Here is a 144179-nt window from a genome sequence, read left to right on the forward strand (position 1 = left end):
GGTATCTGCAATCCAAGAGAGGAACACCAGTGCAAATAAGGTAGGTCTCAACCTGCTGGTTTCCAAGCACAGTACCTGTAGTATCCAATTAAAGCAGCTGTAGTAACAATATGAAGTTTACTACTTGCCACATTAATACTTGCAAAAAGCAGCTTAAAACCCTTTGGAAATGGTACTAAACCAATCTCACCTTTTCCTAGTACATTCAGCACATGATTCTGGAGCTCAGGCACAGAGTGACTGGGAGTAGGGTAGAGTCCCTGCCAGGGCCTGGGTGCACACAGCCTTCTCTGTGCTAGCACAGCTGAGTCAGAGAGCATTGAGGCAGTCAGCACAAAGGAAACATCTCCTAGTTATCACCCACCAGCATGCTGGAGGAGAGTATAACAAAAAAAGGACCTGCATCCAGATGAGCTCTTAATAAGCAAGTGCAAATCCAGAGTAAATAGACTGATGGAGCTGTGTAGAGGTGGCACTACCTTAACTCATTGGCTGTTTACTCAAAAGTTATTTTGCTGTGCAAACGAGCATCAGGAAGACCACCTATTGATTCGCTTTCTTCCCTCTAGACACTTACAGTCTATCAAGCATGGAGAGCAAAAAAGAGAGCAAAAGAGAGAGAATGAATCTGCACTGTGGCACAGCAGAAGTTGCTTAGTCTGCACGCCGGGGAGAAACTCTTCCTTCTGCCTTGCTCAGCAAGGGATGTTTCCCTGTGTTTGGGCAGCACATCTGAATGAATCCTCTTCTCCCTATTAAGTCATCGGAAGGAGCAAGAACCTGCTCCAGCCTCCCCGTTTGGATTTAACCTCAAGGGGTTAACTTCATAAAACTGCAGCTCTTTATTCCAGCCTGCGATTTCCCATCATACTTTAGGACCAGCGAACCGTCCCTTCATTGATGGCACCTTTTGGCTTCACAATAGAAGCCAATTTGTTAGAATTCTTCACAGGTCAGGGGCTGCGTGAAGATGTGGAGGGCGCAGCAGTGGCCGCTGGAAAATGAAGTTGTATTCGCTTGGCAAATTATACGTCTGCTGCACTTTATGGGCCTTGATTTCCTTTCCCCTCTCTCTCTCCCTCTCCCTTTTCACCCCCCTCCTTTCAGCCCCTCCCTTACCCTCTCTTTTTTTTAAATCGGAGAAGCGTGTATGTGAGCTATCGTCACATATCCAGTTAATGTAGGTTAATAGATTGATTCCAGTGACACGGATCATAATGAACAGTAAATTGTTTTATCTCTTAAGTCTTATTTGGTCAGCCAGGAAAACATATGAGGTAATATGGCTTGGACTAAATGGACCGTATAATAGATCTCCCTCTAAAGAATAAGGACAGGGGTGACAGCGCCTCTTATGATTAATGAAAATAATAATGGTCCTGAAATTGAAATTTTTCTAATTTTTTTTCCTTCTTCTCTCTTGGCTGCCACCAAAAACTTCAGCCAGCAGATGATTTGTGCACAATAACCACCTCTGACTTCTTCCTCAACTCCTAATACAAGTTTAGGGAGTGCTGGGAAAGGAGAGTTGAAGAGGGATGGACGGTTGCCTATGTTTCTGATAGCTCGGCTCAGCAGTAGAGTAGCATATAAACACAAACTGCTTTTAACCCTGGGTTTGAAGCAGATACTCCCAGGTGCTTGTGACTTGACAAAATACAGGATTTCCAAATGGATCCAAAGGAGTTGAGGCTGGAACATCCACATCATTGAGGTGCTTTGGAAATACAAGAATAATGCCTTAAACCTTCAGACATGTCTGCCTGTTTATTTATGCAGGAGCTCCTTCCTTTATTGCTTGTGTGCAGCATTCAGAATGATTTGTCATTATTAATGAATATTTACACTTGTTCAGTGTCAGTGCTGCTTGCCGTAATAAATGTCTAAGAAGGTTAGTTCCCCGGCTGAAAGTTTGGGCAGAATCAGGTCTTTTACACACCAATTAAGTCAGTTTTTTTTCTTAGGGGTTTCACCAAAGTGCTTCCATTTGGCTCAAAAGAGCTTTCAAATAAGACTTATGAGCATTTATCTTGAACAGCATCAGATGACCTGGCAGACAACATGAGATCTTTGTCACTTATAGATAGATAATCTTTTTTTAACGACTATTAATAAGAATGGGGAGAACAAATCCAAATGGGATTGGTAAGGTGTGGGCACAAGTATCAAACACTATAACCCAGCATGACCAGAAGAGTCATTCAATGGCACTGGAGAACTTTTGTGCATGTGTGTGTGCCTGTGTCTCTTCCAGTGAAGCCATAAGTGAACAGAAATACAGCACTGAATATAAATTTAATATTCAGTCCTTTCTCCAGGAAATTCCTATAAAGTAAAAGAAAAAAAAAAAGCAAGGATCTAGAGAACCGTCCCATGGAGCATCTTCTTATATAAACATGGCAATATGATTCAGTGTACATATGGCCAGTTACAGCCAGATCTGGATTTTGCACCCCCTCACTACTTTTTATGGTGCTTATATTTTTTTCTTTCTTTCCTTTTTTTTTTTTTTAACTTGATTCCTTTTAAGACTATAACAAACAACAGTAAGTGCCTTGTCCTTTTTATTCCTCTTTTATCTTCATGCTTTATGGCTTCTTTGTTGTATCTGCTTTCGTTCTTATAGGATCAATAAAAGGTTTGTAACATTACAAAGTTTTGGAAACCAGAAATTGCACTTAAGGAGTGGGATAATAGGGATTGTTTCCTGATGCTTCTGCAGAAAAGAAACAGTTGCATCCTTTTTTTTTCCCTTTTTTTTCGTCTTCCAATATCTAATCTCAATATCTGCAGTCATGCTTTTGCGTTTTACACAGGCTGTCAGCAGGCAATCAGTTCAGACGTTCAACTCCTTTGGATTAACATCAAGCTCTGCAGTTTGGGTGTATTAGCAGCAGGGTCAATCACGGCAGCAGGAAGCAGTCTGTGCAATAAAAAAAGAAAAAGAAGAATAAAAAGGAACCCTCTGAACTTCAAGAGTCTGGAAAACCCAAACTGAGACTAAACTTCATAAATATCCCTAATCTCTAGTTTAGAAGCCAGGATTGTTTATGATTCATGGCATTTGATGACATTTAACAGCATGCAACCCATTACAGCCCTTAAGTCATTACACAACACGGCAGAAAATGTCATCAGGTGCCACAACAAGAAGGCAGGTTATTGGAGAAGCAGGGTTCAGTTCAGATTAGTTCAGACTTCTGACGGATGCTAGCCTAGTTCCAGACTGAACCCAAATTCTGCTTGTCAGGCTTATCTCTCTAACAGATCATCCTTGCTTCCCTTTATGTCGTACAACTTACTCCCTCACAGCTCAAAATTCAAATTACCAGCTTCTGGTGGAGCACTGGCACAAAATGATTATTCTTATCCATGGATTGCATTATTTATTTTTCTAAGAAGAGAGAAGGCCAATCTGGAACCTCTCTGAACATGCAGAGATTTACTTATATCTGACATTATGATTTAGTGATTTGGCACCTCAAGATATTTCTGCTGGTCCCCCTGGCAAAGCAGGTCTGAGAAGATTACAACTTCCAGCGATGAAGTCAAAGTGTTAGGCATTGGTAAGGGAACCCACAGGGTTAGTGAGCTGCAGCAATTTGTGTGAATAATGTGCTTCATAGCCATGTTTCAGGGCAGTACAATTAACCTTAATAAAGTTACCAGCATCTGGAAACAAATGGGGCATTAAACATCTGTATGAAATATTTAGCTGGAGATCTTCTCATAGTGAGTGGAGTGTGACACACCAAGTCCTAATCCTCTGCACCAGGGGAGCATTTCTTCCAAGATAAGGAAAGTTTACACAGATTCCTAGGAATAAACTACAATAGGTAGAAAAGGAAAGTGGTTTTGTGGTGCTGTATTGATTTGAAGAGCCAGGTTCAGAAAAGTTCACCTGTATTTCTTGAAGTTGAACTTGAATGACGTGATGACTACCAAGAGCAAAGTCCACACAATCCAGAAAGCTGAGAAGTTCCCGTACCTTTACATGTACCTTTATGTGTACCTTTAGTGCCCAAACCCTACGAACCTTTCAAATCAGAATAGAAATTTCAGAAGAGTGCTGTGAGGCAGTCTGAGGACCACGCTTTCCAAATGTTGCTGATGTCTTCATTTCTGATGCTAAAAACATGTGAAGCATCCACAGAAGGGCAGGAGAGTGAGTATTAAGGGTAAGTAGAGGGTGACCAAAGGAGACAATGAATCTTTGCAGCCTGAGAAAACTTTGGCTGTTAGATGTCGTTTTGTGTTTCCATTTGATTTATCTGAACTAATTTAGACTCCTTGTAACTAATTACAGCCTAGCTATCTTTTAGAAGCTTTTAAGTGGCCTAAAGTTACATACAGTAAGACACAAAGGCAACTTTTTAATCTGTTGACATTGTGTCTTGTCTGGTCAAAAACATAGCAGTCATACACAATTAGCTTATTTATCTTGGGGAAGTTTTCGGGCATAGATATTTGATTCAATGTATACATCATGCATAATAATAATATACATGTATCATGTGCATGTGAATATCCCTTCCATTTAATAGTGAGAAGAGGCGTGTATATATACACATTTATACATAACACAGCACTGCATTATTTTGTCTCTTATTGAAGAAAAAAGATATTAAAAAATCCAATGACTGATTTTGCTTCTTGAACCAAGTCAAATATTTTCTTGTCAGTATGCTCATAACTTCAGACTGCAGAGGTCATGGCCTTGACTTTCTCTTTCAGATGGTTTGTGAGTGGAATGTCCTTGAGATTAAGGTTCCCTTTGTTTTCCTTGGGAGGGGCTTTGCTTACACTGGCAAGCAGCTGAGACTTGCCAAGGTCCTCTAGACTCTGTTTATTAGATTTTTATCTTCTTATCAGAGTCTTCCTCCTTAAATCATGTCAGCATTTTACCACTCTTCAGGGATTCCTGGTGTTTTATTGTCTCTGAACTGCTTGGGGGGTGGGGGTGAAGGAAGATATCCTAGCAAAAATAATATTTATATAATGGCAGAGATGGGAAAGATTCAACTGTCTCCTTCAGATTCTCATCCTGACCAAAGTTCCCGATAAATGACCAGATTCTGTGCATTTAATTAAATCTATATTTAAACAAACTCCCATTGATTTTGTTGAGAGTTTTGTGCCTAGTGAAGGACTTTATAATTTGGTCTGGCATTCCTGCCCAACTCTGACATGAGAAAAAAACAACACCACTGTTGGTTACTGTCGTTATATTGTTTTTCTTGGCAAAGCGGAATTTCTTTTTGTTATTTTCACTTTAAAAGGTACATTGTGACTTAATATAATAATACTAATAAATATTCAATCTACTGGATTAAATTTTTACTAAAATCAGCTACATCTATCATTTAAAGGTGATACACATAAGTCTACGTATAATTAGATTTTAATGTGTGCATACAGATATATACTCTAAAAGATCAGCATCTCTATTTTATCTTAAATTAAAAATCTTAAAGACCCCTATTAATCTTAATGTGTAGCTCCTCCCAGATCTGCTTTGAAGTAAACCAATTATGGAAAAATTCCTTTTCCCAAGGTCTCAGCCAGGGAGTGAATAAATCCTTATCATACACAAAGCAAGCGTGGGTCATCTCTAGCCTGAGTGCTTTATATGGTGCAGGGGAATGTAACTGATTCGTGATAAAGACATAAGCAAATCACAGTTTGTGCCACATGTGCCTACTGATTAGCAGTAGTTGAATCTCAAAAGGCTTGAAAGCACATAAGTCTATGGTGTGAAGTTGAAGGCTCACTTTGAGTTCTAAGGTGTTGGTGAAGAAGTTAACCCTTTTGCAAAGATGACCTGAAATAGAAAATCAAAGAGAAAATTCAGCCACTGGTTCAAAATATATGAACAGGTCCCCACACAGTGTAAACCAGTATATCATCATTAAAGGTATCAGTCTGTTGGCATCAGTTAAAGATGTGCTCAGTCTGGTAATATAGCAATAGGCATATTATATGCATAGACAGACAGACCAAATTTGTACTAGTCTTTGAAATATATTCATCTTGGGATTGCTGTCACACTTTGTCAGGAGAATGAATCAGTGGGACTGTTCATACTTTTCTACGTTAGGTAACTATTCTTTTGATAATGAATCTTTAATGATAATTGCTCTTCTAAGGAGAGCATTTTCCACCCTTGTTAAAGCAATACTTTCTTGTGGAAATGTGCTTAACATTAAAGCTTCAAGACTGGTGTACTTTTCCAATTGATAAAGATCTCAGTGAAGGACAGAGACCTGAAAATTTGGGATGTCTAAAACACAGAAGATAAAAATTAATTGTGAAGAAAGATGTATGAGTGTTATTTCTGATGCTTTCTACAATATGTGAGAGTAACTTCTTTAGTCCTAATGCTAAACCTTACCTCAGCTAACCTACTATACTTCATAAAATGAGTGAGAAAATATCCTTTTAACCGTCTTTTATATGGACAGTGTAAAGCTTCAAAATAGTTCCAGTTCAGGGACAACCATATAACAGACCAGTCTATGATTTGGTAACAGATCTCATTAACCATTTAAAAACAATGTATTTACAAACTCAACCCAATTATGGCAAAGTTACATACAATTGCACAAACAAAATTCAGCATTTCTTCAGCGTTAGGTCTAGGAGAAGTCTTTGTGCCAGCAAAGCCCAGTGAAGCTATTCTTAAAACAAACCCCATTTTGCAAAGCTACTCAGTCACTCTGAGAAGTCCTAGACAGGCAAGCCCACATGTTCAGCCAACCTTGCAGGAACACACTTGTGCTTACTGTGCTGTCTGGAGGAGTCACAAATGCCTGCCAGTGCTACATGAAGGAGAAATCCACATTTTTAAGGAAGTAAATATCAACTGAAAACCAATGAACACTAGTGGGATGAGGTTTTGTCATTCCTGGAACAGAAGTAACAGGTGGAAAGTTCTGAGTCATGCAAGGCCATGGAACTGGTGTTGCTTCTAACTACCTGATTGCTATGGCTCCAGCCCATTGGTTCAGCTAAAAATAGCTGTGCTGCAAAAGTAAACTGTAGGTCTGCCAGGTCCAGTCCTCAGCTATAGATTTGATCCAGAATCAGCAGGACTGGGGAGTGCAACCATGCATGTGGGCAGATCTCTGTGCAAGTGTGAGTGTGAAAGACTGCATCACAAATTCAGAAACGTGATGCTACTAAACCAATCTGGCAACTGAAAAAAATGTTAGGATTGTTTTGGCTTTCATTTACGATAAAAAGCTTAAATGACAGAGAAGAATTAGCATCCACTGAGTTCCCTCCCTTGCCATTGCTTCGCAAGAAGGTGCCCTCTGTATACAACTTGAGGAACTGTAAATATTTTACCAGCAAGTAGTTTCATAATGGCTAGAACCATGTGTAGGAACTGTTGCAGCATGTGCCTGAGATGTGACTCTTTCAGTGAAAGTCTATTTACAGGATGTAGCATGTGATTTTAATTGCAAGTATGTTCTTTCTTTCTTTTAAATTCCTCATGCTTTCACATATACCATTAAAAGATTGTCATATGAGCTTTCTGTGCACTCTTTGGCATGTCTTCCAGAATAAGAGGAGAAAAAAATCCCTGTTAGTGCCAACAAAATCACATACCAAAAATGAGAAACAGATAAGAGAGCAGATTCAGCATGAAGCAGAGTGGGAGAAGGAGTCAGATAAGTAGAGATCCGAACTCCTGAGCTTTCCACACTCCACTCATTCCTTTACAGGCTTGGTTTTGTTCCCCCTCTTTTCTCTGGGATCATCTTCACAATCTGACCTCACCTCCAAATGCTGGGTGTTTGGCTCCATTACTTGGGAAAGCTCAGGAAAGGACTGAGTAAAGGATGAGGGAGTCAAGAAGGGTCTTGGTGGCTTTAATACACACATTTGAGAGAGAAAGTATCATTCTGGGGACTGTGGGCAGCTGAGCATTGCCTTTGAAAGTGCAGAGGTTTCAAGGCATTAGGCTTAATAACACTCAGTAATTCAGAGTTTCGGATTTATGTGCACCATATAAGCAAACTTAAAATGATTTTACTATTAAAAAAATTGACTGTATTTTTAATGAGCTCACTGTATATTTCAGTGGGAAACATTCACAGTCTCCTTGTTCCTGCTTCAGGCTGGCAGTATTTCACCAGCTCTCTCTTTAAAAAGAGACACTCATGCTGGAACAAATGATAAAAAAAGGCAAACAAAGAATTGCATAACTACAGTTTGGGTTTTGCCAGTAATTTATGGCAGTGCCTGCTAGTTTTGCACTTCTTTTGCCTTTGAATGTAGTTTAGTTCTTGGCCAGAATTGTTTCTGGCCTTGACGAACCTTTTAACAGAGTTCTAGTTCATTTTAGCAGGGCAAATTTATAGTCAGAAATCTCAAGGAAAAAATATATAAGGAATGTGATATTTGCCTCATAATAGATAAAAACCTCTCAAACAACCCTGACATCATAATTTCTCCATGTCAGTGTCTATCCACATTGTACATAATCTCTGTCATCACAATGTCTTATTGGCTATAAGGAACATCAAAAAGGAATCTCAGCCACAATGTCCTGCTATGGAATCAGATCCAAACTCCCCTAAAATTTGAGAGGACTTTGGTGTTGGCAACCACAAAGCTGAGGTGTTGAGCTCAGCCACAAGGTTATAATTTATACTCAGAACGACACAAATTTTCTGTTCAGGAGTGAGAAAAAATAATCTCACAGGTTGTTCTACTGAAATAAAAAAAAAAAAAATCACATTAAAAGAAGTCATCATGATTTGACCCTGTGTGATGTGCAAAAGTAATATTTGAGGGTCAGAGTCCATTCCGTAATGAGTATGATCCTGCATTTTTGCCCAGTTTGAATAGTACTTTCCTGCTTGATTTGCGTTGTACCTTTCCCACATGATAAGGCCATTTAAATTGTCAGAACTAACTGGAAAGTAAGGAACAGATCAACTTAGCTAGCATCGGCCCAGTCTGGCCTTGAAAAAACAATGAACAAATTTTTCCAATTGACAGGCTACGTTTGAAGAATTGTCACATTTCATTTTTCTCAGTCTTCCTCTGTGCTCCAAGGTGATATAGGAAGAGTCTAGAGGTTTCCAGCCTAAAACAACTCCTCCATAAGCAGTTGTATAAGAAGAAAATCTTCATAAATGTCAATAACTCCATGCACACATATTTTATGTAATTGCTTTTATTTGTGCTATTGAGAATGGCAAACGGCTTGATGGGAGACCTGACATCTTTCAGGTAAATAACAAGAGTGGGAAAACCTGCTGCAGAATAACTATATTGTACTCTGGAAGTCATACATCATGTATGTTCCACCATGCATCCCAGTAAAGTCACAGATGTCTTCTTCAATGCTGGTTAAGAGTGAGGAGTTTTCACTGCATTTGAAGCGAAGCTTCATATTCTTCCTGCAATGCCTCTCTGCTTTAAATGGCTCTTGTTTCCAAAATCATGTGTGAGCAGAAAGTTCAGAAAGTGACATTCTCTGAGTGGTAGTAAATTGTTAGTCTGTTTGCTTAAACCTACTTGCTGGGATTAGCTCTGTCCTACTTTATACGTTCTGGATTGAAGGTTAGACAAGGGTCAAGTAGGCGATTTCAACACTATCTGATACAAGCTTACCTCCTCCAGTAAGGGTAAAGCTTTTCAGTCAATCCAGTCTAATGCTTCCATCTCAAACTCCGCTTTGTTTTGTTTGTATGTGTAAGGAGGTTTGAGGGCAGGAGGGCACAATTTTAAACCCCAATTCACAATTCCATAACATCCATCATTATCTGTCTATGTGAGGCTATTGCCTTGCTTACAAAGCCCACTGTTCAAATACACCCAATTCCCCAGAAAAGGCCACGTTCAACTGGGCTATTCCATTGTTGAAACCTCTCTGACTTTTTCACCCATGTGCACACTTATGGTTACAGGAAAGACCAATACTCTTACCTTAGGCAGGGATTATCTAAAGTGCCTCCAAAATCGAGAACATAAAACCCACTGAAATGTGGTAGGAAATAGACATGCAATGTCTTAATAACCTTCTCCAATTTTTTAAAGACCAAACCTCATCCTCATATTTGTATCAGACTGATTTGATGCCAATAAGAGAAAATTGACCATGAGCACCATGATCCACCCTCTAGCTGGAAGCCTTAATGGATAGATAGGCAGACAGGTAGGCACAAACAAACACTAACCTTTCCCCCTTGCTCACTTAAGACTCAGATATAAGTCACACTACAAAGAAACTATGCAAAATGAGGAGGTCATAAAGATTCAATTATTATGGCCTTAAATTTTATTAGATCATTTCATTGGCCTGAAAATAGCAATGGGTCAAAATGTGCCTTTTAAAATATAAAAATTAACTTTTATTCAAGAGACAGAGATAAAACTTGCAGTGCTGAACTATATTTTCTTACTGAGGTTCTTCTTTAGGTATGATCAGAAAAACACAGTGAATGCAAAACTCCCTATTCCCATAGTCTACACAAAGCAAATTCTCCATGGATTTGTTCAGGTTCTCACTAGGCAACATGGAAACTAAGGCTGTGATTTGAACCCCCAATGCCAGCTGCCCACCCCAACTCCGCAGCCTCATTTGTCTTATGGCTTCATTTATATGCCATTTCCTTTTGAACAAGTTAAAACTTCCAGTTGGTGGGGGAAACACCAATTCATTGTCCTTAGATTTAGTTTCCTTTGTATTCTGGAAAGGAAAGGAAAGGAAAGGAAAGGAAAGGAAAGGAAAGGAAAGGAAAGGAAAGGAAAGGAAAGGAAAGGAAAGGAAAGGAAAGGAAAGGAAAGGAAAGGAAAGGAAAGGAAAGGAAAGGAAAGGAAAGGAAAGGAAAGGAAAGGGAAGGAAAGGAAAGGAAAGGAAAGGAAAGGAAAGGAAAGGAAAGGAAAGGAAAGGAAAGGAAAGGAAAGGAAAGGGAAGGGAAGGGAAGGGAAGGGAAGGGAAGGAAAGGGAAGGGAAGGGAAGGGAAGGGAAGGGAAGGGAAGGGAAGGGAAGGGAAGGGAAGGGAAGGGAAGGGAAGGGAAGGGAAGGGAAGGGAAGGGAAGGGAAGGGAAGGGAAGGGAAGGGAAGGGAAGGGAAGGGAAGGGAAGGGAAGGGAAGGGAAGGGAAGGGAAGGGAAGGGAAGGGAAGGCAAGGCAAGGCAAGGCAAGGCAAGGCAAGGCAAGGCAAGGCAAGGCAAGGCAAGGCAAGGCAAGGGAAGGGAAGGGAAGGGAAGGGAAGGGAAGGGAAGGGAAGGGAAGGGAAGGCAAGGCAAGGCAAGGCAAGGCAAGGCAAGGCAAGGCAAGGCAAGGCAAGGCAAGGCAAGGCAAGGCAAGGCAAGGGAAGGCAAGGCAAGGCAAGGCAAGGCAAGGCAAGGCAAGGCAAGGCAAGGCAAGGCAAGGAAAGGCAAGGCAAGGCAAGGAAAGGCAAGGGAAAAAGGGAAAAAGGGAAAAAGGGAAAAAGGGAAAAAGGGAAAGGAACACTACCTTCCCAGGCCAGGGAGATCAAAAGCACACAAGCCACCTCTTTGGAGGTCAACCTGAAAATATTGACTGGTCTTCAGTGTAGTGGGGTGGCCCCTTGACATTTATAGCAGGTAGTTGCTGAGGGATAGAATTGAATTCTGACCTTCCTAATTCAGCAACAGATGTAAGAAGTCTCCAGCACAGTGAAATTACACAGCCCATAAAAGAACTCCCCCTTCAACATTATTTATTTGGGTGAACTCTCTCTGTATCACAGAAAAAGCTACGGCATGCTTATTTTGCAAAAGGATAATTTTGTCCAGTTCCAAAGCAAGCACATTAGAAGAATTCCACATAGCCTTCATAATAAATCCACCCAAGGCCCAGCACCCGCTTGCTGTTGTGTATGGGTTTTTTTTATTTATTTAACCACCAAAAAAAATTGCACACATAATGAGACAATGTCCTTCTCCTACGAGAAGAGAGTTCAATAGTTTAATTTTTGTTAACCAAAATCCCTTGTACTAAGGTAAATTACATTGCATTTTCTATTACTAGCTCTGTTAATTGTCAAGCAATAAGAGTTTATGCACTCATCCAAAGCAGCAGAGAATTTCCCATAATGTTACAAAATAAAACCTGACAAAGCACAATAATCTTTAGTTTATTGATGTGCTACTAGGCTGTAGAAAGCATCAGATCTGTAATGTGCTTTTGGTTAGGAAATTGGGGCCTAGAAAGATATATTGGGAATGGCAGAGGAATGTCAGGTTCTAAGAATATATATATATATATCCATGTGTGTGCATAAACTAGGGTGTTTTTTCTAAGGAAAATGATGATGAAAGACTTTAGCATCTACAGTAAAGGTTCTGAGACTGAAAGAATAGTAAACAAAGAAGGTAAAAAGTGTGTGAATGCAAATAGAACTTGTTAACTAACAGTGTTTCAGGTAAATACTATTTAAAGACAATGTGAAAATGAAGTAAGGGCAAGACTTAGTACCTTGGATGGAATATTAGGTGTTTCACTGTGTTCAGGTTGACACTAGCATCTGCAGTTAGTAGATATATGTCTAATAGTCCTAAAAGAACATCTATCCACATGTACATGTGTGCACCCAAAACCTGCTTGGCTTTAACTAGACACCCTCACTTCACTGAAGGCTAGAAAAACTCTTGGGAAGGTTGCAAATATGATTTGAAAGCTATATTAAAAATAGGTGGTGATTTGGGAAGTTCAGGTTTGAGAGAAATGCCAAAAGAAAACCAAACCAACAAACCCATGGACTTTGAATTCCTTCTTTTTGTACTGTGCTGTGTACTTATGGGCATTAGGAAGAATATATAAGGCAAGAGCTAAATCAGAACCATACAGAGTCTTTTTCATGCAGACAGGGATTTACTTAGCCCATAGTTTGAACATTGACAAGCTAGAAGCCAAGTATCTGTGACTGGCAGCATACTCAGGCTTGGTTTTGTGGTATTGCAGTCCAATGGCTCCCAGTCATCTGGAGTCATCAGGGTCAGCTCACATCTGCATGCAAAAGACCATGTAGACATACCATTAGGGGAGGTTCTGCCCTTCTTTCATGCCCTCTTTCAGGATCTTTCATGGGTATGAGATTGCAAAGTGCAGGCTGCTTCTGACACTCAAAGCCTGGGTCCATCATACTGACATTTGTTTTTTCTAGTCCTGATAGAGCATATTTATGCCAAGGACAACAAAACAGGCTTTTTCCATTTTTGTAGGAAAGAATTAAAGGGTACTTGTTTTCTATAGCTGCCATGGTTTGGTGAATAACTGATTATGTATTAAGAGGAGGTTCTTAGTAATGCAAAAGTGGCTAAAATTTTCCTGTATATTTTCCAGTGAGAACCAACATGGCTCTTGCCCTTTAACAGGCAATGATGGAGGATGATCATGTACATTTCTGTTTCTCAGAGCATTTATTTTAATTACAAGGGCTTATAAACAAATAGGGAGAGGGAAGAGATGGAAGAATATGGGGGGTATCTCTTTATTGTCCTGATTTTGCATTTAGAAAGTAGAAGAGAGAGAGTAGGGGAGAGAGAGAGATTCTCTACCTTGCAATAAGAGATGGCAAGGTGATAAATTAGTGCTCTCAACTGAAATTGATTACTTTGTGTTCCTATCCAGTTCATATGGCAGCAACACAGATGCTCTGAAACATAGTAATGACACATTGGAGGAAACCTATCAGGTTGGCCTGGTGGAACATTTTTCCCTTTCCCTCCTCCCACTGGCTCAAAGGATAAACCACTGTGTGCTCTGCCGACACTAGGGAAAGTTACACACACTCAACACCCCCAAGACTCCCACTTGGAAACTTTTCAGCCAAAGAAGCCTAAATGCTAAAATGACGAATGTCAGGGATTTTTTCTCTTGTGTGCCGGGATATAGTTCTAATATTCAGAGGAAGCAGCTTATGTAGCAAAAGGTTGAAGTAACATCTAGTCACCTTAAGGCAATTATACCTGAGATGGTGCAAAGAAAACAAGCAATGGGGCATGTTTTATCAGCTTTTTCATTTGAATTTATCCCTACAGGATTCCAGCTGATAAATTCAGGGAAATGATGCAATGGGTATTGGGTTTTAAAATAATCATTTGGATTTCTGGAATGGCTAAGCTGCTATTTAATCTTTGCTAAACTGGGGAACTGACTGCTTACATGGTATGAGGTATAAGACCATTACATCCTTCAGCAGAAGAAGGAATCTTGCTCACATGCAACAGGATTGTACTTTAGGTAGAAAAAAAAATCTTGAGAAAAAATTCTGAGCAATTTACTTTTCTCATCTGTCAGGTCCCCATGTACTGAATGCAAAATTAAGGAGAGATCCCAAGATGATGAACCTATGAAGAGCTGGAGGACATCAGAATAGCACCCTAAATTTCTACTGTAGATAACCAGGCTCTGGGACTAGTGAGAGCAGCTGGAATGAAGGAAGACCCATGCAAGAAGATGAGATTTAGTGTAATTATTCCAACTTATAAATGTCATGAATTTCCAAAGTGATCCCTTTGGTAGAAATATTCTCTCTAGTGGGAACCTACACTCTCTTTTCTTCACTTGGCTTCAATAGAAATGATCAAATAAAGTCAAGAGAAAATCGGCCAAAGGACTGAGTGCTCTTTACCCACATATATTCCTGTATATGTCTTGATGTCCCAGCATTTCTACTGATTTAAATCAGCTCAGGCCTTGTCTCCAAACCCTTTATCCTGGCTAAAGAAGGAGAGAAAGCCTTAGACACCTTTGATCACATATGAAAAATGCCTAGTAGTCACTGCAACTTGTCCGATCAAGTGGCCTCAAACCAAAGCCATTCATAAACTTCAAGCAAAGGAGAATCAGAGTTGTCCTTTAGAACAAAGTCTTTCATTTAGCAGTGACTGTATAATTTAGATGAATGGGGGGAGCCACATAAAATTATACTTACAAAAATTTAAGCAGACTCTTGTTGAGGTAGTTTTCTTACATTTCCCTATATTGTATAAAATAATAAATTATTTGAATAGTTCTATTATCTGTCCTTAACTGAAACGTACAGTGCCTGTCCTAGTTCCTCAAAAAGCTTGTTAATATGCAATCACCTAGTACAACTGCTAAGTTTTTAAAGGTCACCTATGTTTTATTCATAAAGGGTGGTTTTCTGGAGGGAAAAAGGTTACAGTGTCATGTAATATCATATTCTGATAGAGGCTCAGTTTCAAAAATGTATTTCCTAACAGTTTGTAGTGAAGAAAGGTAGATTTGTTTGGGGGCTCTTAGTTTGACTGAGACCTGCCATGTTCCACAAAATGTTTGCTGGGTGGGAGCAGCATATCATTTTTCAGACATATTTAAAATATTTAGACATTACTGGTGTCTTTCTTGTTTCCTCACTACCCCAGTTTCAGGACAAGAGTTATAACAGCCCAATTGCATTTGTTTATTTCCATTTGAAATACTATTTTAAATGATAGTAGCGGGAGATTGTGAATAAATTTTGGGACTGGACTTCAGCATAATAAGTGTAGTCTAGTAGAAAAAGCACAAGCCCCAAAATGATGGTGACTGTCCAAGCTTTGACATCAAAGTCTAACCTCTGTGGCATCTGCCTCTGTGGTAGGGTTTCTTATACCTGCTTTATGAGAATGGAATATAGGGTGTGAATAGGTACCTTTATGTTTCACTGGGCCCTGCACATTTCATAGTATATTGAGTGTAATATATATAACTTTCATCTGAGAATAAATTCCCAAATCAATGCTACCTCAAACTTATACCTTAGATGGGAACTGTTGTCTTTATTCTAGAAAGCTCAGTTCCATCTCTAAGGGACAGAGCAAAAAACTACTCTGTAATTCAGCCTGGACCCAGGCTATAAATTAGTTTCCACACTTCCCATGCTGTAGAGGAGTTTCTGTCTGGATAAAATTCAAGCCTCTGCACCAAGGCTACCTGACTCAGAAGACCAAAACCAGATTTTGCAGAAATACTGATCCATAAGATGTAGGAATACATGTTACTGTTTCCACAAAGTGGACACAATAACTTTTGGGGAAGTGTGTGATGGAGGGACATTTTATTTATTTGTCCAAGTGTCCCATATTTGGTTAGCTAGATGATATATGCTTTCCCCTGGGAAGCACTCACTGAAAGGAATTAATTAGTTTTTCTTTATGGATTTTTGTTTGCCACAAAATGGGTGGTACAGCTCACCATTAAAAGCAGTTCATATAGGGAATGTGACCCGAGTGAGTTAATTGGCCTGTTTCAATGAAAAGCTCCCGATTTGAAAGTTCCAGCACTACTGGCAAGGGTGCCAAATTCAGTGAGGTTACGAAAATAAATGTGAACCCTTCAAAACACTTGAAACACAGGCAATTGATGGAATAAAACCATTTTGCTTAGGACAGAGTAAGCTGACTGTTGTTATTCACTCTGTCTCCAGCTGAACTCAGAGCTAAAAGCCACTTTACTTGCTGATCTGTGGATCTGCTGTATTATTAGCATTTTATTCAATTTTGGGAAACGTGACTTTGCATTCGTAAGTGGATGGTGAAGCTCTGCCTTTTCCAAATGGACGAGGTCTTTGGAGTTATTAAATTATTGAGGAAACAGTTTATCCCAATTTTCAGACCTAACTTGGCTTACTAAACAAATTTCAATGTAAATAAGGTTCTAAATCTATGCATTCATTAGTACTGTTTAACGGCAATGACATTTCTTTGGCAAGAAAGCTTTCTTTGAGAGCCTATTTAGCCTCAGGTCACTTTAGCTGAGGCCCCAATGGCAAAGAGAGAGAGAGGGGAAAAAAAGTGTTCATGTCAATAAAAGTTTTGTTTTCACATTTTCTTTAATGGCCCAGTACAAAACTCTAGTTTGGCAACTGATGGAAAGAAGAGGGCCAGAGTAAAGAACGTGTAAGGCAAAATTGTATGGAATCTGGAGAGCAAATAAAGCCTTTTTATTCTATGCTTTTATTTCCCATACCAGAACATCATCTTAGCCGTGACAAAATTGCATCAGCATGAAGATACAGGCCAAGAAGGGATAGCTTTGATCAGAATCACCCTCTGAGTGTACACACAGGCAGACATATGTACACACTCAGACATGCTAACCTCAGAGGAGGGGATTGTTTTACAAAATAATAGCCCAGTCAGAATTCACTGCTCCTTCCCACTTTGTGCCACCTGAGTCTCATCTCTAGCAAAGAGTCTAATTTGTTAGAAATCAAGGGCTGCAGGACTGCAAGTGAAACTGTCTCTGTCACAGAGCTATGATAATGGGGAATAGAGGGGCTTCATGAAGATCAGTGAAGGAAACTTTTCAAGTGGAAGAAAGGATTTGGCTGATAAGCATAGATATCTACTACGTAGAAACTCTCCTCATGCTCTGCTTGAAGTCTGCATACTCAAGGATCTATGTTTGGAGGTTTGCTGTGAGCTCTAACAACAATTTCGTATCTCAGAAAGATCCCCCACAGAAAACTCAATTTTTCTAGATTTCCAGTGAATGGGAGAATTTTATCACATTTTTTCCTTCCCAAATGTTGCAGTGTGTGTGGTATTGCTATGGTCATTGCCACTGCCATTCTGTCACATAGCATGCATTACACACTTTGCAAAACTTCTCTGCTTCTCCAGGTGACCATAAAAGTTGAAATACTATACAAATGGTCACTTTTCAGGTCCTTGACTATGGACTAGAGTAGCCTAGAAAAATAATCTGCTACGTATTTCATAAATATACATAGGTATGAGGTTTTGGGTCATGGGAGAATAAGTTCTTCTAACGTGACCTGGCACTCAGAAATGCTGAATGTCTGTCTCTTTTACTGTAATACTTGTGTAATCTTTGATTTATTTTTTTCTTTAAAGCACAGCTTTGGTATGGAAAAGGGCTATTTGCACTCAGACAAGTAACAAGAGACTAGAGGCCAGGTCCACACTGAAAATCAGGCACACATGTTCCATCCCTAAAAAATGTCCTATTTGTAATTTCAATGTAAATCTGGGTTCATAAGTATCTTTGTGCATCTGGTCTCAAACAGCTAACTTTATGGTGCAATATACAAACACGACAAGAACAAGAATGAGGATTTGAATTCTCATTTATCAAGTTCAGACTAGCACGTTAGTTGCTGGACTAGCCTTCATTTTTGTTATTAGCTAACCTGTTTGAGGGATAGTATTGCTGATTCTTAGGGCACTGAGACCCACAGAGTACATGTAGTGTTTTCATTCAGTCCAGTCCTAGGTTGATGTCTTCTACCTCTCACCAATGAAAGCAAAAATATTTCAAGCATGAGATGCAGAAAGTTTTTTTGTCCCTTTATCTTTTCTTTTCTCTTCCTGCTTGAGAAGCCAAGTGCAGAACGGTGTGGTTGGCAAGTGATGAAGGAAAAAAAAAAAGAATGGAAAGATCTCTCCAGGAATGTTTGCTTCCACTATATTTTCTTTCCCATAACTAATTGTTCTGGCTGGACAAAAAATAAAATAAAACACAATGAAGCACAATAAAAACCTGGATGTGTATTGGATTCCCAAGTTTGCTAGCAGCCAAAATTTTAGGTACATGAAGGGGAAGAAGAAACGGTCCTCTTCATCCCTCAGCCAAAATATCACCTAACACTTGCCAGTTATTCTCCACCGTGATTATCTGATTGGCGTATAAACTGATAATTCCCATCCTGCTCAGAATGGAACACGAACACACTCCAAACAAACTATTCCCTAGTGCTTGGCTTTATCAGTGACTCAAAACAACAACCGTAAAACACGTCAGCTAAATTTCCCCCGTAGGCATAGCTGTGTCTCAGGTTTTATGTGCCAGCCTCCAGCAGGTCTGAAGGGGAGGAAGCAGGGAGCACTATTTGCAAGCATTACCATAAGGCTACTACAGCTCCTCTAGCTCCCTATCACCATTCCTCCCTCTTATCTTCCAGAACTTCTTAGCTACGGCAATGGATAAAACCCTGGAAATTATTTGGAGTTTCATGGTTTTCCATAAATCCAACGTTTTTGCCTCTGTCACCCCACCAGGAAGCTCTTCCCTCTCTGTCTGACAACAGATTTCTTCCCCTATTGAAGGACACCAGATTTCTCCAGGTGAGGGAACTGGTACAACTAGAATTTACTGAAGGTACATATACCTTTTGGTTTTAGGAGAAAGTCTAAAAATTATAAAAGTGGTTAAAATATTTATTTTTTTTATTATAGCTATCTGGGACACGTAAAAAACTTCAACAGGGAAAAGGGGAGGAAATCCAATAAAAAAACTCTGTTATTATAACCTTCAAATATTCCTCTGCTCTGTGAAATGTGTCCAAATATCACAAGAAACATACTTGGATGATATTCTTGACGTAGCTTAAGACATCATGCCTGTAGGAGAGTTAATGACGACATATCTCAGGAGAACTCTGACTTTGGCTTACCTCGTGACTTTGAGCAGGTAACCTCCATCTGGGCCCAACCTTTAGATTTACCACAACTTTTAGCAGAAAAAAAACCCACAACCCAAGATTCAAGTGTGGGTATGTATTAGAAAATTTGAGATAGAAATCCAAATGCAAAACTGGATCAGGTCTTATCTGCATACTGCCACATTTCTGACTGTACTGGAAATCCTGTACTAACATTATTGCAGCTTCTCTTCATTTATCTGCCTGTAGAAAACTTAAATCTTTGACAAATGCTTTCCTTCAGATGTGCTCCAGGTTTTCATAGATGCTTAGATCAATAAGATCTGCTGTACCTTAAATAAGCTGTCTGACTGTATCCTGTAACATAGGGGCCACATGTGAGGCGCAGCCACACAAAACACACCAAGTGTATCTTGCCTAAATATCACGTGATGCTCTGTGGTTCTGGGCTATTTTCTGGGATAAAAACATTCAGGTAAAAATGGATAAATATGTAGATGCTTATCTCATTCTTACAAATAAAATCTCAAACCATTCATGACGGCTTTCTGCTCATTTCCACTTAGCTTTAGGTATTTCAATGTTAGGGCATACATGATTTTCTGTTCTCTGTATACTATTAAAAAAACCCCAAAAATCTAAAACAGCCCATACTTTTAAAAAATGGGCTTCTGTAATATGGCAGAAAACCATTCCAATGAAGATGCTGTTTTAAAATCTTTATTAATTATTATCGTGATAGACATTTCCAAGGAATTTCAATTTCAGAAGCCTCTACGGTCAACTAATAACTTATTAAATATTACTCAGTCATTAAATATCTTCAGTTTAAAAATGAATATTTAGGGGATAGACATCTGGTAATATGTCTTAATCCTATTTTTAGATTAGATCCTCTTAAGAAATTCCCATATGCTTTTAGATAAAGCTTGAACCTTGCTAAGCTTTCTGAATATTCCCTGCCTGCTGCTACGTACACAACGGCCCCTAAAAGCTATACTTAGGGGTCATGTTTAGGTTCAGATTTCGCAAGGTAATTGCACTCCCTCATTTTCATGTGTTTTAGCACTAGAACTACAATAAGGGACGAGGCAGAAGGAAAAAGCAGGGGGAGTCTAACAATAATGCTTGCCTATTAATGAAATTACTACAAACGGACTAAAAGTCAGAATCAAAAATAACCCCGACATTAATGGAATGCTTATTTGAATCAATTGGATAGAAAACTGCTCAGTGTGTTGGGACTAACTAACAAATATATGATTAAATTAGTTCCCAGCCTTTAAAAAATGCTTGAAGTGATCCCTAGTATAAACCAGTGGTGGGTGGTGAGTGTTTTTAGCAATGTTCCTGGATTTTAACAGCATTGCTTTATCTAAATATATTTCTTAGAGTCACAAACCCTAAAAGGTATAAAATAAAGTAGATTGAGATGGATTAGGTTAATTAATGGGTATGAACTGGCCTTTCACCTCAACAATTGTAGACAAGTTCAACCTAAGAGCTTAAATCAGAGTTTGCTGTTCTAAGCTCCAGTAGACATTAATTCACATCATATAATTTGGCAGAGTTGGCCCAGAAATGAACTTGCCATGGATTTGACCCTCGAAGTCAGAGATGGGGCAGCAAACAAAGAAAAAAAAGGAGGAAAAAAAAAAGAGGAAAACCACAATGTCTCCCAGCTGCTCCCCTGACTTGTGGATAAAGTAAGAGCCTGTTTTGAGGGTTTACCCACATGGATAGTACACACTTTTGTGCAGAGATGAACACTGCGAACCCAAAAGGCAAAGTAAAGCATTGCGGGGAGCCATGGGGTGCATTGTGGAGTTTCAGTTGGAGACAATTTAGAACTCCTGGACTCTTTTCGAGAAACTGCACCTTGGCAAACGTGTGCTTTGAGCTCCTACTGATGGGCTTTGCGTGTTCACACAATTCCTCAGCATTTACAGGAATAGAACAACCACAGCTTTACAAACATCAGCACGTTGCATACGCAGCCACACAGGAGTTACAGTATCAGACCAATTTCTCTGCTCTTATTTGCATGCTTGCAGCTCTGCAGGGGGTTGCACACATAGAAAAGGAAGAGAAATAGATAAAATGCATTAATCCTCTTGTTTTGTTTTTATTATCTACCTGGAATTCAGGCATGAAACCGCCAGATCATTATTCACTGGTAACTGCACAGGCAATAGCAAACTGTTCCACGAATAAATCTTTTGCCTGAATAAAGCAACGGCAGTCGTAATACACGTTTAATAGATATATCAGTTTTACATTAAATGCCTTTTCTTTGAAAGCACCAATTAATTTCATAGATGTTCCCTTTAGGTCTAGGCAGCACAGTTTATTGAGGTCTTCTGCTGCAGCCAGGTTCACCTGGGGAATACCAGCCATTTGCGTGTATACGTGAGTATCCATCGCCTTTATTTGACTATAATAAGCAAATATAGCGAGCACCACCTCAATAAAAACAAACGTGGGAGCCCGTCTCACTTTCCTTCCTGATGCCCCACTTGACCTCCTGCGATGGAGATCAGCAGCAGCACCAAGCACAGAGCACCCCGTGGTGCAGCATCACCTCGGCCACGGGACCCAGTGCAATGCTGCGCCAGCATAAGCTGCTCGCTCCGGCAGAGCGGGCTGGTATGAATCAGAGAGCTGTGAACAGCTGAGTGGTGGACGGATTTAAGGGAAGCCTTCTGTCAAAAAACAGTCTAGAAGAATAAGATGAAGCACTCCTCCGGGCCTGCAGGACCACAGCAGTTATTAGCGAATATTTGTACATTTGGCAGCAGGATTATTGTTTCACTGTTAATGCGATATTTTTTTTTTCAGCCCTGTGTGGCTGTAATATACATCACAGCCTTTTCATGAAGGTTATGGTTTAAAATGAAAAAAAAAAAAGAAAAGGAATGTAGTGTTCTAAAAATAGTTTCATGCATTTGGAATTGCGTACAGAGACCAGCTACCACCGATACCGTCACAGCCTGACTGCTCTTAACTTTTCACATGCTGTAGGCTCTGTGTTCAAGCCAGCTGAAAAAAATATCCTCTATTTATATGGATTTGGGATACACAATAACAACAAAAGGAAAATATGCAGGGGACTGACAATGTCTGGATCATTACTGCAGTTAAATCTGTCAAAAAATACGTTGCTTAAATAAATTTTGTCAGAAAATGGGACTGGGCAAGGAACAAAAACATGGACAAATTAGTTATTTCCTAGGCTTACTTTTCCATCCAGCTCCACTAAATAATTTATGCATTAATAAGGTACTTCAGTTCTTTCAGTACTTTCAATGGGACCTGCACCTTAGAGGGAATTTCAGTATGAAATTCTGTTAACTTGCCATTCCTGAACCAATTTGAATTGAATTCAGCCAACAACTGTTTCACAGTTCAGTTAATACTTCTTTAGCTCTCTTGTATTTATTTACTATAATTCTGTACATAACTAAGTCTATTTTTTTTTCTGTCTCACTGCATCGTCTCTGCATCTTTTCCACTCAAGATAGGGTTCACAGATGGCTGTGAACCTCATGCTGTCCTAAAAAGGAAGGTTTCCACAAAGTCAGTCTATGCATAGGGGAAGATGAAGTCTGCAAAAGCAGAAGAGGTTGTGGGATCGGGAGGCCAAATATGCAGAGGTTTCATGCTGTCACCAACTCTGAATAAATGCAATCCCAGAGAGAAGACATTCCCCTGCCTCATTAACACAGTGCTCCTGTTGGTCAAAAGAAAGGTAGGAAGATATTACCAAAGTATGAAGCCACTCTATCCTTTCCTCTCCCCTTTTTTTATTTAGTATGGCTCCTTTCCAGTTCGTCAAAATTCTATAATTGACCTGGGCTACTATTTACTAGTTTTGCAAAACACAAGCTAAATTTGTACTGGTAAGATTTTGTATTCCTTGACTTAGGAGCAAAAAAAAAGTGAAAAGAAACCAAAGACGACCAACACTGATGAACCATCATTACCCAAGTTCAGCTCAGGTGAATGCAGAAATCTAGGTCAAATTCTTGTCCCACTAGGCTCTACAGTATAATCAGAGTAGAAAGGTCCTAAAATACTCAGATTACTCCATTTTATATTCCAAGTGAGTGAGCAATTAGAGAAAGCTCCATAATTGCATTAACCAAGCACAAATTTCTCACTAAATCTTTTCACTGGGGACTCTGAGCATTCAATTGCAGTTGCACTAAGGCTTAGTGGAAGTATTTCCCTTTACAAAGTCAGATTCCTGTCTGGATGAGGTTTTATACTTACCTGACATACACTCTGGGATCTATTTGCCACACTGTGCTGTAGACAAAGCTTCTTAGAGCTGCAACCAGGCTGTATTTGGGTGGGTGGGTGGGTGGGTGGGGGTGGCGGGGTGTGTGTGTGTGTATGTATATATACACACTGTATTTGGTATCTATAACAAATTTCACAAAGAATGAATAATCTACATGAGTGGGAATGAGGAATGGGAAAAAATGCTGGCTACTGATAGGGGGCTGCATGGCGTGCAAAATTGGGTCATTGACTTCTGGCCTTTGACAGTCTTGAGGTTAGATCTGGCTTACATCACAAGTGAAATGATCATAGGGGTTTTGCTTCAAAAATTAACACTCAGTTTGATTGAGTTTGACAGAAATAGCACACAGATGCCAAGAACCAAGTCAGACAGAACTGGGTTGTTTGGTGGTGCATCTGTTAATGGCAATGCTGCATTCTTTCATTTGCTCTGAGCCAACAACAAAAAAATACCTGTGACATAAGAAACCACTGCAAAAAAAAAAGCATTTTTTACAACATCTGCAGCACATAAAACACAAATTGTAAATAGGTTGGTGGGACATAGAAGTGAATATAACATTTTTACAAATTAAAGCAAGATTTACTCTCAGATTAGACCAGCCTAAAATCTGCCTGGTAGAAAAGCCACTTAATCTCACCCTGACATTCTAGTTGTTAGATATTATCTACTGAAACTCCAAACCTCAAAGTCCAGTTAAGAGCCAAACTTTTAATATTTGTGTGGTCTAAAAATCAGAAAATATCTGGTCCACCAGTCAGAATACATCTTTTGTCTGTAAATCACGGGAGAACTTGGATAAAAAACAGGAGTTCTGTGAGGATTTTAAGTGCATCCTCCTTTTAGCCAGATCTAAATTGCCATCAGGATAAGAAGTTTTTCTCATGGTATTTCAGCCTCCGCGTCTGCTCCCAAACAGGAAGTGCCGAAATGTGTACAAATAATAACTTCATAAAAAATAATTTGAGACACCACTAATAAAGAGAAAAACATTACACTAACTTTCTCATCCCTTAAAATGACTTGAGCTCCATGAGAATGAAATACAAGGGGCTCCCACAGAACAGCTCCCTGTTCCTTCTCATAGAAGTCCTCAAATGTGACCTTATGGAGGGTTGAAGACATTGTTAATGCTGAAAGGAGGAGTTCAAATCTACTCTCCAGATTTAGTCAAAAAGGGTGAGGGTTTTTTAGATAAAATGGTTTTTACTCTCTGGGTCTGGTCCTAAACTCCTGAGTCAAAGGAATGCCCATTAGATGGGGAAAGCTGGCAACTTAAACTGCATAGAGAAAAACTGACCCTGGCCTCAGCTGTACTTTGAGAAGATCTGAGAGAGTTTACAAGATTGGCACTGACTTCTTGAGGAGCCGGCAAAAGCGATCTGCTTATTCCCAGCAAGACTGAAATGTTTCATCCAAACAACAAAAATACAGCCTATTGCTGTAACTACCATACTTTTGTTTTATTTAAATGCAGAATACTTTTCATTATGCCAGAACTAATAAAACTCTAGCAAATGTATCACCCTAAGTCTTCAGAGATGGACCCAATGCTGTTTGGTTTTGGTTTGTTTTATTGCCAGATCACTATTATAATGGAAGATTTCATATACCATAATTCCAAGGAAGATTCTGGCTTGTTTTTCAGGATTTCTCACCAGACAGTAGGTAGGGGCACAATGTCAAAAGGAGCCCTATGAATCCTCCTGTATAAAAGCCTGGCTATGAATTTAGTGATACTTTTCAGATGCAGAGCTAGTGATCAACTTGCTGCTTCTAAACAGGTACGTTGTAGGAATAATTTGGGGGGAACACTCCCTCGTGTGTTTTTGCTGATTTGCTTCTGGAATCAGTTCCAAAAGATGTCCCTGAAATAGAGAAGTGAAGACTGAACTATCATATATTCATTTTGCCATGCAGACACTGAAGGAAAACACAAAATCACTTGGCTGAAACATGTTATGAGACCCTCAAAGCTTTCCAGAATATCCTGTGAGTCTAAATGGGGGGCTCCACTAAACAAAAAACAAATCCGAAAGAGTTTATCTTGTGTAAGACAAGGGAAATTACTTTGATGCCTAGAGACACAAAAACAGAAAGCATGGACTAAACACACAGACCCTGGTTCCTCTTCCCTCTGCTGGAGGTGGAGCCAGAAATCTGCAGGTCCTGGATGGTTTGGGGGATGTCCTGTTTTCTCCAGTCCCTGTGGATGCTCCCCTTTCACCCTGTGCTTTGTGGCCCATGGTTTCAGAGGTGGCCAGAAAAGCTGGAGGATTTGGGCTGTTTGGGAATCATTCTGGTCTGTGGTACTGTCAATGTTCAACCTTGTCCACCCTCCCTACCTAAATCAGCAATAAATAATAAGCACGATTGCAAATGTTTAAGTCAAATGCTCTTCTGACCAGATAATTCCCTTTTTTTTAAGAGGTATTTTCCCAAAGAAAGTGTCCACTTTGCCAAAAACCAAAGAAACCACAGTCCACCGAGGAAATCTAGCCTGATGGAAGAGGCTTGTTAATGGGTCTTGTTCATGAGAATGGTGTTTTGTGGACAGACCCAAGAGCTGAGATCAGGTCTGCCTGTAAAATACTGGGCAAACACACCCAATTTCACTTGCAGGGACTGTGAGGTTGACAAAGCTTTCCAAGAGGAAAGTAGTCCCAAGCCAGTGTGTTTTCTTTTGATTCTTTCAAAAACCAATGTTTTCTGGAAATCCCTTCTGGAAAGAAATCGCAGCTTTGTCTTTTCACACTCTTTTTGGATGGGAAGAAGTCAGAAACATGAAAAAGTCTGCGCATCACCCAACTCTAGCCATATGATTTAGGATTACATTATTATAATTAGGAATAAACAAATTTCAAAGTGTTTTACAAAGTATTTTGCTCATTGTGGGTTTTCTTTTCTGTAGGGAAACTGAGGCATAGCCAGGAGAACAGATTTGAGCGAGAGAGTTGCAGGGTTGTGAACAGAGTGCAGGGCTCCCAGTTTCTGTCCAGCTCTCAAAATACAGGGCCGGTTACTACAGTGACCATGATCTCACTGGAAACATCTACACTGCCTTTGATAACCATACTTGAAAAGGGAATCAGGTCCACCAGGAACTTGTGCTCAAGCTGATCGCATCTTTTTGGTCCATCCCATACAGCACCCCCGCTTCAGCCATAGGCAAATCTGAGTTTGCCAGCCATCTCACATGCCGTTGTCCCTGCCCTTTACAAGGGCTGCCTGATATTTTTAGACTATTAAATAGTCTGAAATAGACCATATCTATTTTTAGATATTTTCAACTTTTTTGAGCTACCTAGGCAGAATCCATTTCTGGTGGTGGGATGCAGTGTGGGCAGGACTTCAAATGTTACCACAATTTGGCCTTCATACTCCAAAAAAGATTTAGTTTCGACAGATACCTGCTAACATCAATAGGTCCCAAAAGGTAGTGATGACTTGGGGATGTTTTGAAATCATTGTACATTTAATACATCTACACAGCGGATGTCTACCTGAAATTTCTGCTTGCCCAACAGCATAAGTTCCTAAATCTTAAGAAATTTGGGAAGTAGCTACTCAACAGAGTTGTCCACCACCCAAAGTAGTAGGAACAGCAGGTGTGATGGAGTTATATTTCATCAACGTGACATAAAACATGGCTCAGTGACTTTATTTTAAATACTGTTCTTTCTAAAGCTTTCCTTTATAAAACTACAGGCATGGAGCTGTCAACTGGGGGAAAAGGATACCTTTAAATCTAGCCTGGCATGCATGTGTATATTTATTTTTATAAGTGAAATATAAACGGACATGCTGAGTTCCAAGTGCTTGATGGATAAAGGAATTAAATGATTTCATATATCTCTCTATATAAATATACAAAAAACTTTCCCCGATGGGTCACAGAGGATTTCATGTGGATGTGAACTCTGTTTACTGTTAGTATTAGGGAAATAGTGGCTTTTTAACAAGTTACTCATGCCTGGAAAAAATCCCAGTATTGCAAGTTGTCCTAGATTCTCTGCCAATTGTCCGTGGGAATCGTCAGGATGGGAAAAGTTCAGATGTGTTTTAAAGAACCAGCTTAATGGAAAATGGGAAGGAGAAAAAAAAGCTACTGTGTCAATCTCTTGGGTAAGAAGAAGTAAAATGTGATTTGACTGTTTTATTTCTTCCTTTTTTTTTTCCCCCCTTTCCTCAATGCTTTTGGATTTTATTCTCACCCATGCAAAGAGTTTTGTTCAGGCCATTTGCCCTAAAGAAGAATGGCTTTGCTTCAGTTCTTTAAGCAAAATCAACACCAGAGTCTCTCTCTATGTCTTTGGCGTGTAATTATAAACTCTCGGGATTCATTCTTTCAAGCCCATCAGTGTTTAGTGGTGTGCAGATGCCCGGGGAGCCCTGGGTTCTGCCTTCAGGGATTTTACAATTCAGAAGTCGATCTCACATGCCTTTCCTTACCCTACCAGCCTGAAAGGAGAGGGGCCACAGCAAGCCATGTGCTGGGGTGAAGGTTAGCAAAAGGGCTGAGAACCAGCATTCCCCATGGGGCTCTTTGAGGAGAAAGAGTCAGCCCCTGGAGGGTTCCCCCCAAAAAACCCACCCCCCTCTAGATTTCTCCAATAATCACTTTTTTCCTGTTGCAGCCAAGACTTTTAAAACTGAGGGCATTGATCCTGTCACTCCGGAGACCACCAAGTGACTAACAGTACTGGAGCGAGAATCCCTCATGGATGTCACATTTCGAGAAGCATTAACCCACTGATTTAGCTTTAAATAGCAATGGTGTTACAGAACATGTCACTAATTATTTGCTTTCCAGCAACAGTGTGGTGCCTTCTGGTACGTGCACACACAAAAAGATGAAGGTTAAGTAGGGGGCTTTCTTCGGCTTCGAATAGACACATTGTGTCATCGTGACACCCAATAAATCCACCCGCCATAGGGGGGAAGGACTGCGCTCTTCCACTTAAAATCCCAGGTCCAGATTTTGCAAAACCTCTTTTTTCCTTTTTTTTTTTTTCCCCCAGCAGCTTGCGCAGGTACCCCAGCCTGAACCTTGCAAAGTGGAGGGGGTAAAAACCTAGAACCTGTATCCGATCTGTGTGTCACACAACCAGATTCAAAAACCTTATTTTGGAAACTAAAAGGAGCATCCAATATCATCTGGAAACAAGCTGTTAGTCTGGATGCATTTTTAAGATACAGTGTGGGGGGAAAATATGGATTTTGTTGCGGATCCAATATTTTTTTCTTCTCAAGACCTAGCCAAAAATTAGCTTCATTTAAAATAAGATTAGTCTTTTATGGGAACTGGTTGTACAGTTTGGAATTTTTAAGGGAGTAGAGAAAGCAGCTTTTCAGTAACTTAAATATTTATATTTGAATAAAGCATTATTGAATACATCTAGCAGCTACAGACTTTGACATCATTATTTTTCTTACATAAAGTTTTGCTAAACAATAGCACTGCAAGTGCAAATCTCCCCCCCCTTACTCCCTTGCACCCCAGCACTGGTATTCCCTGATTTGGGGAGTTTAATTTTCTTGGTTTTGTTCAAATCACATTTTGGGCTTGCAATGGGAGATGCTGCCAGTCCTATTCAGCATATTTTCACATATATGAAACTGGGCTGAATTATTTGGGGCTACTTCTGATTTATAGAGTTAAGGGGGTAGGGAGAATGCTGGAACCCCAAAAATATTCATTTGATCTGGGGGGATTTTTATTATGATTATTGTTATGATTAGTATTACTATTATTAGAAGAGGAAACTAATTCTTCATGTGAGATAAAGGCTGTTACCATTTTCACACACACACACAAAAAAAAAAGCCTCGTGTCAAGCAGTCCCAGAGTCTGTGTCATTCGCATTGCGCAGTTTTTATTTCCTTTTCTGGCCCTGGCTACGCAGGATTACCGTGTGATGTTCCTCCTCTGCAGCATGCCGCTGAAATGAATAAGATGCTGTTTACGACACCACTCACAAAGGGACATGACAGAGTAAGAACATGATGCAGCTGGGTTGTGCAACATTCTCTGGAAAAAGGCTGAGCAGAGGGCTGGGATTGCTACTGCTTCTCTGGAAAGGGATGGACTCACCAAAAACTGTTTGGTGGCGATGCACAGAGCATCCTCCTGCATGAAGCTCAGTGCGGCGCTGAGGCAGGGCTGGGGGGACTCTGAGCTTTCGGAGGAAGGTGAAATCTCCACTTTAACTAAGTCTAGTATGAAAGGTTGGGAGTTTATTCTCTGACTATACGCAGCAGCAGGCTCAGTAGTTCCCAGTGGCTGTCACACAGCAAAACCTTCCTTAGAAAAGGGGCTGTTGATGCTGTGCTATCACCTTGCCTATTTATGCCATATCAGGGATGGCATAATTCGTTACCTGTATGCAATTTTGGGGGCACTTTTAGCAAAGATCATTTCTGCTCCTTAAAAACCAACATTAAAAAATAGAGCCAAGCAGATAAGATGGTTGGTGATAAATCTCACAGGTGTCAAAACCCTGAGAAGCAGTTAACTGAGTCCCCATTTTTCCACTGAAATTTTTTTTATTATCATTTCAGTGCTGCCAGATATCCTTATTATTTGTTGTTTTTAATGCATTAGTGAAGAGGAGCAGAGCCACAGACAAATAGTTCTCCAATTCCAGGGGATTTCTCTGTCTTCCTTTTTATTTGGTTTTGGTATGAAATGAAAAAGTTGTTAGTCTGCAAAAAACACACTTTCAACCAGAAAATATGTGCAGCTGGAAGAAAAAAAAAGTTGTACTGTGAAGCATCAAAATATTTTCTTTTGATTTTGCTTTGTCATTTTCGAAATTACACTAAGCTGACATCTTGTAATTTTCAAACCCTCTTGTCTGTAAAATGTGGAACTTTTCTACCTGAAAACATCAAAATGGATTATTATTTTTTTCACCTAAGATGTTTAGACAAAAACACTTTCCCTTTACGACTAATCCTTTTCCACTAATAATTTGACAGCTTGGAACAATGAAAAAATTGTTCAGTGAAAATTATTGCTGGACATTTTGAAGTCTTTTATCTGGATCAGGGACCTGCTGTGTAGGGTGCAACTCTAAGAGTCTTGTCTTGGAAACAAAGTGACCTGTTCATCAGCTGGTGTTTATACAGAAAATTTTCAACCCAGGGGTCAAAATCAGAAGTATATTAGAGTCAGCATTTGTTTACTGGCAGAAGATTAGTCTGTAAAAAAGCGGTTGTGTACATGTTTAGCAGGTTCAACTGTTCTTTTGACTTCTATCCAGATTAATAATGGGTGTTCAGGTTTCCAGCTGAGTGTTCAATGCTGGAAATACTTTTGCTCTCCAGCATCGCTGCCTTGCCTGCCCTGGCCGAGACACACACAGAGCACAGCCGCTCGAAAGCATCTCCTCCAGGAGGAGTTCCCAGCTCGGGACAACCTCTGTCAACAAACAGCAATTTTCCATTGGCACAAAATTCATAATCTTCCACTAAAATACCTTGCAATGTGAGCATTCAAATGCTTTAAGCAGGAGACCCAAACACACTTTTCACTTTGAGGATGTCAGGGGTGTTCCCATCACAACCTACCTAATAAAACCCCCTACCAAGGCTTTTGCAAGGCTCTAAGATTAATATTGATATAATGTCTCTATATTTCTACTTGGCACCTGTTGAATTGTTGTACTTGCCCATTAGCACTCCATTTAACATCAGAAGTCAGTTAATAAATTCTTCCTTCCTGCATAGGAAATTGACTAAAAGACACAAAATTAGCTTTTAAATTTTAAAGAATTAAGATCTCTACAACTCACTTTTTTCCTTTATTACATTACCTTGAAAATGAGTGTCAGACTGCATTCTCAGCACTGCTATAACCTGGTAAGATCCTTTTGCCTTTCAGCCCTCGAATTTAATGGATGGTGCAGGGGGAACAATGTGCATCTTTTCTCAGCCTTTGCCCTCGGGCAGTTCTCAGGAAAAAGCCCAGCTTGGCCAATTGTCCAGGCCTGAGGCCTGAGAGGTCAAAGAGTTCAGGCTTTTGTGCTGGGATGCTCTTCTTGGATTTCTTTACAGTCTTTGTCTGGTAACAGATAAATAACTGTTGGTTTGGGTTCCCCCCCCCCCCCTTCTGCAAACAAAAAAGGAGTATCAGCCCCCAAAAGGGTAACAGAGTAGAGAGGGAGATACTTTCCTTCTTGGACACTTTTTATCATCTTTATTTTCAGATTAAAAAAGGCAAAAGCTCATTAGAAACACCAGTTAGCTATTTTGACATCTTAGCAACTAATCCTGGCTTTGTCTGTAAAGTTTTCTGAGAGATGGACTGTATACTGGGACCCGAAACCACACGTTCATTGCTATATATGAATGTTCAGATCTGGACCTCGGTCCTAATGAGAGAAGCTCCATACCTGCAGCATCAACATCAGCCTGAAACACCAAACTGAAATGAAGTAAACTTTGGGCTTCATGCCCAAGCCGCCTCCGAACTTCCCAACTTCTGCCCATTCCTGTTTCCACTATGGTATAGTTATTTCAGAAATATTATTCCAGTCAGTCAGCCTGTCTCTGATAAGATGTTACATATTTAAACTTCAAAGCAAGTTGTTTTAAAATGTAGCTATTTATACGAAAAGGAAAGTTTAAAAAGTCAGATATTCAGTGTTTGGGTGGGACATGGAGGCTGAGAGAGGATGCAGATACATTTCAATACAGTGCCAGGGTAATACAAATGGATCCACGTAATTATTGCTGTTAGACATCATTTCAATTTTACTTTTATCTTCTTTTTTTTTAATGTCCGCCTGTCTTGACGATGATGTCTCTTTTATCAAGCAGTCTTTGAGGATATAGGTGAATCCCACTTGTCTCGCTCTTGGGAATAACCCCATTTACCATTTGCTAGGCATTCTCAGCTCACGCTTCTCTTTAGTCCAACCAAAGATTTGGGTTAAAAGGGGAAGGTTTGGCAAACCTCCCTTACTCCACAGCCTTGTTGTTGAAATCATAGAAGTCCAGAACCAGGGTGTGGAAAGCCGTATTGTATAAACACCCTAATGCATGACACATGACTAAGTGATAAATCCTGACACGTTTACAAAACAAAATGAAAATCTTCATTTGTCTTTAGGAAAGGGAAGTGCTCCCACGTGTTTAGACATCTGCACACTCAACATGTGGCAATTATTGTGCTGAGGAATTGGAGCACTTAACTGCTGTGGAAAATTAAAGCTCTAGTGATCAGTACCTTCGCAACACCACAAACAAAGCAATTGGTGGGTTTAGGGCTATTCAAGTCGAGGGATGCTTCTGAATGGCTTAATCCCATCAATATAGATTTACCTCAAGCCCAAGCAGTATCAGTTGTTTCCGTTTCGTTTCCATTTCACTTGACTGTACATAACCATCGTATCCTAAAGCAGTTTGTAAGCCCTGCTATTGTATGTTTGCTTAAGTACTGAAATTAAATACACATAATGAAGCCATCTGCAATGAGCAGAATTAATAACTGGCATACCATATTGCTCTGAGATTGTTGACTATACAAACACATAGTACACACACCCCGATCTCCAAGGAACTTGGCATTTCTCAAAACTTTACAGTGTTTGTTTGAATGTATCCCAAATTCTTAGTTCCCATGGGATTCTTATTTACTTAAACTGGAAAACTCCCCACTAAGTCTATCATCTCATAAAATAATCTTTTAGGCATCCTGTAAAAGGTCTTCTATTTAAAACAAAATTTTGAAAATGTAATGTAATATACACTTTAAATAATTTGTTTGGGAAAATGGTCAAATGGGGATTGTAAAATGCCAGAAGTGATTTATTGCAACGATGATTCCTCTTATATATCTGGATATATCAGTCCCACACATACTAACCATCGTTAGCTACGCCTTTCAGAGTTGCCAATGTTTGTTTGTGGGTGCACAATGCTCCAGTGCGCGGTTGTGATGACCTGGTATTATCTCTCAGGATTTTCTGTGAAAGCAAAGAGAAGCTAAGAAGCAATCAACACTGGATTGTACCTGTCTTCTATACAAACATGTTAGGATCGGATTATTAATGCCTTCTCAGGCGAACCTATGTTTGTCTTTATTTCACAAGCAATTTTCATATCAGACTGAAAAATCAGAAGAAAAAGCTCTGCTGAGCCAAGGTTAAACTGAACTTAGCCTTTGAACTTTTACCAAGAATGTAAAATTAAGTTTAAATTCACTTTTATGGAGTGACCGCTTTTGACAAATTATGGCATATATGCACGCGCACACATGCACACGCAAACACAAATATACTTACATAATCCAATCAAAACATCCATTTAAATTATCATGAATGGATTGCACATTCCTACATTTCCTTATAAACTGATTGTCACAGAGTGATAGTGCTGTGGTAGCAATTGTATTATATCAAGTTTCTTTTCAGGTTACCAAACACCAGAGGAAATCTAGGGTCTTTCAGTACATTTTAAGAGGAAGAACCGAAAGGAAAATTAGTCTAAAATTAGTCTAAAATTGACATTTGTTTATTTTTTCATGCTTACTATTACATTGGTGAAGGGGCAAGTGAAAATGGGCCATATTGTATTAGGAACTCTACAGAGAATTTGAGTCTGTACCCTGAAAAGCTCAGCATCTAACAAAGGGATAAATAACTCCAATTAAATAAGTATCCATTCAGGTCCTTTGTTTTGTAGGTTTGCTTGATTATTTAAATCCTTCTGGGTTAAGGGGGAGTTGTGTGACAATTTGTTTTTCTCAAGTTAAAAAATATGTTGTGAGAAAGATTACCTGGCTTCCCGGGGAGGGGGCGGGGGGAAGAAAGAAGAAGAAAAAAAAAAGATTGTAGCCTCGGAGCAAGTAAATAGAAAAGTCGAATAGGGAAAGAAAGGAAAAGCAAATTTGGTCTTGAAGGTGTTGAAGCTCTAGTGACAAGTGAGAGGTAACAAACAATGTAGGAAATTGCAGCTGTGGTTTTGAGTTTTCTTTTCTTCATTCCATCATTTCAGACTCTCCGTTTCCTTTTGTTGATGTGAATTATCAAACTCCCTGGGCATATATCGGACACCTCTTGCCTAATCAGATTGGCAGCAACATCTGACTCCCTAAGAGGATGTCACTGACACCACTTCTTTGCACGACCAGGAGGAGGTGTGCTGAGATCAGCATCACCCATGCCAGTCACAGCAAGGTGTCCTGAACTCACCCAAGAGAAGCTTCAGCCTCTTCCTCAGAGGATTCAACATAATATGTGGGAGAAGCACAGCTCTTGACCACAGCAAGCCTGTTAAAAGCCAGACCTACTTTTTGCCAAAGTGGTTGGGAAGGCTTTTTGTTTCTCACAGCAATTGAGCCAAATTCTGGGTTTTAATTTTATATATATATATATATATATGTATATAAATGTAATGCTTTGGGGCTGTTACTAACTCCACAGAAATAAATCACTTCTTGTAAATCTACTTAAGCTGTTGGCTAGGGAACAATTTTCTGTTTGTCACAGTTAATGACATTCACGGGCCTGAGAAAGCCCTCTTTGGGCCTGCTAAATTATTTGTCGTAGCAGAGCTGTGTCACCACTGGTACATCGTGCTGCTTCGCTCGCAAACATCTGTGTTTAAGTTGCTCTTCCTGCTGCTGAGAACATCTCTGCTGCCCTCGCATGCATTAATGCCGTGCCAAGGAGACAGTGATGCAGCCAGCCAGGCCAATGCAGGCTCAAGCACAGCTCTTAAAGAGCAACCAGGAGGCCTTTGTACATGGGCCACAAAGGCTCTTTTTGTTTGTAGCCCTTCTCAACACAACCAGCTCATTGCTGATGCTGCAGCAATTGCTGCCTTTCCTCCAGGCACGGCGGCACTGGGCTGAGCATTGCCCTGGTTGGGTGCAGAGCCCTGGAGCTGAAAGGTCCTGTATCCCCTTGCCCCAGCAAAAGCCCCTGCAGGGTCTGCATCAAGAGGGATGCTTTGCTGGACTCCTCCTAAGGGTGGCATGTACCCGGTAAGCCTGGAAAGGGAAGACAAGAGAAGGAGTCTCAATTCCCCAGGGCACTCCTAGGCTGGCTCCCATATGGAGGTCCTATAGTGATGCCCCATGAACAGAACTTTGGGAACCCCACCTCTAAGGGGCACATTTTGTTGGAGCAGTTGTCACTAATAGCTACAGGAGGTCATTGGCACTGGTTATTTAGCACATGACAGCATCTTACACAATCTAGCATGAGGAGATTCCTGTCTTTATTTGAAGCGAAGCATGGTAGGTAAGTCTTTTCTAAAGGGAAAAAAAAAAAAAAAAGAGTGAGAAGACATAAAGTCAAACACCCAAACAAAGAAAGGAAATAAAATTAGGGCCTTTTATCTTCCTGACATAGCCAGAGTATTGACAGAATTTCCCAACAGCAGATCCTTTACATACACGTATAGCAGCAAGTGAATTGGGAAGCATTTGCAGTACTGCATGTTCACCATGCCTGTGTGTTGAGTCCCCCACCTCCCTCCATGCTCTATTTTTCCTTAGGGAAGAGATGGAAAATGCCAAAGAGCTTCCCTGGAGCATGGCCACAGGAAAATAAAACCTGCATCTGTAAAAACGAGTACTGCTTTTTCACCTGAGGATTGCATGGATGGGCAAAACAACCACGTGCCATTTGCACATTCATAAGTTGCGCACAGATCCATTGCAAGGATGCGCAAGAGGTGCAAGCCAAACAGGGAAGATGTGCTCGCGTGCTTGAGTTGCACCAGCATTTTGGAGTTTCCCTAAGTTTAAGTATCCCAGGTTGATAAGAACAGTTTTAGTAAAATCACTGATTTATTTAAGAAAAAGGGGAAATGACTTGCATAATCCTTTTGCTAACACTGGAAAAAACACAGGTTTAACTAAACTGAGTGGCACTGATTTAAAACCAATGTGAGGAGAATCAGGCCCAATGGGTTTTAAATTTTCTATTAAAATGCTTACTTGCATTTCCTCAATAAATACAGTCTATTTTAACACATGGGAATTAACCTCTTTAATGGTGCGTGCTTCCTTCTGGTTGATGTGGGAGCTGGGTATTGATGTGTGGGTAAAGATTATGTACTTGCTTCCATGGGACTGGAGCTGAGTGCGGTCTGGGAGGACTGCTGGGAACTTTATGGCAAGCAAAGAAATTCCTCAACCAGTCTTCACTATATTGAGGAAAAGGCAATTAAATCTGACCAGGGACAGCTATAATTTGCTGTCCTGTTCTTTTAATATTATTACTGTGCTATATTTTTTCACTAACTTCCTCCACCTCCCACCCTTGAGGGTAAGATGTCTATATATTTCTGTTTTCTACAGTTACACTATGTTTGGGACATGTGCTTACCCCTTCTTCCTGGAATAGCTGTGCATCTTGGACAAAAAAAAAATTAAAAAAATAAAATTATAATATATCCCTAATGTTTTGCAAAGCTTTGTGGGTCTCAGTTTTCCATACACATCACTGCAATTTTCCTTCATTCAAATAGGAGAAGACTACAGGACTTAAGAAAGGAACTAAAGGTCTTAGTTTAATTTGTGTAAATTGGGAATAACTTCTGTAATTTCTCCCACGTAGGATCAGACCTGTCATTTTTTGTAATGATTGAAAGCAAATCTGGATGGCCAAACGCACAACTTCAGATAAAATCATACATAAACCCTAGAGAAAACTGGATTGGCAGCTAAATTTTATATATGGTCTTTACCTCCATCTTGCCTCATGTTTTTGAACTCGTAGGAAATTGGTGACACTTCGAAGCAGATGTGAGTTGAGTGAATTGGCCTTATTTGCAGTAATAAGAAGGAAATGTGTGAAAATGAGAGCTAAAAATCTTCCCTAAGCAATCCCAAACAAAACATTTGACTCTGGAAAAAACGAGAAGACAACATACACATGACAGATGTTGGTTACATTTTTAGTCACATCACTTAATGCAGCACCAGAAGGAAGTCAGAAACTATGGAGCTAAGTACAGCAAAGGATCAACAGAAAAGTGTGTAAGGTGGCTAGATCACCAAAATATTTGAAGACCCAGGACCATATTTCAGTGAACTTGCTTAACATCAAAGTGAATACTTTGTGAAAAAATAAGTTTTCATTATTAATCCCAAAGTTTGCTCTGAAACCTTGGATTTATTCAAACCCCAACTCTAAAGCCAAACTCCAGAAGTGGGGGTCCACACATAATGAAGCCAAAAAGGAGAAAAGTTGTATTGTGCACCAACTTATGAAAAATGCAAATGAAAGGCAGGACACATTTCCCTCTCCAGTCACATATTGTAATTCTTTGCTTTTTCTTAGCAGCCTTAGAAAAATGGACTTTTAACTTGCAGAAAAATCTAATTTCTTTCTTTCTGTTGAAAGATAAATTCAGATGTGTGGATTGACGGTGACACCATGCCTGGCCTAGCACAGTCTGACCATGGCACTAAAGCTGAAATGTTTTACTCCTTCATGGTAAGGGCAGTTGAGGTATCACATAAAGAGTTTGCTAAAGAAGACCTTCACACGCTTTCTCAGGAAGAAAGCCAAAGGTCCTATTTGCCTAGAATGGATCGATCAGATCTTTGTATATCTAGTTTAAAGGATATTATCCTGATAACTTTGCCAGACTTTGCATTTCCCATATTAAAGGTGACCCAGAGCCCAGAATTTAATTCACCAATAAAAAGATGTAAACAATCATTTACGCAATTTTGGGTGGAGAGCAAAAAAAAAAGAAAAAACGACAACCCCGCACATTTGGCTACTAGGCCAATTGAAATTAAAATTATTGTTTTCTTCCTTTAATTCAGGAAATCTCATTGTATTTATAGCTGATGTCACAGAGAAAACTTTTACCAAAAGCAGCATCGATTAAAAAAAATCAGCCAGGCTAGTTCAGGTGAATGGAACAATAATAAAATATATTCCCTTAAATATTACCAAGTTCCCATCACATACCCCAGGATTAAGCTGTGTGAATGGGCAAGAGGAAAAACCCAGGAGTCTCCGATTACAGGAAAGAGCCGCTATTTATTTATTTAATTTCCCCCCCTTCTCACTCTGGAAGGGGAAAAAAAAAAAAAGCCCTTGTAACCGACTCCAAGAGCTGCCCCTGCTTGGGAGTTTGAACACAGGAGGAACAAGATAAATTCCTCAAAATTCTAATTGGGGAACAGTTGACTTAATTGGTGGCCATTTGGCAGACAATGGGAAAGGAGCCCTGGCTGGCGCTGATGGCACCCCAGGGGGATATAACCTTGCAACAGGCCAGAAAGCTCTCAGGGAGAGATTGTTTCTTGAGAAGGAACCATGAGACCAAGGGTTGGATTAACCCTCCAACTGTCAAGCTTTATTAAGAGTAATCAGGCTAGATATAGCAAGGGTTAAACACAGGGAACTGAACTGGCAATGGTGACATATGTCTCTTTAAAAACAAGGAAAGCAAGGAGGGGAGAGAGAGAAGGATTTAGGGAAGAAAATACATCTAAATGTAATTCTTTCTGGTTCAAATGAGGTATCTGCTGGCTGTTGGGTTTGCCCACTCAGTGGTGTTGCACGTCATCTACTCAGAGTTTCTGGCTTTCCCTGGGTTTGCAGGCTGTGCTTAATTCCTGATGGCTTCTTTTGCACAAACGGAGTTAGCACTGAAAATAAAGTGTTGCTGGTTTCTAAGGGCCTGATCCCACCCTGTGCTGAGCAGCCAGAACTAAAAGCCCATAAAGGATCACATATTTAAAGGTGCACAAAGAGTTTTTTGGGAGTGGCTTTGTGCCTTACTCCCAGGATGTGCAGAATTGCAGAGAGAGGTTTTATTAAATCAGCAGATTAAATGAAAATTAAATCAACTCCCAAGATTTTGGGATACTGAATACTTTTAGAAACCCTGCTGAGCACTCCTGTTTCTTGCACATCCTAACCCAGAGCCTTTCCCAGTCGGTCCCTTCTGGCCGGGCTGTGGGTCAAATTTTCTGGATGGAAAGAGCAGGTTGCCATGAGGTACCTGAACTCTTTAGCAAACACATCGAGAGCATCCCAACAGCTCAGCTTTCATCTTTTTCAATGCATAAAATGGCAGCATATTTATATTTGTAACACACATGTACAGCAGAAAAGAAGGAAGGGGGGGGGTCTGTATATGTGTATATTATTTTCATGATTTAAAATAGAAACAATTAACCTCAGGGTCAGGCATTCCCAGGCAGTTAATGACCTCCTGGATTAAAAGCCCTCAGCTTTGCCTCAGGCCCTCCAGTCCTGCAGTCAGTCATTAACTGCTGGAGATTCCCCTCCTGTCAAAAATCATTGTTTAATTATAAACATGGGACTGAACCCAAATTGTCACTCTTTTGCCCCTGAATTTTGGAAAAAGTCAGAATTTGAATTCAGATCCAAGCATTGCTGTTCAGGGGCATCTCTGCTTAATTATAAACCTATCAGTTAATTACTGGCTATAAATTTCTGACACCCAATTGGTTATTCGACAGCTTGCTAACACTGCAGCAGAGCCCGTATTTTGGTCAGAACAGAGTGTCCATGGCAACTCACTGGCCAACATGGGGAAAAGGTAATTACTGGAGTTATTTCTCTAGTTTCTTCATCAAAGTTGCTGCCAAATCCTGTTCACAGTAAGCAATGTTGCCCTCCAGTATGGGAGTTTCTTGTCTGCTTATGTCTCTGACTCGAAGATCTTCCGTTTCACTCAAATGTTGCAACAGGTCGTTACTTCCAGGAATTTTTCTCAGTCACTATTGCTCAGATCTGAGTGGGTTCAGGATGCTGTGGGAAGCAAGGGACTGTTCTCAGTCCCTTCTCCCACCATACCGGGTCTGAGGTCACTGCCTTGCCAAATGAGAACCTCCAGCAAAGCCAACAGCATAATTAATTTTTTTCTCTATTAAACATTCCAAGAAAGAAAAGAGAAAAATAATAACAATTTAAAAAAAGAGAAGAGTAAAGGATACCTGGGCATGTGAAGTATTTCACCTGTGTTTGAAACCAAGAGAGGAGCCCCCCGCTGAAAACCACTGCAGAGGGTTGACCTTTACAATGGAAGGCTGCAGAAATCCAATTTGATCTGTAGTCACCTGTCTGCCTCTGCCCCTTTCCTGAAATGTCAATCTTGCAGGGAAATTTGGTTATATAAGAGAAGAAAAATCCTCGTAGGCAAAAAAAGGAAACTGCTCTTAAATATAGTCCTTTCAATTCATATTCATTTCCAGTTAGTGCGGCAAAGCAGGCCACAAGTCTTCTCCATCTAGGAAATTTGAATGGAAGTTGCTCATACGGATGTAGTCAGCAACTGCGTAGTTCAGTGGAGGTTTTTAATTTAGGACTAAGAGAGAAATTGCTAGCAACAGATCCAATTCAGCGTGCAACGCAGAATTTAAAGGGGGGAAAAATGTGTGAATAGCACCGGATATCATTTGAAAAAAGCAAATAACGTGTTTGATTCTCACTATATTTCAGCAATGTAATTGAGCACACATATGTTCAAAAAGGGTTCGGGTACCAAAATAGTACCTCAGCACTCTGCAGGCACCAAAGTCTGAAATCCAAACTCACAAGCTGGGAACTCCTGCCCGAGCAGGGACTGAGATGTCCTGAAAATCCCCCAGGAGCTCTGCCCAGCCCCAACCTGAGCAGGTGGGACTCCGCCACCCTGCCTCTCCCCTGGATGCTGCGCTGCTCTGAACAAAGGCGTGAAAGATTAATACAGCAGAGAGAGGATTTGGGGCGCTGGACCCTGGGAGGATTGAGGCATCAGTTTGCTGCCCTGACTCAAGCCATCTCACGATACACCTATTCTTTGCCTTTCTAATTATTATTTAACTAATCAGCAAATTATTTGATCAGAAAATAGTTTTGAATTAGCCTTATGAGGAGCCTGAATTTCCCCAGGGCTTTACCCAGCTGCCAAAACGTGGTTGAAACCCTGCCTGCTTCCCCTCTCCCCTCTGCAGCTAGCAGCTAAAGCAGATCTAAAAAACCCAGGGTCGCACCCAGACTGATATGTTGTCTTTGTTTTCCCATTGCCTGACAGTCCAAGCAAAGTCGAGTCCCTCAGACTCGGTCCTTACAATTTGCATTCTCAGTGTAGAATCCTGCCTGGCACTTCCCATCTAATAACTGCGCCTTTTGTTTATCTATAATCCACGCCTGTCACTGTGTACCTGTAGTGCACCTTTATCTCTAGGCCTCGTATCTCCCGTACAGAGACCATTCAGCCCTGGGGCTTGTCAGTTTTATGATTCATGGGTATATTGTACCTAAGATCCTACAAAGAAGGTCTTGAAGTAATTTAAAAAAAAAAAAAAGGGAAAGAAAACAGGTATTTCAGATGGCATGCTGTGTGAAAGAAATCCCTTATTGACTAGTCTAATCTTGTATAATGTAATCTAATAATAAAGCCTGTTCCCAGAGGTACTGCTCAATAGATGTTATAGTGTTAAAACATGTTTTATGCTGTGTTCTGAAACATATTAAGTGTAACAAAATTGTCCAGCTACTTCTTACATACCAGCTACTAAATATGGCATGAATGCTGTCAATAAAGTAAGCAGTTACTATATTTTAGATTTCTCCGAGGCATAGGATTCAGTTATACTTTCAGTAATCAATTAATTGGCTGCTCATTACTGGCACAGATTGCTTGCAGCCTTTCAGGCTATGCTCCCTCCCTGTGCTGGGTGCTGGACTGTTCAGAGTATCCCGCCCCACACGCTAGGGCCATTGGTTCAGAGGATGCCGGACCACCTCTTGCTGCTTTAGGTGTACATCATCCCTTCTGAGCTGGGAACCACCTCACAGCAGGGCTGGATAGAAAAGGTGCCGTGCAACTGTGCAATGCAGTCCTCGGAGGCTTGAGTGCCTAAATTTTACTCAACATACTGTGGCAGGTTGAATAGGATGTGCAATGTTTCAGGCACTCCTTATCTCCCCATCTTTTGGTGCAGCCTTTGCCTCAAGCATCATATCAGGTTCTTGTCTTGGACCTAAGAACATAAAAATCTCTTTCTGGTGATTCTCTCTAAAAAGAAAAGGAAGGAAAAGTCTGTGTTCCTGACTCACACTGTTGCCACAGTTTAGTGTACAGAGGTGCCACACAAAGAATTGCCTGACCAGAGAGATATCCAGTTGTGGGGCTGGGATGCGCTGCGGGGATAGGAGTGATACGCAGGGAGAAAAAGAGCAGGAACTTCTTCAGCTGGGCTTGGTGCCACTGGAAATGGCTGTGTAATGACACCCCAATCACCACTCCTCCAAAAAGGTACCAAACAGCAGCAACACAGCAATGCTCCCCTGCATGAGAAGGGGGTCGGTGCACACTGCCTGCGACCCAGCCCAGGCAGAAATTTCCAAGTGACCTCAATGACAAAAGGATCTGTCTTTCTGAGACACTTTTCAAACTCCAGACTCCATCCTCTTTCTCAGTACATTAATTTTCTTTGAACAGCTGCTAGTTTTTTCAGTGTAGTCATAGATTAGAAATTATATGTCTGGGGTGTCTTATGATTATTTTTTATTGGGTGTGTGAATCACACAGGGTTGTTTCTGTTCCTTGATTAAATGAGTGTGATTCTTAGAACCAAGTTTTTAATAATAAATATTGTATTTACAAATTCATAATTTGCAAATACTCTCCAGGCTTCTTTTAAATTGCTGTTTTCATGGAGACTTCTCTCAGCAAACTGACTTGTACAAGTTTGGTTTTATTTGTAGAAAGCAGACACAAAATGGGAGGGCAGGCAAGAAAAGATAATGCTGTTGTGGTTTTTTCCCTTGAATGAAAATTCTTGGAAAATGAGTTGTTAATCTTGTTACAGGTGTAGGGAAGATTCAAAAATAATTTTATTGTTGTCATATAAAATGACAAATTAAATCTAATATATTTGGGCAATAGCAATAGTACTGACACTAATATTATAATACTCATAGCAATAATTAGTACAAATATTATTAGTGATTTAATTGCCTGATCTGTAGATATATTGTATACACACTAGAAAGTAGCAAAACAGAGAGCAGAATTATGTACTGTCATCTATATTTTCCACATAATCATCATAAAAGCATGCATAGACTCTATGTGAAAAGGTATACAGGTTCTCCTGAAAATTATGCCCACAATTGTTTTGAACTGCCAAGATATGTATTGTTCCTTCCAGATCTGAGAAATAGAAAAGCACTGGCCACGCACAAATATGAATAATTAAAACAGATTCTCAGCATATTTTATATATGCAGTTGCTACTAGCATATGAGAAACATTGCCTTAAAATACGTGATGCATCATGACATAATTAGAAATTATTTATCACAGTAACAATCCAAATTGTGTCCTCAATATGCTTAATTGTATATTTAAATTAAATACAGGCAGTCCATGTAAAGTAAAAATCAATCAATATATTGTAATTAATATAATCGCATCTCTCTAGAGGTCTAGCAGGTGTGTTAGATATAGACAGAGATGCAGATTGTATAGCTTAATACAACAGGACATTCGTGGGGTAGGAGGGCCTGAAATACAGACAGTAAATACAGGTACATATTAAGTAATATTAAACATAGGTACGTTGTTATGGACTGTGAAATTGTTAGCCTTTATGTAGTCCCAGCATCTTTTCAGAGTACAGTAGAATTATCACTCTAGAAAACATGTGTTGACATCCAATTGGTACTTAACAATAAAACAATTGCCTTATTACATCTAAATTAAATCCTGTTTAAGATAAATTTAATTTAAAGTGTGGCTTAAATGGCTCACAAGAGTGACAAATGCCCTGAATGAAGCAGTCCCAAATCGTTTGTACTGCTTTATTATTTCAGCCAGATAGCTGTTTATTATTTTTGTATTATTATTATTTTAATTTACTGATAACCCGTCTGCTTGCATAGAGCTATTTGAACAAGCAGAACTACAGAGCTGTCAGATGCTTTCTAATTCTAACCCAGAGCTGCTAACATTCCTCAGAAACTTTCGCAAGCAGACAGAGTCATTAACATCATTTGACCATTTCATTTCAGGATTCATTTTACACAGCTGGAGCTGAGCTGTTCTGCGAATAAGACATGCCTATAATTGACAAAACACAGGGCTGACCCTGAGCCAGCAAAAAAAAAAAAAGAAATGTGTTACTTACATCAGCTAAAAGTGCTTATACTTTTGGTGTTTCTTGTGACAGATTTTGTTTTCTGTATGTTGGGTTTGTTTTGGTTTTGGTTTTTGATTTTTATGAAAAAGAACATCTGCAAAATAATCCTCATCCAGTGCATAATTTAAATAGTATCAGCGTCAAATAGTAATCTATAACTGATGCAAGCTCTCTGGACATGGTTACCATCACAATATCCTTTTAGATTCTTTCTGAAAAAGTGACTTTTCCTCCTTAAGCAAAAAATCACACAGGTATGGTCTGCATTTTATATTCTAGTGAATGGAACCCCTCAGCACTCCATTTCCCTGAAAATTTTCCACATTGATTTGTAACCTTTGGGGGAAAAATTCTTAATTCTCCATGGTTTCTGATCACTTAGGCTTTTCTGGGCTTGGGTAACACAGCATGCCACATGTTTTCCTAACAAATTGCATTCGGACACTTTCCGACACTTTCATTATTTTAACTCAGGTAATAATTAGTCACTGTCAGAGCTAAGACTTAGGTTGTGCAAATCAGAATAAATTTACCTTGCTGTAGCAGCAGTCACAAATGAAGCAATAAATTAGAAATAGCAAATTGTTACGGACTTAAGAGATCACAACTCAGAATCGCTACCTGAAATCCAGGAAATGTTACAGCGCTGCCAAGATTTCCTTGAGAGCTTAATTTTTCCAGATAACTTTGTGTTTTGAGAATGTTATTGCAAAAAAGCCCTGGAGATATTATACTCATGACATTCCCTAAGAAAACACAACGGGACTCCGCTATTGCAAAAAATAAAATGACCAAAGACTGTTTCCTATTAGTATGAAATGCATGTCTTTTGAAGGTCTTCAGGGTTCAGAGTCTCTCCCCCTCCCCAGCTTCCCTCTCCCTTATCCGTACAGTTTGTATAGATTAAATGCATAGTGCAACCCCATGGGTTCTCTGTTGTAAAGCTATGTCTAATATGAGGCCACTAGACACTGTCACATAAAATCCATTAAAGTCCATCAGATGCACTGTCTTGGTAACATTCAGCTCATTGTCATTGGGCTGCTGCAATGAAGCATAGAGTGCCTGCTTTGAAACTTGATTAAAACAATTCATTAAAAGTAAGGCAACTAATCAGAACACAAGGGTTGTCTTCATTGGACTTGAAAAGTTCATTAGTGCCCCCACTATGAAAAACAGGAGCGGGAAAAAGAAAGAGGCAGGAGAGAGAAAGAGAGAGCCCTCCTCCTCTTCCCCTCCTTTTCTAGCTGTTATCTAGGGGCTGGGGAGCCAGTGTCCTTCCCCAGTGCTTTAACTGGTTTGATCTGATCCTCCAGCATCATCCCAAAGCCCTCATTTGAAATTGTTGTTCATTATGGTTTGGTGCCTCTTTTTCCATTTTCTCGAATAACTATAGAAATGTTACCAGGCACAGTTTTTCTCCTGATTTCACCTCCCTCACCAGAAACATAGATTTCATTATACAAATGCCCTTCTGTACAAAAGCACAAGAAACAACAAGAAACAGCATCTCAGTCTCTTTTACAATGAACACTCAGCTGGTTTTCTGTTGAAATCTCCTCCAATTTAATTTTTAACCCCCCAAAAATAAACACACTTGAAATTGAAAATTGCTTTGAATTTGTCAAAACAAAGCCATTCTAGAAACAATAATTTATGCTTTTGAATTGCCAGAAAAATATTCAAATTTTTTACTTCCTTAACAAATTTCTTTTCAATTTCAAAATGAAAACAGTGTATTCCAATAAATCAGTCTCTTCCAATAAATCAGTGTATTTTGGACAAGCTCCGTTTTTGACTATAAAATTCTGACTGCTCTGTCCAAAACTGATCAACATGGGTACCTGAGCATAAATATGATTTTTCTTCAAAGTCTCATTAAAGAGAAAAAAAAAAACCACCTTCACGCAAATGACATCAGGGTGTAGAGGCTGCTTTCTAGCACTCTCACACAGTGTTTGAGGATTCGAGGGGCTGCTGCAGGTCTGGCATAACATGTTGGCTGTTTGCAGAGGTGCGTTAGCTCCTAATCTGAACAGGTAAATAGCAGTAAATTCACAGAGCCTATTTCACCAGTGTTAATGTTCTTGTGAATAGTAATAGCGGAGCACCACTCCAGACATCCTTCAGGAGGGCTGTGATTTACGTGATATGGGAAAGGTCTACTCTCTTTGTTCAATATAAACCATAAACAAAATTTGTCCAAATGACTATTATGAAAAGTAGCTTCACAATATTGCATGAATCTTTCCACATCCTATATCTTATCTAAAGTTTATGCCTGGAAGATGGACTACTTGTATTGCAGGAACTCTATAGATTATCTCCATTACCGATTAAATAGACTGTCTTTTTCTGTGCCTCCTGCCTACCCATTTGTTACCTCCTTAAATGAGTGAAGGGTCTTTTGATTACAGGGTTCTTTGCTCAGGAAACCACCATATTTGCAAACACAAATGCATATATACACTCTAATGAATAATGAAGGTTATTTATTGCTTGTGCTTGAAATAATGGTTGATTTTGGAGTGCCTTTCATAAAACCCACATCAGAAAGTGTGTTATGTCCTGACATTTTCATTGCAGTTCAAGTAAAATAGTCCTCGGAAATTGTCTTGCTACCAAATTGCAATCATAAAGGCATGGCTTCAGACTCTGAGAATCACTTCAGATTGTGAACTTCTGGATAATATATAACATAAAGAGTTTAATTGAATCAGCCAGTTGGGTTTTTGCCCAGAAAAGTACAAATTTAAATGCTGATGCAGCTTTCGCTTCCAATGACACCAGTCAGCACTCCTTAGATTGGATTGTAAATAATCTTATTTGAGGATATGCAGTATGATAGGGATATACTTGTCTGTAAACTTGCTAGCAAAAGTAATTAAATAATTCCATTGTGTACTAAGACATATGAAAAATCACTGACCCCAAAGAAAGATTTGATAAGTATTTACCAGCAGCTAGAAGAAAATACTGACTTTTTAGCAACTCTTGTCTTATTTTGGAGTTGCTAGGACAAAAGAAAACAAAATAATAAATCAAAACGCAGCAACAGCAAAATCTGTTTCTGACCCATGTTTGAAGACGTTTGTGGCAAATGCCTTTCAGCCCACTTGGATGGCAATGCAAGTCCACTGTCTGAATGCAAGCTTGGTTTACATCCCAGTGTTTAAAAGTTCACCTGGATTGATGTTCTGAACATCTCAAGTGAGGTTTTTCAGTCTTCAGCTATGGCTGATAGAAACAGAAAAATAAATACAAATAGGTCTCCCACCTGATCCAACATAAGGTATTGCATCCATTCAAGACTAAAAAAAAGGAATCTGGTCAGTGCTTTTCACTGAAAACTATATTTATCCCCACCTCACAAATATCTCAACATTTTTTATTTTCCAGAAGTTTTACACTTGGTTAATGAGAAATGCTAAAAGTGAAAAATGGAACAATTTTAAACTGTACCTTTAAACACTTGTGACACCTTTAATACTTTCATTTGCCTTTTTTTTCCAGAGGCAATGTGAAAATGAAAATGAACAATTGAAAGAATTAAGGGAGAAAATAGAAGACAGTGGAGCAAAGTTCAAAAAAGTGAAAATATTAGTTCTGTTTAAAAAGCACAAAGCTGCATGTTTTAAGGGTTGGGGTTTCTTTACAATTTAAAATATAACTTTTATCTACAATTTTTGAAGAAAATAAAAATCTGAGTGAAGGGTTTTCGTGAGGTTTCATGAACTTCTCCAAGTTCAGTGAGGTGCAGTTATTCAATGCAAGAGGCATCTGATCTGAAGTACAAGGGAAAAAAGTTGCCTTAGTCAAAGACAGCTTAGTTAGGATGCGAGATGATGGGCCTTTTTACTGTAGCTGTTTGTGTAGGAAAGCTAAAGAATTTGTATTACGTGTAAATTAAGAATTCACACTTCGGATGTTCTTGTTTCCCTACCCATACTACTCACAGAACTTAAATGTTACAGCTGCCTTCATCTATTCCGCTTCATGTTGTAGCGTCATTAGTCCATGAGAACTCAGTCATGTGTGCTAGACTGGATCACTAATTTAGTTCCACTGGATCTCTAAGAAAAGAATTTGAGAAAATCTCGGGCATTTCACAAAATGCTGCAGAGCTCCTCTAAGACATTGAATCTGTACCCTCCAGCACCGGTACTTTGCTGCCAAAATTGTTATTTATGGAAAAGTTGTGACATCAGAGACTGTTGATTTGTAATTTTAAAGATCATGTTTCACCTAGAAATATAAAAGTGGCAACTTTATGGATCTAGTCAAATTCCAGTTGAAGTCATCTTCCCTTCCTAGCACAGTTAGCCTCAGTTACAATTACAAAACAGAAATTTCATTCTACTTGGAAAATCACTACCTGTCATATAGCCAAGAATACATGTCTTTGGGAACATTCCTCTTTTTTCCTTATCTTTGTTTTCATTAAAAACTAACAAAATAGCTGTTTTTCACTGCTCAAACTTTTTGTTTTTGCAAACTACAGTAAGAGCTCTCAAGATATCTCATCAAGCTTCATTTTATAATACCTTTATTTTATTTCCCTGCACAGTCTTCCTGTTTCTTTTCCCTTTGCCTGCTTCTTCATGGTGATTAGCACTCTGCCTACAAGGAAATCATCTGTAACCAGTGCAAACCTCAATGCACTTGTTTCATCCAACTGAAGATAAGACCAACCATGTCTTTCACCAGAAACACTCAAGGTGACTCCAAAATATTAAATTTGCTAAATAAAATATAGATGCATCTCTTTTTTCCAGTTACCATCTTACCAAAAACCTCTGAGGCCTGAAAATGCGATACACAAGAATATATGGACAATGTAGCTAGGTCACCTTGGTCACTGCACAAGGTAAAGGCTATGTGGCCAAGGCAGTATGGCTGCGTTGTGTTCATTTTCTTAGTAGTCCAGATGCCAGTAGAGACCACAAGGACAGGGGAAAATGACACCCACCAACTCTGCACTTTTTTTCGCTGCAGAATTAGGCGTACCTTCACCTGCCTCTGTAAAGTAATATCGACCCTTATTTTGCCACAGGTCTGTATCAGAAGTAGCTCAGCCAGGATGGAAAGGCAGCACCCCTGCTTCTCCCTAAAACTTATTAGCCACCAGACCTACTTCAGCTCCAAAAAATGTGAATATGTATCCAAAAGCAACTTTGCAGATGGATTTTGCTTCCATTAAATTCCATGGTGAAAAAAAGCCATATATAGGGTTTAATTTAATTATGGGCATACAGCACTTGCAAAAAAAAAATAGCTTCATATTTGGATTTATGGAATTATTTTACTGAAAAAGAATTACGTTACATATTTAAATCCCTGGTGGCTACTAATGTTTTATTAAATACTGTGTAAATCCAGCTGTGACCATGCAATAAAACCTCCAAGGGGCAAAAAAAGAGTGTTTTATATTTGATTTCTGCACGCAACAACTTGGTCTCCTGAATACTGCCCATATGCCATCATGCTCTCCTTGACATTGATCTTTAATAGGGGCTCAATATGCTGAACCCCTTCTTAAATGTACAGAAGGAATATGGTAAGATTACACACCACTTCTAAAATTTCATATATCTGGCCCACTCACAAAACAAAACCTTGTGCTAAGCTATTGAACAAATGTGTTTAATGATGGTTAATAAAATACACAGAAATTCAGTTTGTAGTAAGAGAAGTTTGATTTCATTACAGAACTTCAGGAAATAATGATGTGACTCTGTGGACAGTCACCTATAGTAATTAGCTGGAGAGTAAATCCATTTGATTTTTGCTTTTTTTCATCAGGACATGCATTTTCACTGTCATGTGCCCAGGGTTTGAAAGGTTTACATTACATAAAATTAGGACTATATAAACGATGATCTTCATCTGTTTTCTAATATGATTGCCCCTTCCCTTGAACAGAGTAGCCTAATTGATAGCCTCCATCGTATGCAATGCACGTCAATAAATACTGAACATGAATGTGAATCAATATTGTGTTAGTACTGGGATTAAGCAAGCTATTTTCTCCCTTTTTTTTTTCAGAGGAGATGAATATAAGTAAATAAAATGACTGTTTGTCTGAAATTCTGCCTGGGGATTTAGTTTTGCATTTCCCTGTAGAAGCACAACATCAGAAGTTGCTCTGGTCCATAGTACTTTGGCCCAGTGTGGACAATAGAAGCAAACGCCTCGTCAAACTTCTGGGAAGAACAACCCTTTTCACTAAAAAAACAGGTGCCATTGCAGAGGCAAAGAGATTTGACTTCTGATATTGTCTTTTTTTATTTTTTTCAAGCCACAAATTAGAGGACAATTTATGAGAGCCTAGACAATAATTTATAGGACCAATATTGACTGCTCTTGACCCTGTGTGTTATTTTGCAGTCTAAACAATGCCAAATCACTTAGATGACCCAGTACCACACCAAAATCCATAGACACCTAATATATATTACACAAATTCTTAAAGCATGGCAAAAACACAACCTAGTGATAAATGACCACAGTATTTTAGATCAGTCCTTGCAAAAGCAGAGCACAAGAGCTTCAACAAGTCTCTAAGGTTTTGGGAAATGAGGATTGGAAAAGGAGGTATATAACGTTAGGACCTGTTAGCGATTAGATCAAAGTTCGAATCTAAGCCCAGAAAGAGAAGAGCTTACAAAAAAGCTCTGGAGCAGTCTTTGCCCATAAACACTCAAGTGCTTCAGATGTAGACTAGCCTACTTGCTAAAATGCTTGACATTGCTTTACGTGCCCTTGGGGGAAATCGCCCCTTTTTTATGAGGGGGCAGAACTCATCCCAATGGTGACAGGTTGGTGCAGAAACCCTGCGCATCCTCCTGCCCCCTTCTAACAGGCAGCGCCAAGTCCTGCCTTGCACTTGTTGTCTGCTTCGCGACCGAGGGTGATTGGTTATGATTTTGGTCTTGGTTTTCCAAAAGCACCTAAAGGAAAATAAGTGGATCTTAGATGTTTAAGAGACTTAGGAATTTATTTTTTTCCAGAAACGTTTAACTATACAATCACCTTCAAAGACCTGATCTTCAAAAGGGCCCAACACTAATGTAAATACCAAGCTTAATGGCCAAATTTTCTAAGGAACTAAACACTCCAAGGCAGTGGCAATATTTGGCTTTGTGAGGGCTAAACTTTAGGTTGAATATGTTCATCATCAGCATACTTATTTAGGAGGTAGCAGCACTTCAGTATAAATCCTTTCCATCCCAATTATTTTACTGAAGCAAAATCTATGTCAACCACATCTGAAATGACTGCCCTAACCACAAGTCTTGGTAGGGAATAGGTCTTTTTCAGTATTGCCATTGTAACTATTATTTTATACAGAATGTTTTCATTAGAGGAGAGGCTGGTACATGGGTCCCCATTTTACTGCCATAATCGCACAGTTACAGAATCATTCCCATACTTCCTTTAGTTGAGGTTTTGGGTTGATTTTTTTTCCATTGCAAAGAAATAAATTCCTTTTCATTTATTCCCAAAGTAGATGTATGGGCATTTCTATATTGAAAGTTAGCAACAACTTTATAATTATATATGTTTGAACACACATTTATACATGCAAATCTGCATTGGCTAAGGCTATATGTTGTGTATGCACAAATGCATAATACGCATCAGGTAAAAAATCATTCTGGTGATCTCTTAAAAATGTGCTGCATTTCTTGCAACTAAATTTATTTACCTTTATACATTGAAAGGGAAAAGTACCATATTTTAAGGATGTATTTTACAGATTATTTTTCCAGTAGCAGCAAACTGTTTCTGCACAACTACTCACACTAGATGAATTATCGTTTTCCGAGCTTGCATCTACAACAGTTAATTTAAATGGTGACTTGTGGAGAATGCATGGCTAAATCAAGTCTTCAGTTGGAGGGCTCAGCTTAATTTTCTGTGGCATCTTGTGTCACAATATGTCACATCAGTGTGGCTGCATGGGTGGATGGGATACTTTTAAAGAAGGCATCACTCATAAATGGGTTTTTCTGAAAAGCCAAAAAACCAACCAAACAAAAAATATTAATGAACCAGATCTCCATGTGTCAATCTGTTCTTATGGTTAATTACTGTACCAGTGGAGGAGTTTGGGGAGAAAAGAGCACACAGGTTTGCACTGCACAGTCATTTCACATGAACCTTTTGAATTCCAATCTGCACTGACAACTTCTCTTAACCTGGAGTACTGTCCCAAAGTACCTGAGACATTAACAAGCCTGCAAATTCCAACTTCTTTTTTTTTATTTGCCTCCCACCCCTTTCCCCTTTGTTGTTATAGTAAAAATGTTTCTACTTTTCTACATCTGTCTGCTGTTGCCAACAAAACACTGGAGAACAGGAGGTGATCTTTCTGTTTTCGTTCCAGCAGCCTGGCCCTGAATGAGTTTAATCGGCTGAGAAACGCGACTGAAAAGGGCTTTGCTACCCTTTCTAACTTCACTGCGCTCAGGCTTTCTGTAGCCTAGAGAGTGACACCCTATGCCTTATTTCACTGTGGATTATTTAGAATGCTTCAATTGTGACTTGTCAACGTGGTCCGGGGTAGATCAAGGCAAAACCTCCGACAAGAAAACAGCAATGCGAATATGATGTGACTGACTGCCGCACAATGGACTAATACCTCTTAATTTGGACTTTTAGCAATCGTTTACCATCCTTATGCCCTTGAAGATTCCAAATCCACTCTTACAGAGAAGAAAAAAGTCCTTTTCTTTTTCTTCCCTCTCCCTCCTTCCTCCCCCATAACTCGAGTGTATCGATCAATGTCTCCGTATGCATTTAATAGCTTTATTTCAAAGCACTTTACTCTTAAAAGCCCCTCTCACCAAGGCATACTATTGAAATACTGTGCAGGTGTAATTAAATGAGCCAATTTTTTGCCCTGGACTGTATCCCTGTTCTCTCTTTGGCATTAGGACTACAAGATGAGGCTTGGTCATTTCTTATCTCTGGGCAGTACTGGGTTTGGGTTTGTCTCTTTTTTTTTTTAATTAAAAAAAATAATTAAAGTGAAATTAATTGGTTAAAGGTTAATAGATGTAGAGATTGACGTCCTTAGTAAAAGTATTCCACCTGAAATGACAGTGCAGGAGCCTTAATATATTACCAGCTAGTTATGCCTGTACTACACCCAGGAGTAATATGGCCAGGGCATTACTGAATGCCAAGTATCCTGTGACTTTGCTGTGGAGACCGATTCAAAGTTATTCAGTTATTGCTGGATGCTGTGACTGTATTTCCAGTGCTCACTAAGAAATGGAGGGAAACCATTTATTTCACATGGGAAGTTTTCACACAACGTTTTTTTGCTCACTTCAAGATCTAGGGAAACAGTTCAAAAATAGCATTTCAGAACATCAGTGTGAATAAATTTCATACATCTCTTTTGATATTGTTTCTGTTCTTTATCAGGCACTTTTCACTAACACTTGTCTGCATGAAATTTTGCCCCAAAAAAAGCTGCAGGAGAGCCTTGTGGGTGCTCGTGCATATACATTTTCACCAAAAGGGTTAGAAGGTCAGTCAAAAGCTCTTTGCAATACGGGTGTCATCCAATGAAGACAGAAAAGTAGCTATGCATCTTAATCAGGCATCCTGAATAGGAAATACTCAAAACAACAGTCATGGTGAATAGTCTGTGATTAGTTCACAAGCTGAAATCGGATAACATAAACCACATGTCAAATTATTTTGAATTGTGAACATATTTGTAAAAATCAAAATTTGTCAATAAATAAGTCACAAGCAAAATAAAGGTATAAATTTCTCAGATAGATTGTTCACAAAGGATAGAGTGCAGAGCTACAACCTGGGATAGTATTGAACCCGATGACCTAGAGGTGAAGGGCTGGAGAGCCCATAACCAATCACCTTTGAATTCAGTGTACTGGACTGTCTATTTGAAAATTAAACAAAGACCCAACTGTAGTAATTGTGTCACCTTATGTACTTAAAGTAATTTCCCAGCTCAGCTCAATATCTGGAGGAGCAAATGGAGAAATTGCCTGTTGTGTCACTTCTCTTCTCTAAGGCTTTATATCTACTCAGTTTTTTCCTCAGTGCTTTCCTACTGCTCTTCACAAAAACATTGCAAAGTTCCTTAGAACAGGCAATAAAATGCACAGATGGCTGAGCCAACAGAAATAAAACTAAAATAAGACCTTCGCACAAATGTGAAAAGGTGAGACAAAAAAAAACCCATCTTTGCATAGCTGTTTTCTTTAAGCATTGGTCCATTTTGTCTACACTGGAGTTACTGAGAAAATACATTTATTTGCCAGATCACAGTTGTAATAGAATTACTTTATGTTTTTTAATTGAAAAATCTGAAAACAAAACTTGCTATGATGGGTGTCAGTCATCAGGACGTGGCATAAGCATGAACCTCTAATTCTATGGGGTTATTGACTGACTAAAACCCCAATATGCCCCAGCACAGACTAAGAGCATGGTTACCCTTCTCTGCAGCTAACATTTGCTGCTTGAAGAAAAGGTTTCATTTAAACTGCTCAGGCTTAGGGCCTTCTTAGGGCACTAAGGAGGGTTTTCCAGTCCATGGAGAAAGCCAGACTTGAAAGCCCCTTCTTGCCACGAATCCCTGAGAGGAGCCAAAGCTGCTCCTAGATAAGATGCCATTAGCATTGCTGCCACCTCTCCAAAGAAAATATATGAGATACCTTGAGGACCCTGAACCTGGCAAGGCAGCAGGGCTAGAGAAAGCACTTAGACTGATTCGCAAGACACGCTAAAACAAAGTCTTCTCTGATGCATCCTACTTCACTCTAGCAGTCTGACTTTGAGATTATTTCCGTATCTGGCAACCTCCTACCCTGGTGGAACAGACTAATAATGAGGGCCAAATTCTGCTAAATACACCATTACCTTCTTGGAGCAGAACCTTTTCCTTCACTTCGCCGCTATAAAACTATGGGCCCTTTCTACCTTAGCTGAGCCATGTTCTCAGCCAGGGTAAATCAGTATAGATCCACTGAACTTCAATGGACGCATATTGCTTTACAACACCCGAAACAGTGCCAGAAGGCATAATTATGATAATAGTAGCCTAAAAAATAAATTTCCTTATTAGTATGAAGATGAATTTAGTTAGATTCTGATTTTTTGGGCTCATTTTTCCAGCATATTCCAAGCTAACAAGTGACTTAAACGAGAACAGAACTGGGTTTAAAGTCTCCTTCAAGACTAAAAATAACCCTTCCAACTAATTGTGCTTATGTTACCTCCTTCAGCAGCAATTATTTGGTTTCATCCCAACCTTCCTACTTACCCATAATTACCATCTCCTTTGACATGGTTAACTAAAAGTGAGTATTAATATGGATTTAATGTTGTTTCAGAAATTGGTGGAGGACCGAGGGTGCCAATGACCCTACTTTCACTTGGTACTAAAAATGTGTTGATCTGTGGGTTTTGGCTGCTGCTTGAATTTGACTTGAAGGTTGAAAGTAAACACATCACTCAAGCACATGGTACATGAATTAAGGTCTTTCTGTCACCAGTCTCTGCTTTTTTTTCCCTCCTCCCTGGGTCAGGCACCCCAGAGTCCCCCCCTTTCCCCTTTCCTCTCATGGGACCCTGGGGAAATATTTCTCTTGACATGAACTCCTGCGTGGCTCACACCTGCATTTCTTTCAGTGCACATTTCCATGGGGGAAGTTTTGCTTTTTTCTTCTTCTTTTTTTTTTTACCCTCCCCAGAAAATATTTCTCTGAGAATGATCAGATTTTCCTAGCCACTCCAAACAGAGACCTGTTGCATTTCAGCAGATAGCACACTGCTTGACTTTGGATTCCCTTTGGCCAGGAGATCATCTTCCAAAAATGTGTGCGTTAAATGAACACAGTCCAGTTTTTAATCTGAAATATTATGGGTTGTGATGGAATTGGAGACATAGCAAAGCCAGGTTTTTCTGCCTCTCAGAATAAGAATAAAACCTAATGTGGAAAATTTCTCTTGGCTTCCAGATATTAGAATGCATTCAACACATCTTTGACAAGTTTACACCTACAAGCATTTGTTGTGTCAGAAACCTCCCTCTTAGAGGATGCAGTTTTTAACAGCAAAAAGGATCATTGTTTGTTATAGTTTGAAGTAGTTCCTTGAACAAAATAAAGCTATGCTGTAAAATAACTTTTCTCAGCATAACTGTCTACACCAGGGCTTGTGCTGGCGTAAATATGTTGGCCAAGGTGTATGGAGGGGGGATTGTTCTTCTTTTTATTTTTACACACTAACTGACATCTTTATTCTAGGGAACAAAATTAAGTGTAAACCAAGCATTACTGTCTACAGCATTTTCTTGGGGTCAGGGTTTCCAGGGAATAATAGAAGGAGAAAGCTTCCTAAAGACATATCTTTGTGGAGTAGGGATGGGGGTTCCAATTTACTAGTCTTCATCTTATTGAGGGCAATAATTTCCCTGAAGACTTTATTGGCAGGGTATCACTGCAGAAAACGTTTGCTGCCGGCAACCCTATTATTTTCCATGAGAAATACAGTCCCGTGAGAAAGCACGTTCTCACTCTATTTCTGTGGGAAACACCAGGAGAAGAAGAATTCCAAATCCCGCGAGACCGAGCAACTGGAAACAACACCAGAAGCCCGCTTGTTTGTGTAACTTATTGCAAAAATATCAAAGGAGGGGGAAGAACATGTTTTCATAAAATTTTCACTTTGCAAGAGCCCAGTTTTTAAAAAACCCTGGATTTATATTTGACAGCCCAAAATCCCAAGGATGCTCAGTCTATTTCAGTTGTCAATTTACGATCTTTAAAACATTTTTAAAATTGACTGAACCTTAACTACATCCTACCTCATCTTGTACTAGCCAAGTTTTACAGATGCCATCTTAAAAATCAATTCAAAGAACAGCCATAAACTTGAAAGCTTCCTATTTGAAGTGTATATGGCAGAATGCAATTTTGTTTAATTTTAATTGACAGAGATGTCAGCCTAAGAGAATATTTTAGAATATTAGTAGGAACAGTAAACTCATGCCTTGACACTTTTATGATATAATGGTATAATTCTCGGGGAAAAAAATCACCACTGTCAGGATTTACACAAAAGCGGTACATGTTTTACTTTTTCCTCAGTAAAGGAGTGACAAATGTATTACTAATTACACAATTACTTTATTATGTAGAACCAGTAATAAAACCCTTGACGTACACTCAGAAAGCCTTAGTTTCATTAAAAAAGACAGGATTTCTTTTTTTTTTTTTTAAATTAGTATAACAAATTTTCTGGTGAGGTTTCAGCCTGTGGGATTTAGTTCAGTTCACTGCCCTCTGCATTTTACAATACAAAAAGCATATTTGCAAGGCCTGAGACAAACCCTCAAGTGGTGTAAAACTGCTATCACTGCCTATTTGAGCAAGCTGAAAATTATGCTTGAAGAAACATGATCAGTTACTACAAAAGATCCAAACACAGTGATTTCTGTTGGCTTTCTTGGATACTGATATGTCTTTGTATTTTTTAATATGACAAAGCAACTTCACGTTAAGAAATAAATGCATGACCTAACATAAGCTACTTATGCTCCGAGTCCAGATGAAATAGAAGTAACATAAATAGGAAACTTCCCTAATTCTGAAAGTGGCCAGATTCTGAACCTAACTCTTTTTGCAAACGTTCACAAAACTGAAAACTGAGTCCTCCATCTCCTACTTTGGGAGTGGATGAAGTCCTGCTCCAAACTATACCCTACTATTCCTTTGCACCACTGCTGTAAAGAAAATTCCCAGGCAACAAGGAGGACCAAAATAATGCAGAGGCAAACTGAGGAGCTTGATGCTGCTGTACAATAAATATAAATGCTCCCTAACTCCTCAAGGCCTGATCTAGCAAACTACTTAAATATGCATCTAACTTTAAGCACGAGTAACCCCTTTGACTTTAAAGAATTAGTCATGTGCTTAAAGTTAAGTATAGTGCCCTGCTGTATTGGGACCTAGCCTCCAAAACAAAGTATGGCAGCGATTTAGTGATTAATTACAGCCTACAGATGGACAATCCAGTTGGGTTAAACAAGAATTGGCCCAACCCTTTGCCCTTCTCCAAAAACAAATCTGAATAAAGGTCAAAAGAGTTTGGTTAAGGATGTACTTACCAAACTTTCAAACCTTTTGAGGACCATCCACCACTAGTAAAGGCTCTCACATTGTATTCCTCTGGGAGTCCCATAGGCGTAGTCAGTTGTAAACTCATTTTCCTATATGGTCAGGCACGCGTGTGGGGGAGAGGAATGAATGACAATGTAGAATGGCCAAAGCTGGTGTCCTGTGACCATGGAGCTTTTAATATGGAGGTAACGGAATCAGGATTAAGAATTGCAGCTGCTAAGATGCTAAACCCCACATATAGCTCCTACGGCTCAGATGTTATCAAGCGTAAAATCTTTTGAATAAAGCCTTACATGGGGGCACCATTGTAAACTGCTTTCCCAGTTAAAGCCTTTACGTAGCAGTAAGAGGGAAAAGGTTGTATTTTGTCGTATTATTTTCAGTAATATGTCAAAGGCCACTGAAATCAATTCCCATTAATTTTAAAGGACTTTCCATAGCAAAAATAATGCCCAGTAAAAGCATTATAATGAAACTGCTGCTTAAACTATTCCACTCCTCTAAGGTTGGCCAGCAACTAATTTTCTTCCATGAGTCAATGTCATACAAATTCCAGTATTCATTTCCACTACAGAAGCTAAAGTCAGACAGGTTTCTAATAAGTAAGCGCTAAAGGAGTGGGTGTGATTTTGGAGTAATTTATGCTGTAGTCTCTCTTTAAATTTGCTTATATCTAATCCAAATTTCCTCTCTTTGGTATTTATGTCAATTTCTGTATGACATTGGCATCAAATTCTAATCCCAGCACTGCCACTAACTGGAGCTGTGGTTATGAGTAAGTTCTCATCTCAGAAATGGCATGAGGAAAAAATGACACAGTTAATATTGTAGTCCAGTTAGGAAAAAAAATGACAGAAGTTATAGTTATTTGGAAAATTGACACAGGATTTCTGTGTCTCACAGCCAAATGCATTGGTAAATCCAGGTAAAGGCTACCCATCAGGAATGTAAGATTAATCTCTTTTGTTAGAATTCTGTTCAACTTAATGCTCTAATTCTGTCCATGTGTGCCTTCCCAAAATTTCAGGATTGGTCCCTACTCCAAGGAGCTTCCAATTTAAGAAAACATTTCCCTTGAAACAATTTCAGATTCCTGGAACCCAAAAGTCATTATCACCCTGAGTCCTTAACTATTACTTGAAATGCCTTAAATTGTCCCAGGCAAGTCCAATATTCAGACCATGTTTTCCAGGTACTTGACACCTAAGTGAAAGTTGTCTCCAGTAGAATACTTCTTGTGATTTTCTTTGGAAGAGTCATCCTGGTTGTACAAGCTGTACAAGAACACCATGGTGAAACAACCAAACCATTTTCCAAGGTTAGCAGCTACTCCCTAAAGAACAAATGCTGGTCGTTGACCCGATGTACAGGTGACTGACTACATTAACTACATACTTTGTACTAATTCACAACCTGTGGTCACCCTCACTTATGTGTATTTAGCAGATACACAAACAAACAAAAAAAAATGCTAAGCTGCCTAATTTTTTTCTGTAGCTAACAGAGAATAAAAGGTCCATGATAGAAAACTTCCTCCATATAGAAGAGCATAGTAGAGATTATCTGTCATGGAAACTCAAAAGACAACATAGTCTTCGGCATTTTTTCCTTAAATATTCTTGCCCTTTTTGACGTTCACTTTCCTGGCAGAAATGTATAGAATTTCACCTCATGCATAAATAGCAATAGTGTTTTCAATTTGAATGGGTTTATACAGTTTTGTTGACTAAGGAAAAACAACCAAAAAGAAAATTGAGACCACTGATTTCCAAGACTGAGACCACAGTGTATAAGGAAGCTCTGTAAAAAGCAGAATAACACAAACAGCCATTGCTGACTCCTTGAAAAATTAAACTAGCAGCAACCACATGGGTGGAAACACCATCAACAAGAGAAGACATTATGAGAGAAAAGAAATGGACTGGCAAGAGTAATAGGAACACTGGAGATGATGAGATTTAAGAACCGAGAAGAGGAAACAAGGAACTGATGGGCTTTTTCTTTATTTGTTTTGTGAAAGAAATGGGTGGGAAAATAAAAATCTCCTCCATCAGGTTTGTCCCTCCTTATTCACAACAGGCACCTGGCCCTGAAGGATTAACTGCCTGCTTGTAAACTGTTGTGTTTTGATATTAAGCCATTTTTAGCTGCAGCTTGGCCAAGTGATGTATCTGCCACCCTATAACTCAGCCATGATTTCTATTGTGCTTTGAAGAGAACACCACACCTGGATTGGCATCTCCCATGCCAGCTTTCAGCCCTCTGAGATTTGCATTGGGTTTAGGGGATTATCACACTTTAAAATGCAGGCTTTGTAAACAAAGAGTAAAAATAGTCATCACTAAAGCAGTATGGTAATGCTTTGTACAGCTGAAAAACGACAGTGGAAATGGTAGGTGGCACGCCTTTCTCAGGAGCTATTTTTAAAAATATCTAATTTTTTTTTTGACAGTATAAAAAGTTTCAGTCCATGTTATTGACTAACAGGCTATAAAATCTCAAGTTCGAACAAAAAAATTGAGCTCATTTTTGTCACCCCTAAAAGAGCTTCAAAGCCACTACAAATAACCACATAAATGCCCTTTCCTTGATTTTCCAGAACTTTATATAGTTTAATAGATAGAGACACCTGAATCAAAATCTGTTGAAGTCAATGAAAATATTTCCATTGACTTCAATGAAAGCTGCATTTGGCCTAAAAATGATCCATTATGTGAGGCAAACTTGCCCAATGAGTTCTAGCCAGATCTAATTTTAAAAGAGTTCAGTTGGAAATCATCACTTATTCTTCTGGATGCTGTGAAGAAAAAGCCTTCTTTATTCCTTAGCTTGGACTCATTAGGTTTAAGATCTACCATAGGACTTACCACATCTGACTAGCAACTATTATGTAGCCTTCCTTTTTCATTACTTTTGTCCTCTGCACTGCATAAAATCAAGCTCTTTTGGGTTTGGGGATGGGTTGGTTGTAGGTTTTTCTAACATCAGTATCTTACCCTGCTTTATTGGCTGCAAATTTTTTCATAAGATGCTGCCAGTATGGACACTTGACAGTCAAACCTTTCCTAAATAATATCAACATTAAAATGTGTTCTAGTAACAAAAAAGAAAAAAAAAAAAAAAACAGCTGAGTTTTAGTAATATCTGGCATGAGATTTTAAGGTAAGCAATAACAAGAATGTTTTGTATAAACTTATAAAAGAATGCAATTCTGAAATCTGTAAGAAAATCTGATTTGGCCAACAGTTTTTACACAGATTATCTGTTAGCTCCCATTTCTAACAAACCATGTTATGAGATCATGCCTCTCTGTCTCATCTATCAGCCAGTTTCAATTTTGATGACAGGAGGAGGAGGAAAAAAGTCTCAAAAGATAATAAAATCTCTCGCAAGTCTCACAGATGTTTAAATTTCATGGAAATGGGGGCTGGTTAGCAAAAAGGGACTTAAACTGGAGCCCCCACCACAAAAAAGAATGAAGTAATCTATGTGATGGACAAAGGACAAAGTTGTGAAAATTCTGTACAGTTTCTTGTATTTGGCTTTTGCTTCCAAGCAATTTTTTGGGATGCTTACATTATGCAGATAAAACAAGTACACTATTGAGCGAATACACATGAGCTGAGATAAATTTATTTTCCCATGATGATCACATCACAATGGATGTAGAGGCTTGGTTAAGAAGGCAAAGTTTTAGGAATGGCCAAGTAATCTGGAAAGGCCAATCTCCTGGCAATTCCTCTTTCCCTTGAAATGTCGAGGGATTCACCCTTGTGTAGAAAAACTGGAGTGGTTCATAGGCTTTGTTGCTTGGAGGGAAATCTCCCCACACAATGACCTTCAAAGTATATTTTTACACCCCCATGGGCTTTCACATTCAAAACATACTGCAAATATTGCTAGTCAAAAGGGATTTGCAATGGACCTCAGATGTAACCAACCTTCTGCAGCTCTTGTTCACCCTAAATTGATCCACAAAGATTTCTGCTGACTTCTGCAAGGGCATATGACTCTACTCCACCATATCTGTCCCAAAGCCTAGATCGAAACCCAAATCATGGTTCAGCTCCAACCATTTAAAAGAGTACTGTTTTACCTAAAGAAAAAAGTTAAAATCGGGGAGGCCACCAGATTTAATTCCAGATGACCTAGGGTCTATCACTAGTCTTCTCAGTGACTCTGGACAAGTCACTTCGTTTCCCATGCCCTAGTTTCCTCAGCAATAAGTTGTATCAACATCCACCATGGATCAGTACCAGATTTGAAGATGAAAGTCACTACACAATACACAGGCATTATTGTTGTTGCTTTTTAATAGGATACCAAAAGTGGTCTGTAAACCATAGCAATAGGAAGCACATGGGAGGCCAGAAGAGTAAAATTAGATAAATTGGATCACTTAAACAATAGAAATAGAAAACCTTTCTTTCATTTTTGTGTGATACAGAAGGTTCATTATGTGCTGTATCGACAACATAGTATTTTTCAGTGTCACCTCTTCATTAAAGAGTCATTTTAAAGGCAGTTGATGGGTTCCAGTACCATACTACTCATCTAATAAAAGTATTCATTAGTTTGTATATTATATTTCTTTTCCTGCTGGTCTGGTAATCCTTAAATAAGATGTCCCAAAGGTACTGATTCTGATCTCACATCAGTGTATATTAGTAAATCCATTAAAGTTAATAGGATATTGTCCATTGATGTAAGAAAATCAACGCTAATGAGGCTACTTGAGTATGCAAGAATTACAGGATCGGAACCTACTGTCATTTAATATTTTGGAAGGTTATGTACCTTTTCAAGATAGGACATAATTTTCCTTAACATAGCTTTCAATAGAGGTGCATTAGCCTCTAGTGGCAGTAGAGGTGATATATTGTATCGCTAATTTAGAGGATTATGCATGAAAAGTGAATATATTGCAATAATTATGAAGTCTTGTTTGACTTCACTTTTCCACAAGTCTACTTTGTCATGCTTTAAATACTTCATGGATTTGAAAAGCAAAATCAAGATGCTGTAAATTGGGCTGAAATAAAAAGCTTATTAGAACATTATAAGAGCAGATTTAGGTTTGGAATATTTTCTGTGTGATTGCCATCATTACTGCATTTATATCCAAGCAATGCCTCTACCTATTCGATTACAAGCATGTGTGAGTCCGTGTGTCCACACGTGTGCAGAAGGGGTCATGACATTTATTAAAGCAGTCAATAAGGCACGCATAGGACAGGCATCTAACCCTGGAATATATTTATATTTATACTCATTTCTGATATGGAAACTAAAGAGGAAAAATCAATTGGAATCTAACGTTTCATTGTCCTTCACCTTGACTCTTTGGTTTAAAGTAAGCAGTTAAAGAATAAACATTGCTGGGGAGAAATAAATAAATAAATAGATGAAAAAGCCACTCTCTAACATTATTAGGACTTCCAAAGTAAATAAAAAGTGGTAGAGCTGAGAGCAAATTGCTGCAGTGGTGCCAGGGAGAATCCTGATTTTAGCACCGCTGTACCAAATTTGTCATTTAGGAAAGCTCTTGTTCCCTTTATTGAGTTCCACTGTAGTGAACAATTTCTGCCTGCATCCCTCGTGTGTCCTTTGGGTTTATTATCTTTCACTGTGAATTGAGCATCCACAATCAGTTTCACAGGAAGCCTAATTTCACACACTGCTTATACATATGATGAGGACTTCCCTCTCCCTCCCCCCTTCCCCATCCCTTCTCCCAGTGTTCTTATCAAATGACGAATTGTGGATAAGGGTTAGGTGCAGATAAACATGAGTGTAGCACTTCCAGAAAGGTCATGATCCCCCCATAAGGTGCTTCTTGTTATGCCTGACCTTCAGATTTTCATCATCAGCCCGCCTGACAACTTAATAATGCAGAGGTGCAGGATTCATTTCTCCCCTCTGAGAGAGCCAGTACGGGACGCCCTTTTCCCTGATTATTTCCCTGCACTCCCGGCTGCCCTTTATAAGCCAACCAGAACTCCATCAATCATGCTCTTCTCTCCTTTCCTCCTCAGCCCCCAGTCCTGAAAGCTCAAAAGCTGCAATGTCCCCTTTTGTCTTGCGCTGCTACACAGCTACAACAACAACAGAAAAGACTCACTGCCTGAAAACACCCTTAGCAGGCAGCAATCCACCTTCCTATGTAAAAGAGAGTCAGTCTTTCAGCTTTCCTCCCTGTTGACTGTGTTATCTTACAGAATAACTCTTCATGGGCTCTGCTAACTGTCAAAGCAGGGAAGAAATTTAGGCTGAAATCAGAAGTTTTGATTCCATTTTATTTATTCCTTTTTTTCTGATTTTCTTTTTTTTTTTCCTTCTTGTTCTTGCACTTGTTTTTCTATAGTTTAATAATAATTAAAGGTAGGAGAAAGAAAACTTTCCAGAATTATTCACTCTCTTTTTTATTTTTTCTTTCTAAAGATAAGGGAGAAGCAAAGACTTGATATATTCAGGGTATTAAGCATGTCAGTTTATTGGAATGAAATAACACAGAAAGTTCAGAAGAAAGTCTTCTTAGGATAGGAGGATATTGATTCAGATCAGATTTTAAAGGCTGCAATAAACTCATGTTATAAAATATGTATTCACTTCACCCCCAGCCTTACTAGTGCTTTTTCAGCCAATGATTCCTAGAGTGAAAATGGGATGATAACACACCATGAGCATCTGGTGAGAGCAAAGTACAGTATGTTCCCTTACAGAGCAGGGATATGCCAAGGCCTTCTCCTATTGCCTAAAGCAGCTGCCATTTGTATCTCCAAGAGGGGAAGTATCCCCTGGTAAGCTACAGCTCAGCTGGGTATGAGAGCTACACCGTACCCAGCAAGCAAGCTTAGATCCTACCCTGCCCAGTGGCAGCAGGATGCAAATCTGTGCCCAGCTGGATAGAGAAATTAATGTGATAGCCCAGCTCACCCATTAAGTCACTGTGGTTTATCTGTAAGAATAAATAAATAAATAACAGAGCTGCATGAAGCACCGTAAAACCACTCGTTTGCCAAATATCAGCATTGTGGCTGAAATTAAGTTTTCCTCACTCCTCCTGTGCCTGGATGCACTCAGATAGCGCTGGTACATGAGAAAGCCTAAACTCTTGGCTGTGGGTTTTTTTAGCTGAACCACCACCTCCCTGTGGAAAGTAAAAACCTGCTTAAAAGCAGAGAAAACAACCTCAGTGCTGTTCAGTCTCCCAAACAGGTATTGTGGGAATAATTGGGAAGCCCCTGAATAATGTTTTACCATCTGAATTATTTCATACATCATAGATTTGGAAAATCCCAACACAGATTTGGAGCCTGTAGTGAAATATGGAATTGCATTTACTGGTTCTGAAAGCTAAATATCTCTTCAGAGCCTTCTTTTTCTTAATAAAAAAAAATAATCCTTCTATGAAGATCTTCCTTCAAACTAATAACATGTCAAAGATTGCAAACTGTCATCAGAAGAGAGCTGGAAAGACTAGCAAAGGAGGCGCAAGAACAGGGAGTTTGCCCTAAATCCCATTGAGTCGATTAGTGTTGCTTCTGACTCCAGTATGCTTTGGACAAAATCCCAAAGGAACATCTGGTTCATTTTCAGGCTTTTCTCCAGCTCAGTCAAGGGTCTAAGACAAGTCTAAAGAACATCTTAGAAAGACCAGAAAACATGAGTCAAAATCAAAGAGTTGGAAAAAAAAGCTCTAAGAAACAGATGAAAGAAGAAGGAAGGAAGGAAGGATAGAAAGGATGAGGCACAATAGGAAAAGGGAAAGATCACTCTGAGACTCTGGAGAAGAAAAATAGATGAGCGATAATGATCTATGGGTGGGGGAGAACCTGTCTGAGGGAGAGAGGCAGGTTTGGACAGCAAAGGGAAGCACAAACAAATGAAACAGAAAAACAGGAAGGAAAGCGAAGTAAACTTGTAGGTACAGAGGAAAAGCGACAGGAAACCTGCAGTGCCCAGTATCCTTTCTTGATCACTAGACACAGGAAAGCACACTTCAAAAGGACAGCCAAGAACATTGGACCTGATAAGAGTGATAAAGATGCCATTGCCACCAGATCAAAGTCTTGGAGGGAGGGAGGGAAGGTGGAGATAAAACGACGAAAAGAAAAGGAATAAAGCACAAGAAGTTGATCTTAAAAGAGCCTGGAGTTTTGTTAATTTTCATCCCAAAACATGTCCAGCTTGTGTCTCTAAGTAGGGAGGGGGACTCCCTGGGATATTAAAACCACTCCCAAGCCAAGCTCCATTTAAGCTTCACAACCTACAGCAAATGCAAATCCTTCGCTTGGCACTTCTTCATTTCAGTCTTCATCAGCTGCAGCAGCAGTGCCAGTGGCTGTCCACAGCCCTTTGGCAAGGCTTTCCTAGCACTCTCTCACCTGGGACCCAGGCTGCTCTGCTCCCCTCCAGCCCCCAGGCTTCGCACTCACAGGGGCAGCACGGGGAGCTGCTGCAGTCTCCAGGTGGCATCTTCGTACGGCCCCAAATGAATGAGGTACAGAAGGACACACAGGGTCAGGCCCTTCTTTGGATTTGAGTTTCCCTCCATGAAATACTGATTTTGTAGGGAGGAGGGAGATTGTCCTCTACCGACATTTGCCAAGGGAAAATGAGGAATAGTTTGGATCCCGACCAGAGGGCCATGGCTACATCCAAGCCCTTGCAAATTGACTTGGCAAGAGAGGATTCTCTTGAGGAGTGAGGAAAACCAGAGAGATGTCAGTCAGAGAAGTAAACACCATATGCTTGTCTCACAGCATCTGACAGTAGCGAAGTGGACAGAGCAGAGAGGCTGGCAGATCTGAGAAATAGGGCAGTGTAAATCAAGACACATTCTCCTTTCTTTGCTTCCCAGAGGAGTTCCACAGACATGAGCAGTGTATTCCTCCTAAATCCAGGGGCTCTTCAAAGCCGATTGGTGTTTTCCATACTGATTATTTACACTAAGCCTTGATTGAATGAACTGTAGGTTGCAGAGAGGTGACTTTTTTTGAAATGTATGAGATAAATCCTTCTTTGTCTAGAGGGCAAAAAGTGAAATAAAGAGAGAGACAACAGAACCGTTTCATATGATGTACTTGCTTTTAAATAAAAAAATCTTCTCCAGCGATTTTTTTTTTCCTTCCTCAGTGCTGAAAATTTTGCAGGCAAAGGTTGTCCAATATCTTCAATTTTCATAGTAAAATGTTGTCATTTGACTCATGTGAGGGTAGCGAAGGTGGGGGGCAACTGTTCTCTGGTGCTCCTTTGCTCTACTTTTCCACCTATTGCCTCCTTCAGTTGAAGTTTGTTTCAGGGCCACAATTCTCTCTCTAGCCTTCTCCAGAAATGCTATTAAACAGTGGAGACAGGCTGCAGAGACGCCAGTGAGACTCCAGTCCATAAGCAAAACTCATTCCTTAAGTTCATCAATAATTATCCACGTGGCATTCAGCCCATCAGGTTGCTATCGTTTTAAGAATTGGTTTTAAGTATTTTGAAAGCTTTTTGAAAACACAAAGCAAAGATTATAGCTATGGAAATAAACAATTGAGAAGCCAGCCTGCAGACAAAAAGGTAGGCTGTTGATAAGACAAGTTGGTGAGGAAGGAAAAAGCTTGCTAGAAAAAATTATTGAACTTCAGGTTAGAGCAAAAGCTTCTGAAACATGTAATGTTGTATTAACTTATCCCAGACATATTTTGACAGCTATAAGAGGAAATAGCTGAATTAGAAGTTTTACAAGTGTAATCTCTGACAGGTTTTACACCAAATATTTACTTTTTTTATTCATCGGGTTAACAAACTCATAACCTCCTTTTGCACTGGTCATTTCCTGATAGGATCCAATTTTCTCCTATCTGGCTGCAACATGCTCATGTGTTCAAAGCAAGTTTCAAACACAGGTATGTCTTCAGAGCCACCATTCAGCTCGGAGGAGGTGGCTCTGAAGCCACCAGCTCTGAGTCATTTCAGCTCAGAATCAATGGGAGGTTTATTTATGTGATGATCGTAAATTTAAGCTATTCAGGAGTGCCATTCTGTTCAGCAAAGCTTTCTATTCTTCTTGTTAGCTCAACCCAAGAGTTTGCTGCCTTTTTGCTTACAATTAAGAAAGCTTTCTGAGCCTTGACTGTTCTGTCTCAATTCCTAGCTCTAGAAAACTGATACTGAGAGTACAAAATTCTTCCTTTTCCTCTGACTCTTCCCTTTTTATTTAACAGGTATGTAATGCACACAATAAGTCTAACTATTTGAGTAGCTAATATCAGTATGACTTCGAAATTATGCTCTAGGACATGGATTTTATTTTGTCTGACAATGCATGTTCTTTCAGAGCATCTAACACGAATGACCATTAAAAATCTCCTAGTTCACTGTAGTAAGAATATAGCAGGAATGGTATCTGTGAAGAAGTGGATACTAAGCAAACACAGAATATGTCAAACTGGAGAATTATTAAAAAAAAAATCCCAAACCTAAATTGTCTGTACATTTAGTGACTAGTTTAAAAGTGAAAATTTTTATCAGGGAAATTTAATAAAAAATAAAAGCAGAAGAAAATTATTGCAAAAAAAATCTGAGCCATAATCAATAACACATAGAAAACTGTTATTTGTTTAAATATGCTAAATGTTCTAACATAATCAAGTTCTTTCATATCAAGTCTAATCCAATGGCTCTTCTTTACTGCATTCTATTGTTGATTTACTATTTTAATGTTAAAAATTCCTCCTGAGCAAAGACATATGAAAGATCCATATTTTGTCATTGTATTATTTTTATATTCCTTTTTAATGATATGGTATAAAAATCCTGTTCTAATAAAGGACATGTGCAGCATAAATACACTAAGACACTTTTATATCAATGGCAAAAATCTGTAGTCATTTAATACCCTGGTATGATGGATAAGAGCTCAAAACCAGCTTCAGAGGAGTAACCTTTGTGCTAAATTAACAAAAATAAAAATTAATTTCTGAAATATGTGATAGAAAATCTTTAATGCAAAACCCCCAAAGTATTCATTCAAAAAGATGTATCAGTTCCTAACCCAACTCAAATGAAAATGGTCATTTTCATCTGCTAAATATTTTCCCAGGAATAATCATTTTATTTGGTGAAAAGTTGACCAAAAGATCATGTCAGAACGAAGATTTGTGTGAAAAGAGCATATCCTACAAGAAACTGAAATATCAATTTCATTAAGACCCTTTCTACTAAAGCCCTGTCTCCTCAGTTCTTCCTAACAAACTGCATCCAGCTTCTCCATGTCCGAATTAAGTGATCAGTACCACTACATGGACAAAAATTTACATTTTTGTTTTTCTGGGAGCACTTTATTTCTCTCTTTTTTGCCAATATGTTCCAAGTTGGGTCTCTTTGGTAAGCAAACCCATATTTTTGTTTTTTTAAAAAAAAAAAACATAAAACTAGCAGAAAGCAATTTTTCTCTGTAATAATACATTAGTATTTAATTTCTAATATTTCATATTAAAAAGGAAGAAAAATAATTTTTTCAAACTTCAAATACATTTTCCAATCAGTTTTTAATTGCTTCATTCTGCCACTCCACTGCAAAGTCTTCCTAACACCTCCTAGCGTGATTGTTTCCCGCTAACAGAGACATTTTGCAGACAGATTGAGTGTCAATATTATTAGCAGCAAATTATTCACATTGCGTGAATAGCCTCATAATCCTTATTTACTGTGAATATTCAGGAACCTATTGTTTTTAAAATAATAACTTTTAATAAGCTCTCATGGTTCTAATGGCATCTTATGGATGTTATCAAGGTTTTAGGGCAGCAGAGATAAAAATGTTATTTTTCTGATTCAAAAAATGACAGTGACACCAATACCAAGTTTATCCTTTAAAATGTTAAAGACTGCAGAAAAGGTGTAGCAACCTTGAGTCCATGCTGTCGGGTGCTAGTACTTGTCTGCTTGTGTGGTACATAGATAAAGGTAGGGAATGAGTAGCTGTATCAACCAGTTTGCTGCTAAAATAGCCTTTCACTGTTTATTTTCCAGCTAAGTCAATTAGGCAAGGTGGTGCATCAACATGCAGTATGTGCTGATTTCAGATATATTGGCAGGATTTTAAATAAACACCAATGAAAGGAGTATACATCTGTTAAAAAAGGCAAGCTCTTAGGGAAATAAATACTGAAGATGGCATGCTATAACCCAAAAACACAGGAATTGGAAGACTGCTTTGTTGTTGTGTCAGTATTTTTTCTGCAGATGACTTCATTTCCCAAATAGCATCGTCGTTTGGGTTTTTTTTTTAAACACAAAACTTTAAGCTTTCTCAGTTACAATGTTGTCTTGTTTGAATGCATGCATAAATAAATTTTGATCATCTGCTTCAAATCTAACTTTATGTGAAAGAATAAAGAGGTAGTTTGAGCTATCTGATTAAAACACTGAGACCTGCCCCATTAAATGATTCCAGTTTTATGTCAACATGTGTGCTGCTGTAATTCAAAGAACCTGCTTGTCCCAATTCAGGTCAAGGTTCATATAAATTGAGGAGGCAGAATCTGCAAAGATATTTTTGGAAGAACATGCCCTGATCAAGAGGGTTATGCTCTGTAGGCACATTAGCCCAAAGATGTGTGCATAAAACAGAAGGGGAAAGTGAAGATTTCAAGGTCAGACAGCAAAATATGACAGGATCAAGAATAAAACCTGCAGACCCTAATCCCCAGATCAGTGGTCTACCCACTGTATCTATAAATCAGTAATTACCCCAGTGTAACACCTAAACAACATATTTGATGCATTTGGCCCACAAGTTGATGCCTACCTTTATCTCCCCCTCTTGTCTGATTAGTCAAAGCTCCATTTCATGGATTTGTTCCTGCCACACTACAAAGGGTTAAGAGATGAAGCCCACCAGAACAATGACTTGTATGGACGACATTTATCCTCCTCATCCCCCCAGCCTCTGCTTTATTAAACACTTGATCAGTTCGCTTAAAAATTAAGCATATGGTACTGTTTGTAGGGTATAGATTCAAGGCTCAGGAAGGGCATGATCTATTTAGCCTGTCTGGGCAAATGATTTCAGTGTAAACATCACAGCCTACTTACTGTCATTAGTGGAACACGAGCAGGAGAACACTAGGTAACTTTTTAAATCATGGATCTACTAATAAAGAAACAAAATTGCCCTAAGAAGTAATCTTACGACTCAAGACAGTAGCATATAGAAAAAGTGAGAGGAGCTGTGAGTTCATTGGGTTTTTTTCCAGTGCATTACTCTACTTAAGTCCATTCACCATCACTTATTAATTGTACAGTCATTGGAACTGGGTGAACTACAGCATCTGTGAGCACCCATCTTAATTCGGAACATTTGTTTCACCCATGCTCATACGATCCTACTATTTGCTTTATGGAAACATACAGGCAAGCAGGTTTTGTTTAGATAAATGTTTGGGAAAGTGGCTATATTCCTACAAAGGTAGTCTTGCATGAATTGAATATTTTATGGTCTTTCTTCTCTGGCTCAGAAAAAGTTACAGTAATCCAATCAAGAGGAAGAAAAAATAACATGTGATCTAGGTTACTAATCATCTGCCAATTAACAATCCTGAGCACTAAAAACATGAACAGTTTATAGGATGAAATGTGCCAGTGCACAGCCATGCAAATAATTACTAAAAAAGAATCAATTTTTAAAAAAGCTGCACGTAAGCAGAAAAAATATTCATGCCAAAAGTCGCTGTAATATGAATAATTTAAGCAACTCGAATAAGCAATATTAAGCATCCTTTGCAATGTCACTGAAATCATAGAAATGGCAGTCAGAAATCTTCTGTACTCTTCTGACTCTCTGACCCATGGGAAGTCATGGTACCTCTAGGTGACCTGTGAGTTTGTCTGTCTGTAAAACAGGTATTTTAAATATGAATCTAATCTCAAGGCTGTTCTCAGTCCAGCTAATGTTTGGGAAGTGTTCTCAGATCGCTGGATAAAAGTGCTATATTAGTTCAAACAATGATGATGATTATCTTTCAGGGATTTTTATCCTCAGTGAAAAGCAAAAAGAATTACTGGCCAATTTTGTCTAGTAAATGCTGAATACTTGGAACACTTCCCATTCATATTCATTCTGTGGCTTTCCTGTGTCTGACTTATGTTTATCTTCATTAAGTGGAATAATGCAAGTCAAAATAGCTACAAGTAAACTGTCTGCTGGATAGGGAACAGTTGTTAGTTCATGGGAAATGGATCGTAAAAAATGTGCTCCTCTGACTTCAGAAAAGAGCTCTAAATTGATCCATTTCCAGTTCAAAGCTCCTTAAAACATACTGAGCAATCTCACCTGGTATTTCATCACCATCATCACATGTCTTTCCAGTTGAACAGGGGATGGATTACTCTGAAAGTTTTTGTCTCTATCAAAGTTCACCAGAAAGTCCTGATTCACACGGGAAGGCAGGGAGAACATCTATACTCACTGGAAGCCTGTTCGAATAAGCAATTGTCCTGGGTTCTTTGAACTTTGGAAGAGGTGGAGATGCAGTCATATAGAAGATGAACTACTTCCCTTGACGGAGTACAGCACATATCTGTGCAGATTGATGGAGTCGTAAGTCACTAGAAGCTAACCTGGGTACAGCCCGAGGTAGAGCTGAAAGCTAAAGTCATTCCAGGTGGGCTGGTGGAAGGAAAAAACAAATCCTAGACATTCACATATGAGGTCGTAACTTCTGTTCCATTGCAGCCCACATATAAATATTTTAGATTTATATTTTAGAAGTTTTAAGCCTCTCTATAAAATGCATTTAACTTCAGGTTTTATTTTAAAATGCCTCTCGAGCCAGTGAGGTGCCACACTCTCTCAAGGATTTCAGGCAAATCTCTCTTGACCAATCCAAATCCATAAGCCAAACCATATGAATCCAAAATACCTTCAATTGCCTCCTGGATCATATGTCCACATCTGAACATGATGGATATTCTCTTCCCAGCTGCAGAAGAGGGAAATTCTGCATTAGACTAAAAACACTGTGTAAATTCCAAGGGAGAAGGGTCAGCTCTCTAAAATTACAGTGGTCAAGGCAAGTCAAGCACTTTAATGGCAGGCTCAGATCCAAGTTCAAAATCGTTTTACAAATCTCCAAGCAATTCTACCTAGAAACACACAAAACTTTTTGGTTGGTTTTATGGTGAAGATAGCCAACGGGCAACAAATTCTCAAAGCTAGAGACTAATCTCCCTTCACAAGGGACACAAAGCAGGTGCGCTCTGTACAGATGAAACTGTGCCCCAAATCTCATTGACATAGACCAGGAGAGAACTTTCTGATGGGAAACTGTTGTAAATCACAGGACGATCAATACAAAAGAACAATTCAAAGTTGAAATCACAGTTTTGAGCTCACCTTGCTGAAATCTTTTTGTCTAAAACATTCTTAAAACATTAAAGAGTGTATTTGCTGGTTGATAATAATAGGAAAAAATTATTCCATAAAGAAAGTGGAAAGCAACTATGGAATTGATATGATGTATGTCTGAATTTAAATTGGTCACTTATGTTATCCAATTGTACTCCTTTTCTTATGTTTTTATGTATAATTATCCATGCTGAGATGTCATCTTCTGTAGTCTAAAGAGAATCACTCTCATATTAAGTGATACACAAATAGAGGAGAATTCATTGGCAGAAGTGTCATTATATATTATCATTAGTGATAACACCACATTAATAATTAATATGAAACAAATAGTCCATTTGGTCTGTCTATGCCTCTGAGTCATTACTTCACTAAGTTTTGTCTGGGAAAATCTTTTTACTTCCAAAATGAAGCATGTTGGATTGGACCTTAGTAGAATTAAAGCATTCTCTAGAAAGGACCACAGCATAGACTGCATTTCCCAGAGGGAAAAAAAATAAATAAATAAAAAGATGGGGGGAATTTTCATAAGGTTTTTTTCTTGTTACATTTCTCCATTCAGGCAGCTTGGAAATATATGAAAATGGTGGGGACAACAAAAAAAAAGTTGTCTGAAGCTGTCTGAAATTTCACGACCTCAAAGCTTAAAGCTAGGGGATGCAAATCAAAATGAATTACTACTAAGCCAAAGAAAACTGTGCTGAAGTTTGGGGATTGGTATAACTGTACATTCTTGCCAGATATCCATCTAAAACTCTTAAGTGGGGAGCAGCTCTTGCAAGATAGCTTTCTCACAATATTTCTAATAGCTTCTGTTTTTAGAGAGGTTAGAGATAACAGGAAAACAGTACATATCCATGTTATTTTGACTCTTGCAGCTAAGTGCTGGCTGGAATACAGGGGACTAATTCCAGAGCTGACGTAAATAAGCTTACTCAAAGACAGTGAGACAACACCAATTTACACAAACCATGGTTCAAGCCTGGGAAATTCAGATACATGCAGAAGTTTAGATAAGATACATCTAGGCAAATATTTGAGGTATGTATACACATCTATATATAACACTTTCTAAACCACTTTAATCTCAATCTACGTATATGAGCTGCTTAAAAATAAGAAGAATCTGCTTTTGGGAACTGAGCTGGAAGGACAAAAGAAAGTTCAGAGAAACTCTTTATACGTCTGAATTATTTCATACCCACAAGTTTAGCCCCACAGTGCCCAGTGAAGGAGGCTGTCATCACTGGAAGAAGGAGAGAGAGAGAAAAAAGTCCTTCTGCCAAGGGGCAGTTCAGAGGTGCTCTGAGCTATGGAGGATCTTCATCCCCCATTTTCTAAACAGGACTTCTTAGGAGTGATACCCATATAATTTAATACTCTGAAATAACCAGTTTCCCTTAAATTATGCCATTTGATAGCCCCAGAAAATCAAAAATATATGAAATGGAGATGATCAGCTTAAGCATAAGACTAAACATTCCTGAATTTTAATTCCAGTTTGAAGAGGAGGCATACTTCTACTGCTCTGGTCAAGGAATAAAGTTGTTTGACTCAGTTCCCCAGTCTTTAGAAGGAGAATGGGCCTATCTCCCAGAAAAACACAAAGGTTTCATTAGTATTTGGAAAGCATGTCAAAGATGGATTCTTCAACATGTTTAACTTGTTCTGATTCCCCATCTTTCTCAACCTATTCCCCATCCCTCTAGCAGAGTAACATGAAACAAGGGCATTGCAATACTGTGCATTTTTCTTGGCAAAAAAATTAACCACGAAGTCCAGGGTTTGTATTTTTTTAAACAATATTCACACAGGGCTCAAATTATGCGCATAAACATTGCTAATGTATTTACTATTAGTCTGTGTGACACCTTATTCCTTTAAGTTTGCATCTCTTGGCACGGACTAGGAAAAGTCGCTCCTCTCTGAGAGGGCTAGTTAAGATGTATCTTACTGTTTCCCCATATCTTTAGTATGCAGGGAGCACAGAGATGGAGATAAAAGGAGAAATGTCTATCTTTGAGTCCTCTGCAATACAGAATAAGTTATCAACCTACTAACATGCATGTCTGAATAGACTCCTTTGGCAGGAGGGAGATTTTATCTGTCCTGACATGTGAATTCCTCCCTCATGTCAATCCATGAAAGTACTAAAGAATAAACTCTCTAGTAAAATGAATGTGGCATACCACTGGGACTTAGAAAGCATCATATTTTCCCCTAGCTACTTTTTTTTAATTCTCCAACTGAATCCTTGATATCCATATAAATTAGTCACTCTGAAGAACTACTTGAAAATCCATTGCTTTAATCTCATAGGCTTGGGGAGGGTGGCTCACTCCACTAAGGCTTGGGAGTTTGCTGTCTCTGTGTTTTTCCTCTTCAACTGAGCAATGTGCCAGCACATCCAACCCCCGCACAGAAGCGTTCGAGTAGCATTTGTGCTGGAAGTTTGCAGCTGTGCAAGTCAAATGAGCAGGCACTACGTTGCCCTCAGATCTGGTAGGCCCCAAGGTACAGATATGAGCAGTCAAAATGTCCTATTTAGCATCATGAAGTGCCCACCCATGCGCGAGAGAAAAGGATGCAATGTTTTGAATGAAGCTGAACACAGCTGCAGTTATTACATTTTGGGGGCATGAGAGGGAATGTCACATTGGTCTGTTTGCAGATGAATTATCAATCTGGTTTCACAAATACTTGTCTCCATGCTCATCACCAGTGTGAGGACTCTTCATTCACCAGTCTCTATAGCACCTAGAACAAGGCTGCCTCTCTGCTGAAATGGATCCCTTAGTCTTCACTTATGCAATAATTTCACATCAATAGTGGTGGTATGAGGAGAATAATAATGGTTTTTATAGGGCAAAACATAACTGAAATAGTAAAAAAAGCAACAAAAAAAGGGTAAAATAAAAATGATCCATCCTTTCTTCTTTTGGTCTCCAGTGTTTATCCCTAGATATTTATGATGTACTACATAACAACATATTGGTTCTCATTGTATTCTGTTGAAGGCAAGAATTTATACTTTGATTTGTGTTTTGCCTGAGCTTTTGTGCCTGAGTTAAAGAATTTAAATGCTAGACTATTCTTATCGTTTTTTATTAATATTGTTAAAATAGTCTCTTTAGAATTGGGTACACTCCAGGTCATAATACTCTTCTTCGCTTTCCCTTATTTTATTTGCACTGCGTACATTCTTTTCACCTGTTCTTTGTGCGCAGTACATCTGACGCTAGTTGCAGTCCACTGGACTGCTTGTCTTCCATTCCTTTTCATGTCTGTTTGTACATTTATAGCTGAAGTTTTGATTTCAAAACAAATGTAAAAACTCAAAGCAAATCCATCAAGTTCTTAATTGCCTGGACATAAAACCATGAAATAGGTTTATGGACAATGACAGCCTCTTCCTCTTTGTGACCTTCCAATGTATATTTAGGGATTTGACAGGGATCTACACATTGAACATATTATCAGAACTCCAAATTTTAAAAAGTACACAGCTGAGAACTACATAAACAACTATAGCAGCCTAATAATCCTGCAGACAAGGAGGGCATGAAAATACATGAATCAGGTGAAGATACTGGATGGAGATCAGAAGCATATTAGATTAACAAGAAGCAAAGGTTTTGAGGCACTGCTATGTAACAGGCCAAAGGACTGCCCTCCAGGATTTCTGCAACGAGTCTGTGGTTTCTTCTTATACTTTTAGATGAGAGACACTCCCTCTTTCTTGAACTGCCTCAAGGGATGGATGATCATTGTGTCTTTTTGTAATTGAACCAGGGGTGGAAGAACCTGGAGAACAATCCCGACGTTGCCAATGGGTGTGCTACCACCAGCAGTGCATGCTTCTGCCTTTAGCCCTGTAACGGAGGAGTCTGAAGCTTTGCCGCAATAATAAACTGACGGCAATGGGTTGTAATGGCACCTCACGCATCACTTTAAAAATAATCATTTCCACCCAGGGTAACATTTTCAAACTTCTGTTTTCAGGTCTTTTCAGCTAAACTAAACTAAATCTTTTCCAAAAACTTACAGACGAGAAAAAAAAACAAAACACAACACTTTTATTTTATGGATCAAAGGATTTCCCAGTAGATTAAGACTTCTCGTTTCTAATATTGCAAAGTCCTTATTTTGAGTGCAGAACTAGAAAAAAACCCTCAAGTGTCAGGTTTGGAGTCTGGAAAGGTGTTGGTGGGATTTTCCTTGGACCTGAAAAGTAGTAAAGGAAATAAACATCCAAAGCACAAATACTTATCCTCTAACTCTTTCTTTTACCCTGAACACCAACTGGAAAAGTAGAAAGCCTGGAAACGTATGCAGCATTAAATGAAATGTTGGAAATGCAAAAGCAGCCGGTTAAAGGAGGAGAGTCACACTGGGTTAAATCCAGAGTGGAGAAAGAAAACAGTACTGATCAGCTGTTTCATATCTGTCTCTCTCTAGACACATATGCACATGCACACACAAACACAGCAAATGTGCTTGATCCTGCCCTTTTCTATGCAAGAGCGTATCTCAGAGTAGGCGATAAATCATCCACTTGGGCATGTGCACACAGAAGCCAGTTTGAAAAATACAAGAAGCAGAGGAATTGCCATATTGAATCAGGCTATTGGTCCATCAAGTTTGGTATCATGCCTCCAGCAGTGGCTAAACCCTGGTATTTCAGAGGAAGGCAACCCTCAAAATCCACAGAGCACTTAGCTCTGTCCGTAGGTGGGGGAGGGAAAAATATTCATCCTAACCCCTGCAGGCAGTAAATGTGTGTCCTATAGAGTGGGCTTGGGTTTTCCTTATGCGGAGCTGCAACTGTAATTACTAGTTTGAAGCAGAATAGCAAAATAATGTTTGCAAACATTCATTCACATAAAAAGCCACTTATTCACGTTGACATCATTTGTGACCCTTTTCCAGGAAGGTTCATTGGAGCAAGCGGTTTTGTTTACGGAAAGCAAAAGTTTGCTAAATACTCTGGAAGTGATTCTCTGAATGTTTGTTTCAGAAATGACGTACTCAAATTTTTCATTTATCTCAACACCTTTCAGTCTTCCATGCTAGAAACGGAAACAGCACTGCACCATACGCACATCTACTCAGGCAGTGATATCAGGGCTTACAAACAGCAAATACTCAAAGTGACAGATAGAAAAAATGTACAACACATCAAAACCAATGTGCAGGGAATTCCTGTAGAGGGGTGCTACTTTTTCAAATAAACCCTCCCATGACCAAATCTCTCCTTGAGGGACAGCCTGACATTTCTGGAAAATCATCCAGAGTATTTAACCTGACCTCCTGTGTCAGCAAAATTCACAGGCTAGATACATACTTCTGGGCTGAATCCAAAGTTAGCGTAAAGGGGAGAGTCTTCATCACCTGTTTCTAGATCAATTTAAATATGCCATGTGTCTCTGCAGAGTTAAATGTCGAGGAAAAATACTTTGCTGTGTCCTTTCCTGCCCACTTATGCTCACATCTTTGATTGCCCCTGCTCACAAAGAATTTCCTTGTGCCAAAACTCATCTGCAACAGAATCCCTCTGCAAACCCCCAGATCCCTCCCTTTTTATGACTAAGGAGGCAGCAGTGAACCATGGATGGCTTTCATGAGAAATTGGTGGTGTATCTAGTTTAGCAGCACATAAAGTTTACATAGGATTTACCTTTCTTGCTACTAATTGCAAGTGGGTGTGAGGGACAGGAGACTGTGCAGATAGAATGAAAAAGTTTAATTTGGGCCTGGGCATCCTTTTTTCTTAATGCAAAAACAAAGGTGGGGCTTGCAAAATAAAAAAAAAAGTCTCTGGGGTCAGAATGATGCTGTTAATTTGTATTACAAAAGACAAAAAAAAACTACGTTAAAAAGATTGTAACTGTTAAAACTTGTCAGCCCAAGTAAGCACTAACTTGGACAAAAAGGTTTAACCCAAAGTATTTATCTACTTTAACACGTCATATCTGCTTTTTGTTCACACTTCTTAGAATCCCAGTGCCCCCAGAATTGCAACCCAGACACATGATTTCATAACTAGGTTTGCTGAAATTTAGTCTGGGCAACTGGATTAGGTCCATCCTGGCCTCCAACAGGTCCATGAGTCCCCACAGAACCTGACAGTCCACTTGGCTTGAACCAGAATTTCTCAAGCATGGGTTAACTACGTTAAAATGGAATAAAACTTTTGTAGGTTGGAAACCGCAGGGTATGCAGAAACAAGGGTGTGAGCCTCATCTTGCTTCCCCAAAGCCATCTCAGCCTACCTTTCTTCTCCCACCTCTTCAGATCAGCCTTATCAACATGAGCTGCACAACGCAGGGAACAGAACTCAGTGTGATGTTCTTCTGTTAAATCAATTCCTATTACAGTTACAATTTGTTTTGTAGCTTCTGTTGTGGTTTCTTTAAAAAAAAAAAAAAAAAGAAAAATGTCTCTCCTGTTGTGATTTTTTTTTTCTCCCCCAGTTCCCTATCTCCTCCCTAGGGCCTCAGCTTGTGCCTCTGTGTAAGTCCTGGGGTCTTGGGTGTCAAATGTCAGGCCTTGTACAGAGCTGTCAAAGAGGAGAATAGGCTGAGATGATTGATGACTGCAAAGCCTGAAATCCAAACCTCTGCTGCAAATGCTTCTTTTACAAAAAAGCTGGGGCAACCCACAGTGGCTATATTCAAGGTCAGCTCGCATACCATTACACCCACCGCTTTGGGCTTCTAACAAGCCAACGCATTCATAGAGGATTTCTCGTCTCTCTGTCCCTGTGTGTGTCTCTCTCTCTTTTTCTCCCTCCCCTTACTCTCCTGGCAACCCCCTGCCAAAATTTTCAAGCACTTAATCCCAATAAAAAAAGGCATGGCCTTTTTTTTTTCCTCCCCTCCCTCCCTTTCCTTCAGGCTGCATTTGCTATGAGGAGCCACGGGCTGAAGCTTAATGCTGCACAAGTCAGATGACAAGATTATTAATGGGAGCAGGGCAATGTCATATCTGATTTCATGCATATTCATGAATGGAGTCATACAGCTGGGACCATGCGCCATGAAGAGACAGAGCAAGAGAGAAACTTTTACACCCCCTCCTTGCCGTGAAGAATCTGATCCTGGAGATTAAGAGTCCTGCCTTGCAAAATTCAATTGTTCTCTTTATATGTTAATAAAAAAGGGGAACTGCTTGCATGATAATAATGACGTGGTGCTAAGATGGTACGAATATCTCTTTTTCCCCTGTCACTAAAGTAACTGCACTGAAGCCGATCTTGGCCTGGAGAACACTTTCTGCAAGAAAAAGGAGATACGCTATCACCTAAAACCAGAATGATTTCCAGAAAGTCTCAGCATAGGTTGAAAAAATAAAAAAGAGAAGAAAAGGAAGCTTTGCAAATACTCCAGTGTGCACCCTAGGCGAAAGGGGAGACACTGAGCACAGGAAAACTTTATTAGGGTTCTGATTTGTACTCAGATAGTGCCTGTTCAAAAGAGGTGAGGGTTAAAGTACTAATAGTATTTTACTCTGTAGCTTTACTCTGCAGCTAGCTCCTTTTGCTTTTGCAATACTGCCTTACAAAGCATAAGGAATTTTATTCCCATTTTACACCTGGGTAAATTGAGGCATAAAGTTGTTATGGTTTATTGGCCCCATATCTACCTTATCAGAAAGGTTCCCATCAACTTAGCAGGATAGGACCTGTAGGCACTTGAGCTGAAGTCAAGAAATGAATAGCAGAGCGGTAATGCAGCTATACCAGGGAGCTAATTCCATCTTCTGTTCTATGTTGAGAAATAACACATCTTCCTACAGGACACCAGAACAAATAGAAAAATGTAGGCACTGTGACACTTAGCAAAAGATCTATGGTATTTTTGCCTTTTCAAAATCCATCAGTATTATTGCTGAGGCTTTGTGAGAATTAAACTCTGTTATACCTGCCTCGCACACTATTTCTAAGTAAAAGTCTATTTTTCAGGCACTTAAAATATTCCATTCAGCTCTGCAGCAGCATCTACTTGTGAAGAGACAGAGGCACCCCATTCCCTTGGACAGGTGAGGACCAAAATAAATAGCAGAAACAGCGTGTGCAACTGTGAAATCAATTTAGAATTTAATTGCTGAAAACCATCTGACAATAAACTATAACAGTGCATGAAATGGTCCTGTAATGGAAGTGGTAGTTATTCCTGGAGTCATTTAGAATTAGTTGTGAATAAAGCACAAGATTACAGTAGGAGACCAGACTAGATACTGGCCCTAGCAAATAGACAGATGACTTCTTTGCACCTTTAATTGCTATCATTCAAGGCCAGCAGCATATTCTCTCATGAGGATGCCAAACAATCCACGTGATCCAAATGCTCTTTGGTACAAGCTGATCTGAGTTGCCCGTAGGGCTATCACAACAGGCCTTCTGGCACAGTGACAGAATGGGAATGCCTGGGCAGATTCAGGCTTTCTGAAAAGCAGTGGGTTTATTCTGGTTTGGGGAAGGGGGATGAAGACAGGGATTATTGTTATTTTTCCTAGAGGGCTCATTTCATAACTGTACACAAATACATTCTCAGCTATGCAACCCTCATGGTGAAGTATATATATTTAGAGAGATAGTCCATATCTAGACAGGAGCAGGAAATAAAACCAGAAGTATCTCTAGTAAGAACAATTGAAAACTTGCTAGGCTGTGGCTCCAGCAGGTACAGTTTAGCATGGGTTGGGAAAAGTGGCTGCAGTGTGCAATAAATAAAGTTTCACAGGAATCGTAGGGGAATGCATCTTTACTGGGTAGAGCTAGGGCACATCACAGGAATCTGGCTCTGCCACTGGACTAGAAAATGACCTTGAGTGACTCACTTTACCTCCGCATCCCTCAGTTTCCCCATCTGTCAATGAACAGCAACAACTACCTTCATTAAGTGCTTTCAAAGCATTTTATAAAAGCAAGATACTGCTGTTATCACTATGCAGATGGCTATGACTGTTGTAATCAACTATCAGACGACAGTGACAGTTTTAAGGATTCCTCTTGAGCCCATACATAGCATACTGTTAAATATCAAACCATGTTTTAATTTCTATGTTTGAGGATGTCACCTCCTATCTCTAATCATTTCTCAAGCAGTAGTTAATTTAAAGGACTGAAAAAATGTCATTTTTCTCATTCAAACAAGCAAAGCAAAAAAAAAAAAAGCCCACACTGATAGAGATTAGAGCAGTGAGAAGAACATGACAGTGATACCAGAACAGAGGAAATAACATGTTAATGACATTCAATATTCTCCCCGTGTCAAGTCATCAGCATTTTTATTGCCACTTTTCCTCCGAATACAGTATCAGAATTTATTGAGACAATCTGTCTCTATCACCTGTGATATAATATATTTTATTCAATAAGATATGGAATAATATTTATCTTTCAACTCCAATGACTAGTTTTAAGGGCAATAACAGCTTTTTACACAACAGTTACAAGTGTAGAGTTTGTAAGTTTTAATGCCAGACCTAAGGGCTACAAAGACTTTCCCACCAGGTAGAGAACAGTGAAACCAGCTTTCTGATTGTTTGCCCTTTGCTATGTTTCTCATTCATAAAATAGCTGGTGCCAAAAGACAAAACAAACGGTCTAAATGCAGCTTCTGTGAGCTAGTTGTTAATGGAAACTGAGGCTAGAAGAAGCTGGTTCTAGTCATAAATTCAGAAACTCAGCAGCAGAGCCTGTATTTGATCTCCAAGGGGAAGAGGACAGCCAAGAAAAACCTCTCACGTTATTGCAAAAGGAAGGCAAGCAGAAGAGAAGCTGGAAGAGTGAAATGAAGGTGGCTGAGGGTTTACCATCACTGGCATGGAGTGCATGTCTGCAGTTTAACAGAACCAAGTCAACTTTTCAACTGGGCAGTCTGGGTAGCAATAACAGCACAGCTTTGCAAATGTAGATGCCATATCCTTGCTTCTGCAAATGGATGGGTTTCTCGTGCTCCCTGAGGCAGCTGCATTTTGCAGCTACAGAGTACAGGGCCATTCCCCCTGATTTGAGGGTGATAATGCAGAAGGGAAGCCTGGTTGCCTCCGCAGACCCCCACACCACCTTCCCTCAGGGCTTTCTATGCCAGCAGTTTGGCTACTCTGTTTTGATCCTCGGTCAGCTTAGGGTCCCTACACAACCACACTGACAGTCACAGTATCCCTTAAATAGCTATAATTCACTCCACAGCCAACCCTAAGCAGCTTGTAAGAACCAGAGACAGAGCTGAGACTGGCTTCAAAACAACTCTCTCCATGTACCTGAGATATTGCCAATCTATGGCACATACCTTTAAAAAACAGAAGAGGAGAGGGGGAAACCAGAAATGTGTAGTTGTTTTCTTTTTTGTTTTCTTTTCTTTTTTCTTTTTTTTTGGTAGGGAAAGAAAGAGCAGTAACACAAGAAAGAAGATGGAAACCAACTTTGAAATATAGCCACAGCTGCTCCTGTTCTTGCTCTCCTCCCTTCCCTCAATCACCCTACAAGAAAAGGCTGTGTACTTCAAATCATTTCCTGCCTGCAGCATCCTGATAAAGGCAGGCTTCCTGCCATTTGCCCAGCAAGCTGGCACTCTGTCCTGTGCTCGTTCCCCTTGACATGTCCTAAGGCCTTCAATCAACCTGCTCTGCAGATCCCTTAGCTAGCTGTGATCAGAGACACCAGATGCCATCAAGGCCGAGAAGTAGCTATGCTTGAGCCTACAACAGCATCCCAGGCAGCAATGACAACCCCTAAAAACAGTTAATCCCCTCCCAGCCCTGTTTTCCTCCCCTCTTTTTCAAGCAGGTCTAGCTTGGCTGACTGGCTCCAAGCTGCCTTCAGCAGGTATCTTGCTTTGCCTGGGCAGCCCTGGCTCCTTCTTCTTGAGTGGCATTCCTGCTGCTTATCGAAAAGAAAAATCATTTGGCTAAAAGCAAGGCCCATCACTTTCTCAAAAGCCAGAGCTTTAGAAAGGGGCTGAAGAGCTCTTTTGTTCCCTTTGTGCATCTCCTAGCTCATCAGGGACAGACTGGGACACAGAGCAACAACCACAGCAACATCTTGTAAAGTTGAGGTTCTTGAAAGCTGGTGTTGGAGGAGCAAGGAAAACATCAGCAGAGAGCAGGGAATAACCTAACAGTGTCAGAGTAAGAAAGCAGGCAGGCTTTTATAGCCCAAGTGTCTGTGACTCCACGCACACTGCCAAGAAAAGTTAGGAGACTTTAAGGGTTGTGTATGTACCTCAGAAAACTAGAAATGCTGATCTGTCTTCTGCTAACAGTAGTCCTCAAAAAAACCTCATCTCCCCATGTTTGAACACAGGATTGATTCGCAGTTCAGTGGCTGTGGTGGAAATTTGACGGGCGATGGGCTTGCCGGGGTACCCCTCCATCTGTGCTCCTCGCATCACCCACCACCCTTGTACCAAAGCAACAGGTACGAGCAGGCCACATCTGCTTGGCAACAGGCAAATGTCATTTTCAAGCACATCATGTTAAGCCTTTGTCCCTGTAGTCACATCCATCTAAACCTACTGCCAGTTTATTCCCTTTAACTAATCCCCTATTAAACAGCCAATGGCAAATATAAACCTTGTTTTTGAAGTTGCCTTTCACAGGCTAATGGAAACGACATCGCCACAGTCGGCATCGGTGCCTGTTCCCCAGCCACCCTGGCTGAGCTCACCCTGGCGTCCCACAGATCACAGATTTTGACATTTTCAGCATTGCAGCGCCTGTATCCTGCTGTCTGCTCCCACCTAGGTGTCCAGGGGTGAGGACTTGGTAGAGGGGCAAATGTGGAAGCATGGGCTACTGCCTTCTTGGAGCTCTGTGCACCGGGTTCCTCCTCCTACATCCACATCCACTGCCAAGGAGACGGAGGCTGATGCTGTCAGAGGCTTTCTCCAGTGCCTGCTAAGGTGTGTTGTCTCTCTCTCCCTCCCTCCCCTTTTCTCTCTCTCACACAAACTCACACTCCTCCTCTCTCCCCAGCAGTGTGGCTCCTTGCCAGCATATTGCACTGCCTCCGGGTATCTCACACTCCCTTGCTTGGCTGACTCTTTACTCACCTGGCCACATCGGATCCTTCTGATTTCATTCCTGCCTTCCATTTAGGCACAAAACTTTTCGTTATTACATTTTCCACTCCCTGCTGGGCCATTGCTTTGCCTTCCTAATAATTCAGGATACTTTCAAGTAATTTGGGGTGTTTAATTTGAATCTTTCCTTTCTCCTTCCTCAGTTCAGAGGGAGTAGGCATGTATGCAGAGGAAAGGAAGCTGCTACTTCCCTCTGCACATTAATAGCCTTGCATGTGTGTACGCGTGTCATATGCATGTTCTATCTAATGATTGATATAGGTAGTCTATATGCATATATATATACATGGTCTGATCGCTGTGAAGTTCTGGCCACCCCCTTCTCCTGTAGCACTGAGACATGTTGACCTCCCGTTGCTTCCTATTCACTTGACACCAGGGTGTCTGGTTTTATCCAAATGAGCGGTTGAATGAAGTTCTTGGCACAATTTTTTTACTTCAGAAAGGAAGACAAAGAGGTCTTTCATGACTAACTTGCAGAAGGCACTTCCCTTACCTCTGCGTCCTCCCTCACACACCTCAGCCAGCAGGCAGCCTGGTGAAATCAAACAGGGAAATCTTGGGGGGTAGAAAAAAATCTGTTACAATTATTTGGCATCCAATCCTCATTTACTGTGCACACATTATCACAGTCCCAGCTCATATAAGAAATCTGGTGTGAGCAGTATGGGCTGGATTTGGCCCATCTTATTTATTCCAACAGAAGTACCCACGGAGTTTTTATAGGGCTTCAAATATTGCAGATATTAAAAAAAAAAAAAAAAGCGGAAGCTTTATAGACACATAATATCAGACAATGTACATAGGAAACATAAAATGAGCATGGGAAGGAGGCAAGCAAACACTCAACAAATTTTCATTTACAACATAAGCTCCCAGTCCCATGCCTGATACATGAAGTTGGACCATTATTTCCCAACGGGGTCCTGAGAAGTGCTTGTTCTGTCCCGAGTTTCCCATTCTTCTGGGCACAGTGGGACACCCTGAATCTGATTTTGGATATGACTGACTGATGGTCTGCTGTCTTCCCCCTGCATCACTGCAATGGTGGCAGTGCTGTACCCTCATCTTTTTAAGATATAAGGAATAGAATATCTTCAATAGCAAGACAGCTTTATTAGTTGATACTCCTAAGCCCGGGCTAATTTGCCTTCAGAATAGAGTTTAGAAGGTGCTTGTTTTTCTGTTGCACAAGCCTTTTTCCTCCTCTTGTAAGCCTTTTATATACCTAAGAGAAATGGAAGTCCCACAAAAAAGAAGACTGGACTTCATGGAAGTATCTTTAGCGTTATAAAAACATAAACAAAAATGTAATATGACTCCCAAAAAAATTTTTCAGAAAACAAACTGAAGAAATGTTGAATGTTTTGCTGAAAATAGGCATTGCCCTGCACTCCAAGAAAACTTTTGATCACATTTGAACATCCAAATTCTACCCATATCTGTATGCCTAATGTTTCTTACTGCATGATTTTAGGTTCTTCAGAAGAAAATAATTAAAGAAGATATATAACTTGCAGGGTCTTGGATGAAGTTTGAGCCATCTGAAGCTGTACCCTGGTGGCAATTTGTGGTGGGCTTCAGGTTGGCCACCTACACAGCCATCTAGCCTAAGTAAGTTGTTTGGGCTCCTTCTGTAGACCACAGACAAAAGTTGGCCCTTTGAAAGGACAATTCCTCCCTATAAATTAGAAGTAGTTGCATTTCTCTGGTGATAACAGTCAATCTGGTTCCATGGTCACTGGAGAAGTGGAGGTAACTGTGTCCTAAGACAGGTGTGATTAATTGTCCTGTCAAAGGGCTTTCTCTTCTCCATGGTCTAGAGAGACAGCCCCCAAAAATACTGATGACTGAGGCAGAAGACTAACTTAGATCAGGATAAAATTCAGAGGTGAAACCCACCTTTGTTGCTCTGAATCTCCAGTGAGATCCAGCTCACACTTCCACTCTAGAGGTGCTGTGAGGCCAGGGATGTTGCATCATGTATATCAAGGCACATCAAAGAGCTATTAATATTTCATGAACCTGGGTACCAGGTTAGAAAAGCCTACCAACACATCCAGGGATCAGCTTGAAGCAAACCTGTCTTCCCTGTATGCGCCATAAATAGCAGTGATGCCACTACCTGTGGACATTAAAATACTCCTGCTGCCTAATTTCCTGTTCTCTTTCTCTATGAAGTAGTCATAACAAGCCCCATAACACCTTGCAGGTGGACCCATGGCAGGCAGATGGGTGAGGTTACAGACCCCTGTCAGTGCCAACTGGCATAGGGGCACCAGGAACATTTTAAATTTGCTAATCCCTTTTCAAAAGATGCAAATTGCTAAGTCAGTTCTAATGCCAACTTGGCTGCTTCTCTTCAACCAAAGAATTTAATACAGCAGAGGTCCCCTGAGAAGGAAAAATAGATTAAACCCCCCCTAAAACTTTGGTAGTTGGTTTTACATACTGTGAGCCTCAGGCTGCTACTTGAATTTCACTTCAAACGTTTACTGCAAAGTATCAGCTAATTTTTTCTATCCGCCTGGTTACTCTTTAAAGGAGAAAATTTCATTAACAAACCATGGATATAAAATATGAAATCAGAGATCAGCTACTGCAGAGGAGAAGCCAAACATCACTAAAAAGGATTAGTTTCTTTCACTGTCTAGAAATTTCTCATGGAAGACCTTGGCTGCCCTTTTGATATTAAAACTTCCTAACAAGTATTACACAGGAGTTTTAAATTAGAACTTGCTGTCATTGGGACAGTTATAAACTCTTAAATATGTCCCTTTGCAAGTTGAGCTCCTGCAAAATGCATGTATGCACGGTGGAAATCGCTGGGAAGTGGGTGTGTATTTGTGGAAGATTGCCAGTCGGACCCATTAATTACGGCAGGAGTTCTGCCAGCTGATTTATAAAATGAGCACCCAAGTTATTCCAATTAATTCCCATAATTCCACTCTGGATAGTGAACCACTAGTCAAAGTAAAATAAAGTTTGCTCCCAAGTGCGACCTAGGAAAACCAATTTTCTTTCCTACCGTGAATGCAGTAGAGTTCCTCTGGTTTATGCTGGGGGAGAGGATCATTGCTTCCCAGGTTGCTTTCTAATTAATAATTATATATAGTGCAGTTGGGCAAGGTTACAGGCCCCCTCCAGTGCCAGTTGGCACAGAAGCGCCAGGAACATTTGAAATTTATTAATCCTTTTTTTCAAAAGATGCAAATTGCTTTTAAAAAAAAATCAGAGAGGAGAGAGCAGTACTATGAGTTTTAGGCATAATCACGAGTCAGGGGCAGAGGCACCTGCCTGCTACTAAGAAATATTGTCATTTCCATGGCTTTCTTTTGCCCTTTACCTTCTGATATTGGCCACATTCCCAGCCATCACCTGAAAGCCTAAACAGTGTTCCAGGAAGCTGTAATGTGCTTGTGTGTGTGTGTAAGGCACTTTTGGCTCCCTTGAACGTCTGTATCAGGTCTAGGAATATATGAACTGTGACTAGCATACCAATCACTAGAGGTAACTGGAAACTCTATTTTCCATGGAAATTTAAAATTTGTATGTGAAAAGGCAAATCATTTTGGTGTTTGAGCATTCTGTTTCAACAGGACATCAAGGTTTTCTGCAGAGTGAACATTTTATTTCAAAGGGGGAGAGGGAGAAGAGTATATTGTTAGCTCAGAAACAGTTTCAGACTTTCAAGAGAAATTCCAAGCAGGCTGCTAATAACACTTCAGTGGTATCTGGCATAATTGAAAACTCCACTGGAGCCAATCAAGTTAAGCCAGTGTAAAAATGGTGTAAGTGAAAAGAAGCGAGTCACGTTAAATTGGAACGAATTTATAAAACCGCACTTCCTTTTCACCTGTTGTAGAGGGTCTTTTTCCCCCTTCCTGGGGAGTCAATCTGTTCTTTCTATTTCAATTCCATTTTCTAGTTCTTAAGCCCATGAGCAATGCAGACCTCCCTGGCTTTGAATGCTTTATAAAAACAAGTTAAAAAGTACTGACACAATATTTTCCTTGAAAATACTTTTGTTCTAAACATGCAACTTCTGCTTTGGACTCTTAAGCTATTTGCTTTCAATGTATAGGAGTGAACCTGACTCTACAACCTCCTATCCAATGAAGCATGTAAATTTTCCAGAACAACTTATTACATCTGTTCTATATCATCATATCTTAGGGTTTTTGTGTTCATGATGTCATAATCTCCCAAACCCACAAACAAAGCAAAGTTTACCCAGGTCAATTGCAAATCTTCCCCTCCTCCTAAATTTTTCTTTGTTTGTTTTATTCCATTTCTCACAACAATAATCTCCTTTAATTGCTGGTTCTGCCAGTCGCACAATGGACCTTGCCTTCTGTTATCTGACCAGTAGAGCTCATAATTAGTGCTTAATTATAGTTTATAGAGCCACTTTGGTCTGATAGGAAAAATCTGCTTTGTTGCAGTCAATGAAGTATTTAAAGTTATGTCCAGGGTTGGGATAGGTTTATTAAACACTTGGGTAAGCAATAATAAACTAACATTGATTGAGCAACTCGATAGCTTTCTTTTATGTGCTGGCTAAAAAAAAAAAAAAAAAAAATCCTGATAGAATTAAAAATAACTTGGCATGGTAATGGAATGTCTCCGCTAAGAACGCGCGGCTGCCAGTGGGGTCTATCGCGTTGGATGTAACTCAATCTCAGCTCCAGAAAAGAGCACTTTGCAAAATATGTGGCAGCATCATTGCTATTATCTGAAAAGGAGGAGGGAGAAAGAATTCACTAAGGTCCTCCAGTCTGTTCCGAGCTAAATAAAGAATGATACTGCTGAGCATGGGTGTGTTTCTTAGGGGAAGCTGCCAGAACTAATGAAAAAGCACGGAGTTGATTTTCTTTTTAATTTTGCTTCCCTGCTTTCCAAGTCTTTCAGGGAAACTGGAGACTATCCTGAAATCATGACAATTTTGAGTTTTACATAGCAAATTCTGATGCAAACACAAACACATTTTATCTGCCTGCAGGTGCCCTCACACCTATCAGCTAACAGAGACAATATTATTCTAGGCTTGGTTCCAGTAGGTCTGCCAGGCCACACAGACTGAAATGCGGAAAAGTGAAATAAAATAACAATTTTTGAGAAACGGAGAAGGGAAAGGATTGTACAACATCATTTCTCAGTAGTTTTCATGGCAGGTAGTAGCCTGTCTAACCACATCATTCACCCCTCTATATCAAAAGACAGATCAACAAGAGGTGCCTTCTAAAAGACACAATGATTTTTTCACCCAGTATGATTTTCAGAAGAGAAATTATTTTCAAGATCTGGATAAGAATTCAGTATATTCTTGGGGGGGCAAAACTGCTTGCTGAGTGGGTTACATTTATCAAACCCAAACCACCAATAATTTCAGTCATGTTAGCTCCTCTCCTCATATAGGTATTTTCCTCAGTTCTTTCCTTTTCTCCTGAAAATGTGATGCGCTTTTCCATTTCAAGATATGATGAGATTCCCCCTTTTTCAGGGGGACACAATTTTTTTTAGCCTTTCTTGGGGGAAGAGAGAGAAAATGAAAGGAAAAAAAAAAATCTGCCAAAATGAAATCACCAAGGAAGATTTTTCTAAAGCGACAGCAGCATCCTTCCTTGTTTAGCTGTGGACAGATGGAAGGCCACTGAAATGTGCAGCCTCAGTCTATAGTCAGTTTATTCCTCTCATAAGTTTTATTTCTTTATCAGGGAGGGTGATTTCATCATACTTGAAATAAATAGCTAAACAGATGATTTATTCATCACACAAGGTAAAACGGTCATTATATTTGACCTTTTTTGATACACATGGTTGTGGTTATTTAAATGGGCTCGGATTAGAACAGGATTGGACATCTCTGAAAGCTGCATTTCCCTTGCTGCTATTGAGTTTTCTTCTGTCTCTTCCCAACTGATGAAGTCATATTGTTATCAGCGGTGTATATAACACTGTAACATGGTATCACCATATCTTGGGGAAATGGAATTTGCACAGGATGCCTGTGCTGAGCTCATAGATGAATTTCTATTGTCCATTATCGTTTATATCTAATATGAACCGTTCTACACAGCTCGTCTCTAATCCCCATGCTTGTTAAGGAGCTTAAAGAGTAAAATCAGTTGATTTCAGGGCCTTTTGGAGTTCAAGGTCAAAGTGATTATTTCCTTTTTTTTTTTAAAGGCACGGACTCATCACAGTTTCCAAAGTTCAGTTCTTTCCTGGTTCCCTAATTAGAAACCATACCAAGAGCATATCTGGAGGCTTTTATACATGAGATCAACCCCTTGCCCTGGGACCAATTATGGAAAAATAGCTTTACACATTTCACTGTTTGAATACCCAATGATCATATGATCTGTCGTGTTCTACAGTGAAGCCATGATAAAAATCATACCATTAGCAATTTTGGTCTATACCATTATCATTGTTTAAAATGAACATAATCACACCAAAACATAAGCTTATCAAGCACCACTCATACAAATATAGAGTTGTAACATACACTTGCATGCATGAAGTCATATGCATTGGAAACTTATAGGAAAAAATATTCATAAATTAGAGTCAATCTCAGGTTTTCCTTTTTGGACACCTCTCACTTTCCCTTAGTAAAACGTAGTTTGTGGGAAACCCAAAAAGCAAACAGAAAAAATATTCTCAGTTTTCAAGTAAAACCAGATACTTCCACAGAAAGTATGTGTTTCCCATTTTTTTTTTGTTTAGTTAAATCCTGATCATCCTTAGTTATATATAAACATACATTTACACAAATTCAAAATTCATGCATACTGTTAGTATAAAAGCATGGTTACACAAATAAGAACTTGAATTACTGCTTTACAATATTTATAGTCCTGACACATATATTTGTACATATCATATAGGTAGGTATAGATATACTTATGTAGACAGGTGCAAAGACAAGCGGGCAATAAGGATGTGAACCCATTATCAGAGCGTGTCCCTATGCGTAAACGCAAAACCTCCTGCGACCAGTGATTTTCTTTCAAATTTAAGCAGTATCTGAATCAGTTTAAAAAAGGGTCAGAGATTAGAAGGGATTGTGTAGGATTCAGGAGAGAGCTTTACGTTCCCCTTTTGGAGAGCTAATAAAACACATAATGCATGAATGTCCCTAAAACACTCTTATTGCTCCCTCTGCCCATCAGCACTTTGGTCCCCAAATTGCTGCTAGCACTGCTGATCTAAGCCCTGGCCATTGACCCTCTATTAACCTCTGTAGCAACCCACAGATATTTAAATGAAAGGCACACCGTGGACCAATGCCTGATCTGGTGAGAGACAGAATCAGCTCCACTCCGCTTGAGCCCATGTCCAAAGCAGAGAGTCTGGGAGAAACCCAGGTAGCCCTTAACTAAAAAGGTTCTTCCATGACATGAGCACTAGAGACCTTTGCAAGGGCCTGCTCTATCTAGAAGCATATTAGGAATTCAGATCAGGTAGTATCAGCATTTATCAGACATTGAACTTTTAAGAAAGTGCTGTCTAAGCGTGACTTCATAAGTGGCTCCATGCTCTTGAAAAACTGCTGAAAGCCTAATGGAGACGGCTCTGTTACTTTCACCAGCCTTCTTCAGTGCTTTACCACAGGACAAAACACTTGACTTCTCTTTTTTTTTTTTTTTTTCTTTTTTAAAGTCCATAATGAAGACCAAATACCACTTCTTCCATTAATTAGCATGGCTAGAGAGTCACAGACCCCCTTTGATCCTTTGAACTGGTGCTGATACTCAGAGCCTACTGCATCTAAGCCTCTAAGCCATTTGCAGTATCTATCCTCCTCCTTCTCTGCCGTGCACAGCTTACAGAAAAGGGTTGATACTAGGTCAATAGGGTCAGGATCTGCTGTAATCCTGCAGGAGAGTTCATGATAGAGCCTGAGCATATCAAGCCAAAAAAAATGTTTAGATTACCTCTCACACAGATCTTTTTTTCTGAAGTGACTTACCCCCACGTTTCACAGTCACTTCCAGGGTAGGGCATCCTAAAGGAATATCAAAAGTAATAGACTCCACAGCCATATTCTTTCCTTGGGACATTACTAAAGGAAATCCAACCCTGTAAAAGGACTTAAGTGGCGCATAAGTGGTCCAGGCCCTCGCCGGTGGTAAAAGTTTCACAAGATTAAAAAAAAAAAAAAAAAAAAGTTGTTCCATGAGCAGCGGAACTAATGATGCCCAGTTCAAGCATGTCTTGCACGTTGCCTAAATCACTGGGACACAATACTCTATGCATCCTCCTTCTCCTTGCCATCACTTCAGAGAACCTTCTCACATCACCTGCCTGTTTGGCTCAGTAAAGGGCCAAATGCACTACAGCTGTTTCAGATCGACCTGTAAACAGTCCGATCTGTATGTCTGCACTGCCTGAGTTGTCCTTTCTTCCAACAGGAAAACTCTCCCCTCCACCAGCTGCCAGTTCTCCAAAAGCTTTTAGTATCATAATGCTAATAAATGCCTCTACTCCTGTGCCAAATTTTGCTGAAACTAACCAGCAAGTTCAAAACTTAAGGGGGAGAGACTGGCAGGTGGATGGACAGAGTCAACGATATGTTACTCAATATTTAACAGGTTCTTCCCCAATGCCATTTTAGCTTAATTACTCATATCAGCACCTTCTCAACTAAACAGATGAGTTGCATCATGGCCAAAAGATCATGAAATAGGACCCTTGTTGAGCCAATAAGGGGAAAAGGGTAAAGGAGTTCATGACCTCTAATTTGAATCAATACTTACCAGCTTTTTAAATTCAAACAACCATTAAAAGTAATTCCAAACAGATTCTATCTGCCATAATAGTGACTAGCATGCCCAAGAGATGGTATTTAAAGTACTCAGTCAGTAAATTTCATAGTGCTTTATAAATCAGTATCAACACTGTGAATTACTTCTGAAAGCAAACTTGGCCTCTTGCAAATCCTGAAAACATAAAAATGTTTCTACCCACTTACATCAGCCCAGCAGCAAAGTTAATCTAAATACCTGGAAATACTTACTTTTATAAACCCCATTGAAAAGTAATTCAGTAAAATTACAAAGGGGAAGAGGAAATGGCTATCAAACTACTTTCATTTCATCTTGGAATCAGGGGTGCCTGTCCCTGCCAGTCCCCCAGAAGAAAAAATATCTATTCTCACCATGCCAGAAGCAAACAGTAGGAGATGGGAATGTGAGAGGTGCTGTGAAGAAGGCAATGGGGAGAAGAGGTCGGTTGGGATGGATAAAGCCAAGAGTTCAGCCAAACAAAGCAACAAACATTCATCCAGCTCACGTCAAAAGAGACACCTAAGACTTGTAACATATTGACAAATCCCTCACCAAACCAAAATGCAAGTTGCAACTTGAAAAGCTAAAGCATGCAGACACTTGCAAAATAGACCCTACAGCACTAATTCCAGCCCTACTAAGCCAACTAGGATACTACTCCTTTGCATGAAGCACAGATAGCTTATTTCTGAGAAATCATCTCCCAGAGCAAAAATGCAGAGTTTTTTCCCAAATCTATTAAGGAAACATGCCACTTTCAGGCTTCCAACAGGGAAAGGGAATAACAAAAAAAAAAGGAGTTTATAAATTATGAAAAGCAAGTTGACAGTGTGTCCTTATAAATATGAAGATTACCTATGCTACCCTCATGAATCTGAAAAGTCACAGTTTAAAAAAAAATGGTAAAAACTACAGATTCAGCAAACTAAAAAATAATGGCCAAGTTTTGCTGACCAGGGAATAGTCTGCAATTTAGTTCTTTTCTTGTTTAACATTTACTGTATATTTCACCATCCAGAAATATTATTATGTTTACAGGAAAAGCCCCATTTTCCACAGAAAGGTCCCACTATTGACAATATGAATATCACAGTGAAATACAGTCTGATACCTTGGAATATCCTCTGAATCTATTTAAAGTCTCCAAGGAAAACCCTTTTTTTCTAAAAACAAAGATATTTGTTATGTCAGCCAGTATATATTGACACACAGATATATATGAGTGTGTGAAGCTGTATGAAAAAGTCACACAGTTTCTTGCTTACAGGGCTACCATTTCTAATAGCTCACCAAATCACAGTGTTAGGAAAGTTTATGGATGAAGTGATGGACTGATCAGTTTAAGAAAAACATAAACATGCAAATAAAAGTGTGTTCTTTCTCTCATCCGATGCCTATATATGTAGTACATTTTACATTGTAAACTATGCTGATCTCAACCGAAGACTCTAGGCACTGCTGTTACTAACAGTTAATCTTGTTCTAAGCCATAGCAAGTTCTCGCTTTGTGTTGATAGTCACTAGTCACTAGAGCCTAAATTGTGCCATCTAATAAATGGTTTGAAATGTCAAAAAGTGCCTTAGTCCCAAATGGAAATGAAAGTTTCAAATCAGGAAAATTGTCACAAATTTAAAATTAATAAAATGCTCCATTACCAAAAGTCAGTTTGAAACTCCAGTGTGAATTAATTTTGGCAATTTTTGGAACAAAAAGACTATGTATATTTTGATTAGGAGTACAAACAACATTGAAATGGGTCACTTAACGCTTCCAAAACTTCCTCCCGTGCAATATTTGGGGGCTAAGAATTAAGTTGAAGCTGGCCTTTTTTAGCAAGAAAGGAAGGAGAGTCAGACTTCCCTGAAAATTTCCCTGTTACTTGTGCCGAACACAGCTTTGGTTTTCTTGGGAATTATTTTTTGAAACACACTAAGTTTTCTCTATTAGTGCTATATAAATATCATCTCCAGTGCAGAACCTGGAGAGATTTCAGGAGTATGACTTAATCAGAATAACTAACATGTATTCAGAAGTTTGGTTTGGAAAGTAGCTGAGAATACTGAATAGATTCAGCCAGCCCTTCTTTGATTAAATAGCTTCGTACTTTACAAGGAAGACATGTTCTCTTCACCATAAAACTAATCTTTTCAATCTGAAAAGGTGCCCACCAGATCTGCATTCATCTTCAAAGTCCTGTTGCATTTTGGAAGCATGGAAATAAAGAAATGTTGTAACAAAAAAGAGGAGTAATAATTTTGAATTATTGAGCAAGGTTAAAATTTACATTTTCAATTTGGGAGATGAGAAATTTTCTCTTGGAATGATTTTCTGCTGGAAAAAAAAAAATCACTTTTCCTTTAAATAGACCCTTTCTATAGAAAAATAATCTACTTTGTTCCCCAAAGTTTGATTTTCTGTCAGGAAAGCTGAAATGATACTTCCTGTAAGCCAACATTGAAAATTTTTGTCCAGTTTAGATTAAAGCATGTGAATTAATCCCACTATGCAAAGCTGGAACTATAACTGCTTTGTATGGATAAACAAGGTTAAATGCACAAAAGACGACTATAAAACAGCGGTATCCTAAGGAAATAACCTTGCTGGAATCAAACCTGAAGGATTTCACATTGCGCTCCCAACACTCAGTAGAAGCCTGCAAGATACCTGCAGGAGACCCAGAGGAGACTGTACCTACCAATGAATGGGGAAAAAAAAAAAGTCAAAAAGCTGTCTCCAAGAAAAGCGGGAGATGTTTTTCAGCACAGATTTCAGCTTCATGACCTGAACCCTACCTAGGGGTGAGCAACCTCGTCCACTGTGTCTGGTAGATCCTGACAAATTTGCAGGGTTTAAGAGGCCCTCAGCACCAATATGCAGTGGTATAATTTCATCTGAGCCTTTTCCTTAAGCTTTGCTTCTCCCCCCTCAGATTTACAACCTGAGGGAGTTTTTGGTCTGTCATTTGCAGTTACACATGCAGTGATCAATTACAGATATCAGGACTGGATAATTCAAGGCTGATTCACAGCCCAGTTCAGTCTGAATAACTAGAGAACAGGCATCAAGAAGTTGTGAATCATAGTGGTCGTAGCATCTCGTTATCACTTTGCAGGTCATTTGTTTTTGTTTTGTTATGAAACACCCAAAAAAAAGTTTTGAAAGTTTCTTTTTTGTCATTAAAAAAAAAGTTATGAGTTTTTTGTTATTAAAAAAAAAACAACAAAAAACAAAATCCCAAATTATCAGTTTTCTATGAGTTTTTCTCTGCCTCCTAAAAATGCCATCTAAGCATTATAGAGAATGGAACACTTCCTGCAGAATGTCATAAAATTAATTATAAAAATTATAAAAATAAGGGGTGCAATAGTCAGTCCAAGAACTCGCCTGACTCTGGATATATGAAGTGTGGAGGTGTTTCGTTATGCAGCACAGGGTCCCAGATGGAAGGGACAAAGGACCACAGGAAGGGTCGCTATCTTGCCTTCCATCCCAGCTGCCCAGCTCCACAGCAGAAACCCTTGGGTTGCCCTGAAACAGCAAAGGTTGTGCAGCAAACACAATTTTCCTGCTCTGCTGCTAAATCACGCAGCAACTCTGGAGATGCCCGGTGCAACCACCCTGGCCAAAGGAGTTAGCCCACCATTGCAGCACCGAGCCCAGCAACCTGTGACTGAATTAAAGTGATGGAAAAAAAACACTGGCCTGGAGGGATGTGACCCACCAGCTTTTTGATTAGTCATGAAACTTCCCAGTGCAGTGGCCTTGCGAGCAGTTTAAGCAGGGTGCAGAGGCACAGCACAATGAATGCACAATTGGAGTTTGTCATTTTATCTCTAGAGCTGTCTTGTGTTTTCCCCTTTTCTCATTTACATACTGAATATAGGATTTTCCATTTCCCCTCTAGTAAGCACCTTGACTTTTCTAGTCCAGCTTTTACAGAAAAAGCATACAGACATAGTCCTTCCTTCCCAGGACAATTTGGTGTCACTTCTCCCACCCCAGCCTCGACGAGCAGGTGCAACTGCCAAACCAGGGATGCTCATGCCACCACACCACAGCAGCTCTCTGCCTGCCCTCCTCCCCGAGCCCAGCACCACCAGGCTGGCGAGTGGTCTCAGAGCACCCCACCACAATTTGGGACCTCACTCCTAGTTTAGCAACTCTCCGAATCCTGGCTGTATCAAAGCCTCTGCTTGCGCTGTGTGAATCCAGAACAAATCCCAGGGGATCAGTAAATAGCTTTTAAAAGCAACTTGATCGGTGAGTTCAGTTTTGCCTGCATTTGTTACACGGCTTGGAAGGTGACGTGTTTAACATGGCATGACAGACCGCAGCCGGGGCTGCCCGGTCGGGCTGTCCTGTCAGGCTGTCCTTGGTGACAGATGCCTGGGGTAGGGACAAAGGGGGTTATTTTGGGGAAAACTCCTGCCCTTCTACGAAATCCTACCCAGACCTTGTTCCTTAGCCTCCAGTGATTCAGTAGGCTTTGGCTATAGGCAGGGGGAAAGGAGGAGGAAGTCAGGCTCCCAGAATTGATTTCATTCCAGGTAATACTTCTTACACAACAATCTGTTCCTTTCAGAAGGACACAGATTAGGGAAGCATTTGGTCAAGGGGCAGTAGAGGGCACTCCAGGCCAGATCAGGTTAAATTTTGGTCACTTTATCTTCTTGTTGACGTAAAGGCTCGAGGCCATGGCCTGGGGTTTTCCTGCAGAAATGTGTTTACAAGCAGGTCAAGGACTTGCAGACAGATAACCATTAGCAAAACAACTTTTCTATTGACAAAAGAGCACAGAATAGTGCGTTGGCAGATAAATTCTCTTGTTTCATTACAAAAAAAAAAAAAACAAAGAAGTTAAACCAAAGGGCTGCACCCCAACTGATTCTCACAACCATGTTTTCTAGCTAGGATTTAAGATCGCGACTTGTTCCCCGTCCACTTGCAAAAGGAAACTGAGGACTTATGCCAAAGTGCTGGATTCAGTAATAAATAGAGCTGGGATTTACTACTGGTCAGCAAGTGTGAGGCTTGTTAACGGATTTGTTAACTCCAATTCTGCTTCCAAATGAGAAATGTCTGCAGATCTCCAGCCCGAGGAAACGCTTAGCCTGGGAAGCTCACCTGGTTTCAGGTTTCCTTGCAAGTCTCCCCACAGCCGGCAGCCCTGCTCCCATCCCCTCTCTCCCTCCCTCCCCAGCCCCTAGCAGGTTCATCGAAAGGTTTTGCAAAAGTTCAGGAACCGTTCGAGCAAACCTCGGCCGATTTATGGGTTTTGTGCACAAAGCACGTGAGAGCTGCAGCTGCGGCTGAAGGAAACCCGAACGGATCAGGCTGAGTTTTTGCCTTGGCGTTTGGCATCTGCTCAAAATCCCCAGCCTCGGAGCTTAAAGTTGATCAATGCCAATATTTCTGTAAAAATGTAACCAACCAAAGTTTCTGTAGCCACCTTTCTAGCTAAAAGCACTGTTCTGTATGCACGCAAAAAGACAGGATTTTAAACAGCCATGAATACAGCAGACAAAAATTTTAACAAAAAATAGTTGAAAAAATGCCACTCAAGAACCATGGTTATTTGCTACCTGTCAGTCAGGGTTAGGATATAACCAGCGGGGGAAGTGGCTTCTCGGAAAGCCTTGTTCAATCTTACTGGAGGAATTTGTGGTCTATTCTGTATACAGTTTGTGGTATCTGAGTCACGACCTGACTCTAAGACACGCTGGATTTTAAATGACAAACGCTGTCTTTCTGACGGAGGCCTCGCATTAGTCAGAAACCAAATGTGTGTGCACTTGGGAGAGCTGGGACATTTGATGCCCAAACAATAAAGCAAGCAAAACAAAATGAGCTAAGCCAACTGGAATCGGCAGAAGAGGGTTCGTGTAATTCATCTGGCTGTACCAGCGGGTTAAAATTCAGCCCGTGGTGCAAGCAACTTACATATGAGCTGGAGGGAAAGACTGGTGTGTGCACAACGATGTCTGTGGTTTTAGACACAATGCAGAAAAAGTGAAATTATTTTCGAGGACATGCTGGAAACTGAGGGGAAAGTACAGATGAGTTAAATCTGAGTTCTCATTAAAATAGCGACTCGTGGTTTGTTTTCTTCTGAGTTTCTTTTTGTTCTTCCCTCCCCATCCCTCTCTCCCTCGCGCACACAACCAGCCTTTGCGTCGGCAAAGGGTCAGAAGGCTCTTACAAACTTCTGCCTGTGGAAGCTGGACAATGTGGCATGTGCAGGCTCAGCATCCAAATACCACTCAAAACCCCTGCTTTCACCCCGGCCCTCCCTTTTAAAGAGACAGCCGCTGTAAAAGAAGGTATTTTTCAAGGAAGAGCTGCCTTGTCTTTATTAATCAAGACACTAAGTGCCACTCCACTGCAGCAGCATTCCTGTTTCTCCAACGCCACTTCCCTCCAGCCCCATTAATACTATTAAAATCTCAATAACTTTTTCTATCGCCTTTGTTTAAATCATATTCCTCTATGAAGTATAGCTATTAAAAAAGCCTGTAAACTCTTGCTATTAAAATGACATTTTAAAAGGCTTGATTTGAACATGGCTATGTCACTTAAAGTGGAAAAGTTTCTGCGAGTTCCCTTCCAAGCTGTTAAAGATTAGCTTGATGTAGATAAGACTATTCCCCAAACTCATTATCTGTCTTCAAAATGCACCTTAAGGACTACTTAATAAAGTCAAGGTTACGTGAAGAGTATTTCAGTGAATACCAGTGAATGACTATTAATAAATCTGCATTACAGATTGGTTATTTTGTCTCTGTCTTTCATCTGAGCAATACATGATCCTTCTGTTCTTTTTTTTTTTTTTTTTTAACAATGAGCATGTGTTGCCTCCTTGTACTGGTCACCAATGAATCAGAAACAGCAGCAGTAGTAGAGAGCATTTCAGCATGTTTACAAATAATGTGATCTACTCAATGTAAAATATTTTGCAGGGAAGGGGCACATATCTCTGGCCAGTGCAAATTAAATTATGAGGATTCCTGACTGGGCCAAGCTTATATTTAAACAGAAAATCATCATGGTACTCTTTGTAGAACTCCATTTTTTTTTTTTTCTCCTGAAATCATGTTTCCTATTTATTTCAATGCTGTGGATATGAAATGTTAATGCCATGAGCTCTGGTGCCAGATAGGAGCAAGCCCATCCAGAAGTGAAGCACTACAACTTTTTGAAACAGGAAAACTATTTGGCAGGATTTATTCTCAAAACCTTCTCATCTGTTGTCCATAGCACTGCAGAGCTGGTGTTTTAAGAGTTAGACTGGTGGTGTAGGGTCCTGCGGTACCCAGTGTTAAGGATAGTCACAAAGCTTCATCATCATCTGTTTCTGACAGAGCAGATTGGGAAGTTTCTGATGTCTAAGGACTAGAGTCTTATCCTGCAGTTGGTCTCACTGATCCACCCACACAGCGAGGGGCACTGTCCTGCCCTGGGTTCACCTGAGGAGCTCCATCCCTACTCCTCTCCATGGAGAGGATCAAGCTGCTCCAAGACGCACTCATATGTCTCCCTATGACTGTCAAGGGAAGTAATACAGGACTAGAGGAGAGAGAGAGGAAAACCTATCACAGTCAAGCTTGCTGGAAATTTGGAGTGGAAGTCTCAGGATGAATTCAGTCTATCTTTTAGATTTCTCAGTACCTCTAAGGTCTAAATACTTTTTTTCCTTTTTTTAAACTATTTCTAGTTTCAGCTGAAAGCAGGCAACACAGAAGCTCACAGCTGTGTATGCATTAAAAGGAGCCACACAGATTTCTGCTGGACTGACTTGCTGGAAATTGTTGATTCACTCTACATGGAACAGCTCCAAAATACAATTGGTTACCTGTCATTCAACCATTTCAGAGGAATTTGCATAACACAGATGTTTCCATATTGGCCATGATCTACCTTGTGCAGTAAAGATTAGCCTGATTCAAAGCCAGCAAAAAAACCCAAAAAACCCAGCCAAATCTATGTATGTAATCACTAGCTGCCCCTTACCTTTATCTTTCAGTACTTCCATGAACTCTATGATTGGTAACTCTGGAGCATGTATTTTTGAGATGAGACTATATTTTTGCCATATATCTATCTCATTTATTAAGCTCCTCAAAAACTTTTGTGTACATCCACAGGGATTACTGAACACAACTGAAATCCTACTCAAGCCCATGCTCTGGGCTTGCCAGATGGAGAGCAGCTCTTGTCCAAGAGTCACATACTTTATTAGCATGATGCTGAACCTGAGCCTCTCAGCAGGGTATTTTGCCTTGATCAGAGTAAATTTAAACCTATCCACACTGCCAGCAGAGGCAAGCCCACCACAGTCTGCATGGGCAAGCGTAAATAACAACAGCAGCAGCTAACAATTACTCTGCAAAAGCTTGGGTCTGCTTACAAACTACAACACAAATTTTAATGCTGAATTTAGGTCCTTCAGTTTAGGGGATTTACACATAAGTTATGGGAAATCTGGTAATTAGGAGACAGGCCCTTGCGAGTCTCCTCGTTCTACTTTCCAGATGAAATTTGATTCACTCCGTGTTTCACCTTTAGGAAATTTTTACTTCATGAAACCAAAAAGGCAGCACAAAAGCAAAACCATCTCAGCCCTTCTAGTGCTGCCCACTTCCACTCTTGGTTGACACACAGAAGCATGTTAGAGTGAAGACAGCGCAATACCAGCACAGGTACTCGGGCTTACAGGGCAAAATTCCTCCTGCAGAGCTGGTGGATCCAAGGGAGACATCATTTTGTTGCCTACACATGGCCTGACAAAAGGCTTGGAGAGAAGTGGCTGAAAGAAGATGTAAATCCCCCAGAAGATCAGGGGCAGGACCTTGCAGTAATGCTGGGAGCTGGTGTCGTTGCAGCCTGGGAGAAGAGCTGGGCCACCCTGAATTATCCTGAAGGAGAGCTCTTTCTGTATTTTTTCCACAGATAACAAAAGATTTAAAACAGGTGAGTGGTATCATACAACCTAAACCTTTCACTCTGCATTTCACATCTTCCTGGTTTATCTAAAACTCATGCTACATTGAGTGAATTAGGAGGCTGATTGAAAAGTACATTATATACTAGTTACCTGTGAGATGTGCACTTTAGAAGTGAAGGTTTAGGGGCAGAGGAAAGGCATATAATAAAGAGTAGTGTACTTTGAAAGGTCTGGGCAATGCTGCAAGAAATGGCATTACCTCACAGTTGTCAAGGCTCAGAAGTTTTATTACCAAGGAATTTCACTTTTGCCTCTTATTCTTAACACAGTGACCAGTTCTGGGACTGAGAGGATTTGCTGATCTAATATAGATAGTGATTTCGTAGGTTTGTTCAGATTTATATAGACAGCACCCTGGGATCAGGAATTACATTTAAAATGTAATAAAATGTTCTTCTGCACTTTTACTCACAAATACTGTACTTAAAAAAGTAAACATCAAATAATCTCAGATATCTTTCAAGAAAATGTTGACATAGCTCCAAGAGCTCATACAGATGACTGAATAGTTTTCTGAGTAAACTTAATAAACTCATATTCTTATTCTTTCAGTGTAGCATGAAGTAACACATCATGGAGAAGAGAGAAAACTAAGCCATATAATTTAGCAGAAATCTATTTTAAACATATATTTCAACATATGAAGAAGGAGTATAGACATTTATGTAGGTATGTTTTTATACTACTTACAGTCTTAGAGTTTAAAAAATGATAGCAGTTAAGTTTCACCCATGTAAATGAATCAAATTCACATTGCTAAGAATTTGTCCCAGCTCCTAAAGTGAAACCTCAGTCCTTTCCCACTCAGCAGCAATGTTACAATGATTTCAAAGGGCAGGATTTGACCCCCTAATGTGTTCAGAAGGACTTTGTGTAAGTTAGGAGTTTTAGCACAATTGCTCCTCTAAGTAGTCAAAATGATTCATCTACATTATCTGTCTTTATTAAACAGTCATTTACCCTAGCGAGTCCCACTCAAGGGAATCTTTATTATTCAGACAAGCCCTTACAGTCACAATGACACAAAATACATAGGAAGAGTTAATAATATTGTTATTCCTATGTCTGTGGATAAACATCAGCTGGTAATTTTACATCAACAATCCATTGGAGCAGAGACAAAAATCTATAGTTTACACAAGCAGGCAACCCATAATAACGTGCCAGGGATCTGGTGAATACTATAAAACAAGACAGACCCCTGGGAGACACCAAATTTGGACTCCTAATGTATTTTGCCCAACAACATAAAATGAAGTCTTTCTTACAAGGATCAATGAGACTGCTGAAGACTGAGCAAAAAAGTTGTGTCATTTAAACCCTGTTGGAGTCCATAGCTGTGCCAAAGCTGGTGGCATGACTGACATTATCAACCTAAAATCCTTTAAGGACCAAAACACCAAAAAATATATTCTCTGTTCCACAGGGGGCGGATTCCAAGTTAGAACCTACCCAAATCATTGATATTGCCAAGGCCATCTCCAGTTGAAAAACACTGCCTTTGCAATCATTTCTCCCTCAAAAGACTGCACATGGACAATGCAGCTTAATAATATTGGTGTGCCTCATGTCAGAATCCAAAATTAAGTCTGAAGAAAGGCCTCAGGGATGCCTTTTTGTGTTTGAGAACATCTACAACCCTTTGAAATTTTCATAATAATGCCAGTCAGGACCCCCCCTTCTAAGTCACGGGGAGGTGGAAGGGGGTTTCCAATGTTACATCAGATTGGAACCCCTTCATAGGACTAGGTGAGCATTTTCACCTGCAAGGCACTTGTAATTTCAGATGCTTTGGATGCTGAGAAGGCTCTTGATCCTTTAACTCTTATTTGATGGAACAATGTACATTTTTAAGATTTTGACATCACTTATAATAAACATCTTATTTTTGTTACAGTCTTGAGGGAACGGACCACACATTTTGTGGGTTTTAAATATCTACTGAAGGACTGAAGCTTCATGATTCATGAGGTTTTGTCAAGTCCTATGTTTCTATGCAACTGTTTTTTTAAGGAAAGGAAAAACTTATCATCCCTCATAGGCTGCTTCAGATAACAAAGAGGCCTTGGGGTATCCTCCAAAGGCACTATCTTGCATCAAAGCAGTGCAAAACACTTCATTTTGAACCTGCAGCTGAAGCAATCCCAAAGTTTGAGTGAAATAAAACCCATTTTTCTCTCTCCATCTGTTTTCGGATGTTCTGTGCCATCCCTCAGTGTAGTACCTCGGCCATACGCAGGTGAATTAGAGCTGCAGAATGAATACTGCAAGACTTTATGGAGTATACTGCTCTTTGATCTCCCTGGTTTCTGCCCATAGATGAACACAGCAAGCTAAGCACAGCAATTAGCAGTAACAGCTATTAACAAGCTTCACAAAAGACACAAAAGGACACAAGTAGGTGGTTTACAGCACGGCAGATAAAAACAAAGTGGGTACTTTCTTTTGCACACCACTCCTCCAGCAAGTTTAGGCTAAGGGACCAGAGGACTAATGGGCAAACAGTCCACTTCTAGTAAATAGACCTAAAAAACCATAAAATATATTGAATCTGTGGATAGTCCCTGCAGCAGAGGAAATATGTTTGTCTTGTCCTTAACGAAGACCTCTGTGAACAAAAATTTTTTGAGAAAAATATTCTTGACTTTGGTGTTTTCTGAGTTAAGAATAAAGAAATCAAATGGACATCACCAAAAACAGTTAGATTTCAGTGCATGAGGAAATTCAAAGGAAAAATCAAACAGGCTCTGACCGCTCTGTAGAAGCGGAGTAATTTCCATTGACTCTGTTCCCAAGGAGAGACCGTAAACAGCAAAACTAGTTATATTTCTGGACAACAGTTTACAAGCCTGCCCTCTACCCCAATCACCTCTATGAAAACCCAAGGAGAGTACCCTAAGCCAGCCTTCTGCTGTTTGGTTCTGGTGCTCAGACCTCAGCATTACTGGGACCAAAGGACTGAGCTAGGTCATCTTTCTAGAGGTTGTTCCCTGCAGACCGTTCATCTGGTTAGCCCAAGGTGTACCCTATCACACCCCCTGCCTTCCCAAATGTATCCCCTACTGCCTGAGAAACAAGAGTCCGGGTGTGAGTGCACTCTGTATGTGATACTTCTGTACTGTAACTATGATAGATCACCCTGACTTTTCATGCTGTTTTAACAGTAGAAGCAGCCTTCTCCCTGTCCCCCACAAGCCAGTAAATGATGTGGCCACATTTGTTTGGTGTTGTTTTGACAAACAACACACACTGATTAGAGTACACCCATCAGATGATAGATTCGCAGGCGTGGTCTAACAAAATGCATTTTTCAATACAAATACCAGTCTTTAGAGACAACTCATAAGAGTACTGCATCAGGGATATCTCTAAAGCTGACACGTTTACAAATACATATATTTATACTATACATACATATATAGGAATAAAAAGTTGGAAAGAAAAGGAAAAAAAAGAACAAAGATGCAATACATCAGAGAACATCTAAGGATTTTTAGCCATAAGCTATTTCTTAAATCAGGAAGGAAAACGTGCATTAATCAGAACATTAGCTCCAGACAGTGTAACAACATCAGGAACATTGCTACTGTACAGAAAGTCATGAATCATTGTAGGCTTACCAAACATTTATAGAAGTTTAACATCATCATTGGCTTTGATCAATAATATAACCCATGAAAGATAACAGGTACATAACTTTGTCCCCCAGTATGAACTCTGGATGTGTAAAAATCTATAGAAATAACAAAAAAAATAATAATTTTTACTTTTTGTCCCCCAGCACTGTGTCCAAGGGTGTCTAAAAGCAGATTAGAGACAGTAGCTTATTTTCCACAGCCATTTGATCCCTGTACTGTGTAATCAAAGTAATCTAGAAGTTGCACTGCAAAGATTGGCTGACAATACATTGAACAATTTCTGCTGTGCATACTGACCACGTCCCCTGCCCATGATGGTCCTGAGGAAACAGTAAGCTAGAGCCAAGATTTTGGCCAGTAGAGCAATCCCTACACGGACCTCTGTGGCAGGCTGAATCTGCAGGAACCCCTTGGCCTTTTTAGACCCTGAAGCACTCTAGAATGCGGAAAAAGGCAATTCAGTAGCAATTTCTTTCTCACTCTAAACTGCACCAAAAGTAAATCATTAACTGTGTTTGCTAGATGGGGAAAATGAGACATGAAGTAAAGCATGCTTACCAGCACAATGAATTCAGCAATAAAAGTCTAAGAGATCCCTTTTCTGATGACTAAAAAATCTATCCTTGCTGCATTTCCACATTTCATAACAGTTAGACTACGTGTTGCCCCACTTTATCCCCTCCCTTCAGAAGTGACTTTATTCATGTCCATGAAAGATAGAGAGATGTTCAATTTGCCTGCTACAGTGCTGCTTCCCTAGACTGAGAATCTCCTCAGAAGACAACTTGATGATCTTTCTTTTCAGCCGCTGACTTCAAGTGCTTATTCTGAATAAATCCAATCAAAGACATGGATGCTATACAAAATGTAGAGCTATATAGTGCTCCCCTTTTCTTTCCAATTAATAGCTCTGGATATTGTAAGTAATCTAACTTGGACCTGGAAAAAGCACTTGGCTCATATCCCTTAATTGGTATCTTTAGCATGGTGGAGATGACTGTAAACTATCAAAAAGTCTGTTAAGTGAGGAATGGGACCCTCCAGCTGAAGGAGTTTCCATGGCCTTGTTACCTGCCAGTATTTAAGATTGAGTGCTTCGGTGAGGTGGGAGTTATATTTAAAAACTCTATATACATTTATAGCACCTTAGCCTTAAAGGGACGTTTTATCTTTTCCTCTCAGGGAAAAAGTGTTCTTGGATTCAGTTTCATTTAATCACTTTTTGTTCCAGCTATTGGTGAAATTTCTTATGGCATTGATTGCTTGAGGTTTGTTTTAATTCCTTCCTTCAAGAATGAGTCATGTAACGTATTCACTACTAAGACACATTTTTGAGAGCTACCAGGGGAAACATGATAGAAGCAGATATAACAAAAAGATAAATTTTCCTTCCCCCCCCACCCCCCTTATCTTCTCACTGAAACATGGGGTATGGTTAAAATCTAAGAGGAAGCTGGTATGTTGTTGTAACACCCTTTTTCACATCTAATCTGTAGAACCAGTCATCTGATCCAGATTCTCCTATTATTGTAGTGGACATAACACAGATTGCAATCCAGTGTTGGGATAAAGAGCACATAAAACCTTCAGAAAAATTTGTCAAGATTTTCCCTTATACTTACAGATGTTAAAATGAGAGGCACAGAAGCAGAGGATTCTTAACTCACATGCTAATGATACCAAGCATTAAAATGATTTCAAATATGAATGCCTATAAAATAAAACCGATATTTCTGTAAACACTTTTCTATGACACTTTGTCCCCCATAAACTCTCCCTGATGCCTGTGCTTTTTAATGTTAACTTTATCTTAAAATTTTCAGAATAGGAATCACTAATACAGCTGCTTGACAATGAATATAGCAAATATATACAAAATGGTGTAACAGTTTTGACAAATACTTTTTGTTGTTTGGAAAGTGCTCACTTTAACTAATCAACACTCATCGTTATGTGTCTGGACATGCTAATCACCTAGTATTTTTTCCATTCCCTGATTGGAAGTCTGTAAGTTATTGTAAAGAAGATAAATGTGTGATTATACATGTGTTTGAATATTTCTCAGATTCAGAGTTACTCTTGACAAAAATTGTATATATTCAGTGATTCAAAACCATATGTATAACTACCCACTGTCTGAATATTCACAATAATTAATGATGTGATCCCCTCATATACGCTAAATAAAAGCTGGCGCTATTATTCACAAAGATATCTGGAAATTTGTTTTTGTTATTACTCAATTGCACTTTCAAAATTATTTCTCAACAGAAGAGTTAAAGTCACTAGAAAACAAATATATATACACATTACTTAATAGATAGCCGTATCTTAATCATAATAAAAAGATTAAATAAGGAAAAAACAAACAACAGGTATGAGACGACTTTCCCAGCAGCATTAATGTATCAGTTTCTCAACTGTGTAAACTGGTGTAAATCAAGTTAGGTCAACAGAACAAAACCAGCTTCAGACCTCTGAGCCCTTCTTAGAAAAAAGTACTTATACTTTCTACTTATAACAATCTTACAACATGACTGTACTTGCACTTTTCAGGGATCTGGTTTTCTTTTTTGGACATAGAGAAGTGAGAGTTTAGAAGGATTTTCTTTTTGGTTTGGCTTTTTTTTTTTTTTTTTTTTAAATATTTCTCCCTAAAACAGGCCTCAACCATTTTTTTTCCCTACTGAACAATGAGAAAGGTCTAACTCGACATGTCAAAACTCTACCTTTAAAATATTATGCAGCACAGCAAGGCAGACTTGTAGTATGTTGGGTTTTTAAAACATATATATTAATTTGGTTATTAGTCATAGAGGCCTGAAAAATTCACTTAGTTCTTCAGACAGTACAGAAATCAGCGGACCTCAACAGTCCTTAATTACTTTCTCGGAATGTGATAACTCTTCTCAGTGGGTCTGACACCCAGAGAAACCACTGTAAGTCCATAGTCTTTAACACATTTGGACTAAGATACAGACATGATTATTCTCCCCACTCTTTCTTCTGCTTCCTCAAAACAAGACAAAACTACATATGCTGTTTACAAGCCCAATACACTGTACAGTATTGGCCCGTTTTCATTACTGGCTGAATCAGGACATGAAATCTGTATATCTGAATTCAAGAGGGGTTTGTGTTGGCATCTGGTCTCACACTCTGCACAGTAAAGATTTAGCTATAGACAAAACTTAATTTTAAAAGGATGAGAACTCCTTCTTAAAGAAAATTAGAAAAAAAATCTTCAGAGTGAATAGGATACTTTCACTTGAATAATTTAGTCATTAAACATAACGTTGCTGAATTAAAGTATCTTCCTTTGTCCTCCTGAAACTTCCACAGTCACAGTGAAATTTTCTGCAGTTTTGAGGTAGCGGTGAGTTAGAACTGTTTTTCCTTTTAAAAAAATAAATAAGTACTTACAACAGGAGCAGCTTTGAGAGCCACACTCACACACACTCTCTCTCCCTCTCTCTGTTAGGCTTCATTTGATAGCTATGAACTGTGGATAAAGAATAAATATGGCTTTTCAGTGCCCTAGGACTCTCACCTGACTTATTTATGTCTGACCTGGTAGAACACCACTGACCTTGGAAAGTTTAATTGAGGCTGGGATTATATGGCACTGCTTGAGGCCACCTGAATTTAGAGGGTGTGACACACACTTTCTCTCTCTTATTGACTCTCTCGCGTCTGCTAGGGGATGCACGTGTGGGTGTGCATGTGTTTGCATGCACATTTGTCTACCCCAAATTAAGCCTAGTACTGGGGAAATACCCTATTGTAAGCCTACAGCATACGATATCATAAGGGAAAAGATTACTATTTCCAGGCAGACAGTATGAATGTGTTAGGGTTGTTTAATTTTTTGTGGGTTTGTTGTCTTTTTTTCTTTTCCTGGCATGTTTTCGCTGAGATCTGATTTTTACAGTCGACTCTTAACTTTTTATAATCCGATTCTGCCTAAGAACTGAGAACTTAAAGTGTGAAGGGAGAATTATATGGACAATATTTAGACCCACTTGTACATATTGTGTTTAACATTCTTTAATTAAACGTAATTAAAGTATATGATGAATGCTGATCATTTTCACTCCTTTCAGTTTTCAAGAAAGTTACAATGCCTAAAACTCCCCCCATTTCAGTTAAATGTAAAGAGAGGTGAAAAAAAAAAAGGCAGAAGAAAAAGATCCGTAAGACTGAAAGGTGGAATGAAATTAAATGCCATAGATATCTGTTTGCCAGAGTACTATCTTTCCTACTGGAGATTGTCCCTAGATAGATATAAACAGCTCTCATCTGGGTTTCTTCAAGGCAGAGGCCAACAAATATTCCGTATTATGCATGGAGTCCTTTTATGGCACAGACTATTGTCCACTGGAGACCAAGCAGACACCGCTAAGCAAGCCTCACCTAAGGCCACAGGCAAGCGTCAAGCCCAAAGGGGATTCCTCTCCCATCAAAAGCACTCTCTCTTTTCCAGCCTGTAACATATATTTTCCCTGTCATTCAAAGTTTATCAGTGCCAAAGCCCTGAGACAGCCTGGCTTGAGCCACACAGGTAGATGTGAACATCACACTGTTGGAAAGGTTAAAATATTCCTGGATGGAAACAGTCTATGAAATGTCCTCAGAAATAAAATGACTCCATGATGCTTTCAAGGCCAAAATTATCCATTCTATGCCTTATTTCTAATGTGCTGCCTGGACTGAAACTGTGACCGTTTTCTGTTTGTAGGTGTCATAGGAAATGAAATGAGGAGAGGATTGCTGTTAAGAGCAGCCACAATTCCCCTACCTCTCTCCAACAGGCTATGCCATGAATCAGTATATATTTTATTATTTTTATAGTTCTATACAGCAACGCAAAGCTTACCTGAGTACCTAGCGAGGGGATACCAAGATCTAGACACATTAAAATCCTGGACAAGCTTTCAGTTAAATATGTGCTGTTTGCAATTCATGGTTTGATTCCCAGTCTCTATATTACTAAATCCACAAAAATTGCCAGCTAGAGATAATTGCATCTGCACAGGAAAATATCCAAGATGGGTGAAGAAAGCACAATAGTAAAGCTATCTGCAGCTGTCTCTCATCATCAGTGACATCCTACAGACATTGCAGACAAACTGTATTTTTGGAAGTCTCTGGTGAACAGAAGATATTTTAGAATGAATAACAGACCTCAGGAGGGAATTCTGCCTTTTTGCCTCTTTTTTAGGAATCCTTCTCTTCCCACTTGGTGAAGCAGCAGCTTAAGTGGCAGACCTTTCCAACAGGCAAGAATAACACCACTTCATGTAGCTGAACTGTTTCAACAGAGCTATGCTATGCTCCACAAACCAATTCAATGCACTGCGCTATGGCCATCTGAGAGCCTAGCTGAATATTCACCCAGATCCAAATATTGCCACTACTGATCACATTAACATTTACACTGATTTTTAACTCAAGTTCCATCCAATTCACCAGCTACCAGCCTTTATCATGCTCTCAGACTTACCAGTCAAGATTTCACGATTCACAGACTTTTGTCAATACTATTCTTATGTCCCTAAGCAGGCCGGTAAGACTGTCCCACAAGAGTATAATTAAGTCTTTAAATTAAAAACATATATATATTGAGAGTCTCTCATCATTAATCTGGACCTGTCAGACCTGCATTTATTTGTTATAAATGAGAATGGGAAAAGAAGCACTAATGCAGATACACTTCTGAAGCACTAGAGACAGTAACAAAAAAAGTGCCAGAAAAAAAAGAAGAATTTTTCTGTGATCCTTATTTATTACATTTTTAATAGAAAGTCAGTGGAGGTCTTATCTGATGTCATTTGGTTTAGGTTCCATGGTATTTTTTGTATTTGACCAAATTCCCTTATCTTCTCATTGCTTGTGTTCTGCTCTGCCAGCATCCAACAAACTGATATACTTATCTTCAATTTTATAATAAAGTTTTAGCTTCCACAGGATAAAAAAAGAAAGAGAGAAAGGGGAAAGGAAAATTGCCTCTAAGATACTAAACATATCAGGCATGTGTGAGTGTCAAGGAATCCAGCGGTTAACCTTCTTCTTACTGTAGAAACTTTAACAGTTAAAAGACATTTGACTCATAGGCTCACAACTCTATTTTTCTTTTATTTAAATTCTTAGTTACTCCTGGTTATATGGTCAAATTAAGATAACTGTTATGATCTCAGGCATTATCCACTGAATATTTTGAAGCAAGGTTGGTGATCATTACTTTTCTGTGATTGCAGTTAATAACCAAAGGTGAAAAGATAATTGGAAGCAACAATGCTGAAGTAGGGAATATAAACCAAGGGCTAATGAGCAAGCTATCGTGCAAGTGTCCATCTCCTCTTTAGAGCTTTATTTCCCACTCTGTCATTACATTTTTCCCTTCTCTTTCTTCCTTAGCTTTCACGCTTGCTATAGTTCTTCCCCATCTCCTCGCCACTCATTCTCTCCATAGCTCTACTAAAAATTATTTGAAAATCATTATGAATAGCTGTCTCCTCTCCATACTTACCCTGCTTGTTCATTTCTTCTGCTGATCTCTCGTTAAACTTGATTTACCTTAATGCGATATGAGCATGTCCTTTCTTGGTTTTACACCTTCCTCAGAGGTCCCATCTTAAGCAGAGTCTCTTTCATCTCTATAGAAGGCCAAGGTCTGACTTGCAAAGCAAACCAACCTCCTTCAATCACCCATTTGCTTGTCCAACTTATAACCAAGGCACATTTGCTCAGAGTTGAGAATAAATACATAAGATTTTTTAGACCCCTTTTTTTACAATTAAACTGAAATAAAAGCCCAGAAATCAAAACTAAAGGACTAGAGAGATGGAAGAGAACAGAGAATGGGAATAAGAGTCAGGAGCCAGATTCCCAGCTGAAATAAATCAGTCCCATCAGCCAGAGTGGAGCAACACCAATTTAAAACAGCTGAGGATCTGGCCCAAGGTTAGCTTTATTTTGCTTTCATAAAAAAAACACATCAATAAAACTGGAAAACAATGAACATGGCCTTAGTACCTCAAGCTGGTCTGGGTCTGAAGAAAGGGAGCTAACTGGCTTATTATATAGATGTTATACTTTGACAAAATGTGACAACTACACCTTTTCATTTCCCCAGTGGCCTCCAGGAGACTTAAGATTTAGTATCCTATAGAACACTTTAAGCTTGAGAAACTTCTTCTTATGGTTTCTTATGAGTCCTGGAGGCTGTGAAAGAGATTACAATGCCTTATATTAACTTCTCTCAGCTTGTGAGAGATATGCTAGTGGACTGATACCAAAGTCTCGTCCTTGTCACTGATCTGCAGAAGTGGTACATCTGAAACTACAAGTCCTTCCCATCCAAGTCAGAAAATGAGCCATTTGCAACAGCAGCTCCACATTTTTTCACAGCCCTGCCAAGTTCCAGGCCAAAAGTGTCAGTATCGCCACGGCTTCTGATCTTGTGCAGCCATCAGTTTAAAATGTGCAATTTCCATGCACATCCATTCTGAGCTCAGTGCAATTTCAATCCCCAGGACAGTCAAGGCATGGTGAGATCAAGTCTGCTTACTCTGTTTCAAAGTCAGGTTGACTGAAAAATAAGAAATAAAAAGAAAAGTACAATAAGACAGAACCTAAAAAAAAAAAATTCTTATATGTTTGCCCATCCTTCCTTTTTCCCCACCTGACAGGGTCTGGAATATTCCATTGCAATATTTTGTTGTGGGGTAGTGGATGAAAGAATAAGCTGCTGTATCAGGCCTTTTGAAAGGCTTGTATCACCTGCACGTCATTCAGCTGTCCTCAGAGGAAAGTGCACATGATTTTTTGGTATCTGAGTGAGCACACAATATAAACAGATTCAGATCTCCCCAAGGTTCCACAGATGGAGGTCCACAGAGGAGACAATTTGTTCTGAGTCATCCAAGCAAGGGAGGTTGTGGCTCTGCTACGCACTCATGCTCTCTCTGTTTCTCAGTTTAAGCTAACAAAGGGAATACTAACTTTTACCTCTTGAAACCATGTTTTCTAGAGACTCATCTGGGACCTGGGGAATCTTTCTCAAGTCAGAATGAAGTGCTTTGAGCAATTTACTGACTACTCCTAAGTGATCTACAAGCATTGAAACAACGCTGATTTCCTCATGTTTGAATGTCAAAGATTGGTCCTGACATATTTATGTTCCTTGTCATGCTATCTCCGAAAATCATGACATTCTGGGAAGCAGAAACATCACCAGATGCTCTTGATTGGTGCAATGAACGACCCACAACGTCTGTTCTTCCCAAGGTTCTCAAAGAAGCACAAGACTGGAGAGAGCTGGACCTACTTTAGCTCCTGATGAACAAATTTCTGAGACATTTTGTACCCTACAATGAAGAGAAAATAGGGATGTCTGTCCCTACACAACAAAATCCCCAAAGGGCTAATTACCACTGCCTAATGTTAACTCCAAAAATCCCACTTTTGGTAAACCCTCCTCCATAAATTGGAAGTTTCATACTTTCCACTTGTGGGAAAATTTAGTTCTGGGAGGTGTCTTATGCTCCATACTTTGAGGAAATTTTAGTCCTTGCATCAGTTCTTTAGTCCAAGAATTTTCTTCTTGAGGAAGTGGGAAGTGGCTGAGAAACATGTTGAGCTGAAAGACCACAGGAGAAACACACCACCATGGAAGTACTGAAAGCATCCAAAGGAAGTCCTGGGTCGTGAGGCTACAAACTGGTCCTGCTCTCCTCTTCGGGTAAGTGCTCTAAAGAAATAGGGCAAACAAGTTTTCTTCATTATGTTACTTCTAAGTGTGTTTACAGTATGTCTTACCTGGAGCAATAACACCTATCTGGGCCAGCATAGATCTAGGTTGCTTCTTATCTAGGGCTTGTGGACAGTTTATATTCTGCATTATAATCTCTGCTACACAAAAGGCCAAGGTTACTCTTAAGTTTATCCTATGGTTGGAACCTTTTTTTCTTTCTCATGACATGTAGACAAATTTAAGAATTTGCTGTGCATCCATAGCTAAAGATGAGAGCAAAGTCCTCTTTTTTTCTGTCCGGCACAGGAAGCCAAATTTCAAGGGCACAGACTGAAATTCCCAGGGACCTTCACTACAAAACACTTCCGTACAGCACTGTCAGCTTGACGGTGAAGACCCTAGTACTTCAGTTAACATCTTATGTGACCAGTTGGTCTGAAAACAGGCCAAAATCTTTTGGAAGTTTAAGTAGATTTTTTTTTATTCCCAAGCATCTAAAAATTTTCAGTCCAAGCAAACGATTCCATTTAAAATATTGTAAGAGATGTCCAGTTCCTGCGAGGCTTTGAAAATATTTTTGCATCTACAGTGCATTCACCCAGACAAGCCTCAGATAAGCTTCATAATTTGAATGTCTACCAACTTAACACAATTACATCTTTTTACACTCATACTCAGGTCTTTGCATGGGGAAACAAGAAAAATAAACTCATGGATGAAACAAAACTATGTACATACACATACACATAGTTACTTACATGTAGCCAGATATAAATCCAACGTACATCATTCAGACGAATAACGTTACAGTCATAAATCCTGGTTGCAAATTTTCATGACATAAAAAAAAAAAAAGGAATTTTTCTTTTTTGAGGGGTCCCTTTGTTTTTCGTCTACTGTCAGACCTTGGGTAATGTTACTCTGTCGGGGGCGGGGGGGTGAGCATGCACACATGGACATACATTTATGCGTGTGTGTCTATACATAGGTATGCACTTCTGTATTTTGCACTTCAGCCTTTCTTTCAGATATTTTTATGCCTATTTGCCATTTCCCCTAGCCTGCTTTCTTTTCTCCTCAGCCCACTAAGTACCTCAGTTTCAATTGTATAAGAGGCACAATTTGATTTACAGTGTTACGAGATTTTAAACAATATATTTAATGCCACTAGGGGCCTGAAGCAACATCCTGAAGCAACAGGCTATCTTTCCCTAGGCTTAAAAATTAAGATTCATTGGAGTATGAAGGTCAATGGGAGACTCGGGAAAGGGCAAACGATCTGGTATGATTACACTATGTCTGAACCAGGCTGGCTTTCCCAACAAAAATGTGTCAAGTAATACAGACAACTCATACATACGAATTTCTTCTCTGTGCTTCTGCCAGTGCTATATTTGAAGAATCCTGCCAAAAAGTTTAGTCCCAAACCTTGTGTTTTGTATTAAATAACAGGATTTAATAAGAACTGTTTATATTTTCATGACATCAGAAAAATGTAATAATAACCTATGGAAAAATTCCTCTTTCCCAAGCTCAAATTTTAACATATCCTGAAACACAGAAACTGAACCACAACTGTTACTGAATGACAACCAACAAGAAAAGGTCCATCTGCAGCTCCTCCCTGCCCTTCTCCAGTACTGTGCATCCAGCCTGTGGCCCCTTCCTTGCTGGCATTTTTTCTCAGGACAGTTCAACAACACACAGAGGATGAGATAGGCTAGCAGTAGTCGCTTCTATATGTCTCCCCTGACCGGTGGACATCCTTGGCCCTAATGAAACCAGGACCCCCGGAAAAAGTGACCAGAAGAGAGAACATAATGCAAACTGCTTTTAGGGGCAACAGTATGTTCCTGACTGCTCTTTTCCATGGGACACACCTACTCCTGCATCTTGCGTTTGTGCAAAGCAGGTATAAGCAATAGCTCCAGCACTGAGAGATGCTAAGCCTGTAGATACCACTGTGTGCAGTTAAACCAGAACTTCCTGGGGGCAGCAGACCTATTACAAGGATGCAATAAATGCAGCCATAGTGAAGACGCTAAGTGGCCTGCCCATCCAACAGCTGGGAGCAATCGGGAGAAGAAATGACTAATGTAGGTTTTGGTCTAGTGTAACAAAAGTAGGAGATCAACACACATGATTAAAAGCAATTAGAAGTCAGATCCATTGAACTCAAAGATGCAGTGGAACATTTTGACTGATGAGGAGGGACAGCTTCATTTGGGACATCTGATGAGTTTACTGTCCCAGGTGCCCATCCTACTCCTCCTTCCACAGCTATGATGTGAGCTATGGAGTCAATCAGCTCCTGAACCACTGCAGTTTACCATACACTGTCTGAAAACCAGCTGAAATTGGTGATGATTTACCATAAAATGCTATGCTGTAAATGATGGTGTGTCAAGGGCTGACTGACAAGCAGTATAGATATCTTTGCAGCTGAGGCAGGGCTGGAGGCAGTAGCCTCATCAGACATCCCAAGCAAAGCCATTTTGTCAATCAAAGCCTTTGTAACAGACCTACACATCAGGATTTCAACATATGAAATTCACTGTTGTCAAGAGATATGACAAGGTCTCTGAATTCACACAGACTTACTTCAAAATACAACTAAGTGGGATGTAAGGGGGAGGTATCTGTTGTGCTGACACCTGTGCAGAATTTCAGTCTAAGGGGGCTGTCCTCTACAAGGGAGATCTGGTCAGAGATAACAGGTTACCCAAAACCACCTGAACCTCCCACAGATTCTTTCTACAAAGGAACAGAAATTAAAGTGAAACAATAAAAATAGTTCTTTTCCACTCTCTCATGGTTTTCCACTTCACCGGACACATCACTATTGACTCAATTATATAAAAATAATAGCAACAACAGTAGAAATAAGGGGTTGGGAAAAAAAGGCATGTCTTTTATGTTAGCAAAAAGAACAGTTCTATCATAATATTAGCCACATACTGTCCAGTGTTAGTTACCAGACCTTGAAAACCAGGAAAAAAGGCATAAATAGGAAGGTTAACACAGTTCTGGCTGAGTGGGGAAATGAGAAGGCCAAATGTACATTAGTCAAAGAAAGAAAAATAATATCCCAGAAAATGAATAAGAGATAACTATCCTCAGAATAATACTATATAAATACATTTGCTGTAGGTCACATAAAAGATTCATGGCACACACATGTACAGGTCAAATTACCTTTAAATATTAAATTTCTTTCCAGCGGGGAAGAATTTCAGATTTATGCTGTTTTCATAAAGAAAAAGGATGCACCCCATGCATTATTATTTGCTGACAAATGATAGCTTTTGGGTTTGCCTGCAAGATGTAGGCTAGAAACAGTCTTTTTCATGATCAAAAAAAAAAGAGTGAATCATCATGAAATTCATCTTTTCCCCAAGAAGTTTCTGCTTTCTTTTGGCTCATTAAATAAATATTTTCCTATCGTGGAACTATAGAAGTTAGCATTGGAGAACACCTACTAGGTCACTTAAAGTAGTCCATTTCCCTGCTAATGTACTATTCTTTTCCCAGCAGCACAGTTTGGGCAGTCTAGCTTTAAAAGATTCAGCAACAAGGTTATGCTGTTCCCTGGAGACATGATTCCACACACACCTCAATGTTCAGACATTTTCATATTAACAGGTCTAAGCAGGAATAACAGAACCACAAAAACTTATAATGAAAATAAGGTATGAACTCAAAGCTCAGCAGGCAATGGCACAGAGTGGTAAATCTATCAAATAACTGGTAACAAACTATTACTCCTGAATTTATGGTTCCAGTTTGGCCTTTATCAGTTGAAAACAAATGTGTTATTATCTCTTGGCTCTTTGCTGGTCTCTGTGGAATGAGCTGTGACTCTTCCAGATGGATAGATGTTCAAAGCATGCGACCAACTTCGCACGGATGGCCCTGAAAACTGAACCCAACTCTTGATTACAGTCAACAATTCATTCATTTAAAATATGTATAAAGCCTGGTACAAGCTCATAATAAAAATATCTTCCAAACACATTATAATATCTAACTAAAAATACTCTGAGTGTCTTTAATATATAGAGATAAAAATTCATAATCAGTCTTAATTGTGCTGTGATTCTTCACCTAATGTAGGAGAAATTGGTTTTCCTTCCAGACTGGCTAAGCCTGTGGAAGCACACCCTTTGCTTTCAGCGAGGCTCAGAGTGACACCAAAACCAGGGGAACACCAGAAGATGCCTGCAGGCTTTAGCTCACTTTCAGGATGGAGCAGGACATAGTCAGCAATACTGACTTCTGGAAAAGATTAACCCTTTATCTCTCTGGTTCTAATGGCATCTAGTTAGAAGAAGAAGAAAAACATCACTGCTGTTATTTTCTCTACCTAGAGAGTTTAAGAGATTTTTTTGGTTTCCACATATACTCAAAGTACTCACATGGACCTGTTCACTTTTAGAGCTCTGAGTCATAGGGCTCTGGTGGATTTAGCAACAGTGAACTCCATCATTCCTCTTCCTCCCTCCAGTAGTTTGAACTAATATTTCTGACTGCAAAGTGGCTGAGGAGGTACCTTTTGCCACCCCTGCAGTAACCTCTGGCAGAGAGGCAGTAACCTCTGGCAGCCGAGACCACCGGAGTTTGTGAGTCAGAGCCTTCAGGCTATGAACTCCCAAGCAGAGAGGCAAAGTTCAAGGCAGAACATATTGCACAGAGGAAGCTGCTTCCATGAGCTGCGCCTTGGAAAGTACAGCACATTTTATCCTCATTCATTCAGGGGTAAATACTGAACCAAGGCTAAATCACTTCAAGGGACTTCTGTCACGCCTTGGCTGTTTGCATGTAAACCTTGGTCCTGCAGGAAAATCCTGCAGTCAGATTATTGATTAATCTTCCTCGCTGCCTCTCTGGCAGGGTCTAGAGGAAATCTCCTCCCTAGGCTACATGCTATGTACCAAAAGTATTTTCCTGGTAAGGACTTTCATGAAGTCTTTAGCCACTGGTGTGCTTGTGCAAGTTAGGTCCTATGGCAAAGGTGGTGGAAAGATCCTCCTCTGGTTCACCACAGTCTTGGTGGCCTTGGTCTGCTGAAGGCAGTACCAGTTCAACCAGCATTATTTCCTTAGGATTATTTTCAATCATGGGATGTCCATCACTTACAATTAAAACCCTATTGAGACTTCTTGAAAAGGACTTTTTATACTGATTTAAATCAACAGAAATAATAAATACAATGAAGTATACCACTTCAGCCAGGAATTGTCAGACATGGGAGCTTAAAATTCACAGCCTTCAAGTCTTCATTAGACAAATAAAACTCAGTGGGTGGAGAGACCCATGGAAGGCGAATACAAAAGAGGCATGTTACACAGGGGTGCAAATTTGTTTTCCTTTCACTGCAAGTGAACGCTCAAGGGAAAATGTTTGCCATGTGAGCCCAGCTCTAATTTCAGTAATCCCCACAGCTTCTTCTGAGGGAAGGAAAGCCATTCTTTCCATTCATGGCATTGACTTTTTGTTGCCACCATGCTCCAGCCGCTCCTGCAGACCATCTGGCAGAAGTGAACTGGCTAACCTCATTTTCCAAAGTGCACACCTTACCCCATTGCTCCAGACGCCGTCCCTCTGCCTAAGGACACAGGCACAGGAGATTTCATTCTCTTTTCTCTTCCTTTTCTTTCTTAGTGTTGAGGCTTTAAGAGGGATAGTGTCCGTCTTTCTTACCAGAGCCCCTTGATCTCGGTGTGCTCTCTTTTCCCTTTCTTTACCCCCACGTCTCTCCCTGCCTGCTCTGTGTTTTATCTCTGCCTGTAAACTTGTGTGATTATGGATAGAGAAGTCACCACACAAACAGGATAGAATTCACCACAATGGCTGTTTTGTTCATATACATTTCACTGTCTGTCTCTTGTCAGAGCGTGGCTATCATCTTCTACTAACAATATCCCTGGGTAAATGATAAAGTCAACTCTGGAGTAAAGCTAGACGTTTTATCAGCATCTTCAAACTATCCCCTTACAGCTCTGTACTTGCCAACTGCACATCCTTTTCCTACACAAAGACTCAATGCACATTAAAAAGGCACTTATTGAAGCTGGTGTTTGTTTGCAGAGAGGGTGTGGATCCTGCTCGCTGTAGCAGTCACCCTCCATGTTTTTTCTCTCATCACCCAGAGAAAACCGGGTGATGCGGTTATGCTCTCTGACAAGTTCTTGGCTCAAGTTCGAGGTTACTTTGCTTCTTGCCAGGTCATTCTTCTTCATTCCTCTGCTGATGCTAACTGATGGATTTCCCCTAAGCTGACGACGGAGTTGATCTAATGCCTTGCTGCAGGAGAAAAGTCACCACAGACACAAGATAAAAGATAGGAAGCTCTGAGGTCTGTGTTGGCTGGTATCCTGAAGCCACAAGAAATTGATAACAGGGGACCCTAATATACTATCCATACGTCAAAAGGCAAGAGAATGATAAACCTCCAAAAGTCTTTCCCACTCTCAAATTTGGTGATCAGATTAATGCTGTGAAACAATCCCCTAATAAAACAATTGCATCCACATCTTGCCAGGCAAGGATTAGCAGCCATCTGTATTGATAAAGTTTGACCTGTAACAAAAAGTAGAGCTGTGAAGCAAAGGTGGTTCTTATGTTCATTTATTTCTCTCTACAACATAAACAGAAGTTAAGGTTCGTGGTATTGGATGTGAGTGCTATACTTTGCCTGGAAATGCTCTTATTATATTTGTCTCTCTGATGTTGGGATCTGAGCGGATTTCTCACGAACTTAATTCTTTTTCGAGTACAGTATCCCTTTCTCTCCATCCTTTTCCTTCTGTCTGTTTAAAATAAAGAGCCTTTGCAGAAGAACTGTTCTGTCTTCTGAGTTTATATAGCAGTTAGTGCAATAGGACCCTAATCCTGGCCGGATGTTTAAGAGATTAGGAAGGAGAAGGATGCCTGTTTATACAGAAGGCTTTCTCTTGTTAGTCAAATAAAGAGAAATTTTCCTATTGGTTTAATTCTTAACTGTTTTGACCTCTTTACATCAGGGTTAAATTTGGCCCTTTGTTCTATTGCAGAGTAAGACACTGTGGGAAGAGATGAGCTAACTACTTAATTTAGTTTCATAGGGTTGATGCAAAGGTTTGCGTTGCTCACAGTTTCCAGCTTCCTATGTCCCAAGCTAATTCCACTTCAAGCCCAATGGGAGCTTAGCACCTGAATGAACATAATGTCTCAGAAGTCAAATAAATAAGAAGAAAAGGATGAAAGATTGAATTTAAAGGGAATGAAAAACATTTTTCCTTGTCTGAGGATGTGAACCCTTCCAGTTTTGCCTGAACTTAATATTATTGAGCAGAAAAAGACTGCACTATAATGATTGCTTATCTCTCTCTTTTCTATATTTCCCTTGAACAGTGGCTGGGAGTTTTCATTTCCTATGTCATTTATAATGTGCTGAGGTTTGTATTTTTGTTTTTGTTTGGCACGTGTGTTGTGAAAAGAGGGCCTGTTAGATCACTCTTCTTCATCCCAACCAACATTAATGATAAAGTCACCATTTCTCCTTAGGCTGCACCATGTTCTGATCAGGGCTGGATGACTTGCACAACTACAAACAGATTATAAAGCTCTTTAACACTTGGTCACTGATCTGAATCCAGGCTATACCAACAGTAAACTTAGGCAAAATAATGTCTCTAACTTTGAAGGCATACACACAGTGAGAAACTGCTTCTAAAAATGCTCATTTTCTGGTAATCTCAGCAGAAACACCGAGGACTGCATAGCAGTCTTGAAACCCAAGCCAACCTCTAACTCATAAAAATGGTCTTTCTAGGTCAGGGTTATGGCACATTGGCAAACATATGTGTTGGATGTGCTCAACAGTACCTGCCCTGTTCTGTTTATTATCTAAGAAGGTCCATCTGGAATTGTAGAAATTACCACAATTTTTCTTTTTTTTTTCCATTCTGATCCTAATCCAATTCCCACTCCATTTCCCATCAACATCCTATTAACCCCTTGCTGTGACAGTGACCAGAATGTTGAACTTTCCCTGAATTTGTCCCAGTGAAAACTTTTACTGCTCATTTAACTTTTTATCCCAAAGCCAAACCAGCTCTTGCCCAAAATCCTGCAATTTGTAAAAGTAACATTTATAAGAACCTTTTCTCTTGCGTCATCTTTCTAACACATATAACAAATGCTGTACCATAGCTGACTGACTCTCCCAGGTCATTTCTCCTAGAGACATTAGAAAAAGTTTAGATTTAAGATTCATGTTGAAGTGTTGCCATCAAAGTAACATAAAAGTTTTCTGCAATGTTAGATGCTGTTCTGCCTCTGCCTTGCCTAACAAGTGGCTTTAAGACTGCTAAGCAGCTGAACACATCTGGCTTCAGTCACCTAAGCTTGCAGGTCACTGGATTGCTCTTTCTGTTGTCTTTTGCCATAAGGATTTTTCCCAACCAGATCGAAAGCTTTTAAGTAGCTGTATGTTTGTGCCAAACACTAATTGAATGAAAGGGAAAGATGTGAGCCAGATGCAACAGGCTAAATTCCCTCTTGAAGTTAATGGAGTTACTTCAAATTTAAACCAATGAATCTCTGATGAGGATCTGGCCTAGATGTTCAGTTCCAAGAAACAGCAAGACATTTTGAAAAATTGATACATGCTCAACTGAAGTTAGAGAAGGAGCAGAAGAATCTAAGAAAAATGTGATATACAGATCAATTAACCTTTGATTAAAGATACCTATTTCCTGTTACAAGCAACACTTTGTATTCTTCAATTCTGCAAATGAGTGGAGGATTTTGCAGAAGTTAATTTATGTATTTTGTTGGATTTACTTTGCTTGAGTGTCTTTTATCTGATTTTTTATGTCAGTAGATTGACCATTTTGCACATGCATAACAGATTATGAAACAATGTTTATCACTTATCTTCCTCGCTGTCAGCAGGTACCTGAATCACTTCTTTAAGACACATTTCGTTGGAAGGCAACATTCGGAAACAGTGATGGCTCAGTGGCAGAAATAGGAAACTATGTGGAGTTGTAATATTGGAGATACTTTCCCAACATTATGATCTAAGTTAAACCTGTAAAGAAATAATCACCTTCTGCGCAGCAGTTGCTATTTTCCTATGGAGATCCCAAATTAATGGGGGAGCCCATTTGAATATGTAACGTAACTTTGTCAATAAAAGCGTAAAAAGTGTGTGGATTTGAGCAGGAAGATTTCCCATACTTAGGAAGTACTATTATTTTATGTCTCTTTTCCTATTTCAAAGAAGCTTTAACATGAACTTACATTTCAAAATAAACTTTCATTATGAGTCAAAACAAAATATTTCATCTGCATAACATCAGAGTATTCATTCCCACAGTGACCTTTTAAACTTGAAAGAATTGCACAATAAATACTGACTTTTCTTTCATAAAAGTCACTTGAAATGAAAAAAATAAATCTATTCTTCAGTATAGACACATGATATTTTAACATTACTGAAATACTTCATTGCATTGTTTTACAAAATCAAATGCCATTGAAACACACGTTTTGCTCTAAAATAGATGATTTTGTTAAAAGCTGCATTTTGACTCTCCAGAATTGTTGAACAAAAAATCTAGCTGGCTTGAAATTGAGCTTTCTCCTTTTGAGAAAAGTGGAAGTCGAGGCACTGGGTAAAAACCTGACCACCCATGAGAGGTTTGCTGTTGACTTCAATACAGCCCAGATTTCCCCCATGGAATTCAATGGCGTCATGAAATTTAGAAGTACTGGCTCCACACTATTCAATGGCAGCAAGAGATTAGAGAGGAGTTACACAGGATGGTGATAGTAGAATGTAATGTATATGGTTCAGATTTAGTACATATCACAGAATAGGCCACAGAGGTGAAAGGGGAGCTGGGCAGGAATTCCAGCTGAACTAGCTCACTTGTCCCTAATCCCTGTTATCTGATGAACTGCCCCTGCCAAGGACCACAGTAGTACAAAAATTATGCCAGTGTTCATGTATCAAAGGTGATAGAAAGCTAAAAATCACTTTGCATCAGATGGCTGTAAAAGATTTCCAAAGTTTGTCCTGGATCAGTTACCCCAACCATTGAAGAAACAAAAGTAGAGCTCCCCATCAGTGCATATCAGCACTAATTCCTGTATATCATTTCTGAAAAGCTTCAGCTCAGAGACTCGTTTTGTCCATCAGCTTGGCTCAGAGGTGTGTCAACAGGGGAATACGAAGACACCAGACTTAAAAACACTGTCTGGGTCGGAAAGCAATCCAGGGAATGAAAGGGAGGGGGGAGAGGAAGAAGGAAGGGAAAAAAAAAAAGAAAAAGACAAAACCACCACACACAGAAAAAAAAAAAGATGCAAAAAGAAATTCTTTTACATTTATGAGAATAAACTAGATTCCTCTGGTCTGACAGATGAGCATACCTGTAGGTCTACCTACAGACTTTGATAAGCACTTAAATGTAAACAAAAAGAATCAATTTGCATTTTCCTTTCTATTGCCAAACATAATGCATCATTTTACAATTGCCATTAAGGATTATTGCTATCTTAACACAATGCCTTAGACAGTTTGTGGCCACTGTTTGCTTGCTGCCCCAGCAGACCATCTCAGGCTGCTTGCATTTTTGCACTGATGTTGTCTTTGTTCTGCTTTAATGCCATTTTCTGGGATGTGCTTATTCCAAAAAGGTTTTTTCTAGACCTGAAAACAATCCTCCATGAAAGCACATCGCTCACCACCTCCTTGTGCAGACTTATTTAAGTGCTGATGGTCTCTTCTCCTATATGCATACTGATTCAAGTTCTGGGGTGACCAGACTCATAAAGCTTCTTTTGACCTTAATGGAATGTAACCTGGGCACTATCTTGGAGTCCACTTATGCCATAATCAACATTTAAATTAGTAAATTCTTTTCTGATCTATCGCCTCCCTCCCCCTTTTCCTCCTCTCTCTTTTTTTTTATAATTCCAGGGAAAGGGAAACAAACCACAAGCATTCATTAAGCAAACAGCTGTGGACTGGAGGAGATCAGAAGTGCAGTCTGGAAACCATGTGTGCTTCTCATGTTACAATAATTGGGAAACAATGATCAACGGCAGGTATGGAAACACAATAGTCATAGGTATACGGAAAAAAAAAAAAGAGTATATCTGAATTCTGCTCAGAATAATAGATCCACTCTGAAATCTACTCAATCAATGAAGAGCTAGTTTGCAGTCTAGAGAGCACAAATAGGCAGCATGTGAAACTACTCAAGTGCTGACAGAGTCCCCTCCCCTCAAAAATATATTTATATAGAACATAATGCAAACGTCAATTAAAAAGATTGTGTTTAGCCACCACATTTTATTTTCTTCTCAACCTGTGATGTAATCTGTTCGTCTGTTAGCTGTTCACTACATTAGGGACCTATGTATCATACCAGCAATGAATGTGTCGCAGAGCATTGTGCTCCTCCTGAATTACATGAGCCAGGCAATTTTGTAAATTCTCACTGATCTGCCCAAGGAAGTCCTGCTATCTCACAATGCCATGGAACAGTTTAACATGTGAATCACTTGACTGGTGTCCACAAATGAAAATCACATGACAGCATACAAAGAATTCAGCTGTCTTCACATTTTGAATGGCAATAGCCTTCTTTATTTCACAGATTTTTTATTCACTTGAAGCACCAAAGACTTTGAGTTATTATCTCCACAATATGTTATCGTAAACCAGCTTAAGCTATCTGGTCTATATATGACTTAATATTATTAAGGTGGCTTGAGCAAAAGGACTTTTGGTTTTATCTTGCATCCACACACGATGGGCATGTTCCAGCGTTCATCAGATGGGCTGTGGAACAATCCTGATGAACATTCTCTATCTCAGAGCTGAAATTAGCAGCACTGCAGATACTTTGCCATTGTTATTATCTCGTTATAGCGTTATGCTGAATTGGAGGAATATCTATAAAAAAAATTCTCATTTTCCACTCAGTCATTGACCTCCCTGTTGAGAACACACACATGCACACATAAAACCAAATTATATTATTAAAATACATCTGGACTAAGAACTTGGATTAAGACTGATGACCGGTTTTTCATAGGCTTCCCAGCTGACTTTGGCAGTACACTCCAATCACAACTGGCCAAAGTTGGCTTCACTGCAATACTCAAAAATTTTGTTCCTTAAGACAATGTTTTTTAACAATGAGTGCCTCACCTCTTTACCTGTTTCCCTACTACAAAGAAAACTGATCGAAACCAAACTCTTTATTTTTCCACTCTCTTAATGTGGGACAATTGTATTGATAGTGAGTGATGTGCCAAGAAGAGGGATAGGAAGAGAAAGGGATAGATTCAGTGTTTCCCCTCATAATCAGACTCAGAAATACTTATTTTCATGTAACCATCACGTGTGACTGCTCTGATCAGTGTAACTATTTCTAGAGCACTTTAGCCATGAACCTTAATCACTGCTACACTGAGCACCAGGACAGACCCTATCCTAAGAATAGGTCACTCTCTGCTCCAGATTGGGTAGAATGACCCTGGAAATTAATTAAGATTAATTAATTGAGAACCACAAAATAATTATGTTTTAAAGTAAATTAATGTATGCTGGTTTTTCTTTCCCTTTTTCCTTTTCCTTTATCTTTTATTTACAGTCATCCTTTCATTATAAACAAGGTCATCCTAAAATTATAAAGATACAGTAAAGCATATGCTTTGGGGGTTTAGTGCTAACTCTGTACAGTCAGTCTTTTTATAGGAAAGCCCTAAAATTCAAACAGATTTTGTCAAGTCCAGAGGCCTTCCAATGTATTTCAATAGAGCAAAAAGCCTGCTATAGTGCATGAATACACTGTTATAGTGAACAATCATTTGGCAGCATAGGTTATTTTAATGGACACATCACTTTAAACGAAGCCTTCACCATCTGTTCTGCCCTCTAATTACAGATGCAAAAAGAACATAATTCACAATTGCATCATAAAAAAGTAAGATATAAGTGATTTAAATGCATGTGTATGTTCTTTATTCAATGCAGCATGCAGCTGTTATGTTGTTTTCATGTTTCAGACACAAATCAGGATGAAAATGGCTCTCCTTTGATAGAGTGAATTCCCTCACACAGGACATTTTGTGTGCAGCAAGCAAGAATTCGCTAAGGGCAAAATCCCTACTTTTTCACATAAAAACCAACCCCGGACTCTGTAAGAGGAAGATGGAATTTTTATCCCTTAGCCAGTGGATGTGCAGGGCTGTGAGGCAGCCTGTTCACAGCTTCTCCCCTGGAGTACTGAGAGCAGTAGCAGTCACTGATGCTCCACAAGGCTAATCCGGAGGATATTGAAGTCCCAGAGGGGTTAATCCATTGATATCAGTGGGTCAGAATACACACACATATATAGAACGTTGGGGTTTTTTTCCCTTTGGTGCTGCAGCAACATATTTCTCCTTGCATTGCCATGCCTTCTTCCTAGTTTGGCCTATTTTAATTCCCTGGGGAACACAACCTTGTCTTTGACCTGTAACCCAATGTGTCAGCCCTCTTGAACACCTTCCTATGGGGCAGGAGTCATGGCAAGACACTTCCTCCAGCCTGTTGCACCAGGCTGGGTTTCAGCCTAATAGAAGATTTCACAGTAGCTGCACAGTATATAGCTCAAAAAGAGAAATTGGAGAGTTCCTGCTGGGTAGGAACTCATCTATCAGCAGCAGCAAAAGGCAGGAATATGCAAGCAAATAATCCATTCTAAAACTTAAATGATGCCATAAAATGAAAGAAATGCCAATTATTCTCAAGTGAGTCAAGATAGTTAAAGTGCAACCTTTTATTGGACTAACAAATCGGTTAGAAATAAAGCATACAAGCTTTCAGGATGAAAAAGTATTTTCTTCAGGTGTCGGCAGCTTTTAAACTGAGCTATGGTCCAATCCAACTTTTTCTTAAGGATCAATATGGCTCCAGACATTTTATTCTTTCTTCTTTTTTTTTAGTCTTTTTGTTTCAATAAGTTTTCTTTAAAGATGGTTGTTATTTTTTATCTACTTAAAAAAAAATCAAGTTTAAACTGAAAAATATTTTATTTTTTCACAAGCCCATAAAATTAGGATATTTTTCTTTCCAGCTTCAACAGGAAAGGTAGTTTTAACAAAACTTTATTCTCTGTGTAGTTCTTCTTAAAATAAAAAAAATACTTCTTATTCCAAGTTGGAGATGCTTCCTTTACAGATTTGCTTATCTTGATGCAGGAACTTAATAACCTCTTGATTTAGCTACACATTTAAATATGCATCCAACTTTAAGCACAGAATAGTCTCGAATGATTTCAGAAAAACTACTCTGTGCTTAAAGTTAGATGTATATTTAAATGTGTATTGTCAATACACATTACCATCTCAGCTCAGTTGACTCCAGAAGATGATTCTAACTCCCTTTCATTGTGGTGGAGAATGAACTAAAAGCCAGAAGACCCTAACAGCTTCTATGGCTTATCTTACTGGAGTAAGCAGTCAGTGGTCTTGCTGGAGTCAGATTTTATTAGACTACAAAGACTATTGTATAAGATGAATGTGAGGAATATTTTTGTCTCACCATCTGTAAAATGGGGATACAAATGTTATCACCTCTCTTTGAAATGTCTTGAACTCTGCAAATTTAAAAAATCCCACATAAAGGCTTCAAAAGTATCTTTTTATAGGTAAGGTGGATGAAAAAATGAAATTGCAAAATTTCCATTAGCTATTTTTGTCTTTCCCTTTGCAGTCAGTTTATGAGGTAGTCAAAACATTTCATCATTCAAAATACTCATCAGAAGTAATTCGCATTTTTTTTTTCCAAAATATTTTCTGTTCCTTGTCTGTGTGCTGCAGATGTCAGCTCTGAGCGAACTCTCACATGTGGCAGGTATCTGGCCGCAGTGAAGGACAGGACACTCTCAGCTATCCTACACGCGTTTGACTGTTCTCCCCATATGTCATAGTATTACAACCAGTATAGTCAATTCTGTTTGATAGCTGAGCATATAATATGAAGTAAAAGAAAATTGGTTAGGTATGTTGGACCTCAGACAGTTAAGACTTAAATGTAAGTCAGAGAACTTCAAAATCAATGAGAGTTTTTACAAGGCAACAATTCAGGAAAAGAGTTCACAGTGCCAAGACAGCTGTGTCCTGGTAAGAAACCTAGCTGCTTCTTTGGAATAAAACATATACTGGAAATAATGCAATCAAGCAACTCCTCAAAATGAAAAATTACAGTAAAGCATCCTTAAAATAACAGAAGGCTTTGCCAGCAGTTCCAGGCTTGGTATTGGTAGCGTGCAAGATGCCGCATTTCTTCTGAGTAAACAATTACTGTCAATTCCCAAGAAAAAGAATATTGACCAGCATTGGACTTTCCCAGTGTCATAATGTTCAGCCAACATAAACAGTTCAGATCGAGTCATTGTTTGTCTCATTTCCAAGACAGTTTTCCAACGTATGCTAATTTGTTTAGAGAAAAGAATTGCATGGAGGAGAATGCCTATTTAAGCTTAGTATCAATGATTTTCCCCAAGCAAATAGAAGGAAAATCTTGATAGCAGAAACTTGCAATGTTTTAAATAGCTACTATAGAAAGACTGGCTCTGGAAGGGGAATCAAAAGGCTATTTTTTGGGCTGAAACGAGCTGATTTTGACCTGGGTTTGGGATCAGAGCAGGGGGTGGGAGAAAGGAGACACATCTTCATGTTCTTCAGTCTGCTTGTTCATTCTTGGGGGAATCTGTCACACCCCTGGGGATGCTCTGATCCCGGCCAGCTGGAACAGCCTTCCAACAAGTCCTGCCAGCCCCGACTGTGAGAATGTCCTGAGCCTTTTTCAGCCATGCTCTCAGCCCTCCACTCTTCACAGGGCAAGGAAAGCATGGCACAGACCCAGCTCTGCTAGTTTTGTACTGCACAAAGACACCTCTGTGAGAGAAGACTCTTGGTTTGGCTGCTTGGGACCATTTTACTCTGCTTGAAGGAGGGCTCTGCAAAAGTTCTTCAATTTTGCTACCGGACATTTCTTAAACTGTTGAAAAAAAACCCCACAGTAATAGTATTTGAAGAGCAGCGAGAGAAGAGGGGCAGAGCAAAGTAAACCCTTCTTATCTATGATTTAGAGCTGAGGATCTCTCTGCATATTAGGCAGCACATCCCCACAGGGGTTGCAGAGATGAGTTAGGTGAGGATGAAAGTAAGATTGTATCTCCAGCTTTCTGTATATGCTACTGTGCAGATCAGATAATCCAGTCATGCCAAAGGATGGCCCCTTCCGAGGGGCTAACTCCACTTCAGTCTTTATGGGGGAACCATGCACCCAGTGAAGCAGGGATGCCTACACCACCCAACGTGACCGAAGGGAGAGAGGTGCATTAAGGCCCCTAAACAATTCAATGCCTCCCCCACCTCACAGACATAATCTTTACACTGCTCTATTTCCAGCACCTATTTGGCCCTCAGCCCAGTGAAAGATTCGACCTCATTCCAAACCTGAGACCTACATTTACATACACTGCAATGTGTCTGTGTACATTATAAGACCTGCCATATAATTTTAGTGCCTCTTTTTTCAGTGAGGTCATGGGAGTATGGGCACTCTGGGGAAAAAAAATTAAATGCTAAGTATAAGGAGATGGAGTCAGATTTTTAAAGGTACTTACTCACATAAAGATGCAGATAGGTGCCAGCTGGTTTTCTAAGCTGCTTTAGCCCCTAATTTCAGCTGACTTCAAACAGCTTTGAAAATCAGACTTTAGTAGCCTGAGTTGATTTTGCTGACTCTGAAATAAATCTCAATTGATTTCTGGAAGTGTGAGTGAGCAAAGAGCACCCTCAGCAGCCTTTGACTTCAGATGATGCTCAGTGCCCCAGAAATTAGGTCACTCAGTGCTCAGGAGGATCACTGAAAAATGCAGGCACAGAAAGAAGTGGGTAGTGTTTGCTGGGGTAACTTGGGAAAGCAAGAAGTTAGTCCCTGGCCAAATTGGCCAAGACTGTTCCCAGGGGACAGGTTCTGCCCCACCACAGTCAATTGGACTTTGTCATTGACTCCCTGGAGTTAGTAATTTTGCCCAGGACTCTTTTTGCTGCCAGACAGCTGTCAAATCCACTGGGCAATTTTTTTTCTTTCTATTGAAATGCATAACATAGTGATGGGGTAGGCAGTTATACCATTTGCAGAGGACAATGCCGAGGAAAAAAAGCCTCTTTTCCTGCCTATCCCTGATATCTCACAGAACAGAATTTATTTTTCAAGTACATGATTTCTCATCTTCTGTTTAGTTGCCAAGTCCTAAGGGCTGATAGGACTCAAAACAGCCTGAGAGAACTTGCCCGTCTTCATTTTCTTAGATTTGCCAACAACTTATCAAATAAACACAAACTACAATTTTTAAGCACACAAGGCAGCCTTTCAAGTCAGTCCAAGATTACAGGTCAACGAGAAGCCAAGAAACAAACTCGACTAGGCTATGAGGCCTGAAAAACTAACAATATTGTTAACTTCAAAAAAGTAATCATTGTCAGGCAGGACCTTTTCTGTGAGACTTTGCTCCAACATACCTCTGTACAAAAAACAGCTACAGGTGCTCCTGTGCTTTTGACACTTGTGCACTGGGAGGTACCTAGTTCAGTTTTAAACAGTCTAACTTAAATACCAAAAGCAATCTAGCCAAAGCAGCATAGATCATAGGCTAGATTATTTTGTTTCTCCACAGCCCTCATGTCCCAGGTCTAACATTTATTTTTCTTACAAGTATAGAATTCCCCTTAATACATTTTTAATTAGCTCATTCATCCTCTGTGGTGTCGTTACCACAAGTCCACCGCAGAGAGGGAAAGAGAAGGGTCAAGCTGGACAAATATGAATGACTCAGGATCTTCTGCTCATCATTGAATGAGTCACTGTGCAGGATGACACGGACACATCCAAGAGGGCATTCTGCAGCCAGTGAGCATAGTACCAGACAGAGCATTTTCTAAACAGTTGAATTTGGCTAAGGCCCACCAAGTTCAGATGTGAACAGAAGTCTCATCATTCCTAAATTTCCTCCTTTGCTGTCTGTATTGGTAAAGATGTTACTAGTTCAATTCTGTCTCCAACATATATTTTGATTCTATCTACTTTTCCAGGTGAAATACTCATGGGTCTGGTTACAAAACAGAGGGAACTAATGAATGACCATTTTGCAAGGCAATTGCTTGCAAACATGTTCTGGCAATCTTTTCTCCAGGAAATTGCCACAGAAAATTCAACTCTTCTTCCTGGTGTAGATCTTGTGGGAGCATTTAATATTTTTTAAGAGATGTTGCATTTTTATTTCATAGAAATTTCTATATTTTTCAGCTTCTTTCCAAGCTTTTCAGGCCATTTCCAGCTTTCCCACGAGAAAGAAAAGAAAGCCACCATAACGAAGCGGGAGAAAATCACAGCCCACCTCGTTGCTGGGGAGGAGGTATCAGGGTTTGGGTTTCATCTCTCCTCCCTTTGCCCTCTACTACCTCTAGCCCATCCCCACCCCCAAGAGAAGGAAGATGGTTCTAGCTGCTCGAGGTAATAAAGTAAGGCCTGGGAGGAAATGTTGTCTTTTGGGAAAACGCAAAATTGTGTGACTGCATTAAAGTCAACACTATTTATCTTCACCTCTTGTCCTACGGGACGACAAAGGGACACAACTGTTAGACCCAACCCCTCTGTGCAGCTGCAATGCAAAGAGGGCAGGGACTGGTACTTTCAAGTGTCAGACCTTTTGTGCCCAACTACTAGTTTATGAGGCTGATGTCAAGCATCTCACTCAATGAAGCCTTTGTCCTAGGTGTATAGGGCAGGACAGTGGAAAAACTACCCTGTCTTATATCCCAGGCTCATCCATCTTCAGCTCACCCGGTTGCTCCATTTTTTTTTTTTTTTAGGCTACCCATTGCATTGCTAGTAAGGATTCCCCCCTCCCGGGTTAATGTACTGGAAAATTGCTCTGCATGTTTATGTGGGGGTCCCTTCCAACTGAAAGAGAAAAGGAAAGAGGAAAAAAGACTATTTGGAAAGAAGAATATTTTTCCCACTGAACTCACAGGGCAGACCCCAGCTTGTGGGTTCTGACCCTGATTAAGAGAATTTCAATGACCTGCTAGGAGGTTTATTGTGAAGTCTGGCAGAATGCACTTCCGAATGAAATTTTTTATTATTTATAATCACAAAGGTGGATTTGAATGGTCTACATTCCTCTCCTCCACCAGCCTAGTCACTGTGAGACCCCAACTTTAAACCACCCCAGATCGCCTAGATCCAGTTTGCTTCAGTTCTCCTCCAGCTCCTGGACCTCATCCAGGTTCTCTGTTTTGAACTAGTCCTCTTTTTTTTTTCTTTTATACAATTAAAACTGGATTGCACAACACAAATTTAACTGTTGTTGACTTTGGACCCAAGGATTGGGCAACACAAGTGATAGCACAATATGAGATAACTTGTAGCCGCTGCTGGATAAAAATAGCCAAAATACACGCCTACAAACAAAAAGTTTCCAGCGTCAAGGCTGTTTTTAGCTGAAATAAAACTTTACGTGGTCTCTGGGGTTTGAGCTGAGACTAACTTTGGAGAGAAGTGAAATACCACAAAAGTCACAGTGTCCATAAACAAGCTAAAAATCAACAGTCGTATTTTCCCAGGTCCAGAGGAGTAGCTACTTGCTGTATGTTCATAAATACTCATAGTCATGGACTAAACATCATAAGTGACTAAGATAAAGCCAGGTACTAAAAGGAACTCCTTAATGAATTGAAAATGCTCAATGCGTAATGTTAATGCTCAGGTGCCTTTCTGCTCCCATTAAATGGGATAGTAATTTTTGTCTCTTGTTCAATGAAATAAACATGAGAATGAAATCTTTAATCTAAAAGTCTGTCTCCTCAAAGCTTCTGGTACTGGGAAAAATATCCACAACTGTTTATTCATCCTTGTTTCGGCAACGCTGCGTCCTGTTACCCAAGAATCAAACACCTCCTAGTTAGAAGGCAAAAAGAAAGGAGACTTTTATAAGTAAAAGGTCTTTAAAACACCTTTCTCTGGTTCCATATAGTTGGAAGAAGGTCTTTCCAGTTCTGGAATTGTAGTTCATAAATCGATATCATTTTTAGTTACTGCTTCTCAAAATTAATTTCAAATATGGCTGTGAGGGCACATTAACTCCTCCTGTGTATAATAAGGAATTTCCATACAGGGAGTTTTCTGGTATAGCCAGTAGTCACAAAATCTACCACAGAAGTTAGAGTGAGGTCCTACCCTTTTCATAAGCTTCTGGTTACATCTTGGCATTAGGTCTTTCATTACTAAATATAGATGCAGGCAGGGACCAGACATTTGCTCCAGATGTTTACAACTGATGGTGTGCTCAGACCGGGCGGGTGGACTGAGCCTCACCTCCCAGAGCAAGGGTTTCCACCCTTCCTATTCTCCTTTCTAGGAGTCAAGTGACATCGAACACCTCGTGACCTCAAATCCTGGCCAAACTGTTGGCATGGTTGACCTGTTTATTTGGGTAGGGCATAAAAGAATTTCAGCAAAACTGACAAACCAGGCTCAGATAAGGGGAAACCTTCAAGTCAAACACAAACGTTAATATGAACACCCCTAATCTCCCAGTTTGTCCCCTTCCGTAGGCAAAGGTCAGGAACATTTGGTCCCTACAGACCCTTAACAAGCAGATGTTACTGTAACATGCCCAGGGAATCAAGCATAAATACGACCCCTGACCCCAGTTGTCAGCTGATCCGCTGAGACTCTTAGAAATATACTCTTAACTTTTATAAATTCCCACTTTTTCCCACCGTCCCACTCCATTCTTTCCATCTCATCTCCCTTGTGTCTCCCAGACCTGTAGCTGCCGAGCGGTGCTTGCACAGTTGCTCGTGGCCTGACCCCTCTCTTCACCCAGGTCAAAGGCCCGAGACCCAGGGCAGGGCTCTTTTCTTGCTAAAGGCCAGCTGATGAATCATTCCCAACTTGAAGGGAACAGAGGAGAGGGGAGGAGTTTGCCTCTCAAAAGGCCCTCAAACAACTGTGGCCTATATATCAGCGTTTACACTATTCTGACACTCTCAAAAATTCACTTTCCTTTCTGGGAACAGCAACAAAAAGTAAAGGGGGAAGGGATGGAGGAGCTGAGAGGCACTCCCCGGACAGCCCAGGGAAATGCTGGAGCCTGATCCTGATGGCAGCAAAGAGGGATCTCCCTTTGTTTGAAGGGAGACACTAACACGAGCATCCTTCAATTCAAAAAACGCTCCTGTTTAATAGGAAGGAGTGGGAGGAAGGAAAAGGGGGTTTCCAAGGAAGGTTTGGACAAGCTGCACCAGCCAACTACGGACCAGGTCCTGTCAGACAGGGCAGCATTGTCCAGCGGTGGAAGCTGTCAGTGTTTCTCAGCACTCGTGAAACAGCTTCTGCTCCTTCCACTCAGCCCCATGTGGCATTCGATTTTTTGCCTGTAACATCTTACCTCTCCTTCTGCCAGATGATCCACTGCAGACCTGCAGAGTTCATCTGTACAAAAATGTTTCAGTTCTGGACTGTGTCACACTGCCTACCGAGGAGGGACTGTCTCATACTAAATTAGCTGCAGGAATCACGAAAACCAAACCCAGACACCTTCCAGCTCCACCGAGACATTGCTTGGGCTTTCCAGCGTATCCACCTCGGCAAGTGTGACTCAGGCTGGTGAGCATCTGGAGACCGCAGGAGAAGGGATGCGTAGCACGCCCTAGATGTTGTTCATTTTTGTTTGATTCCCTTCACTTTTATAAAATCGCAAAGACATTTCTGGCATCACACCAGGCTTTGATTTGAAGTGGGGATTTCCCTGTGCGGTTCACATTCCCTCTCTGGACACTGTTAAACAATAACTGCAGGGGATGACTTTTACCCCTGACTAGCACGGATGCTTGGGCAGACGTGGCTGTGGACTGCACCAAAACACGTGTTTCCACTGCACCTCAGCAGAGGCTGCCTTCTCAGCTGGCCTTTTTCTCACTCCCACCCAATTATTTGATTCTAGCAACACATAAAATAACATGGGTCTTCCTTCATTAGCACCAGAAAGATTTAAACTGTTAGTTTCCCTTCTTCCAAACCAGGTCCTGGTCCATAGAGAGGGAAGAGGGGGGTCTCACTGCTCCCAGTGCAGCTTGGGATTTTGCTCAGCCACATTTTCTGTTTCTCTTTATCTTAAATACATGCCGTTATTTTGTCTGCAGCTATTCTTTTTATAGTATTTTATTGTGCAAGGTGATCACTTTAATAGGTTATAAATGTTAAAATACGACATAGAGCACTATCCAGATCTTTTTCCCAAGAATTTTGGCTGGGCATATGTGTGTCAATAACAAGTTTCAAATATTCTCTCTCTTTGATTGCCTCCTGACTGAGTTATGGACATGGCGCCATCTTGGATGCTACTTTACTGTCTGAAGTAAAATCATGTATTTGTTTTTTGTCTCTGCTCAGGTGGATGCCATTACAGTTTCCCATTCTTTGGGGTAGAATCTATCTTTTAACCCATTCCTTGAACTGGTTTTACTGGCTTGCTGGGTATCAGTGGTAATATGCGGCTTGATTACAATAAGCCATCAGTTATTATATACCTGTCACATCCATTTTAAGGTAGGAGAACAAGACTTTTTGCTCGTGTTGCAGAGGATTTGCCTATTTTATTGATTTTTTTTAATTGATGTACATGTGTATCAGGATAGGAGGTTCGAGAAGGGACGTGACCTGCATACATTGAACATAGAAAGGAACTTAAAATTTTAAAATACACATTAGTGTGGCCGGGTGATGTATTCTGTAAAGCACAGTCTTGATTTAAAAGTCTATCTAGTGTAGACAAGTAAGAAACATGGATTTGTTCACACAAAGGCATTGCATCCTGGTTCCAGAAAAGTCAGTGAGAATTTTGCCATTAACTTTAAATGGAACTAAGGCTTCACCTCAAAGCTTTTAATCAAAAAGTGTGAGCTAGCATGTTCAAACAATGCCTTCAAATCCTAGTCAAGACAAAGTCTAAGACTCTGACAGGAAAGGACCTTATTCAAAAGCTTTTCATCCAGTCTCCTGGTTACCAGAGAGATGGCTGCAAGCCCCAGTTCTGTCCTCCTGAGCTGCTGGTTATGCACAGTGTTTTGCCTCAGCAAAACCATTTCTTTTCGTTTATCCTGTAGTGGCCTTGCAAGAAAAGAGTACATCTGCATGAAGCAGAAGCTCAGTTACTGTCATTATTCTCCTTGGGACATAACAAAGCTCTTTTCTGCATCTTCCAACTTGTGCAAAATTCAGCAATGTATTTCTTCTCTCTACCACAAAGTTTACATTTACTGCGAGTGCCTCCAAAAGCACACTTAGTTACCTTCTTCATATGCAAGCCCTGCTGGGTTATCCCTGAGATGACCCTATTTTGTCCAGATAGGTGCCTATGCTTATATGTAAACCATCTAATAAGGACCCCATCATCATGTACTAGATCAGCAGAAGACTTATACTTCAGATCTTCATCATAAATAGAGAAATAAAACAAGCATTTAGGGGAATACAGTAGGCAGACTAGGTGAAAACTAGGTCTCAGAATGGTCGAAAATAATTTGTATGCATAAACATCAGAAAGAGAATGGAAATCTAGGAGTTCAGCATACTGGAGATTATTTTCTAGTAGTCTGACTCTGAAATCTTAGTAGAAATGAATTTTCCCAAGTCTCATTAGCCCTCCAGGGGCGTTTTATCACTTTATAAAATCTTCAGACGATCCAGTAGAATTTGCTTTCCTGGGACTGATTTAGCCTGTGCTGGGTCCAGCCCATGACGTAATGTAGAAAACATGCATACAGCCATAATGGACAGAGAATCCACAAAAGTACCCACAACATTTCCGTACACTTAACTCACAATTTAGATCAAGACAGGAAATGTTTTTCTCATCCCATGTGTAAATCTGACATTTAAAAAAAATGTTCCTATCTCAAATCAAGATGAAAAGATTAAGTAGCCAATATTTTTAGACACCAAAATTCCACACATGCACCAAGTAAAAGAGGATTAGATTGCTTGAAGCATTTTCTTTCCAAACAGTTTATTTTTTTCTCTAACTCTATATTTTCTTTCACACAAGTTTCCCTTAACTTAACTTACATTGCAAACTATGAATTTTAAGAAAGTGTTGGAGTAGTTTACCGGGTTCATCAACCCTTTTCTTTGCACAATTTGGCATCTCAGGGAAAGACCACTATTCAGTGGAAGAGGATTTGTTGACAAATCTCTGATGGCCTCCACTGCAGTTACATTATTTAGGTTCAGAAGTACTTCTAAGTACTTTTGCTGGTATATGCACATCTCTGCATACATATGAACCTGTAGGGAACTCATTGAAGAACTGGTACATTTGTCCTAGGTGACTCCCTGCAACATGACACAAGGCGGCATGACACTAAATTGTTGGGAAAATGTCATTTGTGAACACTGTCTGATTCTACAGATTGGCTCCATCAGACAAAGGGGGTGTAAGCCACAACTTTGAGAATTATCCCCAAGTCAGTGGACTGAGCACAACAGATCCTCTACACGTAATGATTTAAACCAGCTGAGATCCAGGTCCTGTGGACTCTCCCCACATCACAAGTCAGTCTTTGGAAATCAGAATCCTCCCATCAGTGTAATTTCTTACCATAACATGCTTTCAAACTTTATTCCTGCTCTTTTCTTTGAGTTACTTTTTGCAACACAGTCCCCGAGGTCTGATTTATTTATTTTGCCCAAATCTCATGCCTAGCCCACTTTTATTAAGTGACAAACCATTGAATCAGATTGAACAAAGCTGCTAAGGAACTACAAACATTTTTTTCTACAGATTAAAAAACACTTATGGGAAAATAAAAGCTGCATCTATTTCAAGTTTCCAAATTTTTGCAGACTTCTGCAGTTTTCTTCCATCTACGTTTACTTACCCTTTTTCAGATTTCTAACCCCAGTTACTACCATGCTACACATTAGCAGGGGTCAAGGTTGAGGGCAGAAGCCTAACAGGTGAAATGTTGAATAACTTGAAAGTAAGTAATTGCAGTTTTCAAGGAAAAAGCTTAACAGGTTTGGGACTTCTCAAACACTCACAAGCTGTTGTTCCCTACTTACTTGGCCAGGTCAGTGCTGACATTACATTTTTGATGGTCACATATTTTTTCTTTCATTGGCTTTCTACACTGTCTATCTAATATTGTCCTTGCCCTTGTAAAACTTTATCTTTTCACTTAGGCATATCACTCTTTTCTTCCTTGGTTGTTTGTCCTTCCTTTTTTTTGTTTGTTTTTTTCCCTCCTCTGTTTCCCTTTCCCTTGTATGTATGTGTGAAACCTAAAAGCGTAAGTATTAGGGGCTATGTAGTATCTAGCATACTGGTGCCCCTGTTCACCTGTACTGGGAGAAGCAACAATAATACAGAGCACACTGACTTTTAAAATCTGTTCTGTGTCCTTGAAAAAAATCTTCCCTTAGCTTCATAATTTAGATAGTTTTTGATTCTGATTTCAACAGAAAAAGTAAAGCAAGTTTTTCCCCATTTTGAATTTGTTAACTGTGAGAAAATGCTATCACTTTCTAAACAAGGAGTCGTTTTGTCCTCTGTATGGCTTTGTCTTTGCTGTTGTATTTCTTCTCATTTTTTGATAAAATGGAAAAAAGATGAATTCCAACTATAAAGGATAGGGAGAGTTCTGAATTATTTCTATAACTGTTATAGATCCTACAGCTGACCTAGTTAGTTGTTTGGGGTTTTTTTATTCGATGGCATGAATTTGAGGCAATTACACAAAAAAACTAAACACCAATAGAGTTAACATAACAGCAGCAAAAACACAAAAAGTTTTCCAAAAGGACATCATGAAGTTGGGAAAAAGCTGGTTCCACCTATACCAGCAGGATTAGGGTAGGTTTTTTGTCTTCCAGGACCAGGACTGTTATCAAGGAGACATTTATCTGTTGAAGTCCTTTGCCCAGAAAGGAAGGAGTTGTGAAGCAGTAGTGGCTGAAGACAGATAAATACTGAGGCCAGGTTGCTTGCAGTTGCTTTCGGCTCCAAGATATCAGAGGAAAATTTCCACATGCAAGCCTCCCTTTTTCATTTTGCTTTTCCCTATGACATGCTCATTGCCTAACAACCATCTTTAGACTCCTACAAGGGACAGAGACAGTCCAGCTATTGCTGCCAGAACTATAGTAAGCAAATAGTTCTCAAAGCTAATGACCAAGTCAAAAAGCTCCTACGTGAAGTCCAGAGCTTATTCCCGGGAAGAAACTACCAAGAGACCATAGGGAGACATGAGGCCAAGCACACCCTGTGCTTGATCCCTGGAAAACTGTCAAGGAACATCAAATATGAAGTATCCTAAGCATCTAGGAAACACAGTTACTGGATCCCCCGCTCACTTGCAGTGAATGTCCACAGGAATTTCTCTCCTGGCTTTGCTAAAAAGCTAGTTCTGACCCTGTAGCAGGAGAGGTGGGTCCCCTTGGTCTGAAAGGTGGCTGAGCTGCTTTATGATGAGAGGGCCTCATGGATTGCAGGGATCACCATCCAGTCCTAGGCTGAAGCTCAACTTGCCATCTGGGAGATTTCACAGCACTTGAGAAAGATCACTTTCTTTCTCCCTTCCTTCATTTTTTTCTCCCCCCCCCCCCCCCAGTTAATTGCTGAAGTTTTCTTTTTACAGTAGCTGGAAAGCAAACATTCACAGAATAAGAAAACTTCCTTGTGCCACAGAACAACATTGCCACAGAGGAACAACAGCTTAAACTGTGCTTCTCCATGTTCAGGATATGTACTTTGACCATAGGCCATTCATCATGCCTTGCAGCTATTGCCAGTGGTTAGACCACAGACATCCAATTGCTCAGAATTAACTCCATGACATTCTCTGGTTAAGTTAGTGCACATGGCAAAATACATCATATACTTATGGTTAAACTTGAAATACAAGTCTCAAAAAGTCCTTTCTGCAGGACTTCTTAGTGCTATCTCCTGCAGTCAGCTACCAACTTGTCCTTTAAGCATGTGAGCATCGTTGTTACCAGCAGCTTTTTTCCTGGTCTGATAGAATTAGAAATGTAAGTACTTGGAACAACTAGAGGAGTAGGCTCAGCCCTGATGCAAATGTAAGGGCTGGAGAGCTGTGATCATGTTACAGGACAGACAGTACATGCTGTTTTGACTGACCCTGGAGTGGAAGCGTCACGTACATTTAAGCTACCTTTGCCCTGCCAGTAAATTCAAATGTGATCATTGCAAACAGCAGAAGCATTCTTCAAGGCTAGAAGAAACACCTCCATTACATTAAAGGCAGATGAATATAGAGCTGAGTTTTTATGAACCCTGCAACAAACACTACTGTGGCCATGCGGTATCTTTCAAATGGGAAGGCATGTGCAGAGAAGGCAGCGA

At 39.7% G+C, this 144179-nt stretch overlaps 1 long non-coding RNA gene across 1 annotated transcript; it reads right to left on the bottom strand.

Annotated features, from left to right (window-relative positions):
• Positions 1-1198: 1198 nt before the first annotated feature.
• LOC148050302 (uncharacterized) lies at positions 1199-111396 on the bottom strand. The gene is made up of 3 exons (XR_015701640.1): positions 111357-111396; positions 5772-5821; positions 1199-2923 (listed from the first exon to the last, which is right to left on the bottom strand). It is a non-coding gene; the product is annotated as an uncharacterized LOC148050302 (long non-coding RNA).
• Between the last annotated feature and the right edge of the window lie 32783 nt (positions 111397-144179).

The sequence above is a fragment of the Nipponia nippon genome, unplaced genomic scaffold (assembly GCF_047370975.1).
Source record: "Nipponia nippon isolate SJK-2023a ecotype South Korea unplaced genomic scaffold, ASM4737097v1 scaffold_9, whole genome shotgun sequence".
Taxonomy (NCBI): Eukaryota; Metazoa; Chordata; class Aves; order Pelecaniformes; family Threskiornithidae; genus Nipponia; species Nipponia nippon.